This window comes from Phasianus colchicus, chromosome 1, assembly GCF_987193195.1.
Source record: "Phasianus colchicus chromosome 1, bPhaCol1.hap1.1, whole genome shotgun sequence".
Taxonomy (NCBI): domain Eukaryota; kingdom Metazoa; phylum Chordata; class Aves; order Galliformes; family Phasianidae; genus Phasianus; species Phasianus colchicus.
This window is the reverse complement of record NC_143436.1, coordinates 114,050,450-114,192,817: the sequence shown is the minus strand read 5'-3', so window position 1 is coordinate 114,192,817 and position 142,368 is coordinate 114,050,450. Positions and strand designations below refer to the sequence as shown.

At 52.5% G+C, this 142,368-nt stretch overlaps 1 protein-coding gene and 1 long non-coding RNA gene across 10 annotated transcripts; one reads left to right on the top strand and one right to left on the bottom strand.

Moving 5' to 3' along the window:
• Positions 1–69,142: 69,142 nt before the first annotated feature.
• On the bottom strand, positions 69,143–127,761 carry BCOR (BCL6 corepressor). Of its 9 annotated transcripts, none has more exons than XM_090123776.1 (15): positions 127,521–127,761; positions 97,877–98,008; positions 97,127–97,205; positions 93,497–96,310; positions 92,757–92,810; positions 92,145–92,328; positions 86,626–86,907; positions 85,879–86,232; positions 82,465–82,793; positions 81,871–82,131; positions 77,449–77,615; positions 72,568–72,713; positions 71,562–71,639; positions 71,203–71,353; positions 69,143–70,273 (listed from the first exon to the last, which is right to left on the bottom strand). In XM_090123776.1, exons 2-15 carry the CDS (start codon positions 97,960–97,962, stop codon positions 69,979–69,981), a joined length of 5,280 nt encoding a protein of 1,759 aa, XP_089979902.1. In that variant the 5' UTR covers positions 97,963–98,008; positions 127,521–127,761; the 3' UTR covers positions 69,143–69,978. The 9 variants fall into 9 exon arrangements, with proteins under 9 accessions (XP_089979902.1, XP_031450436.2, XP_089979905.1 ...); XM_031594576.2 differs by lacking the exon at positions 127,521–127,761 and adding an exon at positions 112,962–113,041; XM_090123779.1 differs by lacking the exon at positions 127,521–127,761 and adding an exon at positions 112,426–112,584.
• Positions 118,450–119,637, top strand: LOC149919966 (uncharacterized). The gene is made up of 2 exons (XR_016459657.1): positions 118,450–119,215; positions 119,316–119,637. It is a non-coding gene; the product is annotated as an uncharacterized LOC149919966 (long non-coding RNA).
• Positions 127,762–142,368: the final 14,607 nt, after the last annotated feature.

Here is a 142,368-nt window from a genome sequence, read left to right as displayed (position 1 = left end):
GAAGCAATGGGCCAAATATGTTTTTGGAGTATATATCGAAGGGTTTGGTGATATTCTGAGAGTCCTTAGTCAGACAGGTAAATCCTCTCGGGATTACTCAGGGATTACTCACACAAGTAATTGTTGTAGACTCAAACTCTTCTGCGCCCACTCTCCAGCAATCAAGTTGTTGTAGGAAGAGCACACTTAAAGGGAGGTAAATAGCAAAGCAGGAATGATCGAGTGGGTATGTAGGGGAATTAGGCCTTCTGGAAACCCTGCCCTGAGTCTTATGCCCCCACAAGACAACCAAGACAAGTAGATGGCTTTGGAGATCCTGTCTTTCTCTAATTCTGATTCTGGTCTCATTCCAGCACAAACCGGAGCCCTGTGGTACTAGTTTCATACATACACAAGTGACCTTAGCCCTGCCTGCAGCCCTCCTACCCTTGTACTCAGCAGCCCTCCAAGGGACAAAGATCCAGAAAGAGGGAAGAGACCCCTGCTCCCTGCTGGGGAGTTGTGCTCTGGGAGTAGCACACCTTCCCACCTCACCTCATGGAGTAGCAGTGAGGGTGACCAATGTAGCAAGGGCTGTTTGACTCCCTGATGATGGGGCACGGTGAGTGTCACTGCACCAGGTGATATTTCAGAGCAGCACATACGGAGGAAAAGAGAGAAGGCACTATAAACACTAAATAGTGCTTTGAGGAATAAACATCACAAACCAATTCATTACAGGGGATTTTTGCTCATTTGTTTATTTTCGAGATACATCAGACCCGCCTGAGACAGTCCTACACGGTCGCTGAGGTGTAAAATTATTCTCCCAAAGAAATAATTACCAAGCAGGTAATCTTCTCTTAATAAATGGTACGTATGTGATCACGTACATCCCTAAATTTTATTCAACCCAGAAAAAAGGCTACAAAACAAACATGGCTTTCTTATTTTCCCCTCTCCTCCTTTATTTCATGAATCAGGGCATCCATGCATTATTGAGGCCTCCTCAACACGGAGCTGCCTTTCGAGCATTCTCTGTACTGAGGATTACGTGTGGATTATTGCCGAGAGATCATTCAGAATCAGAGCTAAGCGTTTACCCAGAAATCATTTGTAATTCCAGTTGCCCCTTATTTTGGCTAATAACGGATGTAAGGACAATTGGATCAGCACTGTGTACCTGTCAGCCGCGCCGAAATTCCCAATGCAGTCCTGAATTGTGTGCTGTACGATTACCGAGGGAAGCTCAGCGCTGCGCCTTATCTTTTTTGTAAATCCTCTTAATGCAGTTGCTGCCGGATCCCCCACGCACTACTGAATCAGCACCTTCTGTCAATCACAGAGAGCGGAGCCCTGCCTGTGGAAGAACTGATTCAGCAGGGCTGAGGACCACCACCCTCCGCCATCCCGAGGAAAGGGGATTTGCAGATCGGTGAATGTGGATGCGGACGCAGGAAAAACAAACAAGGAGGAATGAGGGAGGAGGAAAAGAGCCTGAGGGAGAGGCTGCGGGAGAAGGGAACGGTGTGTGGAGCAGAGTGCCTAAGAGAGCTGCAACGGCAATGTTATGCTGCCAATGTGACGTCAGACATCCACTGCGGGAGCACCCCTCGCCAGGAGCAGGCCACACACGCTGAGCCCGCTCTTTGACAAATCAACCTTTCCCAAGCCCAACCAGAAGGATTCCTAAAACCTCACCACCGCAGCAGTGCTTTTTTAAACAAATCCTCGCCTGACTGGCAGTAGGGGAAAAGAAAAAGGAAAAAAAAAAAAAAAAAAAAAGTTCCTTGGGTGTTATCCATTTTGCATGCACATAAAAGATGAACTTCCCTTTGGAAACAGAATGCGCAGAGTTACGGCTTGAAAGGGGCCTCAATTTGGCTTCGACCGGGTGCAACTAATTGCAGTTGCAAGCGGTGGCAGGTGCGAGCAGGCAGCTGGGCACCCCCTGCCCCCGCGCAGCCTCCCCCCGGGAGGCAGAGGGAAATGGCGGAGGGCAGGGTGACAAGCGGCCTGGTTGTGGGGGGCACCGTGGGTGTGGGGTCAGCTTGGCTGCTCTGTGTCTGAGCATGGTGCTCTTAGCGTGGGCAGGGCCTGTTGGCCTGGTGACCCGCAACTCCTCATGGCCTCAGAAGGCCCTAGAAAGCTTAGGAAGGTTCTGGGAGTCCCCAGAAGGCTGAGGGAGGCTGTAGGCTGTTACCAGGCCGCTCCCCTGGATGACTTCACTCCTGGAGGTGGCCATTTCTTCCCCTGGGAATTTGTAGGGTGCTCCCTGCCCCAGCCAAAGCCAGCGCATCGCAGCCAGGTTGTTCTGTCACTGCCTTTCCTGAAAGCTGCTTTTGCTCGCAATGCTTTTAGCAGGACAATTACATTTGCCATCTTAATTCTTTCATTCTTTTCATGTCTTTTAAGAAGTAACTGAATCACAGAAATAATGCACAGGCTGTCACAAAGGTGAATCTACAATCCCAACACCCGTAACTTTCTCTTCCCATTCCTATCCACCCATCCTCTTTTTTAGCAGTGCAAAGGTGGGACAGAGGATGAGCCCACAGGGCTGGCACTATGGGCTCCCTGTGCAGTGTCATGACCAAAGGGCAGGCTCGAGACAGGCCCAAGCTCTTGTGAAACACAAGCAGTGAAAGACATCTCCAAAGTCATTCTTGAAGGAGCTAGAGCCAGGCTCTGAGCAACCTGATGTAGCTGTAGGTGTCCCTGTTCATTGCAGGGGAGTTGAACTAGATGACATTTAAGGGTCTCTTCCAACTCAAGCGATTCCATGATTTGGTGATCTTTCAGGGGAAAAAAAGAAAGAAAGAAAACAAGAAAAAACTAATCCTGATTTAAAGTCAGTGTTTGTCCCCACAGTTCTTGATAATTAGTTCCACTGGTTAATTACCCTCACTGTTAAACATCTGCACGTTATTTATAGTCAAAATTTTGTCTGGCTTCCAGCTTCCAGTTGGATCATATTACAGTTGCATCAGCTTGACTGAAAAGCCTTCTATTATCACATTTCTGCTCACTATGTCAGTACTCAGAGACTGCAATCAAGTCATCCTCTCTCTCAACTTTGTCTTCGTTAAGCTAAACAGATGGAGTGTCTCCACCAGTCTGTCACTACACGCCACGTTCTCCAGTACTCAGTCATTTTGTTCTGTGGACTTTCTTGGGTTCCTCCTCACCCCAGCCACAACCTTCCTGAACTGTTAGACAACTGATCTTTTTAGGATCTCTCCTTTCTAGATAGGAAGTCTAGGATTCCAGGTAGGATTACAGTCTATACTCTGTTTCTGGATGTAAGTCTTCAAGTTTGACTGTACAGAACAACACATTTGTAGTTTGCATCCATCTCATTAAACAACCCAGCCCACACTTCCTTGGTGACATATCCATTTTACTCTTTAGCCAGTATTCTCAGTATTACAGAGTTTTCTGGGACTGGGGGTTCAGGTTCAGGCATCACTTTCCTCTGCTGAAGTTCCTCTTGCATGAATGGATGGAAGCAGGGAACAGGAATTGCAGTGAAGGTGGGGGGGGCAGCACTAAGCTTTTGCTTCTGAGTTATGTTGAAGGCCTAATCTTTTCCACTGCAGTCCATAATGCTGAATGGTTCATTTTGATGATAAAATAAGTTATCCTTATGGATGAATAGTGGCTAGATAGCCAGTAGTTTTTGGCTTTCCTTCACCACAGTGTATGACAGAGATACCCTGCCTAGCTGTAAATAACGGTATCTAACGCACCACTGCATCACAGAGTCTAGCCAAGGCACGTGATGCTGTTTCTCACAATTTCCCATGGGAATCACTACTTCCCATGGATTCCCAGATAGCAGCAAGTATGCCACTAATGGTTCACAAACTGCTTCATGGAGGAACACCAAAAATCCAAGCTGGTGTTGCTTGTACTTTTCCTCTAAGGGAGACACGAAGCAGCTTTCCCTATGCCTGCAAATGACACAGAACAGGGACTGCAGCTCTACAGCACAAGCTACTTTTGTTTGCATAACCACACACACAGCGTGGGAGCACATGCAGCTCTGAAGCACAGAAATGCAAGTGGCCCGGAGGCCTATCTCGCAGCTCAGGAGCAGAACTGTAGCCTTATTTCCCCATGGTTCCCAGAGCTGTGCGCTGAACCCTGAGCCTGCACTGCTGGTGAAACACCACACAGCAGGATCAAGGTTTCTAGGTTGTCAGTCCCCAGGTATCTGGCAGCCGGCCAGTAGTAAGCCAAAAAGTAGTAGTGTTCCTGGATAGCAACAGAGCATTGCTGTCCAGTGACTGTTGGCAGAAGGGTTTCGGAGGCAATTGCCCTGTTGGATTTGCCCACTATGTGAAAATGCCCAAGGATGCCAGTGAAGTGCTGGTTACAAACACTGAACACTGCTGCTTTTTGATCACCCTGTTGGGAAAAGCAGCCATGTTGCAACTGGGGGTGACCTGTGTTTTGGGTATTGCACATGGAGCTGAAATTGTGCTGCGCAAAGCCTTGTGACTCTTTACACGAACAGGGAGTTTTGCCAGTGACCTCACTGGATCTATGATTTCATCATGACATCTGTCATGCATTAGCTACCTCAGTATCAATGTAACAGACTGAAAACCAAGACCTGGCCTGTGCTAGTTCAGAGGCAGTGGAGGAAAACTGGATTTCAGGATGTGGGGGACAGCCAGACCCAGATACTGCATTTTCATCATTGATATGACTGCACCAGGCTTGGGGACAGTGGAGCTCTTATTGTCCTAAAAATGATCCCAAGTGAAAATACACTGGTGTAAAACCACTGGGGAGAGAGGCTTGGTTTTCATATGCCAAATTCACAAGTGCACCCTAGCATTCATTTCACTAACACTTACAAAACACTGACTAAAATAAAAGTACGACATTGTTTCACTAGCACATGGACTAAAACTTTTTTTTATAGCATGAGACATTATTTTCAGTTGTAGAATAACGTTTAAAATAGCAGTGTAAACAACTGATCACAGAGATATAAGTAAAATTAACCGCACATGCACACACACAAAAAAACCTAGAGTCTCCTCACAACTCTAAGAAATACCCCAAATACTGGGACTTAGCAACACAAGCCTGATAAACATTTCAGTTTTGAAAAAAGTCCCGGCTGGAAAACAGCTTTGCCTTTCTGCATTTTTTTTTCTCACAGTCCAAATAACAGAGTAAAGAAGAACCCAATCCAATTCCCATAGGTCTCATTAATGAACCTGTAAAGGGAATGTGTTAGAATTGCTGAGGGCTCTCACTCCATTTAAAGCGTGTAACAAAACCAAGAACGACTTATCCTCACTGTTTTGGGAGCATATAAAGTTTGCACTCAGAACGATGCAGCTGGAAAACTCTGGCACAGACAGCACGCTACATCTCCTGGGCTTCCCAAATTCTTGGTGCAAAGCCAGAGCGCCTGCCCACAGAAAGTGGGGAACCTCTTCTGCCATAAGCCCCATTCATTCCAGCAGGATGACTTCCAACACAAGGGGCTCAACTTCCCAGCTATTCCATGCTTCTTGGTTGCGTATCCCCACATTGGGCTTGATTTTCTGAGTTGCACTGATAAAGTTTTCCACACCCCTGCTTAAGCTGAACAAGAATCAAGTGGTGTGATACACCGGTTGTTCTGTCCCAGGGACTGGCAGGAGCTTCTGGGCCTGAAGCACACTTTGCTTCTCCACCTGCTGAGGAGGAGTGGGATGCGGTTCCCAGATGCAGCAATGATACTCAATGCTTAGGGAACTGCAGCCATTCATTCCCAGGTGTGTGAAATGAAGATCCCGTTAACTCACCCACGAACCAGCCTCACCTTTCCTTGCAGCACTTTGAAAAGATGCAGCCTAAGCTACGGTCTGGTTTTCCATGCTATTCCATGCTATTGCTTCTATCTCTATCCACGTGGCTCTTATGTGCCAGGCAATACCAGTGTAGCTGATCCAAAAGGAGCTCTCTGCATTGGGGATCCCAGCTCAGCACAACACAAATAAAGGACCAGATGCAAACCTTTATTTTGGGCTCTCGCCATCTCCAATTGACATGAGGAGAGCTAATTTTGTTCCAAGGAAAATGAAGATTCTGTTTTACCTCCCACGTCCTTCACATAGTCTGTTTTTGTTTTCTGAGACTGGGGTTACTCAGGCTTTTATCTAGGTTTTATTTAGGAAGGCTGAATTGCTCAGTCTCTCCTGCTTCTTCAAATCCAGTTCCTGCTCTTCTCGGCAATCACGTCTTTTAATGCCATTTATAAACTGATTGAGTGCTGTCTAAAAACCGGTTCTATTTTTCTGTTGTTTCCACTGCTCATGCTGAAAAGATGCTTCAGAATCTCCTATTTCAGTTACGCTTTTTTTGCTTAGCACGATGGCAACTCCAAATAAGGGAAGGCAGTCCGAAAGGAATAAATAATATTGTGTGGAGAAGAAAAGCAACTAACCTACACATTATCATTAAACAACAGGACGTGACAGGCAGTGTAATGTTTCTGGTTTTGTTGTGAGTCAGGAAGATGAAGGTCATGTGATATCAGCTCTCTCTGCAGCACAATAAACCTTATTAACATTATAAGATAAAAATAAATATTCAACAATTATGGGAAAAAGGGTCACACGTTTGCATCTGCTAGGGATTATTGACAGCAGTCTGACATTACCGTCGGCTGAACCCACTACTCTGTTTTGTCCAGACTTTCTAAAGCCATTATATAATGATCGGTCTAATAAAGTCTAGATTAGAGGCATTTCTCTTGTGTACAAAGAGACTGGCTTTTGGGTTGCCTCATGGAGAAGCAATATTATCCTTAGGGAGAGAAAGGGTTAGTTGTCTCTAGCAGTCATGAAAAATGTAAACTGTCTGAGGCCATTTCAGACCTCTGGCAATATTTTATGCTAACAGGTTTATGTCTGAATTAACAAAGTTCTCTAACCACTCAGTCTGTTACAACGCAGTTATTTTCCAACCCCTTCCTAGGAAAGGGTGTGCAAACCTAAATTTAGATTGTGTTTATTACCATTTGCAATCACCTGGTGTCAGAGGCCACGTGAATCCTGCGAGTTTATCTGATTTGAGTCTGGTGCATCTAAATGTACCTTCCAACTTGTTTCTTCATGCTGTGCATGTCCGGAGTGTTTTGCAGTAATACCATAAGCCCCTACAAGTGCATAGAGTGATAGAAAGGAGCAGAGTAAGATACTCTCCCTTGGGTACTACGTAGCTTGGAGGAAGGTGCTGAATTTGAATCATCCTGCATCCACTGACCCAGCATCAGAATGCAAGCTGCCTTCCTTTTCTTCTTTTGTCCTTAAAAAGGGACAAGGGAGCAGTAGGGCAGAGGGAAGGTCACTGAACTAAAAGATGCTATTAAGGCAGGTAGCACTGAGGTGTAAGTCCTCTCGCACACCATTTTACAGCAGGCGAGAAGATTCAGCATGTCTACCAGCTACTGCCTGCCACAAGAAGGCGAAGTGCATTGCCTTCTGCTGCTGCAAAGCCTGGGATCACGGACTGAGGAGTGAAAGACCTCAGCCCAGCTTCAGCTGTCCTGAATGAGGCCCATGAGCTGTACACAGCAGCCTGTGGAATCCCCAGAGGCGGGAGTTATAGCAGATATGGAGCACTGCTCAGGCACAGCCTGGCTTCCCCACACCGAGCTGGCCCAGCACGGTGCATCACCTCGTGTCTTCTATGGCTCATTGCCAGTTAATTAAAATCTGAAAACTTTAGTCGGCTGGAACACCCATCTTATTTTCGCTCTGTTTTGAGAAACATAGAGCTGATTTCAACCCTGGGGGGATCTGTCTGTGTTGGCCTCAGAAACTGTTTTCAATTTAAAAAAAAAAAAAAACTTTGCCTACAAACACTTTTTTTTTTTAACCTGAGAGGCAATAGCATTTTCACTCGGCTACCAGAGGCAGGGCTCAACTGTTCTTTGAAGCCGGTTTGTACAAGGCAGTTTTGCAAACCATTTCAAAGAGAAGCTAAGGCCCCATTTACATTACCATCTTTGTCAAAGAGTTTTGTGTTTAGCTTCAGATCATTAGGGAAATTATAAGGCCTGCTCAAGCCAGACCTGAGATCTATGCTACAGATTTGGGGCAGAAGGACAATACTGCAGTGCTGCAGTCCTGAATGCAGCTTCCTGAGCTGTGTCAGGACCTGCACAGAAGAGGAGGCCAGCCCTTGCAAGAGGTGAGGAAAGACAGTTTGGCTGATAGAGGCTTCCAAATAAAGACATGATATTTGATGGGTCAGTGGTCGGACTCGATGATCTTTTCCAACCTCACTCATTCTCTGATTCTATGACATATCCAGCTGTGCTACAGGCAGCTGGTGAATCACAGTCCCAGTTGTATTTTATCCAAAAGCAGCATGTGCTCTCGGGACACCTTGCAAACAATACTGCTGACCCCAGCTAGCAGGGCTGTAGCTCCTGTGAGTACTACTGCAGAGTTGCTCCCCTGATGGGGACCTGATGCTGTCAGAACCACTTGTTGCCCAAGGCCAGATGGGTTTGAACTGAACACCTGATATTGTTTTAAATTCTTTGTCAACCAGATGGTGACACAGGCAGGATAGTGTGCCTCATCTTTTAGAACAGCCCTGTACCTGTAGCTTCTCCATAGGATTCCTGCTTTCACTGAGATTAATGCAACTTGATAACCTGGGATTGAAATAAAAGCAAATTTTGTGAAGTTATGCAGAATAGATATGATCCAAATAAGCTCTGGCCTATCTACATTAGCAAAGAAGTGACTTAACTGGCCACTCATGTGAGCAATTTTTGTGCGTCTACCCACAGATGCCCCAGTATTTGCAGCTTTAGTCTGCTGTGGCATCAGTTTCCAGGAGTAATTCACCACAACAGGGTTACAGCAAGAAAGATCTCCAGGCAGGGGCACAGATCCTGCCCAATCTTAAATGCATAACATCTATCTGTAAGCTTCTGTATCATATGGAAGTTTAGAAGCAGATACGTGGAAGCACACGGACCTCAGTTTGAAGCATATATTGCATAGGGTTTCACAATTGCTTAGGATTGCCACATCCCTTATGAAAAGAGAACATTTGTTTTATTTTCCTTGGAGGAAGTATACATATTTGTCTTGACAGTGCTAAAGAATCAAATCCTCCTTTGTGTCCTAGTGACTACTAGCTTTTACTGCTTTAGACTCTGCCTGAGTAACACTTTTCTACAGTGCTTCTAAATCCATGAATCCATGGGTTGAGCTTATGTTTGGAGACATAAGGATTCTTCCACACAACTCTGACACTATTCTCATTCCCTTGCCTAACACAGTTTAGTCCATGTGCAAAGTACTAGCCACCAGCAATCCATACTGCAGTCCCAAGGGGCTTCAGAGGATGGAGAAAAAGGGTATACTTCTGGGGCAAAAGCTTGCTTTTTGCTGTCTTGTGCAAAATTCTTATGAGAATTCAGCATTCAAGACTGCCTTTTTCTTATTTGCTGTATGTCAGAGTGGTCCCCTAGCCAGTGCCAGTCAGTGGAAAAGACATCATCCTCTCCAGACCCTTCTGATACTTACTCTCAACCTGAGCTAGCCTGCTTTAGGACACGGTCTCTTAATTTTAGATCAACAATGTTTTGCTCTTAGCCATTTACCTTGAAATCACTCTTACCCCAGGTGAAAATAAAATACAAATGTAAATATTAATATGCAAATCCCGAAACAGACCACGCAGTTTAAAAAGATGCACACACGGAAAGGCTCCAGTCTTTCTGTAGCCATTCTAGTAGGTCCAGAGAGACTCAAAGCTTTCCATCAAACTGCATTCACTTCTTCTCCAAAAGCTTAATTACCTTAAATGTTTCAAAAGGCAGTCTTGCTGTTCCTCCAATGAAAACAAGCATTCTCACTCAGAGATGCAAATGTCAATGCACTAGACCAAAGCATCGCATCCTGTTCTTGCCTTGACTAAATCAGCAACTCCTTTTCTTAGCGAGGGTCAAATCCTCCTTCCCCTGAAAAAAAAAGTTAAAAAAAAAAGTGATGCAGTGTGACTCATCTTCAGTGCAAGTGCCTCTGTCTGTTACGTGCTGTATTTTATTTCATTCCAAACACTAGCCAACACACTTACTACAAGCATCTGCTAGAGACAAACACACGTCGTTCATTAATCATTCTTGACTGAGACCAGACATCACAGTTGTTGTCTAGTTGTGCAAGGTGACAGTAGGATGGAGGGGTTCTACCCTAACATTCTCTTTTCAAGACCACAGGAACAGTCTTATTTCCTACTTGCCCCAGGCTCCGACCCCTGGGATATGCGTTCCCACTCCCTAGCAGCAAGGAAAGAATGAGTAAGTAAATAGTACATAGGAAAGCTGCACTGAGACACTGTTGTCCATTTGTAGGGCAGATGTTGGCTACCAGCAATGTAGCCAGTGTGTATAGAAAGGAAAAAAGAGGAGAGTAGAAAGTACTCTTCTAGCTAAGCCTGCATCTAAGCTGGTCTCTTCGGTTTGTGGCTATCTGTGAGTTCTGAACACCACTGTATTCCACCTTTCCTCTGTTTCAGAAAGTTGCATGTAGTGTCTCAAATGTGATATTTAACAGTGCTCCTGGCAGAAGAAGGGCTGGACAAAGCTACTTGGTCACCTTGACAAGGTGATTAAGGGAAAATGATGAATGTCTGGAATTGGCTGAACTTGGTCCATTGAAGACCTTCTCTAGACCTGTGCTGGGCATGAAAGCACTCCAGCTGCTAATCTTCTGCCCAGCATTGTGAAGATTTCTCTATAAAGTTTTCTTCCACTCATCAAAATCATTCTTCCACTCATTCACCAATCCCTGTTTTATCAGGGCCTACAGCTGCCAGTTTACAAGCATAATAGGGATGCTTTGCCAGCCTTCCTCTCCATTGGCCACAATTTATCCTGTCTTTCAAGAGGCATATCCTTTTTTAAATCCTTCTCAAGTCCAATGGAAGAGTCAGAAGCTCTCTTCACAGTCTAGGGCATTTGTCAGGGCAGGGTTGTCCAGCCAACATGCATAAAATTGCAAGAGGCTCTGCAAAAACCCTCATCAGAGTCAAATTAAATTGCTGTATCTTTCTTCATGGTCATTTTTAAAACTGCCTTCTGCAGGGAGACCTTTCTAGGAGGTTACTCTCATCTCCTGCCAGAATCAGAGATCCGTATTTCCCTTTAGCACTCTCTCACTGATTGCTCTCCCCGTAGAAATTACTCTCCTTTATTTGAGACTAATACACTCAGCTTTCTCAAGCTCAAGTCAAGGCAAGCTTGTGGGGCTTGCACAGATCCCCTGTGGGATCAGACGGGCTGCATGCAGATACAGGAGCTCCTCTGCGTGCAGCTCAGATCCAGCTTAGTGTTCCCATCTCTTCCCCAGTCAGATGGATTAGAAGAGAACCAGCTACCTGCTACAATTCTGCGAGGAGGAGAAATTCAGGATGACTTTCCTGTCTTGGATAAAACTCACATCTGGCCTTTCCTTACATAAAAAGCTGTTTTGAAAGACAAATTATTGATTTTGAATGATGAGGTGGCATCAAACAGCGCATTCATGTACTGCTGAACGGTTTCTCAGTGAAAGATGCACCTCATTGGGACCATCTGCTTCATGGTACAGTGTGATCAATTCATTCTGTTGTCCTCAGTCTCTTCTCTCTTAGGCTGGTTCTCCATTTATGCTACAGTGACTTAATAATTCCCCCTCATCTGTACCTAGAAGAGAAGACACAGAGATTTAGTTTTCAAAAATAAAGGAAAAGCCTTTCCAGCAGAACGTAGCACAACATGGTCTTTTATCCCACAGGACAACTGTAAGGGAGCCTTCCTTAGGTGTGCAGTATTCCTCACGTTACAACTTTCTTTCCCAAATAGGGCAATGAGGGACTGAAGCAAATTTTTAAGCTTCCTGGTGCTATCTCTGCCTCTATGGCATCTCTATAAAGGAAGGACAGTGGATTAACCACGGAATAAGAGGAGGAGAACTAGTTTAGCAAGCCATGGCCAATTTCTCCATCTCCTGGTGCAGCATAGCGTGTTGGAGTTCGATCCAATCTGCGCACTGAATTCCACGCCCTTGACCTCTTTGCTTTTCATTTATGCCTCTGTCACAGTTAGCCAGATACCATCAGATAGGCCAGAAGTGAGCTGTTCCACTGTGGGTGTGCTTCAGGAGGAGCCTAATGCCAGCTCTGACCAGTGAGAGCTTTTGGGAAGAAACACCTAACAGTAGGAAAAAAAAAAAAAAACAACCAAGTCTAAGCATGAGAAGAAAGCTGAGACAAAATTCCCCATAAAAGGCCATCTACTGCTTACACCCACCTCTCCTTAGACAGGAAAACCTCTTAAAAGACCTCTGCTGAGTCTAACTCTTTGAGGCTCCCTAGATGTACGTCTATGCGTGTGAAGCAGAGAGAGGGAGACGCATGTCAAAGCATTGCTTTCTCTCTACTAACGGTTGCAAACAGACCCAGCACCTAGAGCATGAGATAGCATCGTGCCTGATTTACATCAAAGCTACTGCTACCTCTTCTTCACAAAGAAAAAAAAATCCAGCATACATTTCAGTTACTTAATTCTCAGCTCTAGGTGCAGCACAAAGCAGCATTCAAACCATGGATAATCACATCGGAGAACACCCATCGAGTGATCAGGTGCTACTTATCGTTCAAAAAAATCCTCCATTTTATGATCTCCCATTACCCAACAGGGCCCTTGGCCCTTTTACTGATAGCAGGTGCTAAGCATTTACAGCCTTCTGCACTTTTCTTCTACACACTGTCTGTATTGCTGTACAATTTCTAAGCCTCCCTGAGATTGCTAAGCACTAGCAAAGATCAAGCCCCAACCAGGGGTAGAAGATGGTGAACATTCCACGTGTGCTCATGTTGCTACTTTGCCAGCATTAATCCTCAAGTAGAGGGGGATCCAGGAGCATTGCATTGTATGTGCATGCCCTCACATTTGACATCTTCTGAGCTCACACGAAGTTAACCTGTCCATTCCTGTGCCTTCACTGTTGTAACATCGGCACTAATCTTTCTAGGCCATAGAGGGAGAGTGCAATTTTCTCTTCTTCAAAAAAAGTGTTTTTTCATGGTTTGTTTCCATAAAGCCCAATGCATTATGCATTATCTCATTCAAAGGTAAATAGTGGATACACACATGGATGAAAGATTAAATCCTGGAAATTCTAAACAATTGGCAGGAGGCATAACCATGGCAAATTGATTCTGCTACCCCTCTGCAAAAAAGAAATGAAAGAATATTTGTGCATTTTTTAAATGACATGTAAGATTTAAAGACATGTGGGGTTTGGTTTCTTTGACTCTTTTTTTTTTTCCTTTTAATGAAAGTACACAGTGATTATCAGAAAGTTCCTTGAGTTCAAAAGATTATTTTAAAACAAAACCTGTGCCAACTTCCTTTACTGCCCATCTGCAGCATTACCAGTCTAAGTACCTGAATAACAATGACTGCATCTATCACAGCAATGATGCAGAGAAGCAAACAGTGGGGCAAAGAGCTCCATGCAAAACCAGAAAATAGTCCTTAAAGAAAATTGTATTGCCACAAAGAAAAAGGTTAATTTGAATACGTAGGTGGTCTTGCTTGATTGGTTGGTTTTGTGTCAACCCTGACCCTACAGTAACCCCAGTCTTGCTGATCAAAGGGATTATGCTGCAGGCTCCAGGGCTGTGTTTGTAGTCTCTGTGCATTTCCTCTCACGGTGTGGTAGTTTGCTGTATGAGGACATCAACACTCTTGCTGCCCTTCATCTGGATTCAAAGGGCTTTAAGGTGTTGATGTTCAGCCTGATGGCACAAGATGTTATTTTTTGTCTCGTGTCCCAGCCTGGCAGCAGGGAAACCAGTCAGTGACAGCACCGTCCACAGAGAAGGTAAGGAGCTCTGAGCTCACCAGGTATCAACATTGCTCCGCCTGCACAAATCTGATGTCAAGTTGATCAGACAGGCAGTTTTGATGACTTTCTGCTTCTTCTCTACCCAAACACTGACTGCACCCAATGCACAGCACTAAGAGAAGACACTATAAAGAAAAGCTCTGCTGCCCATGTTAGCCAGTACAGTAGCAATTCCATTTCATGGCCACTGGGGCCAGGCAAGCCTTTTAATTCTGTCACTGTTCACTACACCAGACTGCGTGTAAGCATGCATATGTGTATAGGTGTGTACACGAGCTCATGTTGGCTGGAGGGAGGTGTGAATCCACTACCGTTTGCTAAGGGCCACCTTGCTCCCCCATAGGCAGATATGAGCTCTTGCATATGGCCTGGCCATCTGCAGTCTAATTCACCCTGCATCTCACCTGATGCCATCCCTCCCTTCCCTAAATAAAGGAGCTGGGAATTAGCATGGCTTTGAGAACCAGCTCTAGCAGCAGATCAGAGGAGCATGCGCTCACATGGTCACACTAGATATAAAGCAGGCTTATTCCCCCTGTGCTCTCCCGTGCCATCTCATCTGCACAGGCTGGTATCTGCACCCTTGCTTCCTGTTGATCACATACACTTCAGTGACCCCACTGATGGCATCCATCAACCTGTCAAGGCTCTACATGTTTCCAGACAGCTCTTATTCCAATTCCACATTGTTACCCTGGAAAAAAATTCTCAGCTCCTTTCTAGATAGGGGTGGGAATCAAAACATTCACAGCAATATAAGGCCACTGCTAATAAAGTAACTTTACTGAGGATGGATTCATGCCTATCTTTACCCTATGCCCTTTCAGTTTGCCTGAAGAGGGCATGTGGTTCCTCTGTTCCTGTCTAAACACACAGGAAACCGGCCAGCTGCATGATCTGACATTCTAAATTTGAGCAGCATCTCCACCGCTTCATCCTGCCTCTGCAGAGCAGGCAGCGAGCACGCACCTGCAGCTCCGGTTTTGCCTCTTGCTGAGGTCACCAGTTTGTCATCCGCAGCCCTGAATGCTGCGCAGCAAGGAGGAGCATGTCTGCGAGTGCATTCCTGCAGATGAGGGGAAATGCAGGGTGGAGCAATAACCAGCAGCTGACACTGTTTGCCACGCACTTGCTCACCACGATGCTCAGGACGCTGCCCGCTCCTTGAATGTTTCCTTGATTACTTATTCCCAGCATACTCACACACACAAACACTCACCCGCTTTTCTCTCAGAAGACTAGAAGGACAAGCTACCAGGGAAACAATAGCATTTCTCCTACTCACAGCTGTGTGACATTTGTTTTTTCTTTCTCCAGCTGGCTTTTCTGTGCTAGCAGAACATCTCACTCCTCAGATTTTTACTTCTCTTGGCTCTTCTTGTCAGTGTTGGACACGGCCATCGGTAGACACAGTTCTGAGCAATCACTGAGGAAGGTCAGGGAAATGCCCCTTTTCCCTCTGCTTTCTTTTTCAGTCTGGAAGCTGTCAGCAAGGCCTCATACATCACTCTCTTTGAATTCCTACAAAGATGGAGTTTGAACCTTTTCAGACCTTTAGTAGCTAATAATAACTGGGACACTGGTCACATCTCAGCCCTCAGAGCGGGTCTGTTCTTTGCAGCTTTTTCTTATGCACTGTGGTAATTGTGTCAGAACTCAAGGCAGTCCCACCGGTGCTCAGGTTTCATCTGCCATTCCCAGGGGATTTCATTACTCCCGCACAACCCTTTTTTCCTAGCAAGATTTCACATTGCCAGATAAGTTCCTCCGTTGTCTGCAAGTACGAGAGTCACCTGTCCCACAGCTGCTGGATATAAAAGTGGCAGAGTGATGGGGTCTGTCTGGTTGCTCTACTGTCACTACAGTCAAGAGAATGGTTTTTTTTCATTGAATTTTTTTTTCCCCCATTGTCCCCAAATTATTGTTGAATTCAGTGTGGACTTACCAAATTGCTTCCCCAGAAAAAAAATATCATGATTATATTCACAAAGCTGAGAGGAAGACAGCCACTTTTTATTCACTCATAAAGGATGTGGGAGTCCTGGGTTTAATTTCCTCCTCTGCCTGGGGGAACTAGAACCAGCATCACTTATCTCCCAAGAGAATGCCATAAGGTTGTGCTGTGCTGCATACTAAGGTGGGTTGTTCTTACTCCTCACCACTGATGTGTCCTGATCTGTGCAGAGGGTCTTTCCAGACCCTAGTAGAGACACTCATGAACACGATTCACCCAGCTTCCCCAGTTTGTGCTAATGAGTATTGGACTATTAAGGAAGATGAATGCACGTTGGCAAAGCCTCTCCCAGGGTACCCCTGCTCTCATGACTGTGGCATTCTCCTGGAAAAGAAGAAAGGTAGACAGAGGAGCAGAAGAGGGCATTGTACACCCTACACGAGCACATCAGGCAAGCTCATGTGCTAAAGTTCATGGAGGTAAGAAAGTGCAGCTCAGTCTGCTGGAGAAAATTACTTGGAGAAGTCAGCACAAGTTAAAGATAGGATCTCCAAACTGGTTCAATCAGAAAGTCTTCCTAATATTAACCGAGGACTGTGCTGAGGTCAGGCCTGATGTACAAGATAAATGCCAAAATCAACTGACCAAAACTCATGTGCCAGGAGCTAAAGCCAACCGATGAGTGGTGACATGTACATCATCCTCTGGGGTACATCCATTTTGATACTGATCCTAGAATAGGTGGACAGAAAGGAGAAATGCTGACAGTTGTTATTGTCAACTTCATAGAATTATAGAATCATAGAATCACAAGACTGGAAAAGACCTACAAGATCATCTAGTCCAACCATCCTCCCATAACCACTGTTACCACAAGCTAAACCATAAGTCGTAGCTCCTTATCTAGACACCTCTTGAACACTGCCAGGGACGGCGACTGCACCACCTTCCTGGGCAGCCATTCCAGTGCCTGACCACCCTCTGAGAGAAAAAGTTCTTCCTTATGTCTAAACTATTTACTTACTTGATCTGGTCAGACCTTCTGGTAAGTTTCTGGTGAGGAGATAGAAGGAAGTCATCACTATGTCCAATTTCAATTTCAGCGCAGTCCTGGAAACCCACTTGGAAGGGAAGACTTGGGGTCCTGAAGTCACCCTTCTGTCAGTAGCTCTGTAGTCTTTTCACATGCTTCTCTGCCTTTTCTTTCTTTTACTTTCCTTTTAATCAAACTATCCTAGATAGGAAGGTACAGGTTGTACAACACAGCTGTGAACTGCAATCAAGGAGACAACTAAAAGCCTAAATGTCTAAATGAGACAGACGCTGGTATAAATCCCCTCGATCAGAGAGGGGCTGATAAGTCCATGTGTTGTGCTTGTCTTTTTCTAGCAGTAAGGCTGCAAGTAAAAGTCAACACCTGAAGAGGAAGTAATAATTTTTGTCTTTGCTCTCCTTTTCTCTCCCCGCCTGTATACGTGTGTCTCCAAGTGAGCAGAGTGCAATCCCAAAATGAGTACCAACAACAGATTCAGTCTATCTCAATGAGTGTCTCTCTTTCCCCAGAAACAGTGAGTGCTGCTCTGGACTTCAATAAAGGGAGGGAAGCACTGCTACAAAAACTGTTGACAGCTACAGGAAGAGGAATAATGGACACTTTTAAAGCATGAAGTCTTATTTTTCAAATGCTTAAACTGTTTTTCCTCTTTTTTTGTGTATCTTTAATTAAAGGTTAAAAGACTTCTATCGGTGATTGTTTGCCATGGTAACCAAGCAGGCCGAGGTCTTCGTATTCAAAACCCCAAACCTTTTTAAGTGTTTAATGTTGCAGAGCGTCTGGGTCATGTTAGCATCTTTCACTCATTGAGCCCACTCCTTCCCCAGAACTGAACAGGACTGTGCCTTGGTAGCCAGACCACTGGACTAGAGGGACAGCCTCTCAGCTCCAGTATCCCCCTGTGAATGGGATCCCTTCTTCTCACTTCTCTTTTGGGTGCGTGAATGTTTCGCTTTGAATTAAATGCAATTTTCAGTATGAAATAGGCTATTTCTTTGCTGTTTTTCAGCAAGATAAATAAAACCTAACCAGACTCATCTGTTCCTACTGAGGTGATGTTTTCTTTTTTCCTGCTGAACCAAACAGCACTTATTCATACCTTGCTGCTGTTTTTAAGAGTGGGGCCCAGCTGTATGGCATTCAGAGGCACCACTAAAGCTTCAACAGCAGAGTACACATCATAGTACATTCTGGTTAGAGAAATGACTGGCAGTCATTTTTGCAATGAGTGCTGTCTGTATCAATGCATGTGTGCGTATTTATTACATTAGTCACCTCCGCTACTAGAATGACTTGCAATTAAGATTGCTGTAGTACCTGAAATGTCACATTGCTTGCCTTCGTTCTAAAAGGGGCACTGTCTTAACCGGATAAAGCAAGGAGAGACATATGAGGGCATGACCAGACTTATCCTTATAACCACATTAGAATGACTGGAAAGGTTACCACTTCTCAGCAGAGAAGTGTCTTTTAGTTGAGACACAGTCACTGGACACATGTAAACTCTCAGTCTCTTGTACTGCAAAGCAAGATGAGTTTCAGACGTGAAAGGAACTAACCCATTTCATTTTGCATTTGCCATACATGCCCATACGGTTCTCACATCTTTGTTGAGAGACAACAATCTCCAACCACAGTGGCACACGTTTCCTAAGTTCTTGTAGTGTGACACAAAGAACATAAGCTGATATGCAAACAAAGCAATTAGGATAGGACTACCCACCTGGCTGATGTGCTGCATCCGTTTGCTTTTGCTCAGAGGTTGGTATGAGCTTATATTTTAATTCATGTGAAGTGTGGAGCCAGGACCTGCCTCTCCAGCAGGCTGTGGCATGTTGTCGCTGCTTGGGCTTCCTAGGAACTCCAACAGGTCACTAAGGATCACAGTGCAGGCCACCAACAGCCTTGGTCTGTATTCACAGAGCCCTTCATACAACACAGAAAAACAATTAGATCATTTACTGTCAGTGGGCAGCGCTGAAACTTGAATATTGGGATGGCTACATGGTGTAGACAAGCCATTCAACTTACTCTTTTGCTCTTCTGAACTAATCATCACAGATGGCAAACTGGCACAAAAATACAACATTTGTGTGTGTGTGGTGTGTATGTGTGTGTGTGTGTTTTTCCCCCACAGAACTAGTTTGCTTAAGTCAATCAGCTTGAAACAAAATCAAAAACAAGTTTCCATGTATGTGGATCTACGGGAGAGGAAAAGGTAGTGAGCGTGTTTGCTGCTATACTTTTTCCTTTCAAATGTTTGTATTTCATGAATTACTCTTGCCACAAATGTGTTGATAGTAAATGTAGAGGAAAGATTATCTGCCTTGAACGCCATCAGATTTACCCATTTGGACAGGATCTCGTCTACCAGATGCTGGAAGAATTTCTGAGTAACCACACTGGAGGACCCAAGCCAAAGATTTGGAAAATTTATCTACAAGTAGTATTTAGGGTGACTTATGTTCTAGTTCAGGCTGCTATCTTGGTTTTGGGTTAGACAAAACACTCTTTTTTTCTTTTTTTGTTTTTTGTTTTGTTTTGTTTTTCCAAATACACTGTCAGTTCCTTATAGGTCTGCTCTGCATAGCTCTATGGCCAGTTTCCCTGTCGTTTTAAAACAACCCTCCAAACACTTGCTATCTTTCGAACACGTTTTATTTTGTATGCCGTAGTATGAAGTTTTTTTGTGGTTGTGGAAGTCCTTAGTGAATGTCAGTGGTACTCTCTGAAAACACCTGACTAAGTAGGAACCATCTAACCCTTGGGAGCTATTGACTGCTGCCTCCAAGGGCGTAATTAGCAAGTGGCAGAACTTGCCATGCAGGTCATGTTTTACAAGATCTCACAGTATTGGTATTGATTATGATTAGATTAGATTGGGTTGATGGTAAATGCTTATTTATGAGATTTTCAGGCAAATAGTGAATATCTTGTCATGAGCATCACCAAGTATGCTTTTCACACAACTCTAGAATGAGTTATAAACTTCATATATGCATGTGCATGTGTATAATAGGAGAGAGAGGGCAAGCCACAGAAAGGCCAGGATGCTGTATTTAACACCTTACAAGCTGAAGGCAGAAATGAGTTCAACACACTAAGGAATTTTACATTGAAAAGAACAGCTTATGGAAACCCCTATCCTGTGTATGCCTGTCAGCTGATGGCACATATATGGAAGATGGCAGCAAATACAATTGGGCTGGCGCACCATGTGTTACTGCCTTGACACTGATTCCAAGGAGATTTTCACAAACTTGCACAAGAGAGAATGCTATTTTTCAGTCCTTCAAAATATGTCAGTGGTTTTCTGAATCCTTAAAACTCCGTGCATCTGTTAGAAAATTTCTGTTTCACTCCAAGATGGTTTTGCTGCTCAAACCAGGGTGCCTGCAGCCTGCTAGAAGTGCTGAAGCATCCACAGCATCTGCACACAGCTGCGGACATGACGGAGGACATAACAGATACCATGCCTTTGTAAAGCTGCCGCTGAAGGGAATCCTGAAGTATCTCATATATCTCTTGTTGCCTACGGTTAGGCAGCTGAATCCTACCCATTTTTTATTTTCATTTCCACTTGGATTTCCTAATGCCTTCTTTACGCTCCCCTTTCTTATTCCTGCTTCCTCAGCAACAAAGTGGGAAAGGTCTGTAAGGAGGAGAGAGAAAAAACTTTTAAAAATAAAAAAAAAAAAAAGGAACATTTCTTAATTTTAGAAGGACTCAGAATTGTAAAAAGTCTTACCACAAAATAATTTCTTTGGTGTAAAGAGACTTGCACTTCTGTGTTTTATCCTTTTTTTCTGGTTCTCACAATACAGTGCAACTCAGAGCCTCCTCAGCAATCTGGAAGACAAGTCAGAGGGCCGCAAGCATTTATCCTGTTGCTGACCTCCTGCATGGCCCTGGTTGCCCCACTTTGTCTTCAGTGGGATAGCAGAACAAACACCCCGTACAGCTCCATAAAAATTTGAGATATTTTAAGTACAGGTCCTTTTGCCAGCCTATAAGAATTATTTCAAAACCTCACGTAAGAGAAGAACTGGTTTTACTGGCAAATGAGCATAGAAAATGAGAGTAGAAATTGCCCTTCTAGCAAGAAAGACAGCAGATCTTCAGACTGTGAAATCTGTGGGTGTTTGTGTGTGTGTGTGTGCAGCAGGGGATGAAGCAATAATTTACTGCTTTCCAAAAAGCAGCAGATGGATCTAACTGCCTTGGTATTGGAGGCACTTGATCTTGGAGTCATTGATTTGGCTAAGCCCTCTTTCCAGCCATGGCTCAATGCAAAGTGATGGCCACAGCCAGACCTGCCCCGGGAGGTAGCTCTGGGGAGCAGTGAGGCTTTGTGGCAGAGGCTGAAGGCTCTGGGGCTCACCACTGGCCAAGGACTATGCATGCCTCCTCAGGAAAGCTCCAATAGAAGTTACTGTCCTGTCTTGAGAAATCAGGCCATGGAAAGAGAAAGAAGCTGGGTTCCAACCAGCTTTTCAAACCCATGAAAAATTACAGGCTCTGGAAAGCAGATTTATGCAGCTCACTCTGATAAGGAAAGCTCCATTGTGAAACTTCTGTTGCTACTTTAATATTTCAACACCTTTAGTTTTCTTTTCCTCTGAGGTTTTATCTTCTCATTGGTATGAGGCAGTGCCAATTCTCAGGTGCTCTGCCATTAGGGAAGCCAAGCTTTGATGGAAACCCCTCTCCCAGATAAAGCTGACGCTGAGGGCCCTCCAATGCCCTTCAGGCAGAACACAGTGGCCCTCAATTTGCTGCATAGTTAGCAACAGAAGCAGTCCTGGTGATGGGAGAGGCTAGCAAGGAAAGGAGTTGTGGCCCAGGTGCAAATGAGAGGCCAACTGTTACTTGTCGTCTGCTGCTTCACCTACTATAAAGGTCTAGGCAGGTGTTAAACAACAGGGAGCTGGGCACTCATCTCTGTGCCCACTGCCTCCACTTGCAAGCCTACCAATGACCCTCTAGTGCTGTTGCCCAGCCGTTACAGACCCATGGGTCCAGGCAGAGAAGAGTGAGCAGCCATTTTTCTTCCCCAGCATGGGAACTTCAACCAGTGTGGTCTGTCAGGCTGCTGTAATCCCACCTCCACCAGTGCCCTCTTGCAGTGTGCAGCTTGGGATGGAGCAGGTAAAACCAAGACCCAGCTGTGCTCTGATCTGTACAGCTGCAGCCAGCCAGGGGCTGCTGATCTCTTGCAGGAGGAAAGAAAATGGCACAGCCTCTCTTCAGCAGCACCTTCATGGCGTTGCCCATGATCCTCCACACACATGCTACCAGGCAAATCATCAAAGCAGAGCTGTGAATGGCAGCGAGGACTCTCCTTGGGTGCTAATGTTTCATTGTTTTCACAGACTCTCCTCCAGCCAAGTTTATGAAAGGAGGCTGAGAGCCATCCAAAAGTGAGCTCAGGAGAAAAACAGAAACTGGAGGGAGCAGACGGAATGTCTCACTCAGCGGGCAGGCTGCACGGGACGCAGTGTGCATTTACTCTGGCTGTTCCCTGTGAAGTCCCTCCACTTGCAATCCCCAAACACACTGCTTTCTCCCCAGCTACAGCAGGTTCTTGATTGTCTGCCATTGCAGACAACCTGTTGGCTCCAGCTGTGTTCCGCCACCAAAAGGCACTGGCTCCACCACTGGGACTTGCTCTGTGCAGTGTGAGGGCTCCCAGTGCCAGGCCTGGAAGTTCATTGCTCCGGCAGCACTGGGCAGGATGGGGTGAAGCAGGGGCCGGTGCCTCCCTGTCCCTTCTGGCACTCCCCAGACAGAAGTGTTTATTAATAACAACCATACAACTAAGAGAGCCAAAAAGAGCCGACCCTGCGAAACGGTGCAACAGTTACCTGCCAACTGAACCCTAGCAGCAGCAACAATAAACACGATGCAAGTAGAAATTATCAAAGACAACTTGGGAGGAAACCACAAGAAATGGCAGTTGAGCCTTATTAGTGCCATAAATCATAGAACGGGTTTCAGTTCCTGCAGCTCCTCGCGAGCCGTGTGACGCTGCCTCTTGCACAGCAAGCCATAGGGGTCTGCACAGCCTGGAGGCACAAAACAAAGCAGGCGGGGAAAAGCGCTGCTTTTTACCAAAGTAATTCTTAATTTAATTGTAAATCAAAGGAGGGGGGCTTCTGCTGCTGTCTGCGAGCAACAGAGAGCACAGTGAAACGTGTAAGGTGGGAGCAACGTGGACTTTCTGGGGTTTGGAAACTTCTTTGAGAGCATCTTCCAGGCACTCTAACAAGACTTGTTTACTTATTCATGTAAAGATTCACCACCGCTGCACTCTGCATTTCCTTGGTTGTCCTTAAGTCCCTCCTGGGTCCCAAGGTGTTTTTTCCCACCAGAGGTAATTCTGACATTAGGAGCTGCAGCGTTCGATTCCTCCTCTGACTCTGGAGTGGAGGGGGCAGAGGAAGGGTTAGTTCCCCTCTCTTCTGATTTTAATAGTGTTTGAAGCTTCTTGAAGGGCGCGATCGTTTTGTAGGTGGGATGCTCCCATCCCCAGCCATTGATGTGAGTCATTGATTATCCTTCTTTTCCTTCAAAGGAAATTCATTTCGTACTGAATTCCACACGGAATGCTCTCAGCAGGACTTCAGACTCACCAATAACCACTGTTATCTACCTGAGCCAGTGAAGCAACAAACCTAGGAATTAATAATAATCACTACTTATTTTTAGCATTATTTAAGGGACAGCAATGTGCTCAGCATGGTAAGAGACCACCAGGACAGTGTGGGCTGATTACAAGACACCCATGTGGCAATGAAATACACTGGAGCTTGCTTATGCCCTCTGGATGTCTGCAATGCCTAACAAAAGGAGGTGGGGTAAATGCCAGGCAGTATTTTTGCCCTATCCTGTGTTATTTCCTAGAATCATTGAATGATTTGAGTTGGAAGGGATCCCCAAAGGCCGTCTGGTTCAACTCCCTCACAATGAACAGGGACACCTACAGCTATATCTGGGTACTCACAGCCCCTCCAGCCTGACCCCGTTTGGTCCTTGATGCCATCACCTCAGCTAAAGATATCCTGAAGAGGCCAAACGTAACCCACTCTTCCAGTCTGACAGGGAACCAAACCATAGGCTCTGCATTGCCAGCAGTGCCCAGAGGGAAAGGCATGGCCCAGGTGGACCATTTCCAGACCACAGGAACCGCAGCTGGGGCAGAATCAGAAAGCTTCTGAGCATTAAACTTGTGCTTCAGAGCGTTAAGCACCCAGCAGCAAGTGGCTCGTGCAGAGACACTTCTCTGCACTTGCTGAGCTGCAGAAGCCCATTCAATATACAGGCTTGCACAAGGCTGGGAAGCGGAAGACCTGCAGCCTGGCCCTGGCAGGGGCACCACAGTTTGGTGATTGTACACTGAGCTGCCTCCTGGCAGACCGAGCTGTCCCAGCCTGTCCCCTTCTTGCCACCAGCTCTCACCCTGAGGTCATCTCCCTCTTTGGCCTCACGAGAACTGATCCCACACACACATATACCCTTTTTTTTTTTTTTTTTCCTTGGTTAATTTTAATCCAGGCTAATTCCCTCATTCAGGTCACTGTGTGGCCTCACATGCTCCTGCATTCAGCAAGCGAGAGCTGAGAGGCAGGAGAGGGCAGCCAGCAGGAGAGCTTTCTTCTGCTTACCACAGCAACTGTGTACTGCTACTGTGGCTTTGGGGTTTTGTTGGGGTTTTTCAAAGGGGAATTCTCAAAAGAGGGCAGAATGCTCAAGTTCTGGCTCTGCTGTTAGGATTCCAAAATATTCTCATTGATCTTGTTCTCTAGACTCAGGAAAACTCATGTGAGACATGGAATAACTACGGGCTCAGCTTTTGTGCTACACTGTAAAAGATGTAGGGCATATGATAGGAACCCACAGTCTTGCTGGGCACACATCCTGTGCTGACTGGTGCCTTGCCAACTTTCTGGGTGTAAAGAAAATCTACTCTTTTGACTTTGGTACAGGACAGCCTGGATTCCTTGCAGCTGTGCACTGGTTGCTAAAACATAGCTGCTGTTGCTAGCATCTAGCGAAGCAATGAGTGATAGGATACTTGGCTTTGTTCTGACTCAGTCTGGTTGTTCTTTTGCATGTGGGACCACTTCTTTCAGTAGTGGTACCCATACATGCCTGCTTGAAATGACTGTCTCAGGCTTGATCTGTCGCCGTCTTGCTCAGGAAACAGTGCAGTTTCTGAAAGTAAGCATATCACACCTAGAGTTACCCAAAAGCACTCTGCTTCCTTTTCATCAGTCAGCCTTGAAATTTAGCAGCATCTTCCAACACCTTCTGATTCCTGCAGCATAAGCCCAAAGCCTGGAGGAAGCTGAGTGCCAGGCCAGCTGCCTGCCCATAGGGATACTTTAACACTAACAGCATCCAGGTTTGCAGGGACCAAGCAGTGGGTCATGCAGGGAGCATCACGAGAAGCTGCTGCTCCTGGCCTGATCCATTGCGCAGCACAGGAAATCTCCCTCAGGGTACTTCTGCTGGGGTGGCAGGGCTAGTGCATCACCTCATCACACACAGATTTTAGCCTACTGCCAGGGCTTGCTTCACTTGCCTGGGGATGAACCAGACTACAGGAAGTGAGGAGAAGCATACGTGGGTGAAAGAGGAGGATGTCGATCCTTTCAGAGAGGGCGGTTGCTGGAAGGAAGGATAAGGATGTGATATTTAGTAGCTAAGGACCAAGTACACAGTTGGTCCATAATCCCCAGAGCCTCTCTGTTCTTCAGGCAGTACAAGGAAAATACTTATAATCAACTCCCAACCACTGTTTCTGCCTTCCCGCCTTCCTCCAGCACTGCATTCCCTTCTGCAGGGAAGCAGGCTGCAGATTTTGACACTGCTCCATTACGAGGAACCAGGATGTGATTAGACCCTCCGAGTAGCTTTATCTTCCCACCTCTCTTATTACTCAGAGCTATTGTGAAGACAATAGATGATCAGATGTGCCCAGGGAAACAGCTGGGGTAAGCACAAGGATAGGAAAGCTAACTTAGGAGAAAAGGCACCGAGAGAAAAACAGTGAACCGCACTTTCAAGTTTTGCCAGCATAGCAAAGAGTGTGGGAACAAATTACAACCGTCGGAGAGATACCTCTGGCAATGAAAGCCCCAGTTTCTTCCGGAAACTGGTGTAACTTACACTGGCAAAAGCTGTATCCCCAGGAGGAGTTTGTCAGAAAACCCTTCCCAGGGTAGGGAGACCCAGCAATATTAAAAAGGCAATAATATAGCCCAGATGTAGGAAGCCTCTTTTCACGGGGAGAAATGTTTTCCTGTGACAAGTCTCAAGCAGTTAAGCTCCAGAGAGCTTCACAGTTCAGGCAGAAGCTTTGTACATGTTCTATATGAATATGTATTTAATTATGGCTCCAACGCAGAACACATTAACATAAATAAAGAGGAGAAATAGAAAGCAGGAAAGGAGAGGGTAAAGGTCTGGCTTTCACCTGTCTCTATTAGCACCAGCTCTTATTCTCTGCCATTCGGAGGAGGAGCTGCGTTTGGATGGTGCATCATTCCCATTTGCTCTGCAGAGATGGAATCAACCTCCTCAGCCCTGCTGGTCTTGCTCAGGGCACAGTACACACGGGACTGTGCTCAGATAACTGGGAACCAGCATGACAAAAAAGCTAAACACTGTGGGGAAGAGGGTGTTTTTCTCTTCTTTTGAAGCTGCCACAGACCCACAGAAGAGGACCTCGAAGACACTGCCCTAACACCAGGCTGTCCTTCACCTTGCCTGCCCTGAGCTGCAGCCTCCCGCTGCTGTAGGAATCCTCCCTCTCTTGCTACCAATAGGTAAGGGATGTAGTAGGCACCCTTGTATTCCAGCTCTCCTCCTGTTTCTCTATCCCCTGCCTGGCGCACAGTCCTCTCCACAACATGAGCCCCTTACATTGCCAAATGGGGGCAAAAGGATAGACAAATGAGAACAGTGGTGCAGGGAGAAGGAGAGCTTAGCCTGAAGATCAAGGCAGAATTCTCCCTTCACTCTGCCCCTCATCCTGCAGGACATCCCCTCACATCTGCATGAGCATCAGTCACCATGTCAGTACCTGTCAGTGACTGGCAGCCCATCAGCATTCTGAAGTAAGTATGTAATGTCACTGTGGATGACAGCAAGAGATTCCTTCAGCTGAGACTCTGCCCTGACTGCCCTAGACCAGAAATGAAGACCTCACATTAATTTCCTTTCCTTCTTTATCTCTTTTTCCTTCCTTCCTTCCTTTGTTGCTTACTTGCTTCCTTCCTTCCTTCCTTCCACCATCCCTTCCTCCCTTCCTTTTTAAAGTGATGGCCTTAGTAAGAGACCAAATATTCTCTTCTTTCTGCACCAACACCCTCCTGTGCCCATCCTCAATGGTACTTCACAACAACATCCTCAAGGATATGATGAAATCCCAAAATGTGCAACACCATTTGATCTTTTGCTGTTATACTTCAAAAACACACTCTAAGAAAAAATACAAATCTGAACCTTTGAGAGAAGCCCCTCCCTTTTGTTTGTGCTAACTTTGTTTTGTAATCCTGTCCCAGCATTGCTAGCAGCAGTTGAATTCTACCTGAGTGCTCAAAGGCCAAGCAGAAACCAGCTGTGCCTGGTTTGTTTCTAGGAAGCACCCTCACATGAAACTCTGCTCAAAGCAGATGAAATCCAAACAAATCCTTCAGTGCACATGGCTGCCTGGTGTCACGGGATCACAGGGTCACAGAGTGAACTGAAATCCCTACATCTGGATGTCATCGGATCCAACCGCTGCTCCAGCAGGAACACCCAGAACAGAGTGCTGGGACCACCTCTGGGTGGCTTTGGAAGCTCTCCAAGGAGGAGACTCCACAGCCTCTTTGGGCAAGTGTCCCATTAGCTGGAAAGGCCTTCTTTTCACGAGTGGAGTTGACAGGGTTAATAGTAAAAGGACTTCTTTTCTTTAAAAAAAAAAAAAAAATCTATACTGTAGACAAGGGCAGCATGTTTTATCCTCTTGTGGTCAAGGCTGGCTGATCCTGGTGCCTACGTTCAGGGCTACCTCAACAAGTGCAGGGCTGTTTAATTATTGACAAAGAAGCAAGACCTTCAACCAAACTACATTTCATTTTAGGAAGAAAAAACAATCCCATCCAAACTGGCCATGCTTGAAAAATTTGCCTCGTTGTATTTTTAGCATTGGTATATATAAGGAAAATACAAGGCCTGGCCTGAACAGTAGCTATAAGTGCTTAATATTCTCTTTGCATACCCTTACAAATCAGTGCATGATTTAAAAATGTCACTGCACATCTATGTGTTTGGTGTGTTTTGCTGCAAACTGGTGCAGGAGGCAGAGGAACACGAAGATCTTGCAAGCTATATCTCTACACCATGACTTGAGTGGCACCTGCTGCAAAGCAAATCTACTGCATTTTTTGATTCAGTGAGAAAGTGTGGGATCTGCTCCTTCCATATATCCCCAGTTGATTATTCATAGCTCATTCAGCAGCACATCCGTAGAATCATAGAATCATTAAGGTTGGAAAAGACCTGTAAGACCATCTTGTCCAAGCAGCAGCCCATCACACCATGCCCACTGCCCACGTCCCTCAGTGCCACATCCACACGGCTCTTGAACACCTCCAGGGACGGTAACTCCACCACCTCCTGGGGCAGCCTGTGCCACTGCATCACTGCTCTTTCTGAGAAGAAATTGTTCCTGATATTCAACCTGACTCTCCCCTGGTGCAGCTTGAGGCCATTTCTTCTTGTCCTATTGCTGTTACCAGGGAGAAAAGGCCGACCCTCACATTGCCACATCCTCCATTCGGGTGGTTGCAGAGAGCGATAAGGTCTCCCCTGGGTCTCCTCTTCTCCAGACTGAACAATCCCAGCTCCCTCAACTGCTCCCCATATGACTTGTGCTCCAGATCCCCATGGATCATAACAAACTTTGGATGAGATGTGGGCTTGCCAGAAAAGACAGCATCAGACAGTTGCGCACACCAAACCAACCAAGCCCTCTTGGGAGAGCAGTTGTTTTTGTGGTGAGGCCCTTTGTGGCTTCCCCAGCTGCTCCCAGCAGCCTGACACACTTTGCTTGTGTCCCTGGCACAGGACGAATAGTGATTGAACAGAAAGTACCAAAGTCATCCCATGATGATAGGCCATCATGTGCCTTTCAAAATGGGAGCAGAGAGACTCATTCTGGAGAGAGCGTACTGCTTGTACTGTCCAGCTCTGGAGATAAATAGAGGACAAGGCTCTGTGGCTGCCAGGCTGGCACCTTTTGTGGGTAATAAAATACACTGAACACTTTTCAAGCTTTTCTACAAATAATTGGAACTGTTTGTAACTATGTTGAAGGAATTGGGGTTTTTAGACAATGCTGGAATCATTAAATAGAGGTCTTTCTTTCAGAGGGGCATGCAATTTAGCTGAAAAGCAGGGTTTGAGAGTTCTCCTCTGGGCAAACCAGCCAGGACAAGCTGGCAAGAAGGAAGGCAGGCTCTCCAAGAGGTTTCCCCAAGTGTTCCAAGCAGGAACACACAGCCTGCTGAGCTCCCTGTTCTGCCTGCCCACGTTGTTGCGTGGCATGGAGAGGACACGTTACAGCCTCCAAGACATGGAGGAGGCTGGTTCCAAATCCCATCATAGCATGCAGGAGGAAAGAGGACAAACTGGGAAGAGGCTTTAAATTCGCAGAGAGAGGTGGTGGTTGGACTGCTAGAGAAAGGGCTGAATGAGTAGTGCTGGGGAGAGAGATCTGTGAGTTGTCAGTACAGAAATGGTCGCTGAAGCATGTGGCAAGATAGAAGCACTTGTGGACAAAGTGAGACCTGGGGAGAGGGACTGAGGTGATGAAGGCTTACAGAGGGGAGGAGAAAAACCCTCAAAGAAGACAATGTGGGGACACCTTGAGAGGTAGGATGAAAACCAGGAGTGTGAAAGGCTTTGGAGCACCTCGGGAAGAAAGCTGTTAGATAAAGGAGGAATGATCCACATCAAAGGCAGGCAACTAACTGTCTGGGATGGAGGCTTCAGCGTGCCAGGAATAACAACTGCACCTCAGCTCATGGTGTGTTCTTTCTCCCCTGATCACCATCCTCTTCTTTACAATTCATTTTTGGGGCAGGAAGCTGGCCCTCCTCCCTATTGAGAAGCTCAAGTCATCGTTTGTCATTTGTACCAAGAATATTGGATGAGTGTGCATGTGTGCTTTTAAACATAGAGGGGATATTACCCTGAAACCACACTGAAAATTATACATCATGATAGAAAAGAATAAACTATCCTGATTCTATGAATTACTTTGGCTTCTGCTTTTTCAGTTTCCCAGCACCATCCCCAACAGAGGTGCAACTGTCTCAGTGTGAAAATTCAACCTTAAATATCCACTCCATAATTCTGCAGACCTCAGCTACCCTCTCTTCATTCATTTCTGCTCTCCTGCTGCCACAGAAAACCCCTTTTCCATGTTGGCTGTCTGCCTCCCTGCACCCCAACTTGCAACAGCAACTTGCAAGATCCCAATTCTTCCAGCCCCTGCCTGTGCAGTCAGAGCTATCTTCAGCCCAGAGAGCCTTTAAATATATTCCTAAATATTTATACTGTAGTTAGCACTGATCCTGGAAGGAATGTAAGTGTTTCTTTGTGTGCCTCTAGCTCCAGTGGCACTTTAAGCATGTACATAAGGGCTTTGCTGAACGGGAGTGGGCCTTAATGCACACTTAATTACTTTGCAGTCTGGGCCCAAATGTTTGCCTATATTGCAACGATCAAGCTCTGTCTCTTGATTTCCTGTCTGCAGTACAGGGATAAAGAGAGCAGATGATGATGTGAGATGGAGACTCCATTGGCCTGACCTTGGGATTGCCGAATAGCTAGTGACTGGCAAAATCCTGGATTTTTGATTGGTTTTCATGGTTTTGATTTCAATTGGATTTTATAAGGCATGAAGCTGGAAAGACTGGCTCCTTGTTATACGGCAATGACTATCCCCACCATGTCTCATTTGGTATTTCTCATATCTGAGGGGAATGCCAAATACTTTCTTCCTGCCATTCACAGTGCCCTGGTTTGCAACCTTTTTTAATTTGTAGACCCAATACTTTCCAAGGCAGATGTGGCCTCTTTAGAAAGATGGTAATCGTGGGCATAGTTACGATCACACTGTTTCTCACTGCTTTCCATGGACCTTTACAGGCAATCTGCAGAGGGCTGACTGCAAAGCACTGTCCACGCCACAAAGGCTTTCTTCTCCTCACCAGTGATCACCAGTATGTGAAAAGCACTGTTTGGATTTAGAGTGGGACAAAGTCCCTGTAAACTAAAACTTGTTATCGTTTTGCCTTTCCCATTCAAGTTGACCTACTCTCTGCTCTCACTAAATCCAAATTTTAATGCTACAGATTTTCTGCAACAGAACACTGCCTTAATAATCATTTAGTATGCAGAATTGGAAGCCATTAATAGTAAGCAACAAAGAGGAAGGAAGATTACTGCTTTTTAATCTTCCATTTAATTACTTAGACATTACGGCCAGTTACCATTACTTGCTAAGTTTCACAGAGCCTTATTTCTAAAGTCTTACTGGAAAACAGTGCAGGAAACTACCTATATAATATGAATAAACCGCCTCTGAATGTATGGTCACAGAAAGCCCAGCCCAGAGGTGAAGATTTTGACACACCTGCTACTCATTAAACCCAAAGAAAATCAAGTTCTGCTAATGCCCTTACAAATCTGGATCCTCATGACTACAGCACTTGCTGTCAAATGTTACAACAGTAGAAATTTGAGATGAAATTATAGTCCTCTCACACAAGGGACACAAGCTGTTTCTCTGAAGCTGTTTTTATTTTTATTTTTAAAACAGAACTGCAGGACAAGCCGTTTCTTTCCATCACTGTAGTGTTAATAGAAACCTTATTTTCAGCTTTGATAACAACAACAGCAACAACAAAAGGGTGGCAAACCAGTCGCGACTTCTTTGCTTAGTATCAAAAGCCACGACATGAAAGATGTAACATCTGTGTGCTCAGCTGCCATTTCAGAGAGCAGAGCTCTTCTTCTGCCAGCGAGAAGCCCACGACCAGGCCGGTGTGAGCTGCCAGAGCTGGAGTGCGGCCACGGCCCGGCTGCGGGCCCCAGCAGCACGGCTATTTCTGGCTTTGTAACCGGCTGGGTGAGCATGAGTGGGTCCCTCGCGGCAGCGGGGCTGAAAGCCTTTGCCAGCACAAATCACCCACCGTACGTCCTGCCTTCACATGGGATTTGCACAGTGGGTGGTTTCACCCGTGCCCAATCTTCCTGCAGGCTCTGAGGGCTTTGCTGGAGCAGCCTGTCCAGAAGAGCTCAGGCCTGCTAGTCCTGAAGGTATACCTCAGATCTGAGGTTTATTGTATCGGGAGATAATTGGCTGTCCATTCAGATTAACTCTTGCTCAGCCTTCATCACCAAGGTCTCCCACACCTCTTGGTTTAGGGACAGGATTCAGGAAGGAAAACAAAAGGCAAGTGGATTGGCATTGAGTCAAGGATAGCCTGAAACTCAGCAGTTACATCCAAAAGTGCCAAGAGAGTTGTCCCATGTCCTTGCAAGGCTTCTCTTGCATCTTTGAAAGTCTGCAGAGGTCTGGGGTTTTCCCTGACAATCAGAGAAGGGCAAATGTGAGGCCTGCCCACACCTGCAGGAAGGCCATCAAGGAGAGCATGCATGGCAGGAGGATGAGAGCCAAGGGGCACGCACTGAAACAAGGCTCATTCAGACTAGATCCAAGAAGAAGAAATTCCCTCTGAGGACAGTCCAGCAGCACAGCAGTCTGCCCAGAGAGGCTGTCCAGGCTCTGCCTGGGGAGCTCAGAGCCCCAGCCAGTCGCAGCCCTGAGCAGCCTGGTCTGGCCTGGGGCTCACCCTGTTCTGAGCCTCCCAAGTCCCATCCAACCAGACTTATTCTGTGATCCCATGCTGAGTTGAATTGGACAACAGCGGTAGGAAATTAAAAATACAGAAATATAATCCTACTGTTGACACAAATATCCCCAATTCTCCAGACTGCTTTAGTTCTCAGTCTGCTGTGACTTAAGCGAGGAGCCAGATTAGCTCTCAGCCAGGGCAGCAATACAGATGTGTCCTCGCTGCTCCTTTGCCTCTGCCAGCCTGAAGGCTGGAGGCTGCTGCTGCTGCTAAGACTCAGATGCACACAAAGCAGCTGCAGAGGATGGCTGTTTCTGTAAGGAACCAGTCGCCATAACTCCACTCCTTTTCCCAGCTCCCTTTTCCTCCTTTCCCTCTCCCATCTCCTTCAATGAAAGCAGGAACCAGAAACCAAGTCTCCAGGTCTAATCTTACAGGCTCTGTGCTCACCTCTCCCTGTCCTCCTCCACTTCCTAAACCCAGAGGGACTTCTGCCAGGCCATAGCTCATCTCCTGGGGGTAACAGCCATGCCCGCCAACAGCTTCAAGTTGAGCTGCTTGACAATATTAAAGCTCCTTTCACCCTCCTCCCCAGCCATGGCTGAGGCTAAGCACAGCTCAGCGAGCTGTAAGGAACTGGAACCTCATCACGACCAGGCCTGGCCAGGGAGAAAATCTGGAGGGATGGCTACGGCAACCTCATGCTTAGAAAAGATGCTTGAACTCCCCTCCTAGCTGGTCATGGAAGCTATTTTCATCTTCAGCCACTGCAGATTTGTTCCTGGGATGGTGGCTGCGCTGAGTGGCTGACACAGACCTGGGAATCAATCAAAAGTAATTGAAACAGAAGAGGCTCAGCAATCAACCTATTAGGTTGCTGGAGCCAGAAAAATGCCGCTATGAAGAGCCAGAGAAAGGGGAACTGACTTTCCTTCTGAAAACTTAATGTGAGGAGGAAGCTATGGCTGCATTGCCTTTTCTTATGAGAAGAATGGAAATCTGTGGAATTCTCTTTCTGTGTATTTTTGTCCCCTTTAATGGGAAGGGGAGAAAGGAAAGAAACCATTAAACCATTAGCTGTAAAAAATACCATCTCGTTCCCTTTTCTTTCCCTCATTCCCCCCTCCACATGCAATAAAATGATTCTTTGCTCTCAATTGTTGTCTGCTGTGGCAGCAGTTGGAATGGGCTTTGTTTTTCTTCACTCCGCTGCTCCTCACCGGAGGACTTCGCTGGCTGCAGCAACCTATTAAGCTGGCTGCTGGCTCTCCTCTGTCAGAATGGGAGTTGCTGGCAGAGTCCAGTTACTTGCAGATGCCTGCACGAATCTGTTCCCACAAAGTCAAGCCGAGGGGTCGTCACCAAAATCATGAGAGAAAACGTTAGGGGGCTGCCATCCCCCACTAATTTCAAAACCTCCCAGCAGATGCCCCAAGGGGAGCTGCAGAGGTGAGCTTCAATATTTCATCTAAATCATTAGAGCGAAAAAAAAAATATATATATATATATATATATAAAAAGAGGAAAGCTGAACTGCCTGCATTCATGATAAGAGATATGCAAAGAGAAAATGTAGCACCAGGAATCTGGATTTGGAGAGAAATGTTGTGTATGCCAATAAGCAATATCTTATCGGCCTTCTCAGATTGCTGGGGTCTGATGGCTGTAAAGCCTTCTCACCTACAAAGGTAGCATGCTGAGCTGAATTATTTTGGTTACAGAGGATGGACTGGCTGACCCTGACACCAGTTTGCTCTGAATTCTGCACAACACATCCCTGGTGGGATGTGGTTATGAAGCATAATAACCCCTCTTACTGTCTGGATGTCTTGCCTCCAACTCAATTAATTCAAAGGGACTTAAAAGAAATTTTCCCCTTTTCTCCTCATCCAGGCAATATAGAGTGGCAGGAAGGGGCTGAGATTTTATATTATAGTCAAGGTTTGTATTTTGATCTTTGTGGCAGCAGCAAACCAGTTGACCAAGGGGATTTGTCTTCCGTTCTGGGGTGATTGATTAGAGCTGTTCTGCCTTGTTGGAACTATGGAGAGGGGCACTCCAGAGATCCTGGATGCCCAGTATTGTATTAGTTCTTGGAAGTCCGCTGCACCAAGGGCTTTTCCATAGGCTGGGCAGGTTTAGAGAGAGCACTTGCGTTGGTGAGGTTTACTCAAGGGATTCCACATGACAGAGGTCTTGTAGGGTCAAAGGGAAATACTTCCTGGGCTTTGCAGTGCTCCAATTTTTATCATTACTTACTGTTTTCTTACACTATCTCTGAAAAGAGGTTCAAGTAAACAGCAGATCTGGGGACATTAGCAACTCAAGCCAGCATCCAGCCCGTGTCTGTACAATGGTACAAGCACTGTCCAGACTACCAACAACCACAGTGTATGTGAAAGATGTGATCTCCCTGTGGGTTTAAGCAATAACACTCCAAACGCACCTTCAGAAAGCATATTGCTTTCATGAGTTCACATGAAATAGGGGAGGGAAAGGAGAATGAGGAATTGGAGGCAACATTTCTCTTTGCTGAAATTATGTCCTAATACTGCTAAGAGAAGAAAAATCAATTTTTCCCACTAACCCCCTACAGTGGTGCTAGATTCAGTATTACCCTCCTCCTAGGGAGCAAAGCTGACAGTGCCATGCACTGTTCAGGGGCAATGCTGGAGTAATACAGGAGCTCATAATTACAGGACAGCTGTGTGCTAACGCAAACCTCCCCCAGCAAATGCTGAGTCATCAGAAGTGCAGCACCCTTCTCCCGTCATCTGCAAACAGCATCTGAAGGAGGTGGGATTAGATCACAAAGTTTGGAGCTGGGACCATCCAAATTCTGATGCTGGTTCTGATATGTCCCTCACATCTGGGGTGTGCTTAATAGAGCTCAAATGTTCACACATTTTTAACATCTGTCACTCAAAGACCTTCAAATGCTCCACGGGTACTTAAGTACACCAAATAGGAGTTAACCTCTGAAAACAGCAGAACAGGAAATAAGGTTAGCGTGTGTAATGTGCTTTTAAGAAGAAAAGGGACTGAGAGTCACTTTCAATTTTTCATTATTTTCTGCAGTAGATATAAAAACATACAGGGATGAAAATGGGGATAGGACTGATAGCAGTACTGGGAGTGTTGTTGGGTCACTGCTGTTTTATACAGGTACCTTTATCGAATAAACGCCTGGATTATATGTGCCGTGAAGGAATCATCCTGGACAGGTGATGTTTATTCCATCAAAGGGACACTCTTAAAGGACACGCAAAGTCCCCTAAACTTCCCAGGATTAGCAGTGAGTGACCCAATATCTCCTCCCACTGCTGGTGCCTAACACTTTACAGAAATTTATGCACAGAATGTGACAACTTGTCATGAAATGCTCAACTCCATGTATCCCATTTTCCTGTAGAGTTCTCTGCATAATATATAAACAGAGGGGGGTGGGGAAAATCTCCCTGAAAGCTCCTGCCAACTCACATCTATTTCATTCTTTTCTTTTGAAAAGAAACCTATTCCAGATGGTTTGTCATTAGAACTTCTAAAATCTCTGACGCTATGAAAAACTGGGGAAAAAATACATAAGATCAGGTCTAGCGTGGCCTGAATGCACTCCAGAGAGCTTTCCGTACTGGATCTGTGCCTGTAGATACATCTGCACCACAGGAATCAATGGACTGCCCAGTGCAGCCAGCCATTGGGTACCACTGCAGGACAGCATTTGGATCAGCCTGCCAGCAGACAATCTCCTCTCCTTGGAGACCTTCCTCTTTGTAGGGTTTGGGCACCTATGGTACTACATTAGAAAGCATGCCTGGATCCACGTCAGCAAAGCTGTCCTAGCTGTGCCCCAGGCAGGCTGTACACGTGGCTCCCACAGCAGCAAACAGGAGCTGCGAGATCTCCCTGGCATCGCGTGACCTCTGGGGTGTCAGGACTGCAGCCGGGCTGACAGCCAGCGTGATGACGGATGGTTTAAGCCAGGCCTCAGAGACAAACCCCTGCTTTCAATGAAGTGCCACAGGATCTTTAATGCCCATGCAGAGCAGGCAGCTGTTACCCAAAGGACATTCTCCACCCTGAAATTACATGGAAATTATTTGCCTCTGAAGCTATGTTTAGCCTACAGAGATTCAAACATATAATTCTATGATATCTAGTTATTTGATTAAAATGCTAATATAGCCACCTAACTGCTAATGCTGCCAACCAACCACACTCCCTAGGGCAGTGCTGGATATTGCGTTTTTGCGTCTCGCTCTAAGCCAGGCTCTCACCCTAAACCAGGGGATTGTGATCACAGCCTTAAGCCCAGGGCTCACCCTCCCCAGCAGCGACTCAGCAGGGCAGCCAGCTGCCAGTAGGCAAGGATGTGCAGAGATTTGCCTGCTGCTTCCTTCCAGGCACTTTCCCTCTCCTGATATGAGCTCTCGAGCAGCAGCAGCTGTGGTACAACACCGGGTGAATTTATGACAAACAGATCTGAGCTCTTCTTCTAACGGTCCCAATGGTTTGTCACGGCCGCTATTCATTTTTTATCAGACCTTTATGCTGCAGGAGCACGGACACACCAACCATCCCAACAGTGCTCATCCTTGTGCCCCATGCTGGTAGCAGGGACACTGTGAGGCTGGCAGTGACTGCATCGTGTTGTCCCCACCTGCGTGAGCTGCTCACCACCACCCCGCAGGAATCGGGAAAGCGGAGAGGGTGCTTTCTTCAGAGGAGTAAGAAGGGGAAGGATGAGTGTACATGCCTGATTAGTTACAGGCAATTAAACACGTCTAGCTTCCCCTTGCCTCTCATCCCTAACCTCCAGCCAGTGGAACAGCTCAGCCAGCAGAAATTGAGTGCAGCCATCTCCCCACGTATGAGCCCTACATCCCCTCGCCTTCATAGCGTGGTGCCTGAACTCCTTCAGCCCCCGGGCATGAAGCCCTGTACACAGCTGAGTGCAGGGCTGTAAGGAGGGGACTAGCCTTTCCTCACCCACCAGTCCTGTTTCCAACCACAGGTTGAACCCCTCTACTGTGCTACCTGATGTTGCTCATCTCAAATCTGAGCTTTTGGAGACATAAGGTTGCAATAAAATCCTGCAGTCTTTTGGAACACAAGCCCTGGGGCTTCCCTAGCTGAACACTGATCTGACTGAGGGCCCTTCTGAAGGCCCTATCCTTGCTGACACATTCAGTCTCAATCTAGCACCAACAGATCTGCAAAATAGGGCCACAGATCAACCTCTCCCAGTTTCTGGGTCATGTAACTAGCAATAGGACTAGAGAGAACGGCCTCAAGTTGTGCCAGGGGAGGTTCAGGTTGGATGTTAGGAAATACTTCTCTAAGAGAATAGTCAGACACTGGAATGGATTGCCCAGGGAGGTGGTGCAGTCACCATCCCTGGAGGTGTTCAAAAAACGTACAGATGTTGTACTGAGGGATGTGGTTTAATGGGAATTACTGGTGATAGGTGGATGGTTGGTCTGGATGATCTTAGAGGTCTTTTCCAACTGTGGTGATTCTATGATTCTATGATTTTGGCATCAGGAGCCCTTCCTATCCTGGCAGAAAACGCCAGCAGAAAATCCCACATAGTGCTCAGGATCTTTGTCTCCTTTCCAGCCAACTCTGTTGCCACCACTGCTGAAGCCACAGTGAGAGCCCAGAAGACCAGTGCTTATTGCAGGCTGGGCTTCTTCTGAACGTGCTCAGATGCTTGGAAGGGAAACACTGAGGAAAAGCTCATAGGATTAGTCATACTAAAACATGCAACTGTTATTGAACATGGTCGTCACCAACTGTTCACTTCAGCTGAACACATTTTAGCTTTAAGTGCAGGCAGGAGCCAATCAAGATCAATTTTAACCCCATGTTGCCAAATCCCATCCTTTTACCAAAACTGCCTGGTACTTAATATTTTTCTCTAAAGCCTGTGTTCCAGATTCAGGTCTTTTTTCTGCAGCTACTTCTTCATATCTGCTTTTTGTGTCCCTCATGTCGCTTCCTGACTTTGCAAACCTTCAAATTTCAAAAATCTCCTCATGATGATTTTTTATCTCACACCAAAGGGAGCAGCCGGATTCTGATTTTACGCTAATTGGGCTCAGCCATCCTGCATGAACAGCCACTCAAACACAGACAACAGGTACGCTTCCAAACTGCCTTTTCCTCATTGACACTGAGCCAAAAGTCGTAACTAATGTTGTCTCCAGTAACACAGCCAGGCAATTGTGTTCAGATGTGAGAAAATATTGAGCTGAAGGAGCATCTTAGCACACAGAAGAGGGCTAAAAAGAAAAAGATAAGAAGCTGAAAGCATCCTTACCTTTTCCTAATGACTCTCTCCATGCCCAGCATGTCTGTCATGGTCCAGATCTACTTCACGCAGCCCCGGCTTTCTGTCCTGCTCTCTCTACGTGTATTTATAGCCATCTGCTATGAGTTACTTTTACACGGAATAAAAATTAGTTTTACTCCAAGTTACTTGATGTCAATCCAAAGCATCAGCTCGCTCTGTTTAAGTGTGGGCATGAGGAACATTAGAAACTATTTCCCTAAAAGGGGACTGGGGTGTTATTTGATACAGGGGTCAGAATAGAGGACGTGGTCTAGATTTGACCAAGATGGAACTTGAAAGTGGCCTGTATAAATGGGGTTTCTCTGTGGAGTAGGCAGGGTTAGAGGTCAGCCTTTGCCGAGGAAGGAGAAGAAAAGAGTACTGATCCAAGTGGGTAATTTCTGCAAAAAGCAGACTTATTTATCAAAAGCTGAATTGATCTAGCTTGCACAACATTAAAGCCAAAGAATAAATAATAAACAGCACCTCCATTTGTCACATGGTAAAAAGAACAAAAGTGCACAACTGGGAAAATGTAATTTGGATGAAAGTCCAATACGGAAAAAAAATAAGGCCAAGTTGCACTAGCAAAATAAAACCAACTTGTGATTTATTAGCAACTATTGTGTGTTCTGCGCTCTGTTTCTTTATTCAAATAAAGCCCTGTTCAAATTCCTCTGAGATGACTTCTCAGCAGCATTTAAGCACGTTGCAGGGCAGGGCTCGAGGATCACGAGTTCAAGAAAGGACTGGTGTTCCCCTGTCCTCCAGCCCCAGCTGGAGCTGCAGGCATGACACTCAGCTGTGGCAGCGCTGCTGGAGGGAGGGAGCAATCTGCCCTGTGCATTAGCATCTCTTGTAAATTATCTCAGGATCAAGGCTGGTATAGCTGCAGACCGAAGTGGCATTTCGGCTGTCCTAGCCTGCAGGAAAACTACGGCCAACGGCAAGAAAGAGAAAAAAAGCAAGGAAGAGAGAAAAAATGTAATTTTGGAGGGCGTTGTATGAAAATTTGTAACTGCATTATTTGCACAGGCCAAACAGCAATAAAACACAAATGTGCTGGAGTAGCTTATTCTTCTCTGGCTTCGAGCAATACAGGAAGATCTGCCGTTAGGTCTCCCGATGCTGCTTTCTCTTCTTTTTTTTTCCCCCTTTTTTATTATTAGCCTCCTACATTCTCTCTGCCTTTAACGGAAAATTGCTTTCCAATCAGCAGCCTGTGACAGGGCTAACCAGAGGCAGCAGAGCCCGCACTGTTCAGGGCCCTGGTGGAAGGCGATGGCTCGTATTCATGGCAGGGACACCTCATGCTATTTTTCTTACCTCCCCCCAACCCTTTGAGATCAGGGGGCCCTGACCATGATGCTTAGGCAGTGAAAAAAACACAAATCCTGCTGGACTTGCAGCTGGGGGGAGAAACAACCTCAGGAACTGGGAAAGGAGCTGTCAGCCTTCATTATTAATATCCAGCTGTTAATATTTAATGTCATAAAACCGTGGCTCCCTCCGCAGCCTAGTCATCAGACATGCAGGGGTCACACCAGCTAGAATCCTTTAGACAGATGATTCAACGTCCCTGTGCTTTAGCTTCATGCCAGGACTGCTAAAGGTGTTCTGGAGGTATTTGAGATGAAATGCTAGAAGCTTTAATAAAGCCTGAAATTTTAAAAAAAAAAAAAAATTAAAAAAAGGAAAAGGAACAAAAGTCCTTGCTGTCTCTCCCACCAGCTCTGCCTTCCAGCACAGACCCCTTCTGCTGAGCCGAAGGGCACTGCAGCCAGCAGAGAGCAAACAGCGGTGGCCAAAGCACGAGCGCACGCCAGCCCAGCACAGACGTCAGCAGGGCCAAAGCTGTGCCCTGGGTCTTGGCACAGAGGAAAGCCCTGGAGGCGAGGTCAGGCAGAGCCGACACTTCAATCCTTGACATTGCAAAGGCCAGCAGATGCTGCGGTGGGGCGTCCCCCTGCCGATTGTGGGCTCTCTCCTCAGCGGCTCCACCTGCTCTGCCAGCGCTGCCACTAAAGCTGCCTCGCAGTATTAATTTTTAAAGACTCCTTCCTCCTCCCGGGTATAGATTCAGAGGCAGCTCCAGCAGCCCGCACAGGCATGCATACCAGTGCCGCGCAGCAGCCAAACACGTCAAACGAGATTTTAAGGGAGAACGGGGGAATGAAAAGTGCAGCCAGAGCTCCTTGGCACGCAGCGCGGAGATAAGTGCAGCGCCTCGTGCTACAGCTGCTGCTTCTTGGCCTGCCTTGCTCTCCTGCTTCCACCTGTACGCTCGGCATTGATTTCTTCCTTTCTTTCACACGGTGCTGTAGTCAGAGGGGCTGGAGCACCCCAGGCGATGAAGAAACATAAGTAATGAGGATCCTCCGCGTGCGTTAGTCAGCGTGACATGAAGACAGCTGAGAGGGCCCACAAAGCACCGGTCAGATCCAGCAGAGCTCATTAGCTCTGGCTTGGGGCTACTGCTGCCAGACCTGGGGCTGCGTGAAGTCCCAGGTGCCTCTGAGCTGCACACTGGGCTCCGGGCTGCCGCACTGCTTCAGCGCAGCTTCTCAGCCAGGAGAAGCGCTGCGGAAAGCGATGCAGAGACAGCTCTGCAGGGAAAAAACAGCATGCAGCAGTGCCTGTAGCGAGGTGAGAGCCAGCTTTATGCAGCGCCTGCAGGTGCCTCAGTCCTCCAGCCCCAGAGCCTGGGCTTTGGAGCGGTAACCCAATTAAGCTGCCTCTGGATGGCGAGGAGCCGACTGCAGGCTGATGCTGGAGCAGAGTGAGCATGGCTGCAGTGGTGACGTGCAATGAGCAGCACTAAGCAGTCCTCCTCTCCCCCAGCACTGGGTCATGGTCAGAGTGACCACGTACAGATAGCGTCCGGCTCTCTGTGCGTAACAGCGACTTCAGACGACTCCCACAAACTAGGACAACAAGTGAACTCCAACAGTTAATTATAGTAAATATTTACATAACAGCCAGGCCCTTCAAATTTAGAAAGAATAGTTAATGCAAGGACGTGCCCTTTAACCATCCCATTTTATTACACAAACCACCAGGGAGCCCAGCACACTAAGATTTGCAAATGAAGTGTTTGATATTGGCTGAGACATTAAACTACTTACCTAGTGCTATAAAATGCATAGGTACAGTACATCATTCATTTTGCAGAAATTTCAACTCCATTTACTTTTCTTAACTCTTCCTATGCACTCAGTGTTCTGTATGCTGCAACAAAACACAGTGCAGAACCCTAAATAGGCCTGGTGCCACAGCTCAGCAGAGTCTGACTTAAAATAAAACTGTTTTCCCTGCTGCTGTTACTAAATTTGGTATCACTTATGTAGATTCTATTGATGTGTCTAATCTACTTAACATCCACGATGTTCCCCTATTAACTGGTTGCTTTGGAATTTGCTTTACATGAAATATTCCGCTTTGGTTGTCCCATCCGCTGCTTATTCCACATTCACACTGCGTAATTAAACCAGGTTCTGTAAGTGGGGTGATATTTCATCATCCAAAATGATTTGGTTCTGGTGAGCACTGCAGTGAGTCCTGTAACAGCAAACACTGTGGATGCTGGGGCTGAAGGAGCAGCGTCATTTCCAGCCAGGATGGAGTTTCAGACGGATCACAATCAATGTTTGGGAATCCAAGTCAGTGGCAAGTACCGTTGGCTGACAGGATCCAGACGCACCTTAGGGTGAAGTTTGATCTGCTCCAAAAGCAAGACGTGACATTGGTGACACCCAGGAGCCACCAAATGCGGCCAATGGCTGGAGGGCTCAGGAAATATCTAAGGACAGAGCACAGTGAGCTGGTCCTCTTCAGAGCCAGCATGGAGCGAAGAGGGAAGTAACGAAGCACAAAAATCCCAGAAGACATTTCCATTCCCCACTTTAAAATAAATAAATAAATAAATAATGCATTCCCAGCTACACAAATCAAATACGGGAAAGGGTTACCCACAGTTGCATTAGACATAGTTTTAGGTGGTCCATAAAAGAGCTCTTCTTACTGAAATGTTATCCCAGGTAGTATTTACTGCTCTATGACTTCCTTTCTAGAGGATTTTTGTGTTACCTTGGGGAGGAAAATGCTGAAAGGTATCATAAGTCAAGGTGCCAAAGTGTGCGGTATAAAATTAGCAAAGAAGAGAGGATGAAGTGGCCCAAGAAACGGTCAAGTTTAGCCAAGGGACAGCTGCTGCACAATCGGGAGTCTAAAGCAGTTAATGAATGCTTTGCATACGTCAGAAAGCTTCAGCCAGGCAGGCTGATTTATGTGACTGAGGATGAACCCTCCCTCCTCAGCTGGCTCATAACATTATGGGTTAGGCTAAGAGGGTTACTCAACGTTATTACTGCTGTTGCTGTTGCTTATTTATTAATGCATCCGTATCAGAGCCCATGGCTGATCCTGGGAGTCTCGCTGTGCTACGTGTACAGGATGCAGAGCGAGGGGAGCAACCCCTACCTAAGAGCACTCCACGTGCTCTCTCTCCCCAGAACTCGGGGTGCACAGATCCCCCTTTTGCAGTGCCATGTTAGCCACTTATTATTTCCCAGTATAAATGTGTTTTATAGAGAAATAAAGTCTGCAATTCTGAAAAGGGAGTGCTTTCACATACCCGCTTCTCATCTATAAAGGGCCATGATTTGGCATCTCAGGTTAGAGTATGAAATTATGACACCAGAATTGACTTTAGGAGTTTCTGATGCTTCCTTGGATGATTGCTTCTATAACTTATAGAGACAGGGGAGCGTTTGTATTCTAGTGAACACATAAATTAATATCCATACATGAAAATGATGCGGAGAGAGTGGGGCTGGGGCAGGGATGAGTTTCCTATAGTCTGTAACAGCAACAGAGGGCTCCTCAGCCACGGTTTCTGTTATATTTGGAGTGCTGTGGTGAGAGTCTGCAAGTGTAACGAAATAAAATAAAAACATTTTATACTTGACTTTCTAAAGCAGCTGAGAAATTTACGGTCTTTTCCATCATCATGCCATTTTGTGGGGAAAAGAAAGTACTACTAAAAATAAATATACAATTTGATTCTTGTCAGTAGATACAAACCAGATTTTCATATTTTCACATGTGCTTCATATATTTTACACCATGAACAGGGCAGATTATTTTTTGGGGGAAAAGAACAGATGTAAAGGTATCTGAGTCTGGCCTTATCACACAAAAGAGACAAGATTCTAGAGTTTGTGCTCGCTAAAAGCTTTAATTTTGTCTGTCGTGACAGAGGTATTTGGTTTTGCTCCTTCCCTACATTTCTAACAGCAGCAATACAATATCAGTTGAAAAGAAATTACAGAATACCCAACAGAATGCCCCATCCCCTGCGCATCCAGTAGACCTCAAGACTTATTATATGCATGTCAGCAAGGCTTTAAAAGCAGAGGGACTGAAAACCCTAGCCCTGCTGAAGTCAAGGAAGCTCTCAGTGAGGGACAGGAAACAGGGGGGCTAGATTTCACCACATCCCCGACACCATCTCACATTAGAAACAGCAACCAGGATGTTTCTGTTTCTCTCACCCTGACCCAAATCTTTTTAAAATTTAACATAAAACGTTATAGATGTAACATCAAAGGGCTCACAGCACAAGGGAAGGCTCAGCCTGCTCCCAGCCTCATGCGCAGGCAGCGGGTAGGATGGAGCAGGAGCGCAGCTGCGTGACCTGCACCAGTGGCTGCTCCAGATGGAGACTTTGGAATCCACGGCAACATTTGAGCTCCCCCCAGATCTGATGGCAGAGTCGCATGCCAGTTTGTTAGACTGGAGAGCTCAAAAAGATCCTGAGAGAAAGCCGTGTTCCACATAAATTGTCTGGAGCTGATGGATGGCAGAAGCCTCAACCATAAAAATCTCGGCCAGAAACATGATAAATAGTTGCATCCTGTTAAAAATAGGCAGCAGAGCAGCAGTCACACACATTGGCTGAACAGGAATGCCAGTCAGTGATTGAATTGCCAAGGCATTTTGGCGTTCAGCTTCAGAGGAGGATTTCAGGCTATTCTTGTAAGTGAACAACCTCTGTAGTGCCCTGGTTTTCAGTCCACTTCGAATTTCCTCTGGATGCTTTAGGAGTTGGCAGAAGCAAGCCCAGAGGAATGTTTTGGTTGACTCTGGTTTTTATATATAGCAGGTAGAGAAGCCAGCTTCTCCTGGCCAAAACCAAGATTTTCCCTGTGGGCATCATTTAGATTTGTTTGCCTTACCACCAAATCCTTATTTTGTATCAAGTACTCAAGAGAAAAAGTTGCCTCCCTGCCTCCTCCACAGTATTTCTGCCTTTACTGTACCAGTAGCACATTTGCATGGTGCCTGCTGCATTGGAGATTCAGACCTTCATAGTATAAGTAATAAGTAAACACTGTTCTGAACTTTCTGGAGCAATTCTCTCCTTCATAAGAAGTTCTGTAAAACAAGTCACTAGGTCACAGAGAGAACTGCAAGCCTTTTGATTCTCTCAACACTTCAAACTAAGTACATCACTCACCTATTAATTGTTCCATGTGCAGAAGAACTAACAAAGCCTTGAAAGTTTGGATCTTGCACCCCAGAACTTCATCGTCTGTACTTTATGAACTTCCACTGCAACACTCAAATTCTTCCCAAGACTATGGTCTCCAGCCTCTTACACACTAGTCTCTCCCATGTTCCTTAAATACCCAAACTGGGTCATCTTTTCATCTCCACAGTGCCCTCCTCCTGTCCTGTGTAACTGCTGTCGAGCCCACATAAGACCTCACACCACTTCTGTAGCCTCTTGTTTTGACAAGAGACTGCACAGGTGGTGACTCAACCAGTATAACATAGATTTCGCTGGGGGAGATGTTAGCTGCTAAACAGCATAGGTAATGTCTTCTCCTCAGCTTGTCTTTGGTAGAAGTACAAGCTGGGGTCTTTCTCTTCTAAGTACAGCCATCACAACTGCCATCTGCCAAATTTGATTCCGTGCTGACCAGTGAAGCTCAAAAGCTCATCACTGAGGACTAACAGACAGTGTGTTTGTATAACTTTTGTGTTGTCAGGAAACGGGGCTGAAAACAGCAATAAGAGCAATGTCCTGTTAGTATGTTTACAGATATGTTTCTTGCTAATATTTCAGTTGAGATGCACCAAGAGTTAGAGTAACTCTGTCCTAAGCACCATATAAACATATAGTAAGTTATGGCCTCTACTCTGATTAAAGAAGACAATTAAAATATGAAAAGCTATACTACTCAGCTATTCTTTTTCTCTATTTATTCTTGTAAATATGCAATGAAGAATAAATTCCACACGCAGGGTCAGCTTCAGGCTGGAGCAGTCTATACCTGATCAACTGCAAACACAAATAGATCCAAATTTGTCTCTATCTGAACCCAACTTTGAAAACATACAGCTTGCAAAAGGCATTCACAGGAGCTCAAATGCTAAATATGCAGCTCATTCCACTAGTGAAGAGAAAATGCTAATGAAACAGGTAAGACCCAGACCACATCTATCTCATGGAGTCAACCTCCCAAGTTCAGACTAGCAGCAGAAGCTTACCCTCTTTAGAGACTCACTGCTAAGTAAAGTATTGCTTCATCACTAAGCTTTCCAACATATCTTCCTCAACAGCCATGAGTTGGCAAGGAAGATGCTTGTCTCAGATCTCCACTTGACCCAGATGTGATCCTCTGTGGGTGCAGTTTCTCCTCACACTGATGTTTCACATAACATTTCCGTAGAGCAGAGGCTGGTTTTGATCCTACTACAGTTCAGAGAGATGCTCAAGCCATAAGATCACAGAGGTAGCAGCCATGTTAGCTCTAACATTGTATCAGCCTGCACAGTCATGATGGCATCTGATCAGAAAAGTCAATCGCTTGATGTTCAGGCCACTTCCCTAGGAGAAGCCCTTAAATCTGCCCAAATTAGTAAGGGTGGGGCACTGAAAACCAGTTTTCCATCTGTTAAGAAGTTGCTCTACCCAATGGATGGTGGGTGGAACTTGCCCACAAGCTTAGGAAGTCACTAAATGAGGAACATGAGCTTCTCAGCACACCTAACTAGATGCTTTAGCTGATTTGTACTTTGGGTCTTACTTTAAAATTTTGCTCCCTATGAGAATCAAATCAGAGTGAAGTGGTGTTCCATTAAGTCTCTGAAGATAAGAGGACACTCAACCATCATCCTTGTTTTTCTTTGCTGCATCAAGAAATTACACAACTTTAAACTCTGCTCATCAGGGAACACAGAAGACTGAGCCCTTCCCAGAGTGTCCCTTGGCCATCCCAGGAAGCTCTAACATGTGTGCTTGGCTCAGTGTCAAGCCTCTAAAAGAGCTTGTGTTGGTTACTGACGTCAGCAAACCATGACCTGAGAACTAGGATTCCTGGTTTGCAAAATGCTACCATGACACATCCTTCAATGCAAATGGATTTGTAAAGGTCCACTTCACCAGTAAAATAAAGGGTTTTTTTTATTTTTTTTCTTGTATTGGTTTGGTTTGGGTTTTTTTATTTTTTTATTTTCATTTTCTTGTGAAAGGGAAGAGATTGGGGATCAGTGTAGAAGACCTGTCAGTGAAGTGTAACAAAAGCAACTCAAATACAGAAGCAGAAAGGACTTCGGTTTTTATATTTCTTGTCTTGAATCCCAACTTTCCTGCAACTAAATTTATGGAGAGGGATGCGGGGAGGGAAATCCACACTCATTTATTTATGGAAGTTAAGACGAAGTCATTATGGTTTGCACAGTATGTTTGCTATTATAAAGCTGTGAACAGAGCTACTGAAAGAGCATTTAGTGGGAAATATTGTCAGCTGGCAGTCTCGGGCACTTGAGTACCCTCCATAACACGCATAACGGAATCAATTTAAACCTAGTAAAAGGGACATTGTCTGATAAAGTAATTCCTGTTTGAACACAAGATGGCAGCCTTAAATAAATGCAACCCCACACAGCTTTTAATCTTACACATCATTAAATTCCTAATTTACACATTATGTTTTCATGGGCCAACCCATAACTCATTAGTGTTGAACTCATGAGTTGTAAAGACCAACACACTAGACAAATGCTGGTCTCTTTATCTGCTTTTCTTTGGGTGGCAATTCTCTTTTAGTTTACCAAACTTCAAACTCAACATTAAGAAAGGTTTCTGATCTTGTATGCTTTCTTCATCCTTTAAAGAAAAATCTCTCTGATTACTGCTCTGCACCCACAGATTTTACTGACAGAAGGCGGAGTAGGGGAAGGGGAATACCCGATTTTTTTCTCCTTATTCAAGATATTGGAGTTCCTTGGAAGACATTATTTTCTGTGGGAGGATTTCAAAAGTGCCTTGAAGTCAAAAGGAAAAAATGACTACAAAAAGGGTAGGTTCCGGAGCTGATCTTGCTACTTTTCTACAAAATGTAATGTACCAAATAATGCTTTTATCTTTTGTCTTTCCATTCTCTTGACCAGGTGTTGCCTGGAAGATGACCAGGCACAAATGCCATCTGATGAGTAGGACCTCCATAATGCTTCAGTATCATGACACCAGAAATAACTATAACAGAACGGGTAGCAATGGTAAGAAAAATGCTGTAATTGCTTTCATTGTCTTGAAAGCTATGGGTCCAAAATTGTCAAGCATAGATGTCTTTACAAGAGACCTTATATCCCCATTATAATATCACATATAAGAACATAAATGACTATTGGAGTAGACCAGGACAAGGGCCCCTTCAAGCTTGCTCTCTGTTTCTCTATTCAGACACTAGCAGTGGGGAGTATGAGTTACGATGCAGAACCTTAGGAAGCAGGGCTGTAAGGCAATACTGGAAGCTGTTTTATTCTTCAGCTGCAGTTCAGCATGTCCCCAAGATCACCACACTGCAAGAACAGCTTCTTTGAGCAAGTCAGGGTTCTGTGTATCCTGCTGGAACTGGGCTGAGGTTCTCCAGATGGCTGAGAACACTTATCAAAACAAGAAGTTCAGCACCATCCCTTTCCACCACAATTGAGCAAGCTGTTGGCAAAATTCAGCTCTCTTCAGTGGAATGTTCTTCTGTGCGTCTGCCAAAGAAAAGCAAAAGCCACAAACCTAAAAGCAAATAATATAATTGAAGATAGGGGAAGAATATTCCCACCTTGAGGGTGAACAGTTGCAGGATCTCCTCCTCATCTTCAACAAAACCCACTTAAGATGGTCATCCACAACATCAGTGGAAGAAATGTTGAATAAAGGCCCCATCTATTCTCATACAGCTCACAGTTCCTGCATCAGTGGGTACCCTACAGACATCTCCAGGGGATGACAGTGCTAACACATGTCAGCACAGGTCACCTGCTCAGCATATCCATTTAGCCAGCTTATGACTCTTATAGCATGGATGTCTTCACCCTCATCCAAGTCCCTCCTACCATTTGTTTTATACCACTCATCTTTTCTGTTTCTTTATCTTTACTTTCTCTTAAGATCATACTCCACACCTTGGTTTATTTCTTCAGGGAAAAGGTTTAGAATCTGGGGCATTTAAATGATGATTCCAATTCATACTCCCGCAAACACATTGAGACTTGGAGATCCAAGCTACATTCTGTTCTTCTTTCACATCTTCATCTAGAAGTCTAATGCAACCTTCAGCAACATCTGTGCCACCTCATAAGAACGTAATTTAAAAACAATGAGATTGCACAGGCATATCAGGAAGGGGTGGATTCTTTTCATGGTTAAAGCACAACAGGAGGTCCTCAAAGATTTAGGTTCCACTCCTAGCTCTGCCCAATAGTTTGAACAAATCACTTAATCTTTCCAGGCTTTCAATTCCCCTTTATAAAAAGGGAACTGCACTTAGTGGGGATGGCAATGAGGATTAATGCACATAGATTAAAGGACAAGAAGGTTGTATTCCTAGATGCATAACAGGGAGTACTCTCCCTGGCTTGCCAACTCTTCTTCACTCCTGCCAGAGATGGGACACAGCCACTGCTGGAGGTGGCAATTACAGCACCACAAAGTATTACAGCAACGTATGGCACAGTGCATGGCCACTCCTCCTTGGCAGGATGCCTTTCCAAACAGGACTGAGCCACACCACTGCTCCAGGTGGGGCAATGCCCTTGCAGGCAGCCCAGCCCTGCTCATTACTCTCTGGATAGACCACAGAGCTTCAGCAGGCTGCAGACCTGGACAAGCCACAGAGCCCAGGCAGGCCACAGAGTCAGGCAGGCTGCTGTCTTGCTGTCCACAGCTTCTGGACTAGCACTCTGCTTCTGCTACTTACACACTGCCTTGCCCATGTCCTCCTGCTGCCCCACTGCCCTGCTGCTTTCTGTTAACCTCTGCCCCTTGCATGCAGCTCAGGCAGACCTCTACTCAAAGCCAGCCTCTGCGAGTCTCACAGAACACAAACAAGACTTACCCTTCTGCTACATGCTGCCAAAGACAACACCCTGCACCGTATGCAGCCTTGATCTCTTTTGGCCTCCTTTACATATCACCAGTACATCCAACATGCTGCATATAGATTTTCACACTGCCCAAGTCAATAGTGCTCTGCTTGCTGGGCAAGTTGTATTGTGGTTGCCAAATCAAGAAACAGATCACTTAGATCTTTTTTAGAGGCAGATGCATTCTGCTCAGAATGGAGACTGAAGACTACTTAGTCCACTAATATTTAATGAATAGCGAAAAGCCACTGTAATATTTATTTCCATTTTTGCAGCAAAATGTACATCAGGATCCCATTGTGCCTGATGCTGTATGAGAATAGATTAAGAGCTGACCCCCACACCAAAGAGAATATATTCTAGTAAGAGAGAAGGCTTACTTCCAGCAAGTACTGGAGATGATGACATTATGCACAGCTGTTCTCTCCCTCTCCCTCCCCTCATGAATTTACTTTCAAAATCTTGCATCCTCCTAACGCTACAGTCAAATGCTTTATGCCTTCCTGCACTTTGGACACAAAAAAACAAAAACAAAACCAAAACAGTTATTTCTCTCTTTCACATTGGTGGAGTAATCAGCTCCGCCTTGATTTTCCCTGGCTCGTATCTCCTGTCTCTGCCACGGGTCGCTCCTCTGGTAAGGTTTAGCCCTCGTCATGTCACTAGGTCAGGTCACTCCTTTGCAAGTGACACTCTGTGGTCAAGGTTATGTTCCTTGACCTGGTTTACTGCCTTTTAGACATTCTGGTGTTTTGACTGTTTCTCAGGTTGAGCACAGGATGTTTGTTGGGCTGCTAAGAGGTTACTACTGTGAAGCCTAGGGAGTGATATATGGATGGTTCATGCTTTCTTTTGGATTTAATTTTTCATCCTCTGGTGCTCTGTGGTGAAAGGAGTGTTTGCTGCTTGCCTAGGGAGACACCTGACATTTAGGCTTTATCTTCTGTAAAAGCTTGGGCCAAATTCTCTCCTCTGACTTTGGGAGTGGCAGGAAAGGACGCCTGGCTGAAGTGAAGGAGGGGACAAAGAGGGACTTGTGCCCTTCTGATCCCACGCTGCAGCAGGGAACTGTACAGCACTCTGACAAAAATCAGTCACTCCAAAATAAAGGGGGCTTACATTGCCCAGGCACCTTGCAGTCTGCACTGCAGAAATAAATCAGCCCCATAGCACTCCTGGGCCTTATAGGGCAGGAGGAGAACAGAGGAGAAACTTGGGCTATCGTGTCCTGTTATAATGTCCTAATCAGGGGAGTCCCCAGCGTGTGTTTTTGCAGCTTTCACAGCCCCTACGCACCAAAGTATAATACAAGAACCAAGGAAAAGAAAAAGAACCTTTCCCTTGAAAAATGTGTGCTCAAAGCACCAACATGCAAGCTTCTTCTTTTCTTTTTCTTTTTTTCCTCTCTCATTTCTTTTTTGGCTGAGACCTAATTTAGCAGCGTCCTAACCCAATTTGGCTGCCCCTGCCTCTGGCTGTAGCTCATATCCTGAGTCCGTAATGTTGATTTAACAGAGACATATCTGACAGGAGTAGAAGGAACGGGGAAAGGAGGCCTTCTTGGAGACAACCCTCCAGTGTAAAATAGATAGGTATATGAACCTTCACATCTCCAGGAGCACTGGGAAGCATTAGCATCCAAGAGCACTAACCTGCCAAGAACAGAGCACGCTGGCTTTCACTGACTCCTCAACTGCAAAATAGGTGGTTTACCAAATGGAGCTACCACCAAGAGATGCTGTGGGTGCAGCTGGTCTTCTCATAGCTTTTCTGTTCCTGACTTTTTCTACCCTAACCAGCTGCAGCAGCACAGGACAGTTCTGAAAGGAGTGCAGCTCTGTGGGGCATGTGAATGGTTGATCATGGGTCAAAGATGTCAGGAAAGCTTCCTTCTGTGAACGAAAGTTTGAAAGTTTACATTCCCCACCCCTAAAATACAATTATCATGTGAGAGTAGTTTCTGCTGCTTTTGCCCACACCTGCGCCTTCCCAATCATTCAGACATCTGAGTTGCAATGACTGATGGTCCATTAATAGCTAAAAAGCCCCCTTGGCACAGGTGCTAAAATCGGTATGAACTTTCTGCAAATGGCATTGCTTTATAGGAATAAATGCTACTTAGCTGGTTTCCCGAGTTTAGATAAGAACTTTGTGCCTTCTGTGATGTGCTGCTCAGTGTGAAAAAAGACCACTCTGCTTGCATTTTGTGGTTGTCACTGCTGGCCTCCTGCTTAGTGGGTGGATAAGCACTAACTTTGTGTAACCACTGATGATCTTCTGCAGATACGTTTTATTTCATCAAGTAGGGTATGCTGTAAAAGTTCGACCTGCAGTTTTTACTCCTATACAAGAAGAAGGACAGAGTTACTCTGTCTGGATCTTTTTTACCATTTCACTGATGGGTTGCATCTATCAGGTGGGCTCTTCGTAGTTCAGAAGTACTGGCAAGCTTTCCTTGTTGTGCTTTGGAAGGAGGCCTGAGTGTCCTTGGTCCGATAGAATTTAGAGTGTGTTTAATTTCCATGTCACTGAAATAAAATCGTATTTGTTTTAGAGATTTTGTGAAATACTGTTGTTGTTTTCTAGTCTGACCTTTAGAGGCTCTGTATTGTCGTGGCAGGATGTTGCTATGGGGATCACCTCACATGGGTGAGAGCACTAACCAGTACATGAAGATATACTGGGTGTTTTATGCCAAGCCTATGCAATGGCGCTTTTGAATCAGAAATGGCTATCAGCAATCTGATAGGCTGGCTCAAAAGCACATAGGGAGAGCTTGCTTCAATTTACATCCCCTTTCCCTTTATTTTCCCATGTTGTTTGCTGAGGATAACTTTTTCATAAGTTAGCTTATGTATTTTGTTTTCTTCTAGCAAATATAACCTGCAGCAAATTGAAGATGAGTTCTGGAAGAGTTAGGTAAAGTCACAGAAGTCGAGGCTTTAAGCTCTGTATACCTCTGATGTAACAAAATACTTTCTTCCTTTTTTTTTTTTTCCTTTAATTGTTACATCACCTGTAAGGTAAAAGTATCAGCGGTTAACTCCTCCTAGATAAATCTAACACAAATTCAGAAATACTTTGTGGTTGGACAGATGGCTGTAAAGAAATGATTAATCTACTAACCTTGGATTTAGGAGATACAGATTCAAGTCCCTGCTTGCTGCAGATTTTCCGTGTGACACTGATGCATAAATATCCTAGAATATGGCAACTAGCCTCTGTGCTTCAGTTCACAGCCTGTAAAATAGCATTGTCCTGTCTTTCAGGGCTAGATAAGAACTAAGGCATGTGGCTTCAGTTGGGTAATCCTGGCTTCTACATAAGCAGGGAGGTTGCCAGCCCACAGCTGCAGGGTGAGCAGAAGATGACCAGCACAATACTTGGAATATGTGGGGGGAAAAAAAAGGGAGATGATAAAATGTTTTGCTACAGTTCTGAAGTGGTATACACATATATTGCAAATTGAGGCTACTGGGTGCTATGGGGATGGGTACCATAAAAAAGCCTGGCAAAAGCAAAGCTATTTTTGGGAAGCTAGAACATAATTTGCAGCTGCTCATGCTGACACAGATTTTTCTATAGTTTCATGTCTTAAGGACACTTGTGTTCTGTATGGGCATAATTAGTGCCAGTGACCGTCTCCCAAGGGAGTGTCTGAACTGGATTGCCGCCATCCTGAAGACACAGTATTATGAGAAGGTTATCTGAGGAAAACAGGCAGATCCTCCTCATACCCCTACCTGTTCTCTTTCTCGATCCCCATATCCCCTATCTGCACTTTTTTTTTTTTTTTTTTTTGTACACACCCAAATATTCATCAGTTCCTCCTTAACTATTCTGAAGGACAGATGCAATACTAGCCAAAAAACTCTCTCCCTCTTTGGCAATGTGAGACACATCGTAGGCTGGCTACAAGCACCACATCCACTTCTCCAGTACCCCTGTATAAATCAAATACACAGGTCTGACAAAGGCATCTGCACTTGGAGCACCCTTGTTAAACACATGTAATGGCCCCTCTAGTGGCTATCTACAGGGGAGAGCAGTTAATGTTTGTTGCTTCAGACCATCTTAGAAAGCAGAGGTGATGGGATACAAATCCCATGTTCCACGCAGTCTCTTGTACGTCTTCTGCAAAGTCAACCTGTTCCACATTTCTCTTCACATTTTTGATGAAAAATCCGTCACCAAAAGTACTTATTTGGTGTAAGTGGATCCAGAAACCAAGTCCTGGAGATGCTGTCTTTTCCTGAGCCAAACCCTACTTCTCTACACGATTCATCATTTCTTTCTTTGTGCTTCGCCTGCTCTACCCCCGTGAAACATTTGAAGACATTGTGTACAGGCCTGAAAAGTACACAAGCCTGCACACGGCTGTCTCCTCACATCCTGAGGCTGTTCAGGCTGGATTCTCTAGGATTTGGAGCTAGGGGGAGGAATGCATCGAGCAGACATGTCACAGGCAGAGAATGAGAGAGGTATTGCCAGGGTTTGAGAGTAAAGGTCGACGTGTTGGAGAGAAAAATCACAAACATTCCACAGCTACTGGGATCGTGGTCCATCTCCAACAAGGGCTTCACATCTGGGAAGAAACTGCCTGCGGGTAATTGCGTTGCTAGAGTTGCCTCTCTAATTAATTAGTGATTTGACTTGGAGATTGGAAATAATAGTTGAAATGATGGCATAAGCACAGGGGCATTGGGGCTGCTGCTCCCGTACTATTAAGAAAGGACTTTCCTGCACAGTCTAATGACACTATATGGCAGCTTGAGGAATGTGAAGTTGTTTGCCCAGGAGACCAACAATGTGATAATATTGGCATATAACCTTCTAGTATTTGAGTAATTAGTTGCTTAGCTACTTTGGATAGGTCATTATTTTGCAAACTGGAAACATTTGCAAGTGGTGATATTTTCCTCGGTATGGTGAAAGAGCTAAACCTATTCTGGCAGTGTTCAACTCCTAGAAATATATATGCATAAATTGTTTCTAATGAGACCATCTGCCTTTTATAGCCCCTTTGGAACTAAATAGTACCCAAAGACCACTCTGTCTTTTAGATATCTGTGGTCAGAAAGGCTGCTCCTGGCAATAAAAGTATATGCTTTTTTTACAGATAGATAGAACAGTTTTTTGATTCCTACATTTCAAGAAGTATGTTTGTGTGTGCATGCAAGCATGATGCTGCTTTTATTTGTTAAAATTATTAGAAATCGTTGGCCCAAATCTCTTAGAGATAGCATCTGGTTACTCATCTGCTAAATTAGTATTTCCAAAGGTAACAGAAATTCTGATCTTTCAGTTACAGAGGGGAGCTTTGTAAACCTTCTTCACCACATCCATATCTTCCTATATTTGCAGGTGATAGAGCTATCTGAAAGGAATGCTCTCTATTTAACATTGCAGCTCAGTCGCCCACATTCAGCACCCCGTGTTGAAGTGCTTGCATTTTGCCTCTGGAGGAAAAGCTGCACGACATATGGGTGCTGTACAGGCATGACATGACTTCCATGGGCCTGGCCCACAGCCACGCAGGCTGGGACGCACGAGGGCTCTCCCGGCTTCTGTCATCCTGGAGCCCGGGGAACAAGTTCCTGCTTTTACTGCTGTTTATAACCAGACACCAATTACTACAAAAATAATATGGTACCCTGTAATTCAGCCCCTGCCTCCTCCCGCGCTTCTCTCGGCTGGAGCTGGCCAAGCGAGAGCAGAGGAGTCAGGTGCTTTTCCCCACAGCTAAGCCTCAGCCCGTCCCCTTTCGAGATCAGCTGCGGTAACACAGCCCTTTAAAAAGCCTCCACCACATGTTTGTTTGTTTATTTGTTGTTCAGCTCCGCAACCACGTGGATGTGTCAGCATTCTGAGGCTGCATCAAGCTGCACTCCATGTGGTTTCTCTCTGAACGCTCGCTGCGGTTCCTGCTGGAGCAGGCCTCCTCCATGCCAGCTCTGCCTAGAGCAGTAGGTCCTGTGAGGAGACGGCAGCCACGTGTAGCCTCGGTGGGCTACAGGTAGGCTGGCCTGGTGGGCAGGGACCTGGCCTGGAGAGATGCAAGCAGGCCGGGCACACTTCTAGGAGTGCTTCAGGAAGTACAGGAAGAAATGTGAAACCTCATGTAGGCACTGGCATGGGTCTGAAAGCAAGCGGGAGGGTTTCTTCAGGGCACACCTGGTAGGTGACCTGCCCTGAGGCGGTTGGATGTTTCCGTGGTGCACTGTCTTGGATTAAATATTATCTGCCAGGTCATGTTAATTAACGTTCCAGCTGTCATAACACAGCAGGATAGTGAGCTGGAGGGGTGGGCGGGGGGGGAGGGGGGGAGGATAAACACTTCTCTATTCGCTACCTGCTGTTAATTAGAGGAGGAATTAAATAAAAAAGAAGAAAGAAAAAAAAAAGCTGCACTCATTTTAAGCAATGGTGAATCGGTGCTCTGTGGTAACAGAGCTGCTCTGTGCGCGTCTGGGATCTCAGCTATATCCATGATTAATCCAGAAATGGAGCCGGGGAGCCCAGCGCCCAGCTTGGCTTAATTGCCAAGCTGCACACAGCTTGGGACAGATGCGCAGGAAGGCTGGGTGTGAGCGTCTGCAGCCAGCAGCCCTGTACCCCAGGCATAAAAGCCCTCTCTTTGAATCTCACTTGTCCTATTTCCTTGCAGAGCAAATTTTTTTTTTTTTTTTTTTTTTTTTTTTCTGGGAAGTTTGATAAAACTCCTTCAGTGTTTTTGAGAGCCGTGGTGCTTTGAATTGAATCTGAACTTTTTTTCCTTTTTTTTTTTTTTCCTTTCTCAGCTCAAACACCCTCTGCAATTGCTCGGTTGTGTTGAATGCATGTCTAAGGGAAGCATAATAATAAGAATACTGACAAGTTTGTATTTTATCCTATTCTTTTTAAATGCAGTAAAATCCGATTTTCTGTTCTCAAGTCATGTCCAGTCATCACCACATAATTTGTCATTTTACCTGTTCTACATCTAAGTATTTGTATGAACTACCACAGGATACAGCACGTGGAAGCCCTTACAAGGTACCAGGCTCTACATGAGCTTTTCAGCAGAACAGCTGTGCCAGTTGTGAGATCCTGGTGCGAGCCTGCCTTATGCATAAGTGTCCACACTGCCCCTGGGGCAGCCATAGTTATCTTCATGATTGCCAAAGCTGTTTTTTTTCTTTGACAGGGTTGTTTTTATAGCTTTATCCAGGCAGGTTTACTGCTACATCTGCATTCACAGTGGGAGCACTTTACTAGTGCAGAGCAGCAGTGCTCCTCCACCCACAGAGCACCCGATGTGGATACCTTGTGGCTTAGAGCTCAGAGGACAGCTCTGACAAAGAGCTTAGTTACTGTTCATCTTCGCTCCAGAGATAATGGGATTTTAAAGATAGGTGGGGTGGGGTGAGAGTTTACTTGGCTTTTGAATAGAATGGCTGGACTTGGTTGTGATACGGTTTCCAGTGAAACGCACTTTAAAATGGAACCTTTTTTCCTCAGCAAGCTTGTTTGTTTGCAAACACAGTCTTTATCAGCTGGCCAGGTCTACTGCAAATATGTGTCTTAGCGTGGCTAAAGGCCATCCGTACACAAAAATTACCATCTGGTTCGTAAACCACGGCCACGGGGTCAGAGTGGGACTCCCCTTGCAGCTTTTCTCAGAGCTCCAAGATGCCCTTCCTCTGGATTCAGTCATGGCTCTGAGCAGAAGAAACGTCATTATGCATCTGCATGTGTTTGAGTAGAAACAAGCAAAAATTCACATCTCGGACAAGAAAAGACATCAGCTATTATAGTAAATCAACATGAGCAAATTGCTTCTGTTGCACTGAGAGCAGTGTGGCCAGCGTCACCATTACGCACAGGCAGGAAAAATAAAAGTTCAAAAGAAAATGTCAGGTGTAGTCAGAGTAGGGTCCTCTCTCCCATCCTATACAGAAGTGGACAATCAGAGGTCAATAGCACACGAGGAGTGAGGATGTATCCATGGGAAATCTAGCAACGTGCTGGTTTTAGTCCCTTTCATTCTAATTGTAATTTGCTTGAGTGATAGAGCCCCTGGAGAAGGAGGGAGAAGGAACAAGACAAATGGCTACATCCATTTTCATAGGCTTGGGCACTGAAGGGCGGAATAAAAATTTGTGAAGTAATTGCTGTCTTGCAGTATTCCACAGGGTAGGGGCACAAGCAGGAATTTTTACTCCTTCCTATCTGCAGTGTGAGGTGGACTCACTAGAAAGTACTTCCTGGAGTGTGATTAGAGCAGAGGTGAACAAGGTGATTACATTTTAGAAAATATTTTGTCTTCGGGTTGCCATGTACCTTGTCAGCAATCAGTCTGAGAATCTGATATGGAGAGTTGTGCACAGATGCTCTTGACTAGCAGGCCAGTTCTGGCCACGCTCTTCGGACTGTGACACAGGCTCACCTTCCCACCTGCAGACCAGCACTGCAGTGCCTGTTCATTGTCACGCCTGATAGCTGAATGCTGACAGATGAATTCTAGTCACTAGAAAAGCAAGATCCTATATGTCCAAGCTGTCTTTGCCACGTCTCTTACTGAGACCCACATTTCGGGCAGCAAGCAAAGCACAGAGTTTTTATACAGAATGCAGTTCAGCTTTGCTAGTTGGCCAGTTGTGGCTACCTTAACTGATGCAATCACAATCTCACTAGCAGCATTAATGGGACAATGTTCTTGCAATCAGCTTTCTGAAGGTTACACTGGTAATCTTCTGTCTTCTTTTCAGATGCAGGTAAACTGCAAGAGGGTGTGCTTGTGCACATCTGCACATCGGAACCGGGCTTTCCTTTAGCATTTCTGCCTCAAGCATCCCCATTCTGACACGAAGAACGTAACTGGCAAAGAAAAATCTGTATTTATTTCAGGCATCATAATACAGACAGGAGGGAAAGCACGTTCATCCCCACCTGCCACTGCAGACAGTACTCGCAGATTACTAGAAATAGCAATCCCTCCAATAAGCCGTGGTGGTAAAACATTACCTACAGCACAATGATTGGTGGGATCCTCTCTTTGTATTCCCTTCTACCTTTGCTTCCTTGTCTTCAGTTTTAGCTCTATCTCACTACTGCTGCTCCAGCTTTTACTGATTTTATTTTATCCTCTTTTCACAGAGTGTTTTCTTTTAGAATGTTGTCCCTATTCCCTAAACTATTTTTAACAGTTCCCCCTCTGACTCACTGCTGGGAATCCTCCCTTGGATCCGTGCTCCTTTCCTCTTCCTCACAGCATCACTCCTTCTCTGCCAGAGGTCAGATCATGCTTCTTCATTCCTGCCTTTCAAAAAAGGGACGTATTAGAAATCCAATGCCTAGGGCAGATCCAAGGTCGTTCCTTCCAAAAGCAAGGCAAAAGCTTCCCTTTGGCTTTCACAGGTCTAAGCCAAAGTTCTCCTAACTTGTGACTGCCAAATGGCTTCTGTGCTGAAAGGGTGAGTATCCTGAGCATTTCTACTCGGTCTGTCCCCATTGTCCTTCGGATGCTGAAAAGGACAGGGCACAGAGCGGGTGCCGGCACACTCTTGACTGCGGAGTGCTCAGAGGCAGGCTATCTCCTGAGAGCAGACCTCCTTCAACGGCAAAACTTCAGTTCCTTGCCCCTGCCACCCGACATTATGCATGCAGAAAGTTGTTCTCCTAGCCCTGTTAATAAATTTTTTAGGAGACAATAAATCTCCACTTCGTTTAATAATTCATTTTCCTCAGACCAGAGTCCAGGTGGGTGTTTAGGCTCTCGCTTTCTCCTGGGATTCGGCGGATGGCAAGGAGTCTGTAAACCGCACCATTTAAAAATACCCATGCGCACACACCTGCTCTCAGCCTCCGCATCTGCCCGGTAATTGCTAGCTTGGCTGCTTGGCTGGGCTGCCTGTCAGCAGCAGCGCGGGGCGAACCTCTGCATCTGTGAGAGCTGCAGCCTTCCTGGTGCCAAGCCTTTGGGGCTGTGCCGCCCTCCCCCGGGCTTCAGAGCCTCTCTCTGCAGGATATCAGCTGTCCTCCTCGTCTCCTCCCTTCAGTGGGATGGCTTCCTCTGCTCTGACTGTGATAAGAGTTTGTTTTCTTCTCCAACGTACCCTGGGTTACTGCCGCTCTCTGCATTTTTCTGCTTTGATACCTGCATTTATGTTCTGATTTCTGTCTCTCTCCTGGGGCCGTACTGCTTTTCTTTTCTCACCCAAAGCAGCTCTGCCACAAAGACAGATATAACTGATAGCACTGGGCTCCGTCAATGAAGCAGAGTTCAATTTACCTTTTGCAGAGATCACGGGGAATCAGGCACAGGCAAAAACGTCAGGCTAAGATTGATGTGGGACCGTTTGCCTAAACGGGTTCCCTACTTCCTTATTCCCGTGGAGCAAGGAAGCTGCCGACATCTGCTCTGTGCCTGATACTGTCTTCAATTCCACCAGTGGCAACTTTCCCCGTGAGACAGCAGCAGGTACATTCCCAGCTTGAGGTCAGACCGCCTGCAGCGGGCACGAGTGCAAAGGGGCTCCAGCTTTGCTCAGGCACTGAGCGTTTTGGCACCGCCATCCTCCCCAGAGAGAAACCTCACTGTGTTTTTTTCATTGCTGCTGTTGTGTGGGATTCGAGATCTGCCAGGGAAAAATGGTGCTGCTCTCGCCTGCGCTGCAGCAGCCCTTTCTCCTCCAAGGCAGCGTGCAACTACTGGCAAACAGGCTCAGGGCAGGCTCCTTGCCACGGCATGCCTCGTGGCTTTGTGGCTGAAGCCAGACTCCAGCAAGCCGCAGACCCACAGAGACTCCTCTACACCCAAGCTCCAATTAGCGAGAAATCCCGTTTTATGCCTGAAAGTGATGTATTTTATGGTTGTTCAAATGTGTGCAAAAGCTCCTGTGTGTCACACGTGGCCTCCTGCACGGCTGAGCGATAGACACGGGATCTCACCGCGTGGATGCTTGTGCCTTCAGATGGAAGGGGACATTCACAACAGTGAAAAATAGGCTGACTTTGTGCTCGCCCCGTAACAAAATAAATTGAGGGGAATGCGTTAGCATTTGTTTTATTTTACTTTGCCAACTTTCAAGTCAGCTCTCAAGCACCCAGAAGGTTTTAGAAAATGTTTAATCTAGCTCAGACAATTTCCTGAGCTCCCTAACTGGACCACCCCATTTTCTGAAACGCTGCCAAAAAGCCTTAGCTGCTCTCCGGCTCTGCTGCGCTGCTCTTTCACAACTCTTTGCCGTCCTTTAACCCCCACCCTCAAGCCGTTGCACGCGCCTTAATATAGTCCAGAAAGAGGAACCTCCTCGACCTCACTGTAAATGCCTGATTAAGCAAGCCCCTCCAGCAGCCGGCAGCATGCCTGTCAGGCGATGCCCTGCTGTGCCGTGCTGCTCCAGCTGTGCTGTGCCCAGAGGTGGCAGCGAGCATCACCCGTCTCCTCTTTTGCCATACAGGGAGCAAGGAGGGTCACATGCGGCACATGAGGATGCTCCACTGATTCTGGAGCCCCCTAAGATGCAGCTTTCAAACCTCAACTGTATTTTTTTTTTTTTTTTTTTCCTCCAGAGCGTAGCATGCAGCTTGCTGGGTTTTTTTCACTTTCCCACTAAGCGTTTTGTGCTGTCTGGGGGTTTGCTCTTTTGTCTGGTTATCATGGGATAAAAGTTTCCTCCCCAGTTTCCTGCTCTTCTCCCTTGTTTCCCTCTGCTGTCCACCCACGCCACTGGCTCCAAGTAAGGGCAGCAATCTCCCCAGGGCTCCCCACCACCTACTCATTACCCACTGCCCTTCCTTCCCTGCCCCCTGGCCTGTCCCTTCCTCATCACAGAGGAGGTGGGAGGAATGAGAAAAATTGGCTGGGCTTTTCCAGGGACTTCTGGAGGAATTTGCTCTTTCTCTCCCTGCACAAGACTGGCCCACCTTTAGGTTTTTACTAGGGGAGATGTCATTCAAGGGAGGGGACCAAACTTTTACATGGTTAATAATAATAGACATAGGCTCCCCAGAGGGCAGTGAGGCGCTGGCACAGCTGCCCAGAGAAGCTGTGGTGCCCCATCCCTGGAGGCACTCAAGGCCAGGTTGGATGGGGCCCTGGGCAGCCTGAGCTGGTGGGGGGCAGCCCTGCCCACGGCTGGGTAGGCTTTAAAGTAGCTTCTAACCTAAGCTATTCTGTGATTCTATGATTCAAAATGAAATTAAAAAAAAAACATGGGGGAAGAAGATAAAGACAACAGTAACTATTAAGAATTGAACTGCTAGGTTCACGTGTTTTTCTGCAGCTTCTTGCTGGCTAAAAGAGGCGGAGCATTATCAGGAACCTCTCAGATCTTGTAGGTCAGAGCTAGCCCCATGGCATGGTTCTGCCACAGGGTGCTTGGTCTCAGCGTGTGCAGGAAGGGGATGGCATTCCAGGCTGTCCCAGTGCTGCATGGAGAAATGAAACCCTCCAGGGCTCAGGTTTGCCTCCCCTCTCTCACAGGAAGCAGCTTTGCTGTGGGGGAAATGCTGCCAGTAGGGAACAGCAGCATCAGCAGCTTTCTAGAGGCAAATCTCTGCCAGGGGCAAGGGGGCTTTGGGGACAGCACTGCTGGGGCTGGTAGGGCTCTGTTTCACAGGCTCAGTACATCTGGCTTTCCTCAGTGCCCTGACCTGCAAGGTCAGGTCTCCTGCTTCCACTTGCTCGAGGTCTCTGCTCCAAGCACTCAAGGTGTTCCACAGCTTTCGAGTCAAGGAATTATTGCTCAGAAATAATTTCCCTATCTGTCACAGAATTATTGCAGGAGGGAAAGGATTAACAGGTATGCAAATCACAGTGAGTAGAGGAGGGAGCAAGAACGATGTTAAAAAATTAATAAATGCCCTGGTGGTATTGCTGCTCAAGCTCTTGGGTACCGTTTTAGAAAAATGAATGTGTTTGCAGGCTGGCTGCAGGCCTGATGGGAGCTGGCTCCAGGCGTAGGATCTCCTGCACAGCTGAGGACAGGCAGCCAGCCCCTTGAATATCCACTCATATGCACACATTGTGCAGAGCTGCAGCATCTCCTTTTCATGTGCTTGGGCCTGAGGAAGAGCCGTGGCACAGCTGCAGGAGGCTGTGCAAGGGCAGCCAGGCCTGATGGCAAGCTAGAGTGATTCAAATGAGCCCCTCAGTGCCCGATCTCAATTTCTAAATAAATCTGCTTCAAATTACATTGATTTATGATTCACATATTTTTATTTGATCAGTCGGCAGTGCTGCAAAACCTTCAGGCGCTGAAGGTGTTTCTCATCTCCCCATGGTTTCAGATGGAGGCACCCCTTGCAGAAGCCATGTTTTTAACCCCTGACTCCACCAGCTGCTCAGCCAGGCTGCCAGCACCCACTCCAAAAACAGGTGGCAGCCGAGTCCTAACAGCAGGCCATGTCCTGCCCTGCTACTGGAACATCTCCCTTCCCAGCTCTTGAACACTGTGGTGCTGCAGTGAGGTCACCGCCCAGCCTCCCCAGCAGCTCTGGAGTCCCAGGCTTCCATGCTGAGTCCCTGGGATTCTTCACCTGGAGTGAGGATATTTTGGACACTGTCTGTGCCCATACACATCTCTGGGAATCTGTGTTCTAATGTTTGTACCAAGAAATCAGTTTTCCTGGTGTCATGGGGTTAGACAAATACCTGATAAAGAAATAAACCTGTCAAATAAATTTACTTTGCAAAAAGACCGAGCCCTGCAGAAGTCTCTGTTGTGTACTTAAAAAAATACCTTATGCCTTCACAAACAGACAGCCCAGGACACTGCACTCCTGTGCGCTCCCAAGCCACCGTTCTGCTCCAAGCAGTGGCAGTAGCAGAACGGTGTGCGTGGAGCTGCTGTGTCGTGATGCAGCCCTGCAGCAGAGCCCCTCTCCTCCTCCTCCAGCCAGCAGCTGAGTGAGTGACAGCTCTTGTATGCTGCTTTGCCTGAGAGTTAGCACAAGTGAGGCTAAGACAGACGCTGGGTTGGAAAGATGTTGTCAGATGCTCAGCCGGATGCTCAAACAGGCTGAGCATAGGGCTGCATTTTTGAGCTGATGTCTAGCTGTGGAAATAGCCCAGAAGGGGCTTTCTGGAAGTGTCCATCCTGCTCTGCCCCTGCTGTGCTCACTAAATAGCCCAAACAGCATCACTGCACCAGGGCTGCTGCAGGGGTGAATGGTTTCCTTCTGCCGGCAGTTGTTGCCTGCCACTACCCAGGGCATTGCCTTGAAAACTAACAATGCACCTTTTTGATGCAGCGTTATTTGCATCTCTTTGTTGACTTTGCTAATCAAGCTCACTTCTAAGTCTTTGAAAACAGGGCTAATCAAAGGCACAGGGCTCCCTGGACATGGCAGCCACTTCAGGCGAGGTAACCCATTGGGGACCAGGCACTTTTGGTCGCTGGGCTGTTAAGGGCTCCATCGGGAGCTGGCGGCAGTGCTGAGCATCCAAGGTTAAGGAGGCGGGTTACTGCCATCCTTCCGTGCCAGCTGAGCCGAGGCAGCGCCACACGCCACCAATAGGGCAAGGCTTTGCTGTCTGGCCCTTCCCCCTTGCCGTGTGCCCACGGTTGGGCACCTGGCTCTGCCAGGTCTGTGACAGTTGCCAGTTCATGGGGGAGCAGGGAGATCACCACCCTCAGCAGCATGAGGGCTACTGCAGCCATCACCACATTGCCTTGCTGAGCTGGCCCTATAGTAAGGGGCTCCAAATTCTCCATGCTAGTGTAAAACCATCCCGTAACTCAGCTGAGTCCAAGGCTGAGTCCTCACTCTGCACAGTTCCACACTCCATGCTTTGTTCTGCATTTCCCTCGAAGGAGCATGATTTTTCTTCCATCAGGCTGTGCTAGACTAGCCAGTGTGCATATCTAAACCCTCTTCACCTTTCTGCTGCAGTCATAGTTTTCATTCCTTTCTGGCTCTTTCAGTAGTCTGTAGTGTAGAGCTAAGCTAAGTCCAATTCAGAAAGGGGATTTTTTTTTAAACTGTTTTTTGTAGACTGGTACATCACAAAGACACTTAAATCAGTATTTCCCCTAAGATGCAATAGTAAGATATCCCATTTCCAACTTCTGGGTTTATTCCAATAGTGTTCTGTCTCTGGTTGCCCAGCACAGTGGTAGCCCTTCTCTGTCATTCACCATGGTGCCTTGAGAGCAGCCAGGCCAGGCTGTCCATGCAAAACCCTCCAGCATGTGCTCTCAATTTGCATACTGTATTTGCCAAGAGTTATTAGTGTTGATCGGTGGTTAAATAATCTGCCCTTTCCATTTCAGGAGGCCTGTCAGGACTCACCTTTGCATAGGCTTTACTTAAATGGGAGCTTTGTGACACATTGGAAAAGGATTTTCATTAGGAAGCCTTTTCCCTCGATATTGAAACAGCTACAAATACAAAGCACCGTCTCTGACTTCACAAATATCTGCCATGCATGTTGACATCTCTACATCCTTAGCACACTGAAATGGCTGCAGCCACAGAGCAGTAGAGAGCAGGCTGCAGCCCTGAGAGGACTTTGATACGGGACACGGTGCTAAGGACAGATCCCACATCCTGCCCAGGGAAGTGGTGGAGTCACTGTCCCTGGAGGTGAAGTTCAAGAACCGTGTGGATGTGGCACTGAGGGACATGGGCAGTGGGCATGGTGGGGATGGGTTGGTCGTTGGACTAGATGGTCTTAGTGATCTTTTCCAACCTTAATGATTCTATGCAAATAAAGTAATCTTCTGATAGAGAAGAGATCATCCTTGCAGGACGGATGGCTGTGACTCACACAGAAACAGTAGGAACAGCAGGAAGGGGTCAGAACCACATTTGGTCTCATGGTTAGGCAACACCTCTGGAAACTGGAGCCAGGAAAAAATAACTTGAGGGCTGAGAGGAGCATTGCAATGACCAGCTGCTTCCTGCACAAGCAATTATGCCCAGTGCCTTGAACATTGCTAAAAGAGCCAGAAAGGAATGAAAAGTACGGATGCAGCAGGGAACTGAAGAAGGGCTTGATATGCAAGCCGGCTAGTCTTGAACAGCCTGATAGAAAAAAAAATCATGCTGCTTCATGGGAAATGACCTTCGCTGTCAGAAGCAAGGGAACCAAGATGTACTCTGGAGGGACACACTGCATCTCCTCTTCCTCCTGCCCACAGGTTTTGAGCAGCTGCTGAACTATAGGAGCTTTTCCCACACTTCCTTGAGCATGGGATGAGGCATGCTGTTACCACTATCCCCAGAAACCCCATAGATGCAAGAAGTTAGAATGGATTAATTGATTTGTGAAATAGGTTTTCCTGCTCAGTTATTGGCAGGTTTGTTAATGGATCGCTATTTAAATGATTCTGATATTTTAAATTACATCTTATTTCATAGATGCACATTTATTTTAAAAAAGAGCACCTTTTGCATCTATTAACATATTAAGGAGAAAATAAAACATCCAGGTTGATATAATGTACAATGTGGCATTACTCTGGGTGCTTCCTAAGCTAGGGAAATCTTATTTGTTTAATAATAAGTTAGTCATGAATATGCAAATCTGCTTCAGTGCAGTACCTCACTGCTGTCACTATTAATGAGCTGCAAATTAATGTGACAACAAAAGGAAAATCTATTTAGTGGCAGAATTGCACTTCATACCTGGCTCAAGAGAGCAACCAGCCACCGGCACTTCGGTCTGCTGGAGCAAAATGTGCGTGCAGTGTGGAGGTTTCCTTCTGGGCTGGCAAACCAGAAGTAACCACACAGTGCCTTCACCCCAGCCCTAAGGCAGAAGGCAGCATTGCTGGCAGTGCTTCAGCACACACCTAGCCTGCAGGAGGGTGCAGTGTGCAAGCAAGGTGTAATGAGTGCAAAGCACTCTAAGAGGTGAAATGCGTAATTAGCAAGACATGGGTGGGACACTTAGATTGCTTGAAAGAACCTCATCTTCACATACATTTGGGAATTTTTTCACCAACAAGTTCACAGAGCTAGATTTGTTGGATTCCAGTCACTTTCTTCTCCTGAACCTCCTCTTGGCAGAAATGCAGTGGCGACTGAGAAAGGAACTAATACACCTCTTCATGACTGTGATATTCAGCTCATGCCTTGTGTGGTGGTGCCAAGCCTGCTCCTACCAACACAAGACCCACAAAGAACTGCAAATGCTATGCACTGCAAGCAATGCTAAACGGATGTGCTATTTTGCAGTTAGTTTCTGTACAAGTTTAAAGCAGCAATGTGGGCTTTTTTTCCTGCGTGAACAAAGTAACGAACCTGAATGTCTGACAGCAGTCCTGCAGGCAGAGCCTGGGAACAGCATCTGCCTACGTTCACCACTCCCTGACACCTTGTTCCCTTTAATGCACAAGCCATGGGTCCCATCTATGGGGTCGGCATTTAGCACAGAAATGAAGGGCCAGCTTCAAGCTGCTTCTGGAGGTGTCTGGCTGCTGGGAGCAGATCTGATGTTATTTCCATTCTGCCCCCATGATCCCGCAAACCAAAGGCCACGCTGAGCTTCCAGTGGGTGCCTGGGCTCAGCCTCTGGGGGATTGCTCCATGGAGAGTTATGTGGGTTATTTAGCCCAAAGGGGACGCTTCCCAGCAGAGCCCAGTCCTCTGGGTGAGGCAAGGAGGAGGAGTTCATACCCCGAGGCCCGTGTACCCAGGGAAGCTGTCCCGCAAGGCCCACAGGCTGGCTCTTCTCCTCTGCTCTCCCAAGCACGCTGCCATTACAAAAAAGCACACCCCAAGGATAGAATGGTCACGTTACATCAAGGGACTTCACTGCGGTCAGGTGTCCCTGCCACTACCCTATTTTTAGCGTGCAGGCGTGCCTGCATGACAGCAGCGTGCGGCTGTTACTGTATTTGAGCACAGGGCCCAGTGCCAGCATGGAGGAGGCCCAACTGTACTGGGCATGGAGAGGACACAGGGCTGACTGAGGGGAGATGCTCAGGAGCACATCTCAGGATCCCGAGGAGCCGGCCAAAATATACAATGTGCCCATATCCTGCCTGCAGGGCAGGGGGAAGAAGAGGGGCCTGCCGTGCCACCCTGAAGCACTGCAGAGCCTGTCTGAGCCCTGCAAACCCCACTTTTTTGATGCCAATTCCTGAGCTATATGTCAGCGAGCTTCTGTTCCCTGAAAAATTCTCCCTTTGGTTACCCCAAAGTGTGCTCACAGCCTTAGTGCTTTGTATTAAAACTAAATGATTTACCCTAGTACTATTTTCCTCCCCTCGGCAGACACCACTGAAAAGAAAATTCAGTCAATTCAACTTAAAAAGATGACAAAGGAGGAAAAATAATTGAACCTATTCACAATTCTTCAACTAAAAGGCAATGCAGAAAGTATTGTGAACGCTGCTTTTAAGCCTCTGTCCCATAAAGGGCTCCCAATGTTTTCTCGTAACCTTGAATTTAGAAAGTCAATGTAGATTCTACCTCCGATTTCACGAACCGCTCTCGAGCACCTGTGCCAGCTCAGCTCTGCTCTGCAGGAAATGCACGTAGAGCCTCCTTTCATAAACATTATTAAGTCAGAGCTCGTTTCACAATCATGCACAGAATTAATGGGAGTCACTTTAGCATCTTCATTTCTCAACAGTTTTATTGCCTTTAAGAAAATTTTTGTAAAATATAAATACAAAGGCAGGAGATTTACTTACAAAGTTAAAACACAGATCTCAAACATAAACACACAATTCAGAAAATTTAGTTTATGTACAGTTTCAAGCAACTTCAACATATGTTAGTTTTTCAATATTTTACAAGGTACAGAAAAAATAGTTCAAAGTCTTCTTTAAATAAAGAGCATAAAATGTTTAAACATATATAAACAATCCGGTTTGATGTGTGAAAACTAAATTTCACAGCTTTTAAATTAGGATATAAAAGTTCTTACAATTAGTTGATGCGTATGGATATGGTTTAATTTATATTACAAACTATTGAATTATATTCAATAGTGCTTACCTGGCCAAAGCAGGTAATTCTGTAAACAAAAAAACAAAAATAATATCACCAAGTGCCTTACCGAATCCTATCTCCCAAACAAGCCACATGACTTTGATCACATCACCTATAAAAAGTATGTTCTGTGTAATCAGTGCTTTGTATGAAACAAAGTCAATGTGTGGGTGTGTTCTCTAAAAAAAAAAAATGTTCCAAGTAATAACAAACTTATCCCAAAGCCTGTGTGCATTTAAAGAAACATTATATAACAATTTTGTAAAAACTGACTGAAGTTAAAAAAAAATTCTTCCAAAATCCATCCAACTGGAATTCAGATCTCTTATATAAAGGAAAGATATTTTCATATTTAATAGTGTCCTTTCTTTACAGAAACAATTGCATTTGAACACATATACATAAAGAAGTAACTGTATATAGCACTGTACATTAAATGGCCTGTTGGTTCACCAAAGGATGTCGAAGGGAGGGTCCTCGTGTGGATGCAACCAATGAAGCGAGGAGCCCAGCAAAGTCTTGAGTTCGCTTGTAAACTCTACCAAGTCCAACAGCTCTTTGCTTTCTGGGTTAAACGCTTCAAGGTCCGTAGCACAAGCGAACAACTGGCTGAGAGAAGTCTGTTTGTAAAACTCTGCCTCTGTGATGGTGACGACTTCCAGATTGGGGAAGTTGCAGCGGAAGATGCGAGATGACATTTTTAGCCTCTTTACCACGTCCGAGAGCAAGAGCCAGTTTCGCGGTCTGTGGAGGCAAAGGAAAAAAAGGTTCCAGCAACTGACATGAAGCTACTCAACCCTCCACCGCTCCACTGCTGTGTGACAGAGCCCTGTCCTCCCCACACAAACAAACCACCCCCTTCAAGCCAAGAGCTTTGCCCTGGGGCTCACACACCGTGGATGCAGGTGCTGGAGCCTGCAAACCTGAGGCTTGTGAGCACGTGTGCCAGCAGTCATAGCAACGTCTCAAACTTTCACCAGCCTGAGCCTGGCAGCAAGCCAGGGGATGGCCAACAGTTAGAACCTGAGTTTCAGCATCTCTGACTTCCAGAGATGTTGATTTCTGAATACAAGCCATTGGAGGGTTATTTTTCAGATTAAGAAGACAATTCTTTAATTTAATCTTCCTACTTTTCTGCTCAGAAAACTTGAGTTACATCAATCACCCAAGTAATGAGAACATGCTAAAACCTGCCCTCCTGCGTGATTACTATTTAGAACCACTTTTCCCATAGCTGTCATTAAAATGGTTCAAATGACAAATGATAGCTGTTTACTAAGCTAATTTATATCTTGAATATAACAGAGAATAAAACTTTTCAGGTCTCTGCTTATTATTATTATTATCATAGAATCTTCTGTAAGGTGTTTGACCTCATTCAGAGTTGAAACAAGTTCTGCTGCAGCACCTAGAACAGCAGTAATGCTGTCGTGTTGACAATCCCAGAAGTATGTCTGCTCAGCAAAGCAGAATTTATTCATTAAATAAAATTAAGAACACTTTACAGACATCAATGCCAATTTAAAGCACTAGAACTGCTTGCATTTGGGGATGTTATACCAGGTGTCTGGCTGGAATGAGGGAAGGAATTTGTGTTCAAATGTCATTCATTCTGCTATGCAGCAGAGATGAGCTGCTGCCATCCCAAGCCCAAAACCTGTATGTGTTCTTACCCCTGAGAGAGACACACTTGTATGTTGTAACATGGCAAGGGAGGCTCATCTGAAAATTCAAACTCAAACACATCGCTAAAGCCATCTTCGTCTTCCTCACCCGGGCCAGGGGGGTTTGCCAAGACATCAAATCCGGATTCATCTTTTGGATCTAAATAAAATTGAATAAAGAGACCAAGTCAACATTTAAGAGACCGCTGCAGGTCTTGCTTCCTTTCCAATAATATGATCTGTAAAAAAAATTGGTTTGCTTCCTTCCTAACTTCCTCTGCCACAAAAACAAGCCAGCCTCCATCCCCACCTGCTGCATGCTTTGGAAGTCTCCACATACAAAGAGATAAAGGGTAACATTTGCTTACCACACACAGAGCTTCCATAGAAGTCCCAGTACAAACCAGGGTCATCAACACTTCGACCTTGCAGGTCAGTTAAATACTCTGGAGAGGAAAAAACAACAACAAAAACATACTGATGAGAACAAAAAGCTGGCAAGTTTAGCAGACCATGTGTCATACAGAGTCCCACCATGCATACTTCAAGCCTTCCACCAGAACAAACTCAGTGTATTCCTGATGCACACACTACATCATGCACATGCCATCCTTAAAATATGCCTGGAATTTGCTTCTCCCTGCATCTCTTCTCCCATCACATGAAACTATGACCACATATAACCATATGACATCACATAACCACCCTGGGTCTGACAGAGATGGACCTAACCTCAAGCTGCAGTAGCTGACAGTGACCTTTTATTTCTGTGAAATGTGGGATCTGCCATGCTTTTTGGCCTACAGTTACTCTGGACGTCGACTTGGGGGTGAAGCAGGGGCCACAAAGAAACTGATGGAAAAAGCTTTTCCCTACAGCTATGTTTAGGAGATCAAAGTATGCTACACAGACATAACTTGTGAGATTTGAACACTGAGCTGGTGAAAAAACACTGGGATTCAAGACACCAAGAAGTCTACAGTACTGGTATCCTGACACACCTATGTGTTCTCTGTGCTGATACATGGGTGAGTGCTTAAACTCATTGACTGTGAGTACTGGAATCTCTTCCAGAGGTGAGGTTAGTAGGGAAAATAAGTGTCTTTAATCAAAACGAATGGGAAAACTCTTAAAAGTATGTTAGAACATGGACACAGTTTGAAGAGAAGAATGCAGGCATAATTTCATGAGATACAGAATGAAGCAGAACTTGCAAAAAGTAATATATGGGGAAAAAAGAAAGACCATGGGAAACTTGGCTGTGCTTTTGCACACAAATGGAAGCTCTGCAAGTCCCCTTCCAGGAAGCAAGGAGTAGGACTTTTTGGGACTGAAACATCACCCCATGGTCATCTGCACCCAGGAGCAACCCACCTGTGAGGAAGGTCTCCATCAGCTCGCTGTGGGTCATCTTCACAATGGTCCTCCCCGAGTACGTCGCAAGCGTTGGGTCAGCACCATAAGACAGTAACAGGCGGACGATTTCTAAGTGATCGTTTTCTACTGCATCATGGATAGGTCTAGAGAGAAGGAAAAAAAAAAGATTGCGGCGTTACACTTTGACTCAAGAATTATGCAAATGTATTTGAAAAGAAACTTCTGACTTCAGACCAAAGTTATTTATAGCGAATAACACTATTAATACAGCTGTCAATCGTCTCATTGTCAGTTTCACTCGCACAGCGCTCCTTCCCCTCTCGGTTTTTCACAGTCACACTGCTCGGGGCAGGTATTTCTGTTGCAGCTATTCACGGCCTTACACATTTTGAGGGCCGGTACAATAATTACAGCCCTGTAACAGAAAGCAGGAGTTTGCACGATGCCTCACAAACATCGTTTTGCTGCAAGTCACTCTGCCGCTCCAAATCTCTGTCCATTTAGCAGCGTGTTGCGCAGCACAGACCCATTCAGCCTGCCTTTAAAATTTATTATACGTAACGGGGAGCAGTCTGGAAGCAGAACCTATTGCCCCCTGACTAATGAAGACGTGCTAAATCCCATCATTTCCCAGGATAGCGAGGAGCAAGGAACGGAACACAGCCAAGCCCAGGGGCGAGCAGCCACAGCAACTGCGCTCCTCTCCCTCCCTTCAGGCTGCTGAGCAGAAACGCGGCTGCCCCTGGCAGATCACAAGTCTAGAGAGAGAAGGACGGCTGCAGCCAGCACCGCGTGCTGCCTGCCTGCAAAACTCGCCAAGCCGCATCACGAGGAAACCTCATCTGGAAGTGGAGCAAGCGAAGCTCTCGGCTCTGTGTGCCAAGTGGTGCTGGCTGCTCACCAGGGCCGAGCCCCCCACCACACGCGGCAGCATCCCTGCTATGTGAGCACTGCATTGGTGTGGGCTGGCGGCCAGGGAGTGAGAGGGGAGTGGTGGCTGCACAAAACAGCGAGGGGCCGGGGCACAGAAGGGGACAGCCACTGCCTTCACATCTACTGTGGAGTGGGGCTGTTAGGAAGGAGATTTGAAATGCAGCATCTCGCAAAGAAATATGTTCCAGGTGTGCTTATTCCAAGTGCTTTCCAGTAGGCTGTGATGTAGGATGATTAACACTGGGGACACGAAGCACTCACACTTGCTCCCATCTCACTGGAAAGCCGTGCGCAGTTCTGCTGTTAACATGCACACGCTACGCTGACATTAAGAGGTGAACACAGAGTGTGGAGCTCGTTCCCTGCAGAGAGAGGGCTCACTCCATGCCAAGGGTCAGAGCACCCCTCATCAATCTCTCCAACATCACACTGAAACAACACGATGCCCTGAGAAAGATGGTGCCACACTGCCTTGCACCCCAGGCAGCTTTCCCTCAACACTTAGCACTTGTGCAGCAGCAACACACCCACACCAAAACACTACCATCCCCATCGGCACAGAGCATCCCATGCCAAAAACCTGGCAGGGCACAGGGAAGGGTACACGCAGTGTTCCAAGACTGAGTACATTTCTATCCCCTACTCACTCACGTTACTGCAGTTTTTAATGGTGAACTGTTTTCCATTTTATTTCAGAATTAGGATTTTCTGGTTTCATTCGGAGTGGGGGAAGGACTGTGGGTTTATTGGTTTGTGGGTTTTCTTGTTTGTTGTTTGTTGTCTTTTTTTTTTTTTTAACTGACTTACCTAAGTGGCTTTAGAAGCAGTAATGAATTCAAGATGATTGCTTAAGTTATTAAAAACAGCATCTCAGTCACTGCCCGGTGTTTCCATCGATTTAACAACACCCGGCCAAGTTTATTAAAGAAGAAAACCCCGGGAGGGAGCCTCTCTCCCCTCTGTACAGCTGAGCAGGGTGCTGCAACCAGGCAGCAGTGGGATGGAGCAGCCCCATCTCTGCCGCCCACAAAGCACCCTGGCACAATCTGCATTTTACGAAGGCTATGAGAAGGAAAGGCGCAGCAAGGTCGTGCAGAAGGAGGAAGAACGATAAATAGAAGGAAGCGAAGGAAGGAAAGAAAATGTTGGCAGGGAGAAAAAAAGGAGAGATTCACGCAGATAAGGCAGTAATGGGGCACTGACAGGATCCTTTATTGTTAGAACAGCTTTTTGGCAGGCTCACTGGTGGGATCGTGTGAAGGATACCCACATTTGCTTCTCCCACCATGGCAGGCAAAGGAAGGAATGTTTTTCCATCTTGATGGAGAGTACCACCCTATTTGTAGGATGCAGAAGTGAGTGCTGGAGCTAGCGACTTTCTGACATGAGAAAAAGATCTCTGTGAGTCCTCTCCTGCCCTCCTTTGCCCATATAATCTTTTCTGCCCTGAGCACTGAAGAAATAAACACTCTCTACCCCTAACAGTACCGTTAACAGCAGTACAGCCTGTTTTTAAAACATACCCTTCAAAAAGGCCCCAGAAGGGTCTGGGGGACATTCAAGAGCAGCGACATCCTACAGCAGACGCGCATCTCAGCCACTCCGATGTACCATCCAACCTTTACTACTATTTTTACTGCTCCTCGAGTCAGGAAAACATTTCTTTGGGCGTTTATCATTCCACCACCAAAATTATAAACACCACCAAAATTATAAAGGGTTTGCTCACAGCCTTCTAGGCACCATCCAGATTTCCTCGCTGCAGTAAGAGGCCTCGTTACTCCTACCAACACCAACCAGAGGGCGTGGAGCGAGCCACCTCGGCACGTTGTCTGCTGGCAACAGCTCAGCATCCCCCAACATACATTTAGAGAAAAGGAGGAAAACACTGCAGCCTGTTTCCCTACACAGGGAAGCACAGCAGCACAGACCCAAGTGTCAGGAACTGGAACCAAACCGAGCCCTCCTGACACACTGACCAATGGTGACACTGCGGGCTCACGCTGGCTGCCCGAGCAGCATGCTGAATGAGCTCACTATTGCTGCCCAGGGATTCAAGAGCTCCCAGAGTGACCAAAAATATCTCTGGCTGATGAGTGGACTGGGGAGGTGCAGGAGGGGACAACGAAGCACATTCAGTGCAGTTACAGAAGCAGGGGTGGAGTGTTAAGTCTTTGATGATGGGGTTTCTTTTTCTTGTTTGTTTGTTTTTAAGACATAAATATCTTTCCAATGGGGCAAGACATTCAGGAATCTAGCCATAGCCATCCCTGTTCATCGCAGAGAAGTTGGTTTAGATGGCCTTTAAAGGTCCCTCTCAGCTCAAACAATTCTATGAATCTACAAATTGGAATTTGAAAAGCAATGAAGTTGAGAAAGATTGAAACTGCTTTTCTCCCAAAAGTTTCAAGGACGAGAACTGGTTCAAGCTTCAAGATCAAAATGCGATTTGTCTTATGAATGCCAGGAGCTGCTCTGGGGAGATGGACAAGGCTGGCCCAAGTGAAAGCAGAGGCAGTTCTGCTCAGGCACTCCCTACCAAAGCCTCTGCTCTCAGTTCTGTTGGTTGTCGCACTGCAGCATCAGGCTTGCATGCACCTGGGATTTACACTGTCCATGGGGCACAATCTCAAAAAACACTAAGCCTGCCACCACAAAGCAAAGTTGAGTTCTGACAGCACATCCAGGATCAGACTATTATTACATTCACTCCTAAAGCACATTTTCCCCAAACCAGCTTTCACACAAACTAAGTTTGTTCCTGGAAGATCAACTCCGTTCCTGGAAGATCAACTCCACCTTTGAACTGAAACCCAATCCACACTTCCAGGTGGCAGTGACAGCACAGCTCCGGGCGGTTTGCTATCTGAGTTATTCGTCAGTGGGACAAACAGCTTTGAGATCCCTTTAACGGGGCACTGGGTCCCCCTTGGGGGTTTCTCCAGCCGCTGTCTTGGGGCGGCCATCAGGGCCCTGTGGATCAACCCCACAGCCCAACTTTTGTTCTGCAGACTCCTCCCTTCCCCAGCTAATGCATGAAGAGCTTAAAAACAAAAGCGGCAGACCTTAGTCATGCTGATTTTCCCTCCCCGGCTATTGGGATGGTGATGGCAAATGTGATAAACAATTTAAGATAACAAGCAGCAGGAGCCTGGTGGAATACAAAGCGACCTGTCCCCAGCACGAATAGCTGCGATCAAGTACTGCATATTCGGGGGAAAAGTTATCCCAAGGTCAGCCCCGCAGATGTGGCCAAAGGCGGCCTTAGGAGTCGGGAAGGACTTTCCATTAGGAGACGCATCAGGAGCTTAGAAAAGATGCCGAGCCACATCCTCTACATCCACAAAGCAAAATGGAAAACACAAAACAAAACCAATCTCAATATCTATTCTGTGAATACCCCAACAATTCTCTTAAGGGAAACAAAAGCCAGCACTGGCACTAAAAAAATCAATCCAAAATATGCAACGCGCAGATAATATGGTTTAACAGCTAAGCAAAACAACATTTTTATATAGCACATATAGGGCTTGCACACCCAATCGCTGCAAAAGCCTGAAGTGCTCTTAAAAGTAACACCACTAACAAGGCAAAGACCACTCTTTTGGCACAATTCAAAGGACCTGGAGCACAGACAAATGGAGCTGCAGCTCAAGTATCATTCCTTCCTGCCCTGCAGCTGGGGATTTCACAAACTCTTTAAAAAAAAAAACAAAAAACAAAACTTGTTAAAATTCCCAGGAGAAAAAAAAAAAAACCCACGCTGCACTGAATTTGAGGCACAACAATTCCAGCACTCCATCACCCTGAGAGCCTGAGGCCTGGCCTCAAAGACAAGGGGCAGAGCAGCACTGCAACCCTGGGAGCTTCACACAAGCTTGGGAGCAGAAGGCAGAGGTACAGGCACATCCCCATGTGGCCATCACGGTGCCGGGTGCTGCTCACCTGGTTCCATCCTGCGCGCTGCAGTTGACATCAGCCCCGTACTCGAGGAGGTGCCGCACGATGCTCAGCCAGCCCCTGGCACAGGCTTCGTGCAGGGCACAGTAACCCGCGTTGTCACGGTGGTTGACATCGCAGACCTTGTTTTCCAGACAGTACAGCACCACTTCCTGGAAAGAGCAGAGGACGAAAAACAGACACACCGAGTTATTTGTCACTGCATGGGCTTCTCTAAAGAAAAAGATTATGGAGAAGACAACACACACAATTGCTATGATAATTCCATGCATGAGGCTGGCAGCAATGCTTTGGCCCTTACACCTGCACTTCTGAGTGCAGGATTCTGCACGTGCAACAGCATCGCGGCTGACATCAGTTGGGATTGTAAAAGGAAAAAGCACGTGACCCGATGCAAAACATACTTAACACAGTTTATTACCAGGAAACAAAAAAGCCTGGCTCTATCATCACCAAGGAAATCCCATCTTCACCCACGCCGACTGCTGGCTGGAACCCAAGCTGGGCACCAGCTCCAAACAACCAACCCAGTGCTGTAAATCCAGCACCATTTGTCCTGCAGTTAGTGCACCACAGAGGAGACCAACCAAAGATTTGGGGTGATACAAGTCTTCCTCTATTTGTGCAAAAAAAACCCCATCCCAATCTGGACAGACCTGAGAAGAGCTTTTCAGTATCTGAAGGGGAACTATAAGAAGGAAAGAGACAGACTCCTTAGCATGGCCTGTTGTGACAGGATACGAGGAAATGGTTTCCAGTTAAAAGGGTAGATTTAGACCACATATAAGGAAGAAGTTTTTTATAATAGGAGTGGTGAGGCACTGGCACAGGTTGCCCGGAGAGGCAGTGGAAGCTTCATTCCTGGAGACACTCAAGGTCAGGCTGGACAGGGCTCTGAGTGACCTGATGTAGCTACAGGTGTCCCTGTTCATTGCAGGGGAGTTGGACTAGATGGCCTTTTAGGGCCTCTTCCAACTCAAACAATTCTATGATTCAGTGATTCTATGACTTCTAAGTGATGCTGTAGGTACACGCACAGCAAAATGAAAGCACTCATTGTGCATTTGCTGCTCCCAAGGATTACAAGGTACAGCAAGGATCAGGGGGGCCCTCTGCTTTGTCAAAGGACAAAAATTCAGCAAACACCAAGCACAACGCAGATATTCCTCCTGGCTTCAAATCCAGCGGAAAGCCCGCAATCAGCCGCGCTCCCAGCATCCCTGACTTGGGGACTGGTATCCAGGATACAGCATGGAGCCATGCTTCTCACAGGCCCACACCAACCAGCCTGAGAACGGAGCAGCCAGAAGCCATCCTGCCCCAAGTCTTGGCCACCATCATCCCACTCATCACCCTTAGGGGCAAGAACCAGCCCAGAGAGGAGGATGTTCTCACCTCATGCTTTCCCAAGGAAGGGTGGTGTGAAATTATACCCTAAAGGCATGACTTTCCCTGCACATCAGGCCTCCCTGCCGGGCACACAAGGGATGGATGGCTGCAGGCAGCAGAAGCCTGGCCGTGCTCAGTGCCACTTTTAGCAGGCAGTTACCGTTTAAAATAGCTTTTGCAGCTCAGAATAAGAAAAGGGCCTTTCAACTATTTCTGCAGAAGGAAAAGACTCGTTTCAGGGCAGAGGACCCACCACTGGCCAAAAACGCTAATTCTGTTGGGCAATTGTACATTAAGAGGCTATAAGAAGAATGCCATTAACCACAAAATGTAACCATAAAGCCCATAAAACTCTACATTGTTAATTAATTAAATGCCTCATTAACTTTTTCTTAACATGATTTATTCAATTCACAAAAAAATTAGCCATCGCTGCCGAATGTGGGGACATGTGGTGTTACAAACATGCTTTGGGTTCCACAAGCATCTCTCACTAACACTGGAGGAAGGCCATGAAAATGCAACAGGAAAGCTCAATGTCTGTGCCGGGTGCTCTGCTCTGCTCCCAGCCAAAGTACAGACAGACACACGGAACAGGGCGGACATGACAACCTGTGGTGCTCGGCACGGGGCTGGGCCCCAACGCAATTCCCAGTGTCAGCAGAGAGAGCCCACCAGAGCCTCTGTCCCCCCTACACCACACATTTAACTGCCTCCCCAGATACTTGTTCCCTAATCTACCAGAGAACTTCCCAAGTCCAGGCACGGACTAAAAAGCATCGAGCAAGCACACAGACGGGCAGCCTTTCTCTCCCGTCGCATTCATTACAGAAGCCGCTTGTAATTTTTTTCCGAAAAGCCTTTACGCTCCCTGTAATTCCCCCTCCTCTTTCCCCCCTCCGCAAACAGTAAATTACAGTTTTAAGACTACTATTATCTCAAGTCATTTGTTTCAAATGGTGAAAACGTAATGGATTCAAGCACGACCGCAGGCTGATGCGCAGGGCCTGGCGCAGACTCCAACCGAGGAAGCGCACGGCTCTCCCGCAGCCCCGGGTTAGCTCTGAGCACAGCGATGTGCCTTTGAATGAGCCACGGCCGCCCCTCGGCACCACCAGCTCTGCTGCTCACGGGGATGGCAGAGAACAAGCGCCTCCAGCTGCCACAGGTCACAAGCTAGCAAATCAGCTTGACCCACCCAGCTTTTTTTTTTTGGAACTTCTTGACCACTGCAATTTTTCCAAGGGATTCAGCTTCCTACTGAGCAAAGCGGTGCAACTGCTGGCTAGCAAACAGGCCAGACGCAGAGTTCCCACAGCTGCTCCAACTACCACAGCCATTTCCACTAACAGCCACAGGGCTCTTCCCCTGCTGTGCTCGTGGGGAGATCCAGTGCAGCCGCCCTCTGACAGAAAATGAAAACCCCACCCAAACACAGGTCTGCTCAAGGGCTTCGGGACCTTCACCCTGGCTGCTGGCTGCAGCCACCCTGATAAGGGCTGCAGCCAGCTCCTGCTATCAGCAAAGCAGACAGAAAGCTCTCAGCCCCTGCTTGAGCAGGACCTTGGCCCATCACAGATTTTTTGAGAAGCTGCCACTGATCTGAGTGGAGCACAGAAAGCAAAGTGCCCGGTGTCCTGTGGCAGCCCACTACACAACTGAGCGCTTGTCTCTGCAGATGCCAAGCAGGAAGAAAATACCCACTCCAACCGCACACACTGCAATACATTTTGGCTTTGGATCCATGGGAAATTTTAGATCTTAAATAATTTAAATGATGAAGATTGCCATAGTAACATTGTAGCAACTAGTGGGCTCCTCCTCCCAGCGAGAAGTGCCCCAAGCTGGAAGCAGCTGTGCACAGGGCACACACCACAGAACCACGGAATCATAAAAACTGGAAAAGACCTCTAAGATCAGTCAGTCCAACCAGCAGCCCATCACACCATGCCCACTGCCCATGTCCTTCAGTGCCACATCCACATGGCTCTTGAACACCTCCAGGGACAGTGAATCCAACACCTCCCTGAGCAGCCTGTGCCACTGCCTCACCACTCCTTCTGAGAAGAAAAGGTTTCTAATATCCAACATGCACCTCTCCTGGCGCAAACTAAGGCCATTCCCTCTCGTCCTAGCTGGAAGAAGAGGCTGATCCCCACCTCACCACAACCTCCTTTCAGGTAGCTGCAGAGTGATAGGGTCTCCCCCAAGCCTCCTCTTCTTCAGACTGAACAATCCCAGCTCCCTCAGCCACTCCTCGTAAGACTTGTGCTCCAGACCCCTCACAGCTTCACAGCCCTTCTCGGAACACACTCCAAGGCCCCAGTGTCTTTCTTGCAGTGAGGGGCCCATCCTCCTACCTGCCCTCTCCCAGAGCTGCAGGCCCGGCCGCACAGAGACCATGCCCAGGCTCCAACAAGCCCTTAAGTTCTGCTGATGCTCAGACTGATGCCACCAGTGCTGATGTTGAGGCTGTCCCTTCACCCAGCCTCACTGAGGCCAGGAATTGCATGCTGCTGCGCAAAGCCTGGCACTGCATGGCAACACCTCCCAGATCTATATACCCAAATACAAATGTCCTTTTGAGCAGCTGAGCCACTGAGTGCATCACTTTCCGATTTCCATAGCACCAGGGGGCTGCTCCGTGAGCCCCAGGCTGCCGCCACAATGTGCATGGAGCGCACCCGCGGTACATCTGAGCATGCAGGAGGACACTGAGTGCTGTGTCACACACCCATCGCTCCTTGGAGAAAAGACTGAAAAACAAAAGCCCGCTTCTAAACCACCCGCTCCTCAGCCAGGGACAAAGGCAAAAATGACACGGCTCATTAGAGATCACCTAAAAAAAAAAAGCCCCGGGTTCTGTTTGCAGATGGTTCGCATTTAGGCGGAAGCCAGGGCTGCTAATAGACCTTCACCCCGTGCTTGCAGCCCCTCCAGCAGGATGGGGGAGAGGTTTCCCGCAGCGCACCAGGCTCCCACCCATCCCGCTCGGAACACCCTCAGGAGCAAGCTCACCTCATAGCCCAGGCGGGCTGCTCGCTGCAGCAGGGTCTCACCCGCGTTCTTGTTAACGATGAGGCGGCGGGCCTCGGGCGGCATGGGCCGGCTGGGGGGGGGCTCGGGAGGGGGACTGGCCACCTGCAACGCGGTGGGCTGGGGGGGCGGCGGGGCAGGCTGCAGCCGCTCATACAGTTTCTGCTCGTAAGGCTTGGCGGGAGAAGAGTCGCAGTCCGAAGTGGGCTCCGTGCGCTTCCTCACCTTCTTCGGTACCGCCACCTGTCAAAACCATCACCGTGTTGGGGTTTCGTCTTTTATTTTTCCCTCCCTGCTTTTACAATGCAGCATTTTGCCGGCAGAGAATTACATCCTTCTGCTGGCGCTGAATTTTTTTCAAGAAGGCCCTGCAATGGCTTTTAAACGCGAGACTCCTCTATCCCCACAGCAGCAGCTCAAACGCGGGCAGGGTAAGGAAGCAAACGTAGAACGTGCAAAGCACGCACAGAAACGCCGGCGCGGAGCACTGCTGCCTGCGTGCACGCAGTGCAGTCGCTCTGTGCGTTAGCTCTGCACTCGGAGCGCTAGTGGGCAATTAAGGCTAAATAAAGATACCTTATCTTCGGCATTTTCGATATCTGTGGTGTCATCCCCTGTCAGGGATGACCTCCTCCTCCTCTCCTGCAGTGCCAAGTGTTTTGTTTTACACTGACGTTTCCCTGATGGCTTCTCGCACTCGGCGTATTTCTGCAGCAGAGACTCAGGTTGGAAATCCTCCTCTTCGTCTGTGTACAGCCCATCTGTCTTCCGGCTTTCTTTAATTTTCTGCTGTTTGGCAGCCAACCTCGAGGCTGGAGTGCAGCTTGGCTGAGCCTGCCTTTTGCTGTTTGCATTGCTGGATGAAAGGCTCTTCATGTGCGGAGACACCGGGAATACAGGCAAGCCTAAACGGGAAGGAAAGGCATTACACATTGCATGGCGCGTTAAAAGCAAAACATATTGCTAGCACTTAACACGAGCTCCTTGACTGCTTAAGAGATCTACCAATTACATTTTCAAATCATTAATATTTCAAGCGTGCCGCATTCCAATTGTAAACAGCATCCTGCAACCTAACGTCCGCTAACAGTCGCGACGCCCCGATGTGAAGAGCAGCACTCAGCTCCCTGCCGCCAGCACCCAGCCGGGGAGCGGCCGCTCCTTACCTGGGCTGCCTGCTCCAGGCACCGGGAACCCAGCGCTCCGCACCTGCGCCCCGCTGGGCTCCGCCTGCAAGGATGGAGCTGGAAGGGGGAGAGGGAGAATGCAGAGTGTGGGGGAGTCTGGTGGGACAGCAGTGAGGGCAGCGAGAGAGGGAGCATCCCTGCAGCGGTTTTAAGTCAGCACAAGAGAGGCCTGCGGGAGGATGCTCGCAAGGACAGGTTGGGTTGGTAGAGGGCTCGTTCTTATGGGCCGGAAGCCACGATGAGAAAAAGAGTGCAAGCAGGTCTGCAACAAAACAAAGACAAGAAAGTTGACTTTTTATAGCCCGAATTCCCCTCAGGAAGAGAACTGAGATGACCTCAGAATCAAGTCCTTTGCAGAAAGATGCACTGAGGGTGGCTGGAAAGGAAGGGACACTTCAGCCTGACAATGCCACACCACTGAGAGAAGGTGCGGAAAAAACCCACAGCACTTGTAAGAGGCTCTTCTCACCGAGGAGTCTCTGAAGTGATGCTGCTTTCAGAAGAGAAGAGGTGGCAGGAGCAAACAAGGCACCAGGCTGCTCCCAGAACTGAAACCTTTATTTAAAGAGGCGTGATCCAGAGCCAGCTGGTAACAAAAAATCTAGAATGCTCTCAGAGGGCAGCTTCACACTTCTACCTTCCCTTAAATAGAGCTGCAAAGGCAACTTGCAGAAGACTTTCTGGATTAAAGATGAAAACAGAAATCCCTCAGTTCTTTGGAGCCACTTTCTAGAAAAAGATGCACACGGTGGTGTGCCAGCCAGATGTCGCCGAGTTTATGGGACACATGATGTGCAGATTGTGCACCAAAATCCAGTGAGCCTCCAGGCTCTGCAGCTGGGCAGGATGCCTCCCAGCTGAGGGCTGAGCCCACCGCTGCGGGGCCGTCCTTCCAGCACCGCAGACCTTTCTAACCACGATGGGAGAGCAGCAAGAGCGGGCAGGAATATCCCTTTAATATCCATGCAAGTTAAAAAACCCAGCCCCATGAGTGATGTGGCTTGTGGTGAGCTGACTCAGAGCAGGGCCGGCTCCCTGCCCGCAGGCTGCAGGATGCCTCGGCTGCTGCCGGCACCGCGGGCCATGGCTGGAGTACTGTAGGAGCGTGCCTCCCAGCACGGCCAGCACGTGGGAGCAGCCACAGAGAGAAACAGCCAGAGAGACAGGGTCTGCTCCTGCATTAGAAACACCTGCTTGAGGCCAGAGAGAGAAATTTGAGGACAGGTCCCGGGTGAGAAAGAACACGCAGAAGTCTCCATCCTGGCGTGACCACCACACAGTGAATGCTCTGTTGCACAACAGGGAAAACTTCCCCATCCTGGTGAACTACAGATTCAAAGGCTTACACTTCAGCGAGGCCAGCAAAGTGACCTGAACGGTTTCTAGGACCTCCACACACTGGCCACTGAGGAACAACTTAGATGGGTTTATGGTTTTATGAGAGGCTTCCAAAACCAGAAGGCTTTTCATAGCCATGGGGCGACTGAATCTCAATGCCTCTGAAGGAGGGCATGAATGGGGCGGCATCTTTTTCTCTTTCCCAAGGTTATGTGTTAAGAGAAGACTGCCACTGCCTTGGGAGGCATTGCGGGGGAAAGACGAGCATCCTCACACAATGCACCTCCTTGTTAGTGACCCTCGTTTAATCTCTACAAGATATCTCTTTCTGGAAGTACAAAGGAGAGTAGGAGATGGGCAGGGATGTCTGAGCGGATACCACGCTCACCAAGGCAGCGCATAAAGCAAGGGAGGAAGAGTCAAAGCTCCTTTTAAACTATGTCTTGATCTTCTGCTCCATAAATCCTTTCGGAGAATCTTCCCCAACAATAAGCATCAAAGTTTGGGGTTTTCTGCAGTTAGATCATCATAACAAGTAGAAAGATGGGCAAGAAGCTTTAGGACAGAACTGAAACTGGCAGCTCTGCCTGCGACTGCTTTGGAAATGCCACCCAGGAACACTGTCCCCAGTGCAGGGTGACCTGGCTTCGGTCCTGCCCTTGGTGTGGGACAGCAGGACCCCTTCCTTCTGCTTCTCCCTCTCGAGGGGGTCTCAGCAATGCCACCAGCTTGATGGAGCTACCAGCCCTGGGGAGCCCAAGCATCTGCCTGGGAGCTGCCCCACCATGGCCTCTCCCCAGGACAGGGACTGAGCAGAAAGGAGGAGAGAGGGCAGGGAAAGGGGACACTGGGGAAACAGTCAGAAACAAAACCAAGGAAATGGCATGCCCCTTCAGGAGGTGACCGCACACGAGAGAGCCTGAGTACCTGGGATCGTGGGGCTGAGAGGATGCCCGGAGCAAACCAGGGAGGATGGTGAGCCTGGCTCCGGCCCCAGGAAGAAGAGGCAGGGAAGCACAGCAGCGTGCAGAGTGACGGAGACACTGGGTTCCCGGACACACCGCTGGTAGCTGTCCCAATGCTGCCCACCCCACCACTCTGATCGCGCACCCAGACTGAGAGTCTGCTCCCTCCCTGCCTCCCTCGCCCACCACCACCATACACACCCCCCATCTCCTCTAGAGAAACAAACTCCATCTCCATGTTATCTACGAGAGGGTTATTTAAAGCCAGAAGGCACACACACGCACAAACACGTAGTTACACACACATACACAAACACATTTGCTTGTCTGCCAAGTATCAGCTACGGTGCAGCTCGTACAGAGGAGGTGTCAGTGCTTACACAAAGATAGAGAGATAGATACTTTTAAAATAAAGCTCTCGACAGTTCCTTAACATCGGTGGCAGCATGCGTCACAGTAAATGCTAAAGCCAGCGGGTTTCCCTAGTAGTCTCTGCATACCTTGTTCATTGTCACTTGTTTTGAGGGACTCTTCAGACCAACTTCTATTGCTTTTGGCCTCTGACCTTTTCTTGGTGTGCCTTTCTTCTGTGAAGTCTTTGACCTTTGCAGTGGCCTCTGGCTGAACAGCCTCAGCTAAATCTTTCCTGCTTTGCCGGCCCAACTTGCCGGACGGGGATCTCTCTGGTGACACCTGCTGCTCCCATAGTTCCCTAAGATGCTGCAGGTGACGCTGCTTTTTGGGATGGAGCCCTGTTAATTCAATGCACACCTTCAGGTTGGTCACCTCATTACAATTGGGCTCTTCTAAGTGGTTAGAGGAATTGTTTGTCATTTCCCTCTCAGGCCAGTCATCTAATGGAAAAATAACTAAAAATTAATCAAAAGGCCCCCTCAACTTAAAACAAAAGCTACATTTCACTTTCGGGGCATATAGTCTCACCGCACTATGCATTTTAAAGGTTTGCTCATTAAGGGTTACATGCACTACAGTAACTCGCACTGCTGTGGCTACAGTGTCCAAGGACTAGTGCTTTACCCGTGTATACCAGGGCTTTTATATATACGTATATATATATACACGCACATATATATACATACATATATATACATATATATAATTGTAAGTGAAATGACAGTGCTCACATTAGTAACTATCAAGTTCAAAAATGGAAACACATTAAGCCAAAGGGATGTTCCTTTCACAAGACATTCCATGAGAGAGACCACAGCAAAATGCCACCTTACCTTTGGAGCTCTTCTTCTTTTTTGCCTTTGATATAAATTCATCCTGCAGCTCGTCCACAAAGCCCTCGCTTTGGCTGCCATCGTTTTGCACTCTCTCACCAGAGTGTTTACGCTTCCTGTCCAGACGCGGACATGGATGTTGGCCAATCTCTTCTGTTGGCTGGTCTTCCGCTTTGTCGTATATAGAATGTCTCTCTAAATAACATTTCTCATTTGAGAGATCTTTTTCCTCCAGAGCTTCGAGAAAGTGACCTTGGTTGTTTTCTGCACTAGCAAAGTTACCTAAAAATAAAATAGAATAAAGACATAGTAAGTGCAAAACAATTCATTGTGAGAAAGCCGAGCTCTCTGATCTCTTCAATGTCATCCCTATCACGAGTTAGGGTTTATGAGGCACGCAAGTAAACATGGAATCATACTTCAGAACAGCTCTCTGGCCAGCCTAACCCAGCAGCTTTCTCAACCGCTACATACAAATCCCCAAAAGTAGGATTCTCACTGCTGTTTACACACCAGTTGGAGAAGTACAAAACTCACAATACTTGTAGCCATAGAAACATCACAATATATTTTTTAAAATAAAGAAACATCGTTACATATTAAAAGCACAGACCCTTTTCAGCAAGCAACCTCGCCCCCGAGCCTTGCTAAGTAATAACCCAAGCTACACTTTGCAATGACTTTCTTTTCAAAAATACTCTCTGATTATAATAATGCATCATTTTTCCACTAATTCATAATTGTTCCCTAACTTCGCACATGGAAATGCAGATTCTGGCTTAAAAGCATTTGTCCCTTCTTCTGGAGATATAAGTGGGAAACGGCACATGCACACTCAGACGCGGGAATACCACTAAGAATAGCAATGGTATTTTGCAAAAAGCACTACTTGAATCCAAGGTTATAAAAAGGCTTCCTCACATAAAGCAATCAGACAGACGTGATCCTTATCATTTCCTTAACAAAAAAAAAAAAAAAGCACTCACTCAGGGAGGATTTTCAGGGATAGCGACCAGGTGAGCGCTGAAAGGTGTGCTAGGATGTGGCCTGGCAAGGCAACACAGAAACACTGTGCTGCCATAGTTTCTGTGCCTGGTCCTCTTCCTCAAAATTTAAGGACAGACAAAGTGATTTTAAATGGATGCTTGGGTCCCAGGCCCTTCCCCAGGCACCTGCAGCCCCCAGCGCAGCCTGAACGCATCCCTCCTTATCCCCAGAGCTGCAACTTCCTGCAGCTCTGCCAACACTCGCTGCTTTCACCATGCCCTTCAAATGCAGAAAGAGCAGATGGGGGGAGGGGGAGAAGCAACAGCCCCTCCCTAATGAGATTTTTCTTCACTGCAACTTGGAAAAGGCTCCAAGCGGCACCCAGCAGTTTGCAGGCACCAGGAGACACCTCAGAGTTGCTCGACGCCTGCAGGGCTGTTGTATAAAACAGCAGAAGATATCTGGCCAAGAAAAATCACAACACAAGCTGACTTTTTCCAGCCACGTGTTGGGATGTTCAAGCCACTCTGCCATCAGGCACCCCCACGTCCCCCAGAACAAGAATGCGTTTGGGAAGAAGCTGGCAGGCACCTCCCAGTGCAGCCCGCACAGGGTCACAGGCAGCAGCAGCCTGCGGAGGCTTCGGTCGCTCTTAATCTTCGGCCTCGCAGGAAGCAGCGATCTAATTCCAGCCCGCTGCCACCGCAGGCAACCGCCTCTGTATTAATTCCTTCTCTGCTGGAGGAGGGAGGGAGGGCCTGGCACGGGGAGGCAGTGCCGAGACGCAAGGCAGAGGGCAGGGACGGCAGAGGGCAGGGACGCCCGATCCGTGCTGGCTGACAGCTCTCCCCCACTGGCACTGCTGGCAGGCTGAGGAGCAGTGACACAGCCAGACCCCTGTGCTCGCTAATCCGTGTTGCATAACTGCCCCACAGAGCTGAGCGGGGCCACGGTGCTGTGCGGGGCTCATCCAAGCTCCCTGTCAAGTGTGTTCCTGCAGTCTGTGAGGAGCACTGTGAGCACCGAGCCAACAGGAGGCCTGGCAGCACTTGTGTGCCCAACAAGGACAAGGAGAAGTTGTTTGTGCTTTTCATCTGACTCCCTGTATTCAGGTGGGGTATTAAGGAGAATTTCTTCTCAGAAGGAGTAATGAGGCAGTGGCACAGGCTGCCCAGGGAGGTGGTGGAGTCACACCCCTGGAGGTGTTCAAGAACCGTGAGGATGTGGCACTGAGAGACACGGACAGTGGGCATGGTGTGATGGGCTGACAGTTAGATTGTCTTAGAGGTCTTTTCCAACCTTAATGATTCTACAAGTACAACATCCTTTTCTCTGCCCTAGGTGGAAAACAACAACATGCTTTGAGCCTTCCTATCCTCATTATTCAACCAGCGAAGAGGTAGCCAGAAACAGAGGATAAATGCTGAGTTCTCATAGCAACACACCTCTATGAGCAAGGAGATTAAACTCTCAAACGTGTTCCTGCCTCAGCCCTCAAGCATTGCGACTCTCACCGCACCGTGAGAATGAACACCAACACCACAAACCATGGTTGCTGCCCTACGACAGTACGGATGAGGGGGCTCCTTCACACATGGCTTCTGCCTGGAGCCACATCTCAGTACACTGGCTCACGAGAAGCAGTTCCACACGCGCAGCAAAAAAAACCACGCACAAACTTTCCTTTGTTTTTTTTTCCACCTTCCTGTTGCCGTCAGCTGTTTGAGACTGGGGCCTCCCATGCAATGCAAACAAGGAAACACATCGTCGTGTTTGAGCTGCAGTTCTTTTGTTCAAATAACATGGCAGCTAAAAACAGCATTTCCTCTTCCCCGCAGCTACCTCGCACTGCACTCACTTAGGCAAGGCAGTCTTTATGCATACCTGTGCCGTAATGACAGCCCAAGTGCTACAAACCAGCACCCAGATCACGACACAGTCAGAAAGTCACCTTCAGCACCAAATCCAGAGCATCCAACATGTCAGAGAAGACCCAGTTGTTTTGTGTCTTTTTTCTCCAAGCATCTCTGCTTGGGAACTTCCCTGATCTGTTTCCTCCTGCCCCAACAAACACACTACCGCTGTCTCCCTGCAAAGCCATTTTTCCTCCTTTTTTGCATCGTGTGAAGGCAGTAACTGCACAGGGCATGGGACACGCTCGCTGCTGTGACCTCCCATTTGCCCAGGCATACTCACAGTCCAGCAGCTCAGATGAGCAGAAGGCTGCTGGGCCACATGTACAGTGGCACCTCGTTCCGATGCTGTCCATCAGCCAACTGCAGCTTTCACTTTCACGCATAGAAACTGCTTCAACTTTTTTCCTCACGCCTTAAAACCAGGTTTTTAACCTATCAAGTCCCATTCTTCCCGGTTAAGGATTAAATGGGCAGTGTCTTCCTGCTATAAAATGAGATGAGCGGGTAATTATGCTCCCCGATGAGGAAATTCATGGCTTGCGGAATGCATTCAATCTTTCACACTCCGGTATGATTTTCAGCATCGCTCCGAGAGCTGTGCTGCACGCCAACATGCGATCATCACATGCCCGTATTGATGCGCGTGTCCATGCCAATAGCTTAAATCACTTGATCTCCGAACAATTCTCTGACTCATGACATATGCATCCTATAATTTATCGTGTTTGTGCTATGGAAATGCACCGAAGAAGCATTGCCTCAGCAACATTTACAAGTCACCTTGGCAACAAAGCAGCTTCGCTGCTGTTCTCGTAATACCCAGGAAAACCTGAACAAGATGGGAGAGAATCAAAGCACCTCAAATTAGAGGTGTTTAGATTTCCTCAGCTTAGATTTCCCCGTATCGGGGCAGCACACCATCTGCCTAAAATCAGGCACGAACTTCTGGCATAGCACGGTGAGGCAGTGCTGCAAAGCTCAGTGCTGCCAAGTCAGAGTAAAAGTTGAAGGAATCAGGCATAGCCTTCATTTGCCTCAAAAATAAGTCAGTGTGCGTTCTTCACACCTAAGCAAAACAACCATTCTCGAGGGTGCCTTAACGGAAGAGCCTGCAACCCATCGGGTGCCTCTCCGAGCATCGCCTGCCGCGTTACCCAGCCTGCTGCCGTTGCACCTGCAGCAGCGAGCCGGCCCCGCGCTGCAGGCACATTAGCAAGCTTTCACGCCAAACACAACAGCGTGGTTAGGAACTGGAGGAAACGGGAAGCAAACAGCATTTCTCCCCTGATCACAGGGAACAAGCGAAAGAGTGAGGTGTGCGTGGCTCGGCAGTGGTGTGCTGGGAGCTGCAGCTTGAGGCATGCCGAGCCACAGGCAGCCGGGGGCCTCCTGATTTATCTGCTGCTGTCCCCGGGGGCAGGAGGTGAAACACCACGATAAAAAACGTACTGAGGGCTGAATGTGTGCCTGTAAACACTGTCGGTAGCACGGGCAGGCATGCTGGAAAGGAGTTCTGATGTTAGGGGCTTATAGCTTCAGCCAAACTCTGAAATTCCCCCTAACCAGAGCACATCAGCAGCAGGGAGGAACAAACTAACAAGACTGAGCACACTTCTGCCTCAGACACGCCGTAGCCAGCAGACTCGGGAACAGGGGACCTCCACAAGTGATGATTTAAGGACGTACTGTAACTCCAGCCTTTGGTGAGGGCAGCACAGGGGGGCAGGCAGCATACTGTGCGTCCTTTGCTCCTGGATCCAATCGGGGGAGCGCCAGCTGGGTGCTGCCCTTCCTCCCTACCGCCACTGCAGTGCACTATGATGAGGGAAATCCCACCCAGCCCCGCAGCACAACCTCCTCCCCAACGTGATGCTGCTCCATTCTGACATTCAGAATCCCCCCCCTCGCCGTCTGGCCAGACCAACCCTCATTCACGCTGCTATTTCATGGCAGCAATGCCACAGTAACTTGATTTAGGTGAGTAACAGAGCAAGCACGATTGACTGGCGTGCTCTCTGCCAAAAGCATTAAACAAAGACCAGAACAATAATTCAAAGTTATTAAATTGCCCGAATAAATTTCCTACTGGCCTTACTTGCGCATCCCTACCCACAGCAGTGCACACATTCCCCAGGCTGCCCAACGCACACACTGACAGGGGCACCACAATGCCCACGCTGCACTTCCCCTTGTTTAGCGATGCTTTCAGTGCAGGCTTTTTTTTTTTTTTTTTTTTTTTTTTGGAGCAGTTAAAAACAAAGTAGCAGCAGGGGGAACCAATCCTTTCCTTAATTACTTCGTAAAAGAAAACCAATTTGGAAACTGATGGAAGCCAGATGCTTACCAACAGTTCCCAAAATAAGAAGCGATTTTGCCCGCATAACACAAAAAAGCCAACACCAGCTATTTACTGACGCTTCCCTGCCTCCAGCGCTCCATCCCCAGCATCACACACCCCCAGGGCCAGACAGAGCCACGAGATCTGTACAACTTGCACATGCCCTGTGCCAATCAGCGACGCGGCAAGACACGGAGATCACCCCACGCCAGTTCTGCCCGAGCTGCTGCGGCACAGACACACAGACACACTTCCAAAAACCATCGAAACGCGCTTACATCTGTCACTGTCATTTTGGTCAGCAATGGCATCTTCCAGAGCGACAGGCTTTGGCTTCTTTTCACCGCTTCCTTTCAAGTTTTCCCAGTCTGCCTGGCTGAATCTGCAGACCTCTGAGTCTTTGGTAGCTGTTTGGCCTTCTCTCTCTTTCATCTCCAACTCTGAGAAGCGCATCATTGCACGCTAGAAAGAGAATTGATATGAAAAAAAAAGTCTTGCGATAAAAGCGCCTTCATTTACCTTACCTTCTATGAAAGTATTTCCAAAGAAAAAGCTGAGCCAGACAGTTAGCGTTAGAGTTTTAAGCACCTGACTTGTCAAACAGTGTTCTAGCATCGATATGCAAACAGCCACACAATTCTTTCTTAGATAAGCGTATATATATGCATATATATATATATATATAAATGTATACTGTATATAAAACAAAAACATTCCAATTTGGAGATAAAAAGAGACAAAAACAAAAAGAAATTAAAAAAAAAACAACACAAAACTGTACAATGAATAAAGACGACCATGGCCCACAAACTTCCCTTTGTGTATTTGGAAATGAAATTTAACTCAAAGGTTTATGTAAGAGTCTAGTAATAAAAATTTGAAGAACTGACCTCACAGTAAGCAGCAGGTAGACATAAAATACTGTCCTCTTGTAATCCTTCCATCTATGTAATTAAAATGGGCACTCAATGGATCATTTAGATAATTTCATCCATTTTTATAAGCATCAACCACTTCTTTTCTTAACAATGCAAAACAATTTGGCTTAACTCATCTGTTCATTAAAAGTAAAATACCTTAAGGCTATTCCTACACAGCATCTCTCTGCCATCCCTCAGCATCAGCCTCGGTACTCCTGACTACTCGCTCGCCTGGTGGAACCGTAGCGCAAGCCCCACTCCTCCATGGCCGCTCTCCTCTGCACCGCACGGCACGCCTGGCATACTAATCACAACTTGGGACACACTTTGCTAGCTGGCACTGCCGGCCGAGGCAGAGATTACAGCCACCACTAGCGCTGCCATAGCATGCACTGCATTCCTGCTTGACTCCCCTCCGCAACTGCAAACACATTTCATACATACATTAACATTTCTAGCAGATCTTATTAAGAGCCCTTTAAAACTTACTCGTGCATACATACATGAAAGTCATACATGCTGTTCTTTACGCAACCTCGCTTTAATTAACAGGCTTCTCTCGCTACATAAAACCATTCCTGACAAGCACGCCCTAGCGAAAGAATCCCTGTATTTCCCCACCTGCGCTGCTGATACCAACTGTAATACTTGACTGCGACTTACTGCAGAGAAATAATGGCAAGTGCCGCGCGTTGCACCGCAGGACTCACCTGTAGTGCCCGCTGCTCCCGGCTGAGCTGACTCGAGTCCGCGTACAGCTCGGTCGTCACACACTTGAACCGGTCACCTACATAACCAGCAGAGTTCGCGATGCGTTTTGCCAGTTTAGATGGCTTGGGTTTCAGTATTTTGCCATCAGCAGAGTCTGCGTCATCGGGTCCATCTTTGGTATAGGTCTGGTTGGTTTCGAGGCTAGGCTGCGCGGTGCCCAAGCAGAACTGCTTGGCGTCGTCCTGCGCTTTGCCAAAAGTCAGCGCGGGGCCATCGTTCTCGTGGGCAGCCTCCAGGAAGGCAGGCGCAGGCTGGAGGGCCACTCTCTCTTTGCCTTGAACAGCAGATAGGTCTTCTTTCCTCAAACCAAACAATGCTGAACTTGGGGCTTGCTTAAAATTATAGCTGTCGTGCAGATCACTATTCCTTCCAAACTCAATAAAATCTCTGTGCTGAGATGCCTGCTCTACCTTGTGCTTCGTTGGGTCGTTAGCCTGACCACCACTCTCAGCAACAAATCCAGATTTTGCTAAGCTTGCCTCACTTTTAGAATCCTGCTCATCCCGCAGGAGCTCTGGGAAGAGATGCTTGTCACTTTTGGAGGAGCTCTTGCCGTGGCCAGATCCCTGGTGTAACTTCACCATCTTATCGCTGGACGCAACCTCATAGTGCACCTTGCCACCCGCCTCCAGCAGCTCAGGAAGCCTGCCACGCAGCGAAGGATCCTCATAGCGTGCCCGCTCGTGGGACCGCGACCTCCGCTCTCCCTTCTCCTCCTTGCCCATCTCCAGCGCCGAGTGCTGCAACAACATGGGGTGCACCATCCCCATGCCCAGTGCGTCCTGGTAGGTCATGAACTCATTGCGGCCGGCTGGGAGGCTGTATGGGAGGCCAGGCTTGGGGGCGAGGTGGCCAGGGTAGAGGCTGCCATTGGGCAGCAGGACTGGGTGCGGGTAGACATGCCCCTTGCCATGCAGGGACAGAGGGCTGATGGCCAGGCCCTCCGGGACAGGGTACGGGAGGTAACTCCTGGGGTAGGGCAGATGTGGGGAGCGGAACGCCTCGTTGGGCGGCAGGAAGATGGGGCTGGAGGCCAGGGCGCTCTCGGTGGCTTTAAAGCCAGCTTCCTGGCCACAGGGCTTGGTCACCTTATTGCTGTGCTTGGCCGAGGCAGCCAGGGGCTGCCCAACGTGCTGGATGACTGAGGCTGCACTCTCCACACCACTTCTGGCCGCCTTTGTGCAATCTGTGTTGGCATTAGGAGCTGGCGAGGCCGAAGCTGGCCGTCCCCCTGCCGGCACAGTCCCTGACACGTTGCCCACCGCCGCCTCTGTGCCGCCCATCCTGGGGCAGGAGGAGCTCCGTTGCTGCGGGATCACCCAGTCCAGTGCCTTGTTCTTCAGTGTGACACTCTTGCCGCTCTCCTCACCGGGGCCGGGCCCAGGAACAATCCAAGAAGAAGGTGCCGTGCTGATGATCTCGGGCCGGTAGATGGGACAGGTCCCAGGGGAAAGGGTCTCCTTCTGGGCATCACCCCCTGGCAGCAGTGGCCCACCTCCCGCCCGGCCATGCACCAGTACCGTCGGCGGCATTTTTTTCACATGCTCCACTTTCCCGGCACCTTCAGCATCAACAACCTTTGCTGACAAGTCCAGGGGCTTGTCAGCGACATCCTTGGCCGGGGCCTGCTTCTCGAGCAGCGGGGGCGAGCGGCCGTCCTTCCGCTCATGGCTGGCCTTCCTGGCATGGGGCACCACCTGTGCCGGCCCTTCAGCAGCCTCACCGGCCTTGGGCAGCTTGCCGTTGGGCAGCCGGGCAGGTGGGAAGTCGCCACCCACGTTCAGGTAGGGCTTGGGGAGTGGGACGGAGGAGGAGGGCGACGTGGCGATGCTGGGGAAGTGTTTGTGGAACTCGGCGTAGGCATCCCCCACCTGGGCAGGCAGCGGGAGGCGAGGGGATGGCCGGGGCGAGTGCGGCAGCAGGAGTGCAGGGTCAGGTGCCAGGCCACTGGGCGCTGGCTTGGCGGCGGGGACGCGGGGCTGCTTGCTGTTCGGCAGGTGCGGGTAGGCGTGCGTCTCGACCGGTGCGCCAGGGCTGACTCCCATCTTCCATGACAGACCCTTGTCCGGACAGTGCACCAACGGCGGGATGGCTGGGGACGCCGAGGCAGCCGAGATCCTCATAGGTGAGGCGAGCGAGGAGGGGATATGGGGGGTAACGTAGTGGGAGGGGGGCAGGTAGAGGAAGCGCTCGCCGTTGGTGCAGACGGGTGAGTAGGCCAGGTGCTGCGGCAAGCTGTAGGTGGACTGCTGAGGTAGCAACGCCTTGTACATGTTCAACGAATACTTATTTGGTGAGTCAAGAAAAGGGTAGATGGTGGGCGTCGCGCCCTCCATGTAAGGGTTCACCCAGGGGAGCCGTAGGTAGCTAGCACCATTGACGCCCAGAGGGCTCTGCTTGTCGCTCGCGGCTCGGTCCAAGCCCAGCGTTTCTCCCGTCGGGACTGAGTTTTTTTGTATTCCAGGGGGCGTTTTGTAGATAGCACTGAAACCATTTGGGCCTTTTCCAGAGACAGCTGCGTTTTCTACTGCCTCGGGGGCATTAGACTTAAACTGTATCTCTGGATTTCTTTCAGGAGTAAATCCAAGACCAGCTATAGAACCTGTAGCATCCCGCGACTTTTCAGAGCCAAGTCCACACAAGCTGGAATAGACAATGCTACTAGGGACCCTGAGTCCTTCTCGCATAAGTCCAGACCTGTCCATGCTCAGAGCTGCCAGGCTGTCAATTCGATGGGCTGTAGTTGCATCCACCTTCACAGAAGAAGAAACGGTTAGTTGTGCACTCTGATAAAAAAAGGCTACCGCACAAACTACAGATACGCTGTCATTTTGAAGAGAACCACCACCAAGGCAAACACACACAGAAAACACACAGAGGATGGCCACACTGGATTATATGAGAAGCTATGGAACAAAAGAGACCACTACAAACATCAATAAACATCTCTCTATATCTCCAATTCATTGATCAGAAACTAAAGATTGAGGCCCAAACGCGCCCAGAGCCAGTGCTCGGCAGACCCCAGACTCCAGCCCCACCAACTGAGAATGACGCTGGGAGCACTGAGAGCAGAGCTCAGGGGAGAGCGGGGAGGGCAGGAGGGAGAGCCTCCTCCTTCTTCCTCCTGAATTCCTCCTCCAGGAGCTCCCCCTCCTCCGCAGCTTGATTGCAAGGCAATCTGAGCACACAGAACAGAGCCAGGTCAGCCATCGCTTGACAACAAGGCACTGAACTCCGCTCGCTGCTCACCACATGGTCTCAGAGGAGGAGACCGTCAGCTCTGGTGCTCAGGGACTACATGAACCGTTTGTGGTAGACGTAGCGGTGTGCTGCGTGGCATTACTCATAACGGAGCGAGAGAAGGATGAAGTCATACAGCAGCGCACACCACAAAGTCAGAGCCAGGAGGCTAACGAGATAAACAAGCAAAGTCCCATTGCACTGTTCCACAGAAACAATCCCTACGTGCCCCTGCAGCAGAACGGTGTTTGAATCGCCTCTCCACATGCAACATGCGGGAACACCGGCAGGTGGGGAGGACAGATGCAATAGCAATAATTTCTTACCACACTGTGATTCAGGTGGTTTTCTTCCCTCAACTCCAGTCTGCTTTTCGGTGCATCGCCATCGTTAACTGGGATTTTCCTATTAAAAAACAGAAGCTTGTTACTGGAAAGCACCCCACGCGCTTCATTATCAGCCCAAGGTTGTATACTACAGCAGCCCCATCCCATACTGTATTTAGCTGTCTATGCCCAGGGACTGCTTTAGCAAGAAAGGATTGTTTGAGAACAAGAACACACTGAGCCCACCTCAGGGCAGCCTCTTGCAATGCCCACAATTGTTGTCAATGTTTAGTATTTGCTCCTCCTCACTTTTTTCTTTCCCAAGAAGAAAATACACCATTTTAAACACGCCCTTTCCACGTACCACCCATAAACGCTGCAACAGAGAAAATTAAAACACACACACTAATATCATACGACTGTCAGCTGTTCCATGCTAAAGAGAGGGCTGCACATCTGTGCCATAGCAGTGCTGCAGCACTGGGACTTGTTATCACAGCAAGCACCGATAAAGAATATACCTTAGTGCCAAATTTCAAATCCCGAGGATAAAAACCGCTGACATGCAACAGAAGGAAAGTTTCATCATTACCCCAAAGAACTCCCTTCAATCAAAGCACTTAAAGGCACACATCACTTCCATCAGACATCAGCGCCCGCATCGCCACCACCCAGCTGATCCCTGCGCAGGAGGCAGCAAGCTCAGGGTAAGGCCTCGGCCGCACAACTTGCAGCAGCTTAAATATTTACCTGTCCTCATTAATTCCACACATGCGGACCCTTTCATTGCTCATCCAGCTATGAACGTTGCCATACAGGGGGGTTGCAGAAAGCATGACGTCTTCTTAAAAAAATCGCTGCTTTTCTTCACGGTTTTATATTCTATTAAAAAAGGAGGGGGGGGGGGGGGGGGAAGGAGGGAGAAAGGAAGAAGAAAGTTGAACAGATTTGTCTGGGAGGAAATGCAAACATCAGAGCGGAGCGGGCGGCCTCCCTCCGGGTCATTAATAATGAATGCCGCGTTGGTGCGGGGAGCGCGCTGCCTCCGCCAACCGCTAAGGGAGATACCCTGCAATAAAGGAGCAAATTGAGGGCATTTATAGGTCAGAGGAGATGGATCTTTTCCCCAGCGCGCGTCCAGAAAATTAAGTACCATTCCGGGCTATCGACAAAGAAAACTTTCCCCAGTACATTCAATCAGAGCATGCTGTGGTTCACACCAGCACCCAAACACCCACCTCGGTGGGGCTGGAGCAACGGGCTCCCCGCAGTAGGCTGGGGTTGGCCACAGCAGATGAGAGGACGAGAGGCAGCCACGTCCCCACGCTCGGCAGTGAAGGGAATGCCTCTCCCTCCCACCACCACCTCCGCTCACATTAAATCCTGCTTTGCTGCATGAGCGAAGTGTCAGGACAAGCTGCGTTTTATTAACAGGATTAGCGCGGCGCATGATTTATTCCGGTGCAAGATTTTAATTGCTCTTCGGAGGTCGAGTCATCGCTTTCGACTGCGCTTCAGCCCGCATCCCACTGCCGAACGCTGGGTTAAGAAGTAGGGGGAGCCTTAATGCACAGGATATCCCTCGGCTCTTCCTCTCTCGCAAAAATAGAAGCCCACAAGCAGGCGGCACGGCGCTCCTCGGTGCGCACAAGGCTGACCGCGGGGAGCTCAGCGCGTAGCGTCTCCCACCGTATGCAGCTTCCCCAGCAAACTCATTTCCTTTGTTAGGCTCCGGGATATGCAAATGGTGGCTTTGGCATTTAATGGGGAAGAATCCCAGATTGCACCTCAGCACAATACTTCGCGCACGTGGGGAGGGATGTAAGGGCCCGAGCGGCGTTCGCTCCCCAACACTTTCCTCTCCCCTCGGAGTGGCCTTTTGTGCACAACTCCGCGTCTGGAACAAATGTATATTAATGGCACAGCACCGTGACCCTCCTCTCTTCGGCACCATTCGCTCTCCATAATGAAGCCCAAAAAATCGCTGCGAGGAAACAAAAATCTGCGGAGATTACAGACCGCGCTATCATTCAGAAGGAGTTATTTCACTGCAAAGACGGTTTCTGGACAGATTTACTGGTTTCCAGATGCGCCGCTCGTAATGTTTTCAATAGAGGCAGCAGCAGCATGGCTGGAGTGATTTAAGGCTTTCCGTACGGCTGGTGGCCGCACCGCTGGGAGCCTCGCACCCCACTCCTTTTGGGGCCAGCTCTGGGCTTCCCCCTGGATGTGGATGGCTACGGCACAGTGCCCACACTGCGGCAACTAACGAAGCACAAAACTGCACCGAGGGACAAGAGCCTCCTGAACCAGAGCACTTTGAGGCACAGGATCACCAGCTGCAGCCCCATCCCCTACAGCAACCCCAGGCACACACGTGCGATCGGCTCCCAGTGAACTCCATGCGAACCGCCACGGGGCAGTGGTCTGCTAGTGCCAGCCCTCGCATCACTGCAGCTGCACGACTGGTCGCACCCCTTCCTCTCCTCCCCTCCCGGAGGTGCCCGCAGCACTACGACGAGGGCAGCATTCCTCTATTTATACCCGCCTTCCTCGGGGGCGGCCCCGTTACGAAACCCCGACGGCAGACATCGCGGTGCGCGGCGGGGAGAGCAAGGCCGCGTCCGGCCCTCCTCGCTCCTTCCCTCCCTCCGTCCCTTTCTCCTCTCTCCGCTGAGCACCGCCCGTCCCGGAGCACTGCAACCCCCGGAGCGCGACCGGCATTTCCTCCGGGAGGTGCCTGCCCGATAGGGCCCTCCGCGGCTAAATATAGGCGGTGATGTGCGACGGGGGGAGGCGGTGGGGGGGGGGGGGGGGGGTAGAGCGAGACGCGCACACGCGGTTCCGCAGCGCTGCCGCCGTGTGAAACCAGCTGTGAGCGGCGTCTGCAAGCACTGACCTGCACGCAACGCCGTGCCGAGCCCAGGCGGGAGCGCCCGGCTCCGCACCGCAGGGGCAGGCGGGGGCACACCGCGTTCTCGGGCGGCAGATTAGAGCGGGGAGCGTTCGGGTCTCCCTCGCAACGTCAACAGACTTTTGGCAGCCGTCGACGCCACCAGCAGCACGAAGTTTTGTTCACGCGCTCTTGGCGTGGAAACGAGAAAAACCCGGTGCCGGGCGGCGGCAGGAGGGGGAAGGCGATTCCTCGCGGCCCCGAGAGCCGGGCAGGGGGCGGCCGTCGAGGGGGGCAGGACGGCCGTCGGGGCCGCGGCGCGGGGAGCCAGGAAGCGGGGCGGGGGGAGCGGCGCAGCGGCGCACGAGTTCCCTTCTGGCGCCTTTCCTCTTTCCACCTCCAGCCCCGCCTGGCTGCCCGCCAGTTTCCACTGCACAACCGCGGGGCGGGCGGCAGCGCTGCGGCTGGGGGGGAGGGGGCGGGGGGGGGGGAGAGGGCTGCGCCGGGGGCACGGGGGGGCGGGCGGTAATCGAGGGCGGCCCCAACGCTCGGTTCCAGGCCGCTGCAAGGATCATTGGTAGATTTGCGCAAATCCCGGCGTGGGGAGCGAGAAGCAATCGGGGACTCGTAGCGATCTCCTTCGATTAGCCCTCATCTGGAGTTTGATTTAAAGGGCAGCGCTCGGGCGGTATTTATAAATGCGGGCTGCCGTTCAGAGGTGCGCTGAGCCACTGCGTTCCCACCTCGGGTCTCGGTCCCCTATCGCTGAGCCCCGACAGCGGGCAGCGAGCTGGCATCGGCCGCGTGCTCAAAGGGGCGGTGGGAAAGGAAGAAGGAGGCTGCGCTTTTTGCGAAATAAACAAACAAACAAAAAATATCGCCGGTTGTCTGTTGCAGCCTCCCCGCGGCATCCCCGCCAGCCACACGTTCCGGAGCCGGAGGAGGAAGCCGCAGGCTCGAGAGCCGCCGCTCGGCTCCTCGGATTAGAGCACGAGTGTGACCTTTACCCGGGACGTGTGGCATTTCATTTAAGCGCAGCGCCCGGCACAATGCGCCAGCGAGATCGCTAACCCGATTGGAAATCCACCTCGAGCCGTGCGCGGCTCCTCTGCGGGTCTCGATGTGAGTGCTCCGCCGCAGCCCCCCCGACCCCCCCGCCGCACCATCACGTGTCGGACGGCGGCCGGGACTCGCCGCCGGGTAAACACGGGGCTGTCCGGGGAGGGGGGGGGCACCGTGCCGCGCCAGGCTCCGGCCCGGCGGAGAGATTATCCCCCCCCACCCCGCGCACACACACACACACACACACACACACACACACGCTCGCGGTGGCCCCGGGGAGGGCGGTGGGAGAAGGAGGGGCGGTCCGCCCCCCCCCGCGCCGTCTGTCACGCCTTGGCCCCGCCGGAGCGGCAGCAGCGCTTTCCCCTTTCCCATATGCCGCGAGGCGAATCGTCGCGCTGCTCTCGGCGCCGGTTACAGCCAAAAAGGGAGGGAAAAAAAAAAAAAAAAAAAAAAAAGTTTTCAATTAATGATAAGCCCAGGGACTGGGGAAGGGGGCGGGGAGGCGGCCAATAAGAAGAGAGAGGCAAAATGGCTGCGAGCCCTCGGGCGGCCCTGCCCGCCCCCGGCCCGCGGGGAGGGAGCCCCGGGGAAGCCCCGGCCCGCTCCGATCCGATCCGAGGGGCGACCCAGGGCCGGGGGTCCCCGGCTCCGCGGCGAGGAGCGCCCGGGGATCGCGGGGACGCCGCGCCGGCAGCACCGCACGGGCAGCACCGCGCCGGCGGACACGACGCCCCCCGGCCCCACAGCGCACCCCGTGCTTCCTCGCACGCCCCGCCGCAGCGCTCCGGAGGCGGCGGGGAGGGGAAGCGCAGATCGGCGAACCCCGGCTCCCCCCTCCTCTCCTCCCCTCCCCCGGCGGCAGCGCGGCCCCCTCCGGCCGCCCACCCGCCGCGGCATCTCCCCGCCCGGCCGCCCGCGCCATTTTAGAGGCACACACACACGCGCTCGCCCACGCTCGCTCGCACACACGCACGGAGCGAGGTTTCCGCCGGAGCCAACGGCACGGCCGGGCCCGCAGCGGGGGGGCGGGGGAGGGGAAGCGGCGCGGCGCTCGCACGGCCCCGCGGCACCGCAGGTAACAGAGGGCCGCGGGGAGGGAGGGAACGCTGCCCCGCGCGCCCCCGCCCCATTAACCCGCCGCGCCCTCGGCGCCCCGGGAGCGCTCATTGTCGCCTTTATCCCGGGCGGCTTTGGCTTTTCAGGAGGGCGAGCGAGAGAAAAGAGAGGGAGAAAAGAAGAGAAAGAAAGCAAAAAAAAATAATAAAAAAGAAAACCCCCCGAGCCAGCCCCTTCCCCCCTCCCGCCCCCATTGTTCGGCCGCGGGAGGCCGGGTGGTGGGCGAGCGCAGCCCCGGGTCGCCATTCCCGGCTGCGCCCCGCTGCCCCCTTCCCCCCCCCCCCCCCCCCGTCTGTCACAGCAACTTCAGGGCTTGGGGGGAATCCTCCTCCCCCAGCCCCCACGAATAAAGAACTCCGAGAGAGTTGGACCGAAGGCCGCGCTCCCCTCCACAGCGCTATGCTCGGTACGCGGCCCCGTTGCCCCCCCGTCGCACCCCGCGGCCGTCCGCCCTCTGTTCCCCTCGGGGCCGCCCCGGCTCAGCGCTCCGAGCCCCGGCCGCCGCCGCCGCACGCCGGACGGGGGAGGCCCCCCCGCATCCGTCGGGGACGTTGGGAGATATTGATCACGGACGCCTTCATTTTGCATAATTGCGGCTGACAGGGCCTGTGGTTCCCTCATTTACGGAGCAACAGCTTCGAGGGGCTGATGGATGGTGAGCGGCTCCCTCCGCTCTCCCTTCCCTGCCCCCCCGGCTCCACAGCCCCACCGGGCCTCCGCTACTCCTGCGGCAAATGGCCGGCACGGCTCGGCTCGGCTTGGCTCAGCACGGCACGGCTCGCCACAATAAGGCTTGGCTCAGCACGGCACGGCTCAGCATGGCACGGTGCTTTCCCCACGGCCAGCTCAGCCCCCAGCTTATGAAAAGTGTTTGGGAAGTTGGGGCTTATCCTCCCTTTTCTCTCTCTCTCCCTCTCCCTCTCTCTCTCTCTCTCTCTCCTCCCTCCCAACAACATGCAAACAAACAGCTCGGTTTCTCCTAAACAACGCATAAGAATTAGCCTCGCCTCGAAGTTTAGGTCGGGCTCACGACGCTAACGTTTCTCCCTGCTGGGAAATGCTTCCCGAGCACTTCTGGAAGCGCTGGCGATTCTCCGGCTATGAAAGCAAACATCTCTGCAGCCGCGTATCTCAGCCCCGCATCACCTTCTGCACCGTTCTGAAGGCGCAGAAGGAAAAAGAAAGGAAAAAAAAAAGTGTGTGTGTGGGGGGGGGGGGGGGGAGGGGGGAAGTAGGGGAAAGAAATCCCAACCAGAACGCTCGGCTTTTCGAGAAAAATAAAGAAAGAAAAAGGGGGGGAATAAAGAGCAAAAGTTGCCGTGCGCACCGGTGCCCCGCGGCGCAGAGCCCCGCGCGTTGCCGGCCCCGCTCCCACCGCGCTGCTCCGCGCCGAGACAAAGCCGCGAACGAAGCGCGCTGCAGATGGGCGGCGATGGGTTTGTGCCGCCGCTCAGAGCTTTAATTACTCGTTCTTGATCCGTGGGACTACGACACGACACCGCCAAGGTTAAAATGCCCTGAACGGCTCTGAGCAGATGTGAACGAGTTGGCAGACGCGCAAATGAGGTCTGCCTCTAAGCATGATAACAAGTGACTAATACATTGCATATCGCTGAAAGAAAATTATTTTTCTCTAATTTGCATTAGCTTTTTCTCGGTTTTTTTTTCTTTTTTTCTTTTTTTTTTCCTTTATGCCGGCGACATTCCCCGCTCAGAGGCTGCAGCGTAATCCTGCAAACATCGCAGCTTCAAACACGGTGGAAGGAGGCAGAGATGGCGGTGTTGGGGCCGTGTGGCCCTGCTTATCTTTCTGCCTTTGCTCCCAGGCGAAGCGCGTTTCGCAAGCGGTATTCCTGCACGTGTCACACCAACACCCTGCCACAGGAATGGGGGCTAAAATGCTGCACGAAAACCGGAGTGCTTTCGTCGCTAATAGTACGTCATCACCCATAGAGAGCCATGGGGATGGCCAAGGCCAAAAGGAAAAATAACATCATGTAAAAAGGGTTGGAGAAAGAAAGATAAAGGAGCGGAGAAGTGAGCATTCCCCGCTCTCCTCGCTACCCCAAAGCTGCCTCGTCCAAAAAAAAAAAAAAAAAAAACGTAATAAAGAGGAAAAGAAAAGGCCCTAGTATGTGGAGGTCACCTGCTATATAGAACAGAGTGCTTTGGTGGGGAGCAAAATGGTGTCACGCACAAATTTAGGCCAGGACCCAGTTCTGTGAGCTCCCTTGGGTTTCCCCAGGCTCTTCCATGAGGGCCGGGAGAGCTCTTTGGGTGCAGAAGCAAACTTCGAGAACAGGCAGCATTTTGTTCCTCATGCCTCAAATATACGTACGGCTGTAAATGCACACGGATGTATGTAACAGCAGGCTGAGCAGAGGCTGATGAGAACCCCGCCGAGGCCGCAGCAGCGTTTTGCCCAGCACTGCCAGCTCCGGGGGTGCGGCCCGCCAGGGTTATCTCGGCTGCAGAGCGATCCCAGGAGGCAGACACAGCTCCTCCTCCCGCAGCACGTGCTCCGAAGGCAAACACGCACAGCACCGCCCGTGCCTCACGGCTCCGCTCCCGCAAGGGCCCCGCACGGCCCCGCGGCTCTAAGGCTCAGCGAGAGCCGCTCCGGGGCAGCCGGGGATTTCCCGGCCCGTGGGGGGGGGGACCGCCTCTGCCGTCCTTCCCGGGGGCCGGGAGCTGCCTCTCTCCCCCCGGGAATCGCTGCGGCCGCGGCAGCGCTTTGTGTGCGGGTGCCGGAGAGGCGCGGGCCGTTCGCGCTCCAACAGCTGTCACATTATTTGCGCTGGCCGTAAACAGCCTTCGCGTTCCCCCCCCCTCCCCTTCGCCACATAGTTAAACCCAGACTAACAATCCGCAGCTCGACATCAAACCAACAACAGCAGCATTGTGTCCGCCCTCGCCTCTCTACCACCGACTCCCGCAGCTGGTTCGCTCCGAACGAGGAACCCCCCCAGCGCCCGCAGTCCCCCGCCCCGAGCACCGAGCGGGGGTCGGGCGGAGCTTCACCGCCCCCCCCCGCCGCCCGCCCGCTCCTGGCAGCGGCCCCGGGGCCGTCCCCGCGCCCGAGAGCACCCGACGCTGCGCCCTTCCCCGCGGAAGGGAGACGGCAAAAGGAAAAGCAGCGCCGACCCAAAGCGCGTGGCACGCTCGGCGTCCCGGTGGCACCGCGCACCCGCACCCAGCGCTGCGGTGATGGGGCGGCTGGGGCCGAGGTCTAACGGCTCGTGCCTCCCGCCCCGCGCTCACTCATCACTTTATCAGCCACAGAAGTTGGTGAGGTGGATCTCGCCGAGCAGAAGCGAGGGGAAAACAAATCAGTTCCAGGAAGTGCTTCCTTGCCCGCTCTGACACTGAGCGCTGCCCAAACTACACGTCTCTACAAGGAAACTGCAACGGGGTGAATTTCTCTGAAATGCGCCCGTCACACCAACTCCTGGCACACACTTTCTCGATGTTTACATGCAGGTTTGGAAATGGCAGCAGCATGGGGGAAAAGCCAGCTTCATCAGAAGCACGCCTCCACCTCATCCCCTGGTGCCATCCCGCACCAGCGCAATGGGTCTCCCACCAACGGGGTGCATCTCCCACCAACATCCCTGCTGGATCCACAGCCCGCTCGCAGCCCCGGCCCAGTGCCTTTGGCCAGCCATTCCCTCTCCACCACGAGCAATCTGCTGGCCTGGTGGAAACCACCGCTCACAAAACAATGTCAGCAAAGGCTGCGCCACGCTCGTGAGAGAGCGGCGATTCGTGCTACCGAGGCTCTCTCAGCACAAAGGCTTTTAGAGGAAGAGGAGAGCGAGAGAGGGAGAAGGGGGAAAGAAAGAGGGAGGGCTCTCGTGTTTCAGGGCCGCTGTCCCCTGGGAACCCAGAACCAAGTGTAGCTTCAATCAAATGCTGACTTCTCCTCCGGGAGCTCGGTCGGAAACCTGATCTCGCCAGCTCCTGCCTGCCTCCGCGCATATAGGCTGCCTTTTCTTTCATACCAGCAATTTGTATAAAGAGGAGAGCCAATACGGTTTATTGCAAGTGAGACCTCGCGGTAGCGGATCTAGAGAGAGATTGCTGGAGCTAAAATAAGACAACCTTCAAGCTGCCTGCTCGGGGCAGGCCACAGCATTGCCTCCCCAGCTCCCGCGCATGGCTCTGCGGCACTGCACAGCGCAGCGCGGCACTGCACGGCACTGCGCAGCCTCCCATGTGCCTCCCAAGCCCCGTGTCCTGCAGAGCTGGCAGCAGCACCCCAGGTTGGGTTTTTGCACAATGCCAGGTTGCACTTCCATTCAAACGTTCAGCCCTGGAGGTCGCTTCCTGCTCGCAAGAACTGTTCCGGCTTCCCCTGCTGCTGCAACTTCAGACGGAGCAGTTCCTCTCCGTGGGAGCGCTGCTGTGCCCTTGGGCACAGGGCTGCCCTGGCACTGCAGAGCATGGCACAGCACAGCGTGGAGGTGTGCCCGGAGAAGGAGGATGAGCCCTCCTGGCGCAGCGCAGCGTAACTTCTTGCCAGGCTGCTTCATTCTGCGCGGGGCTCTGCTCATCCCCTTTGTGCCTGACTGCTGACATGGGGGGAAAAGGAGCACAGGGATGGGAGACAGGGGGACCCAGCCCTGGGCAGAGCTTCTCCTGGCACAGCTCGGCCTCCCCACTGCTGGGGGTGAGTGGCAGAGGCTTAGATACAGCACAGCACGCCGGGGCGTGGGAGCAAAGGGCACTGCCTGGAGCTCAGAGATCCCTGTGGGATCTCTCCATAGCCAGGGGCTTTCACGTGGAGAAAGTTTGGTTCACCAAAAGGATCTGCAGAAAGAAGGGGAGCCCTGCACATCCCTTTCCGTGTCATTAGCGAGTTTTCTGGAATTTTGCTCATCTGTCCCTGCTTGCCTCAATGCATAAATGCCACCTGGAGCTGCAGTATCCCCCAGCCCTCCCACAGACGGGCAGACCCGTGCCAAGCACCAGCCGCAGCGCTCCCGCACGGAGGAGGAGATCTGACTTTTCCACCCAATGATGCAGGCCCGACTGTTTTGCAATATGCAAATCCCGGAAGGCGCACCGGGCCCCAAGGTGAGGCATTCCCCAGCGCTGAACGAACACTCGGGGAAGAGCTGAGGCAGCTCCGCTCAGCCAGCACCGCGCAGAGCAGAACAGCACCGCACCGCACAGCGCGGCGGCAGCTCCCGAGGCACCGAAGAAGCGCGCTGCACCCCGTGCCCGCCCACAGCACCCGGAGCAGCGCAGCGGCAGCACACGGAGCGCTGGGGCAGAGCCGAGCGCAGAGCGCAGAGCGCAGCCCGCGGCCGCCGCTCGCCCCTCCCGGCGGGCGGGCGCAGCACAATGCCCCGGCCCCCCCTTCCCCAGCGGCCTATTGAGCACACTCGGCTCTTTATCCTCCCGATTCCCAGCGCGGCTGGTGGATTCTGTGCTTTCCACTTTAATTGTCTTATCCAAATAAAGCTTTGTTTTCCTTAGCGCCACAATCCCAACATTCAGCCCCAGATTTCCATTGGACAGAGGAGATATTTTATTCGGCGATTGTTCCGCCGGTCGGGGCTTACACGGCGCAGCGCTGGTTGTGTGCCGTGCTCACAATGGGGCTTTGCAGCCCCGCTCCGGCCCCGTACGGCCGTTTTCCAACGCGATCGCGACCGGAATCGCTTCTCTCCTCATTTCCAACTCTACCCCAGACTTGAACAAGTCTTTGGGTTTGCACCTAGACAATAAATTTCGTTTAATTTAGCTTCCGGTCTTTAATTTTAGCAGGTCTTCTTTTTGCATGCAAATCAATATGGCAATTACCATCTAAAAGCTCGCCCAGCCCCAGGTCAATGTAAATTGATCATTGTCCGCCTTCTACAAAATAACACCGGGAGTCTGCGGTGCATAATGAGATTATACTGGAAACTGTCTTTCAGATCACCAATTATATTTCGAGCCGGCAGGATCCTCGCCGAGCAAACCTGTGAGCACGAGGCACCGAACCCACGGGCTCACCGGGTGGGGCTGGGGGCACAGAGCCTCGCATCGCCCCAGCACCATTTCACAAGGCGTGAGGGCAGGTGTGTTCATGCGCTCGCTTTTCCAGCAGTGGAAGCGCGGAGGAAAAAACCTTCCTCTCTGCCAGCAACTGCTGTCCAGCAAACAAGGGAAAATGAATTCCCTACTGGAAAGCGGCAGAACTTTCCTCAATCTGTGCTCGCTGCGAGCTCTCGGGCCTCCTCCTCCGGTCCCCACCTCGGTTGCTCACCCACCCGAAGCAGCGCTGCCAGGGGAGACGGCCCTGTCCTCGGGCCAAGGGACAGAGGGAGGAGGGAGGGAAGGTCGCCCTGAGCAGCGATCGCTGGAGCGAAAGGCCGCGGGGACGAGCCCAAGGCAGGCAGCTGGCGGTCACGGGAACTCCCCCTGCCTGCAGACACGGCCTCGTGCTGCCTGCTGCACGCACGGCAAGGCACGGCACGGCACAGCTCTTGCAAAACCGAGTGCCAGCAGCAGGCCAGCTCCGGCCATCCGTTATTTCCAAAGCGACGCCGCTCAAAGAAGAAAGCACTCGACTCAGCTTCGCACCGCTCTTCCCAAGCCCACTCTACAGCGTGATCTACTGCGGCACGTGAGGGAATGACAGCGCACCAAACACTGCCGAGCCCCAGGCACGAGCTCTACAACTCCACCTCCACCTGCACAAACCAGAGCCACATCCTGCCCCGTGCTGAGCGCCCAGAGCTGTGTGCCTGCCTCTGCTGTGGCCACACACGGACCACAGCTTGGACCTCTGCATGGTGAGAGCCCTCAAAGGGCAGCCCCACACCGTGACAACTGCTTTGGCATGTGCTCTTGGTTTGGGTTGCGGTGGCCTCGACCCGTTTTCCCCACAATGAAGAACTGAAAGCACGCTCCCAGCATAAGGCAAAACGAGCTGCCATGGGGCAGGCGAGAGGGGGGCAGGGACAGAGGCTGGGGCAGCCCTGGTAGGGACCAATGCAGCATGCGACACAGCACGGCTGTCCACCCGTGCCGGAGCGCAGCCAAGGAGCCAGTATTGTTCCGAGACCCAGTCCATATTTGGTCATACAGTTCACACATTCTAAATATTGCTTTAAATATTAGAATGGAGACATTTGCCAATGTGGCTCAGAATGCACTCAAATGGGAGAAGTGATTTCTGGACGCTCTCGGATCGGCAGCCTGGTGTTCCTAGCCTTTATTTTGGGGGGGAGAAGGAGGGGGAGGAAGAGAGGGAAGCCCCACTGGGTGTGTTTGTGCCGGTCCCTATTAGATATGCAACAAATCTGCCATTTCCGGCGCGGCTCCTATCTCATTAGCCGTGTATTTAGATGTGACGTGCGAATGGCGCTGAGCCGCCGCTGCCGGGCCCCACGGATGCTCAGGAGTGCTTCCAATAGGGCTGTAGCGCCCGGAACCGGGGCTCAGACAAAGAGCAACGGGAATGGTCTGCGCTGCAGGCGAATCCCACACAGCCGGCTTTTATCTAGCGCTCCAAAGCCTCCGCTGCTTTTAATCTGTACCGCCCAGGCTTGCACGGCACCACCGCGTCTCATCCACCGCGAACGTCTCGCTACAAAGGGAAACGCGCACACGCAGCGCAAACGGCCCCAAAGCCACAGCGGGGTCACTGCACCTGGACACGAGCCCAGAGCTCGGACAGGGCACCGACCCACGCTGCATACACATGCGTGGCCCCGTGCGGGTTGATGGGACCTGCAGGAAACTCGCTGGGGTCCTCCACTGTGCGGCTCCCACTGCAGGGGGGAACAGGAGAAAATGCGAGGGTCGCCTCACCGACCCCACACGCTCTCTGGAGCTTGCACAGGAACCTCCTGGGAAGGCAGAGGTGCGACGCTCACCCACTAAACTCTTTTCGTGGTGTAGAAAAGCGCTCCCAGAGAGCGGATGGACAGACGGACAGGAGTGAGCGTCCCTGCCTGTACTACTCCAGGACATAACCAGCGGCTATAGTCCCCCCCTCGGCTCTAAGGGTTAACAGTCATCGCCACCACCAATGAAAAAAAGAAAAAGCTATCGCGGTGACCTTTTCCTCAGCGACTCCCCCACTCTCCCTTTCAGGCTCCGGTTCTGCAGCTCGCGGGGAGCCGGAGCGCTGTCTAGACCGATCTATCACAGCGGCCAAACAATACCGGGGCGGCCCCTGCCCGCTCCCCACACCTTGCTGTGGCTGAAGTGACTCCCATCCCATCCCACCTCAGCCTCCCGTGTATTTATAGCCTGCACACAGCCCACCTTCATGCCTGACAAATGAGATTTTGTCTGCTCTCCCCCGTGTCCGCTCCAATAAACACACACACACTTTGTTCCCCCCCCCCCGTCGATCCTCCCCCCAACCCCCCGTGCCCCGTGCCTGTTTATTTTTGGGAACATTCCACGCTCGTACCTCCGACCTCGAAGCACTCCACGCCCGGGTAGGGGTGCTCCCACCTGGGAATCTCCATGCCCCCCCCCCCGCGCATTGCCCTCCACCCCCACCCCCCCGGGGCGCTGCCCGCCGCCCACCCGCCCCCGACGGGAGGGACGGAGCGCGGAGCGGAGGTCCTCCGCTGCAAAAGGCCGGGGAATAGCTAATGAGCTGTGCAGCCCATTGATCCGGCGCATACTTCCTAATTAACTCTGAGTCACCTATTTGTGACAGCGATTCAAAGCGCTGCGCCGGGGATCAACCGCGGCCCCGGCGTGCGAAGGCAGCGGGAGGGGGGAAGCGGGGGGTGGGGGGGGGGGAAGGAATTTGCTCCTAATCCTCCTAAAAGCAATTAGGGGGAGCGCCGCGCTGCACGCCCCAAGGGAAAAACGTAGACATATATGCATGCATTAAAAAAATAAAAATAAATTAAAAAAAAAAAAAAAACAGAAAATACGGAAAGAAAAAGCACGCAGCAGCTCCGGGAGAGGAGAAGCGAAAGGAAACGGATCGCAGCGTTGCGATCGGCGGCACCGCTCTGCAGACAGCACCGCGGGGCCGGAGGCGGCGGCACCGGGCACGGCGCGGGCACAGCGCGGGCGGAGGGAGGGGCGGAGGGACGAGGGGGGGGCCGCCCCGGACGCCGCGGGGCCACCGCCGGGGGGAGGGGGGGGTGAGCGCAGCCCGCCCGTCCGCGCCCCAAGCTTACCCCCCCGCGGGAGGGGGGAATAAAAAAAAAAGTTAATGGAAACCTTTGGGAAATGCGGGCTACGGGGCGACGTGGTGCTGGTGGACCGCCCCCCCCACCCCCCCGCCCCCCTTCTCCCTCTTTTAATACAAACACGAATACAAAAGCTGCAGGCTCCAGAGAGCAGATGAAAGCAATGAGCGGAGTTTCTGGAAAAGATTCATTAGTGGGAATTAATGCTGCGAGGCGGTGCCATTAGGGCCGGTCCCGCACTTTGTCACTTGTGCACCGCTCGCTGCGTTTGGGGCTTTCTGCTGTCGGGGCGGGGGGGGATTTCACCGATCCCCCCATCACCAAACCCGAGATCCGACAGACATCGCGGAAACGAGAGGGAGGAAAACAAAACAACACATACACACACACACACACACACACACAAAAAAAAAAAACAACCGCACACACACACACCAAGAAAGAAAGAGGAACGCGAACGCTCCGCAGCCCTCGCCCCCGGACTCGTTCCGCGAACATCAAATGCTCATCTGCTGCGCAGAGCTCGGCCCGGCCCCACACAGCAGCCGCCGAGCCCCGTCCCCTCCGAGCGCCGACCCCCCCGGGCCGCTCTCCAACTCCGCACGGCACCACCGCGGCCGCCCGAACTTCCGCGTCCCGCCGGACCTCGCGCCGCGACGGCTCCGCGCACGGGAAAGCCCCGCGCCGCCCTCCCCACGTGCGCGGGCGGAGGTGGAGGGGGGGGAGAGCGAGCCCCGTCCCCGTCGTCCCCCGCCCCCCCCGACGGGGCACACAGCGCCTCAGGCTCTCCCCGCCCCTCACCTGCCCGCGGCCGCCCCGGGCGGGGAGAGGAGCGCAGGGCCCGACCCGAGCGCGGCGGGCTCGCCGGAGCTTTCCGAGCGGGAGCACCGCCAGCCCCGACGGCGGACCCCCGCCCCGCGCGGGCATCTCGGCCGGCAACCGCCCCTCAACTCCGACGAGGCGCACCGGGGATCCCGCGGCCCCGCGCCGTAACTTCCTACCCGCGGCGGCGGGGCGAGGGCAGCCCGGAGCTCCCGCGGGCGACGGGCGGGGAGCGCGGCACTGACCTTCCTGCCGCGCCGGGGCTGCGGCGTGCGCCGTCCGCGCCGTGGGTCCCGACGGCGTCGCCCCGCTCCGCCGTTCTCCCCGGTGCGGGAGGAGGAAAAAAGTTTCCCGACCCCCTCCCGCCGTCCGCGCCGCGTTGAGCCCCTCGCGGAGCCGCGGGGGCGTGCGGAGCGCGGCCGGCGCCGGCGGGGCAGGTGCCCGCGGGGAGGGCTCCGCCGCTCGGCGCGGCGCGGCTCGTCTCAGCGACGGCAGCGGGAGCGGCAGCCCGCGATGCTCATTCCGGCTGCCGGCTCGGCTTTGGCAGCGCCATGTTGCTGGCTTGCTCCGGGCGAAGTTCCTGTGCTGGAGAGCGCCGCGCTCCCCACATCGCGCCCGCACCGCCGTCTCCCGTGCCCCGGCCGCCGCGGCTTTGTGTGTGTGTGGCTGGGGATTTAATTCTCCTCCTCCTCTTCTCCTCCTCTCTCTCTCTCTCTCTTTTTCTTCCTCCCCCCCCCACCCCCCCTCCTTTCAGTCCGCCGGGAAAGCCGCTCTTCCTCACCTTGCCGCTGGGAGACCGGGCTCCGTCTGCTGCACGCTGCGCTCCCCTCGCATCCCCCTCCCTCCCTCCCTCTCTCCCTCCTCCTCCTCCTCCTCCTCCTCCAGCCGCCGCCTCCCCTCCCTTCCCCTCCCCCCGGGCAGGCTGCACCGAGGGAGCCGCCGCCAGCAGCACAGCGCAGCGCAGCACAGCAGCAGCGCCGCCACCGCTCGCTCCCTCTGCAAGTTTCCCCCTCCCCTGGCCGCGCTCCCTGCTCAGGCGGGGCGAGCCCCGGCCCATCGAGCCGCCTTCCCCCGCAGCGCCGGGCTGTGCCGTGCCGGCGGTCAGAGCCCCCTGCCCGGCCGCGACCTGCGGTTCCCGGGAGCACCCCGCGCCCGGAGGGAAGCCGCCCTCGGTCTCCCCTCCGCCCCGCGCTCGCTACCCAGAAGGCCAGCGGGGAACCGCAATTCCCAGTCAGCGCCGCTCGCTCCGCTCCTCACCCCGAGCTGTCAAAAGCCCGGCAGCACGGCACGGCACGGCGCTGGCAGACGGAGCTGCGGGGCTCCGCGATGCCGCCTCCGGGTTCCCCGTACCGCAGGGGCATCCCCCAGCACGGCAACCCCCCAGCCCCTTTCTCTGTTCCCCCAACTTCCTCCCCCTTTCCCCTTCAGCCCCCCCCCGGCCCCCTTCTCGCGGCTCTAAAATCGGGATGGAAAAAAAAAGCCGCGTTTGTCAACGTCTGCATTGCGCGGGGCGGGGGGGGGCGGAGGGGGAGGCTTATTAAAGCGCGCTGCCGCCTGATCCGGCTTTGGAAGCCCTTAACGCGCTTTTTACAGCGTGCGAACGGGGTGGCAACCGCGGGCGAGGGGGGGAGCGGGGGGGCAGCCGGATCGCGGGTCCCCCGGCGGCGTTTCTCCGGCCGCTGTAAGCTTTGTGCCCGGGTTCAGGAGCCCTTTAATCTCCGGGTTGGTACTTATCGGCTGCGTCTATTTACTTTGGCACGGCAACTTTTGGCTCGCCGAGCCCGCCTCGTAAATTTCACGTTCGCGACGCCCATCCCCGCCGCTCCTCCCGGCTCGCCGAGATCGCGGCTCTGGGGCTCCCGAGGCGGACCCGCACCGCACCGCGTCCGCGCTCCGTGCGCTGTCGAGCTGCGGAAGCTGATCGCGGCCAGCACGCACCGCGGGGGGGATGAACGGGGGAGTGGGGGGGGGGGAGGAACGGGGGAAGATGGACGAATCGGAGAACGGAAAGCGGGAGTGTCCCGGGGATATTCGTATCCAAGTGCCCCCTTCCCCCCCCCTTTCAAATAGAAGCAAAAAAACGGGACGTGAGCCACGTCGGGAAACTCGCCAGCTGCCCGTGGAGGGGGCACGGAGCACGCACACATCGCGCGAGCTGCCTCCCAGCCCCACTCCGCAGCGCGGGGTCCCGCCGCGTACCGCACAGTGCTCCCCCCGCTGCGGCGCTGCGGCCATCGGGCTGGGCCAGGGAGGGCGGCGGGGGGCCGCGCACCGCCGGGACAGCAGCGCGCCTTGTTTTCATCTCCGCTAACAAGCGGAGGGACACCTGGCCCGGGCCGCTGTAAAGCTATTTTTTATAAAGACGTTTTAGGGCTAGACATTAAAAGTTATTAGAGTGAACGCACGTGAGTTACAGACGCACAGCTGGAGGAAAGGCCTCTGCTGCCTTTTTTCCACCCCCAACCCCCACTTTCCTAGGGAAAACCTCATTAACATCGCTCCTTTCGGGAGGAGAGCGGAGCCTCCACGGCTCTCTGCTCTGCCCGCACAGCTCCGTCCGGGGCCCGCGGTGCCGTCGGGCCGCGCTCACAGCACAAAGTCCGCTCGGTGCGGGGCTGCCCGCAGCGCAACGGGGCGGGACCGACGCTGATGCGTTTCTTTCTTTCTTTCTTTTATTATTATTATTTTTTTTAATACTGCTGATTACAAATGATCCCGGGGAGAACTCGCTGCATTCCTGTTTCCCCCCCTCGGCCAAACTTACTTTCTTTGCGAACGCCATTTCCTCCGCGGCGGCGTGAAACAGAACGCCGCTTGTTCGCCTCTGTGCCGTTTTGTTCCCCGCTCCGCAGCGGCGGACCCCGCGGGCACAGCGCGGCCCCGCGGAGAGGCCTCCCCCCCCACACACCTCCCCGAGGAGAGCAGAGCAGAGCAGAGCCGGGAGCGGGCTGGGGGGGAGCGGGGGGGTTGCCGCGCACGGACGCTCGGTGCTCCGCGCCGCTGCGGGGATGCGCTCGCCCGAGCGGCTGCCCCGTTAATGGTGGGCGCTTAACCTCCTCATAAAGACAAATCCGGCGTTAATGGCACTGCGGGCTTCTCGCGGGGGATTCCCAATGGGACGGCCTTACCCTGGCTCTCATTTACCCTCCTCGCCAGGAGCTCCCCCCGCTCCGAAAGTTGGGGATGAAACCCAGCGGGGCCCTCCTGGGGCCGGGGAGGGAGGGGGGAGGGGAGACGGCGCCGCGGAGGTGAAATGAATGAATGCGAGCGCGGTGCTCAGCGCGCCCGGTGATGAGTGCTGGGAAAAGCCTATAAATAACAGATCACCGTCCTAGGCTCTGAATTGCCCGGCTTGAGTGTGTCTTAAATCAGACCTTTATCATTGCTTATTGTGAGGCTGCTTTTAATGGAAGTGCGGAAATCTGAATAACAAAACACGCCGGGCCCCGGCCGGCGTGACGGGTCCGCAGCTCTGCCGGCGCTGACGCGGTGCCAGCAAAGCGTGACCCCCCCCGCAGCCGGGGGGGCTCTGCGGAGCCCGACTACAGCGATCCCAGCGCGCAGTTCGGGGCCGCTCCGCTGACAGCAGAGCCGTGATGTACCCCCCTCCCAGCAGAGCCCGAGACGCGATCGGTTCCCAGAGCGAGCGCCGCGCTCTCGCTCATACAAAGGAGAAGGACAAACCCCGTGGACGCGCCGACGGGACGGACACGGCGATGGGGAGGACGCACGGACGGGCGGCCCAGGCCGAGCAGCCGCCGCGCTCTGAGTTTCGCGGCCGAGGAAACCTCCACGGCTCGAAGGTGTGTTCGTGCAGCCTGCAGCTTGTATGTTAATAATTGGATACAGTCGATGAATCACCTCCGTCCTCCTTCTGGTTTTGTTTTCGTGTTGTGTTTTGTTTCAGAGGGGGTGGGGAGAGAAAAGCAGGAGACGCTGCGCGGCTCGGCCCTGAATACCAATGCCGCGGCCGGGTTCGCAAACACTGGGGTTATTCACTCCGCCCCAGAGGTGACAGCGGGCTCCGGGCCTCCGGGAGCGGCCCTGCGAGCGGGGGGCGGCGGCACCGGACGGGAGCGGGGAGGGGCGCACACGTGTGCGTTCTCCTGGGAAGAACCCCTCATTTCTCCGCTCGGATCGCTCGCTTTTTTTTTTCCCCACCCGCGCGGCACACACGAGGAGAGATTCTTTAGTCCCGTACTTAACACTTCACAGTGTTTTTAGCAATTAAGGCGAGAGGGGGGTGGGGATAAAGATAAGCCACTTTTTCGCCCTGCAAGTGTGAAAGATAAGATAACAGTGAGCCGGGGCACAACGTCTGCTTACAACCTCCCCCCGGCGATTCCGATCGGTCACCTCTTATCGCGGAAAATGTTCATTTTGAAAACAGCCTCGGAAAAAAAAAAAAAGAAAAAAAAAAAAAACCCAAAGGAAAAAGAAAAGTCTTTTCCGGTCCGTAACGCCATTCAGATCTCTCGTGCCCCACACGGAGCACCGCTCCCCTCTCGGCGCGGTGACGGGGACGCGGCCGCTCCCGGGCCCGGGGCAGAGGTCCCGGGAGGGACGCTGGATCCGCCGTTCCCCGCCAGTCGGGGCAGCGCCCACGCCGGCCGCGGCCGAGGCCACCCGCTGCTCCGCCAGCCCGAGGCCTGCCCGCCGGGCCCGGAGTTTCCCCCGCCCGCCGTGTGATAAGCCGAGATCCCGGGTACAAAGCGCTTCCCGACACCGCCCCGAGGGCGAGGCGCGGCGGCGCCGGGTGCCCGCTGCCGTCGGGGAGCTCCGCGCGGCCCCACGCGGGGCACCGAGCTGCGGGGATGTGAGCCGCACTGCCCCGACGTGCCCAGCGGGGCGGCCCCGGTCCCTCCGCAGCTGCCGCTTCCCCCCTCCTTCCCTCCCCTCCCACCGCCCTTCTCAGAACCGCGTTCTCGGAGTGACTGGGTCCGCAGATGATGACACGGGGAAAAAGGAGAAGAGAGCGAGCGAGCGAGGAGAAAAAGCACCCTCGCGGCCCCTCGCTTGGGCGAGATTACTCATCCCCAGAGTTCCCCTAAGTCGCAGAAACTTGGCCAGGGCTCAGGCCGGGCCGTTAGCACGGGCCGGGGCTCCCCGGGCACCTCTCCCTGCGGGGGCACAGGGCCGGGCCGTGCCGCGTGGATCGCGCAACCCCGTCCCTCTCTCTCTCTTTCATTGCCTCCCTCCCTCTCTCCCTCCTTCCATCCCCCGCCGCCGGCGCTCGCGTTCTCGGCAGCGTTTTATCTTCACAGTCACATCGGCAGCTAACGAGGCTCGGCGGCTGCAGCCCACACGACTTCGGTTCCCCGCATTTATCCTTCAATAAAAGCCGGTTCCTTTATTAGAAACAGGAGACGTGTCTCCCGCCGCCCCTGGCAGATCCCGAGAGCCGAGGCGCAGCCGACACCTCCCCCTCGCCCCCCCCACCCCCCATACCCGGAGGGGCCGCCACCACCACCCCGCGCCCCCCCGGACCCCCCACCGCGAGCAGCCCCGGACCCCCCCCCCCTCGCTCTCCGCCGAACCGATCGCCTCTGCCGGGCGCACCCACCCCCACCACTTCGGTTCCCCCGCGTTTATCGCTCAATAAAAGTCGTTTCCTTTATTAGAAACAGCGGAGCCGCTTCTCCCACCGCCCTCACCTCGGGGGGCTGCAGTCCCCCGCCCTGCAATGCCCCCTAAAAATAATAACAATAACGCGAATAATCATCACAATAATAACAGCCGCCGTCCCCGGCAGCAGCACAGCCGCCCCCCCGCCCCTCCCCCGAGCCCAGCCCCCCCGCCCCGCTCCAATCCCTCACAGCCCGGCGCAGCAGCCCCCCCTCTCCTTTCCCCAGGCGCAGCCAACGACCCAGCAAATCCCCACGCCGGGCACGGGCTCGGCCCCCGCCCGCCTCGCGCCCCCCCCCCCCGGGCACACGGCAGGTCCCTGCGCGGGGCCGCGTGTGCCGTCGCTGCCGCCCGGGGATGGCTTTCCCGGAGCCGCCGGGAGAGCCGCTGGTAGGGGGGATGCCGATGCGATGTGTCGAGGCGAGCCGAGCCGAGCCGAGCCGCGCTGTGCCGAGCCGCCTCCTCCTCCACGTTCCGACCGGAGCTCACCGCCGAGCTCTCCCGGCGAAGAGGGGCCGGACCGGAGCGCGCTGTGCATGGCATTAAATGCAACGGCCTGGCCCCGGCGGAGGAGGAGAAGGAGGCAGGTGATGCTGCCCGACACAATGAGGGGTTTGAGCGCTGCGGAATAAAGCGCCCTTCATGGGGCTGCGGGCGGTCGGGTCCCGCTCCTCCGCGGCGGAGCGGGCGGTGCGCGGGGTCCCCCCCCGGCCGTGTGCCCGCTGTGGCACGGTGCAGCCGCTCGGGAGGCTGCGGCCGAGCCCGGCGCTGTGTCGGTGGCTGTGACATGAAAAGATGGCGCTCTCCCCTCCCCCGCCTCCCTCTCGCCTTACACTTCCTCCCGACAGCGTTTCCCTCCCGGTTTTAAAGCCCTCTTTTCTCCCTGCTCCCCCCAGCCCCCCACCCCAAGCCGCTCTCCCCGCCGGTATGCCACGAGCTCCGGGCCCGCCGGTGCCCCCCGTGCGGGCGGTGATGCCCTCATTGCACGCCGCGTCCCGACCCCGCGATGTTCGCCGCTCCTTTTTCCCGGAAGCCCCGCGCTACGCCTCGCTCCGCTGTGAACTTCTGCTGCTAATGGTAGGCGGGGGGGTGAAGGGGCACGTACCCAAAACGCTCTCCTCTCCACCACCAATCCCCCCCCCGTTTCCTCCCGCTCCCCGAGGCAGGAAGGCAGAGCCGCGTGTGTGCCGGGGGGGCGGGAAGCAGCCGCCGGGAGCCGCCCCCCCCGTCCCCCTCCCGTCGACCCACACTGCGGGAGAGCCCGGTGGGGCCCGGGGGGAGGCATGAGGCGACGGGGGCACCCTCTGGCCGTGTGCCTGCCCGGAGATATGTTCCGAGGCGGGAGGGCTCCGCCGCCCGAAGCCCCCTCCCGCCTCCAGCAGCAGGCTGCTCCGAGCGCTTGTGTTTTTGGTATTTTTTTTATCCCCCTTTTCTTTTTTCTTTTTTTTTTTTCTTTCTTTCTTTTTTTAAGCCTGCAAATTACATTCAGCGCCGCTCTCTCCTATTTTAGTGCGCGTGATGTTAATGGCACTTAGCGCCGGGGCGCCGCTCGCCAGGGATGTGCGGAGGCCTGGCGCTGCCCGCAGAGCCCCGAGGGCACACGGGGCCGATCGGTCGCGTTCCTTCTGCGCTACCCAGGGAGCGACTGCGCGGGCTGACCGAGCCCGGTAAGCTGCCCACTTGTTCGTCTCAGGAGCATCGATTCCTGGCTGCGAGGCGCTCCGTCCTAGCACCGCGCGATGCCCCGCAGCTGGTCTTTCGCCCAGACAAACAGCGGCGAGATGCGAGCGTTATTAGCCACATAAATAAATCATTACCGCGCACCGATGTTATTTCAGCACAACTCCTGAGCAGAAAATAGCCCGGCGGGGCCGCGAGGAGCCGCGCACCGTGCTCGCCCCGACGGCCGCAGCCCCGCAGTCGGGAGCCGTTCCGCAGCGCGGGGAGAGCGGCGCGGGGCCGCCAATGTGCCGGGGCTGGGGCTCACCCCGCCTCGCTGCGGTCCGGAGGGGGGGGGGGGGCCGAGAACGACGGGGAGCGGCACCCCTCGGCCGGAGCGCGGCGGGTGCCGGCAGAGCGCAGCCCGGGAGCCGCGCCAGGCGGGCCGCCTTTGATATTCCGCACCGCGGCCGCTCCTCCGCTCGCCGCTAATCACGCAAACGCCGGCGAGCTCCGGCGCTCTCCGTCAGAAACGCCGCGCGCGTTTCTCCGCGTTCCCAAAGTAAACACGGGAGGTCTCCCACTTTTTCGCACTTAGCAACGGCCCGAGGCGGGCTGCGACCATCGACTCCCGGTCGCGCCGCAGACGTTCGCTCGGCAGTTCAAGGGCAGGACGGGAACAGCGCGAGCGAAGCCCCGCCAGCGGAAATCTCCCATTCGCAGCGCTCCGCTCCGCCACCGCAGCCACCCCCGAGCACCTTTGTTCTGCGCGCAGCTGCTTTTATCCCCCCCCGCCTCCGCCCGGCCGCTTCCCCCCCCCCCCCCCCCCCCGGCAACCCCAGACGGATCGCGGGTGACCCCGGGGGGCGGCGGGGCCGGGGGAGGGGCCGGGAGCGGCTGATGCAGAGCGGCACCGCCGGAGATAAGGGCCGGGCGGCGGCGGGGCGGGCGGCCGCGCTCTGCGGGGAGCTGCAGGGGGGGCGGGGGCGGTGCTCGTCCTCCCGAGGCCCCCGGGGGGGCACTGGGCGGCCGAGGGAGCCGTGCTCAGCTCCGTTCCTCCGGCCTCGCCGTGAAACGCGGCGATCCCGCAGACGCCCGGGACGTTTTCCTTGATCCGAACTTCCTCGGGGTGATCCCCTCTCGCTACGGAGCACGAAACGGCGCCCGGACACGGAAAGCGGAGCTCGGAGCTCCTCCCGTCCCCTTTTGTTGCTCTCTCGGCTCTAAAGCACGGCATCCCCCCGCGGGCTCGCAGCGGCGAAGGGAAGGAGGGAGGGAGAGAGGGCTGAGGGCCCCCCCGGGTGCTTCAAACTCCACCTTTCGTGGCGCTCGTGGCCCTTGCTGGTGAAGGCGACGAACGAGGCACTGAATGCATCACAGGTCCGGAGAGCCCCTGAGCCCGTGGCCGGCATTTGCGAGGCTCCGAGAGCTGCTGCCGGGATTTGTTGTCAGCGCCTTGGGCTGGGGAGGGAGGGGTGTCGGCCGTATTGCTTCCCTTCTAAAAAACATGCAGAAAGTTTGTGCTGTCTTGACAATTAAGCCCATCTAGCCACCCCCTCCAGGGTGAGAAAAACACTCTGCCCGTTTGCTGGAGGCCATTTTATGAGACCTCAGGGAGACGACTTTCAGGAACACCGGGTGCCTCCTGGTGACCCTCTCCCCATTCCTCGGCACTGGCTCAGCCAGGCCGTGGGCTCTGCGGGCCGAAAGCTCCTGCATGGCCAATGGCTGCCCACCTGCATGGGGCTGTACCTCTCCCCTGCTCCGAGTAAGCACAGTGCGGGAATAACACCGGTGACACCTCCGATGGGAGGGCATGGGGACTCCTCATCCCATCCCACCTATTTTGCTGGAATGTCATGTAAGATTCTGCTCTGAGAGCCACCGGTACGTACAGCGTTAATGAGATGGTGCCTCTGCAAAACAAAGCCAGGCAAATGGGAGAGGGAGAATTTGTTAAAGTGTTTAAAAATGCTGTCATGTTTGTTAACAGCTGCTTAACTCCTGTGTCTAACAAACACTGGGGGGGAAAGAAAGAAAAAAAAGTTATTTAATTTTTTTTTAAAAAGGCAATACCACGGCTTGCATACAATTAAATGATGACAGCCTGTAACGTGTTCCTTCAAGACCTCCAGTAATACCAAGGCTCGGGAGACCTGAAATACCCAATTCATGGATTTTTAAACCAAAGAAGGGCTGTTACGATCGGTGCTCTGACCTGCCACATATCACGGGCCAGCGAGTTTCAGGCAGCCATTCCTGTCTCAGGCTCATAAATCCTGGCCGAGCTTTTAGCCTGGCATCCAGTCTCGCTCAGAAGACCTGTAAGTAACAGCAAACCCTTGGCCTGCCTCCATCATACCGGCGGCTGTGTCCCCTCACTGCTTTCAGAAGAACGCACCTATTTCTGCTCAGAATTCACAGCGCTTCATTTTCCAACATAGGATCTCATTATGCTTTTGTCTGCCACATTAAAGAGATCTCTGCTATCAGAAATCTCCCCATAGAGACACTTAGGGCACTTAAAGACTATGATCAAACCGAGCCATAGCCTCCTCTTGGATAAATTAATAGATGAGATTTCTTTCGTCTTAGGCAATAAGATGCGATCCCCAGACCTCGAATCACTTTTGTAGCTCTTTTCTGATCCCATATTAATTTGCCAACACTCTTCTGACGTGCGAACACCAATGCAGGATTGGATGCCGCATTCCGCTACAGGTCTCACTCAAGTCATAAGTGCTAATGGCATCATTACGTTTACCTGTTTAAAATCCTATGCAGATTACCCTAATAGATGGCCTTAGCAATAGCGACTTTATTAAAAACCCATTTTTAAAGTCGCCTGTCTCCACGCAGACCGGTGTTGTTCATCAAACTCACAGCACCAAGCGTTGCCTGGCCAAGCTGCAGAGCAGGCTGAGCTTCTCTGCCCAGAACTGGAAAGCCTTTAGAGAGGCCGTGTTGGCATAAAGCACCATCGAGGTGAGAGCAGTGCAGCGCTCACTTACACTGCCTTTGTGCACGTCCCCTGACTCATGCTCGCTCTGTGCCGTGCTGTCACACCACGCCTGCCCCTTTAAGCTGAAATTATCTTCTATAAAATTATTTTTCCCATGACACACGGCACAGCCTGCATGTCCGACCAGCACAGCTCTCCCTGCGCTCACTGTTCCCACGTGCCCTCTTTTTGCTATGACTCACATACGCTTGCCCTCTCTTCCTCTGACTTACACTTTCCTACCTCAAAGGACATGTGTGTCAGGAGATAGACCTGATGGCCCCGTTTTGGATATCTGCTCATACAATCATTAAGGTTGGAAAAGACCTCTAAGACCAACCAGCAGCCCATCACACCATGCCCACTGCCCGTGTCCCTCAGTGCCACATCCTCACGGTTCTTGAACACCTCCAGGGATGTGACTCCACCACCTCCCTGGGCAGCCTGTGCCACTGCCTCACTGCTCTTTCTGAGAAGAAAAGGTTCCTAATATCCAACCTGAACCTGCCCTGAATAAATGCAGTTTATACTTTCAGCAAGCACGAATCGCTCTGACTGCTGTCCCAGTGTGCTGCAGGACAGGGCTGCTGCTTCTCACCCCGATGTGCCCATGACTGTGCAGCCCTGTAGCCCCTTCCATCCTGCTCTCCCTCCCAAGCTGCTGCAGCACTGGGGTCTGCTCTCCTCCACCTCTCCAGGGGTTTTGTCATTAGCTTCCACGGAGAGCAGGACGGGGCTGGATGTGGAAAACCAATATTGACATTCCCTTGTTTAAATATCATACATCAGAGGGGGTCACGGGCACCAAGGCCACACGGAAGGGCTCTCCCAGGAGCTATTATTGCCTTTTAAGAAGCACCGAGTGCCTTACCCCGCATACCTGCCCCTCTCCACAAGTGATGTTGCTGCCACTGGGCAAATACCAATGTTCAGGTCTTTCCCTTCAATGCAGATCTCACCCGCTGCCATGCAGAGGCCTTGCACTACATGAATGCCTCATTTAAGCCCTCTTCTCAAGGCTGTGGGAAATATGCTTCCCACATGCACTCACCTCTGTCTTTCCTTACTAAAATGCACAGTGTTTTCCTATCAAATGTGAAACAAGTAGCATTCCAACTTATTTAAAAAATTAATTGAACTAATACATCAACAACTTCCATGTTTTCAGAGCCTGCCTGGCCCTCACTTGCGAAATGAGAACTGCAGGAGAGTCATTTTGCATGGAAATCCACAGAGATCTCTTCCCATGCCAGGCTGCCCTCCTCCTGGCAAAGCCCAGCAGTGCTCAGGGCTGGAGAAGAGCACAGCTTGTTGGGTGTCCTGCACCTATAGTGCACTGCTCTCCCTGGTAGGGCTGGGGGCAATCATGGGGCTACCCTTCACACACATTACTACCACTCAATGCAGTGATGCAGGGCATCGTCTCTATGTCAGTGCATGCCATTGCCCTCATCCCCATCTACACTGTGCATCACTGCTTGTGCTCCTCTGTGCACCTCTTTGCTGTGCAGCGGGTGAGCAGGAGGCTCTCAGGTAGGAAAGAAGGGACTTCACGGGTTGCTTAAGCCAAGAATCAGGGGGAGCCATAGGAAGAGACATGCGAGGGAACGGCTGCAGGATTTCTCTTTTTATCTAAACCCCCAAACGGATTTGCCACTGAAAGAGAGATAATCCACATTATGTAGACACAAAATTACATTCACATGAACACACGCACACAAACACGTACTGTTCTCCCTTGATGGTGGGATGCTGGTGATGGGAGTGAGGCCTCGAGGAGCCCAAAGGTTACACAGGACCCTGATGCTCCCCTCCCTGTGTTGCTGGAAGAGCAGTGTCACAGCACGCCTTCCCTTACCAGGAAGTAAGCTATTGGGTAAGGCGGTACTGGTGAACCTAGGGAGACAGAGCATGGCTGGAATGTGCCCACTGCCCCAAGGTTGTGTATCCTGAGCCCTGCACCGCTCCACAATTTCTCCCCTCTGTTTTGTTGTTTATGTGACAGCCGCTGCTGCTGTAGTAGCACTCTCGGTGCTGTTCCTGCGGCTTAGCGATCGCCCCTGAGAGCACTGCCAAGGAGATTTTACAACGCCTTCAGGGCACCGAGGGCCAGCAGCAGGAGGACTATCTGCACCGCTCTGGTCCCAGGCGTTCGGACTTAGATCCATCCAGGCATTAATTCAGTGAAAGCCAGACGGGATCAGGCTGAAACTGGCATTATGCGCTGCTGGAAGCAAATCCAATCCACATAGTTTTAAGTGCATGCAAACCATTTTCTGTGGGGACCTGGACTGCCTTACAAGGGTGCTCAAGGGACCAGGTGACCGCTCGTGCCATGCATTGCAGCAGTGTAACCAGGGCTCACAGCCTTTCCCAGCATAGGGATGACCACAAAGGCCAAGCCATGAATGAAAATGTTGTGGGTTTTTTTATTTTGCCTTTCCTACAGCTGCTGTCCTTTTTTTCTGCTTCTCCTTGTGCACCCTGCTGTAGGAGAAAAGCGCTGTATCTCATCGCTGAGACACAAGCCCACTTTTTTGCCCTCTGCTGATGTTACCAAGAGAGAGAAGGGCTCTGTGCAAGACCCACAGGGAGCGCAGACAGCCCGGGGCCAATTGTTGGTGGCTGCTCTTCACACCTCCCCAAGGCCTTGCTCCGACCCAAAGTCAGTGTGTGGGGCACCACGGCTGTGCACAGCCCAGCAGGACCCTGGTAAACTGCTCCTGTGCTGGTTTGCCACAAACACTGTCACAAATAAGAAAGCAGGACGTTGTCTTAAACAAAAGTGAGACATTTGTATGTGTGCCGGCTGCTGCCTCACTCTCACTCTTTCTTCAGATGACTCCTTGCCACGGGGAGGTGTCCCCAAGCCCTCACCCAAACGAACCTACTGGACCGCTTCCCAGTCTCAGCCACCAATCAGCGCTCCCCAGACATCTGCTCTGACATCCATTCACTCTGACATCTTCACACACACGTACAAGCAGAGATTTCTGCAAGTGCCACACACACCACTTTCCCTCTCGGGGCTCAGCCACACACCAGCAACACACCTGGTTGCCACACCGCGGGATATGGTGCTCTGGCCCCATCTGTGCTCCATCACCAGCCCCAAATCCTGAGGTGCACTGAAGGGCACAATAGTCCCCACTCTCCACACCAGCCCCGTCTGCTCCGCTCCGCTCCTCTCCACGGGGTGACACAGTTCTCTCACTGCCCATTCCCAAGCGACGGTCAGAAATGCTCCCGGATTTTCGCCTCCCTCTGCCTTCCGAGCTCAGGAGCGGCACTCTGTGCTGCCGGCCCGCTGCTCTCCCTCATCACCCCCCCCTCCCCGTCTCTCCGGGGCAGCTGACAAGCGTGACAGCCGCCAGCCCGCTCTGCACGCAGGGGGCGGGGGGACGAGGTGACACTCGCTCGACCCGGGGCCGCCTCCCGGCCCGCAGAGCCCTCCCGGAAGCACCGGGGCGGCCCCGACGGCGCGGCCCGGAGCACGGGGCCCTCGTGGGGACGGCCCGCGGTGTGCCGAGGTAGGGGGGTTGCAGGGAGTGCGTGCTTGGGCTGCGTCAAAGGTATTTGTTCTGATTGTCCCTTGGCTCCGAGTTCCGTCGTCGTTGCTCTTTGTTTTAGAGCTGCTCAAGTTTACTCGCAGAATTAAGACAGATTTTAGGGGGAGGGGGAGGAAGGGGGTAGGAAGCCTTTGTTCTCCGGAGTGTGCTTGTCTTACTTTTGTATCATGTGGCCTGAGCAGCACCCCCTCCCCGCCCCCGCCTACCCCCCCTCTCCCCGGTCGTATTTACTCTATCTCGAGCCGAGTCCTTTGAAGGAAAGGGCAGAGGCGTCGTTAACCCTCTGCGCGCCTCGCGGGGCCCTCCGCCGGCTGAGCCCCCACCGGGGCCCGGCTGCGAGGGCTGCGGGTGCCCGCTCCCAAGTAGGGACACGCACAGCGCGCCGGGGGGGAGCGGGCACCGGGGGCCTCTCTGGGGGAGCCCGGGGATCCCCCCTAGATCACTCGCAGACTTAACACGGGGTTGGAGATGCCGACAAACTCGAAACAGCTGCCGGGCTTCGCTCCGGCCTGCCTGCTAAAATACGCCGATCTCCTTTTAATCTGTTTCATATTCACAAATTAAGCACTTAGCCTAGGTAATAAATCATGAGGCAGTTTACGAGGCTAGCAGGAGACAAACAAGTGGAAAGGGAAAACAATCGCTTTCAAGTGCACGCGATGCGACTGCGGAGACGCAGCCCGACCCGCGCTGCCCTGCGAGCCCCGGGGGAAGCGGGGGACCCCGCACCGCTCCGCCGCGGCCTTTGTCTGCCCGGCCCCGGCTGCCCGCACCGGCCCCACCTGGGAGAGCCTTTCCCGGTCGAGAATTCACGCGTCAGGCCGCCGGCAGCCTCGCCCCAACAGCCACATCGCTTCGGCCGTGGCGCGGAGATGCCGCGATGACACCGAGCTCCGGTGTCCGGGAACGGGGAGCGGTGCCGCTGGGCGAAGCGGCCGCACACGTGTGTGCGGAGCCCCGCGTCTGCCAGGTGCCCGTCAGACGGAAAACAGCGCTCTGGCCGCCGGAGGAATGCCCCCCACCCTCTCGGGCCCGTTTCTGGGGCTGCTGGCGGAGGGTACGCTCGGTCTAGGGGGAGGCGGCCCCACCGGCTCGTCGGGCCGCCGTCACGGTCACGGCGCGACGGGGCGGCCCCGAGGGCAGAGCTCAGCCCGACCTCCTCGGAACCGAGCGGCGGGGGCTCGAGCGGCGCTACCCCAGGGCAGCACGGGCTTCCCGGCACTTTCCGCGAAGGCTCCGCTCCGGAGAGCAGCACGCGAAGGCCCCGGACAAAAGCCCCGGCGCTAAGACCCCTCCTGGCAATGTGCAGCCCGCCCCGAGCGCTTCGGACTTTTCTCGCTCCGCGCCGAGCTGTGCGGTGGCAGCGGGGCCACGGGCGGCTCCGGGTCGGCGGGGGGGGGAGGGCGGGGGGGTGGGCAGCGGCCCCGGGAGAAGCGAGGGGGAGCGGGGATTGAAAGGGACTCCCGCGCGTGGGAGCGGCACCGACCTGAGTCCGTCCGCCCGCTGCGATCGGAGGAGCTCCCGGCGCGAAGAGGCGCCGTCAGAGGCGATTTATCTCCCGCTGGATCGCGGGCTGCGCTTCCCGCATCGCCTGTGAGTAACAATGGCAGCTCTCAGCGGCTTTTCACGCTCTCCAGCGGACGAGCGGATCGCGGAAGGTGCCCGCGCCCCGCTCGCACGGCCGCTCCGCCGCATCCCTCTCGGCCGCCGCCGCGCCTTGTGCCGCTCCGCCGGGAGCCGCTCCCCGCGCCCCCCGCCCTCCCCCGCCCGCCCTTCCCTTCGCTTTTCCATTCTCAGGACTTTGGCGCGCGGCCAGCAATGTCAGGAGGGGATGAAACTCGACACAGAGATCTCAACCCGGAGCGATTTCCTCCTCCCCCCTCCCCCGCCCCCGTCCCCCCCCCCTACCCCAGCCCCGAAGTTAACTTTCAGCTACTTTGGCCGCATTTCAGTTCGGAGAGAGGGGGAAATTGCAGGTCACCGCCGCCTGCTCGGCCCGGGCGTGTGTTTCTTTCTTTCTTTCTTTCTTTCTTTTTTTAATTTAAAACTGTGCACACCGGGTCCTGAAATTCATCTGCGACCCTGGTGTGCCGCCGTTAACCCGTATGTGCCCCGACCCGCACCTCTCCGGGACTCCGCACCCGCCCGCCCCGCAGTGCCGGGGGAGCAGCGCCGGCAGCGGAGCCGCGCTCACCCCGGGAGGATGCCTCAGCACTTTCTGTGTTCCGCGCTTCCAGCAGAAGGGAAGCTAATTCCTCCGCTGAGGGCCTCAATCAGGCATTTATTTGACACTCATGATGCATGAACGGCTAAACGCTCGTCTGAGCGGGGGATCAGCCGCTGCTTTATAGCCCGCGAGTTTTTTGATGCAGGTGAATTATGCTGATCCCTGAATGCCTCCTATTCCTGGGGGGAGGAGAGAGGGCGGGGGAAAGCAAGAGTGGCGGGGGGGGGGGGAGGTATGAAAACACAGAGGGGGACGCGCGGGGCGGCCCCTTCTCAGGGGCCTTCATCTCAGCTCCGCACACCCGGGAAACTCTGGGGTCAGGGCTGTGGCCCGCAGCCCTCCCGCCCCGTCGTCCCCGGTACCGGCCCGGCCCGCATCCCGCACCCCTCCGGGCCGCCCCGTCCGCGCCTCCCCGGAGGCACAACATGGAGAGGGGAAAGGCACGGCGACAACATGGAGGGGGGGAGCCGAGGAGGAGGAGGAGGAGGGGAGGAACCATATGGAGCAGCGGGGAGGGAGCCGAGGGAGCCGGAGGAGGCAGCACGGGGCAGGGCGGCCGAGACCCGGGGGCACGGAGCGCGGGGGCGGCCCCGGGGTGGGGGTTGGGGGGGGGTCGGTACGGCCGGGGCTGGGGGTGAGGCGGGGGGGCCGCCCCGAGTCGCTGCCCGCGCTGCGCGGCCCCGCGCTCTGTGCCCATCTCTCCCGATCCCCTCCGGGGAGGTTTCTTCTTTTTTACAGCTTCTCCTCCTGGCCTCTTTCCAACTGTTGTTCCAGGACCGAAAAAAATAACAATTAAGTAGGAGGCATGTCTTGTGACTCGCACAATCTCTCCTAACGCCCGAGTTCAATTTTACACAACATTTAATACAAATATTAAAAATCAATATATCAAGGGGGCTGTTAATGAAATGTTACAGGGAGTGTGTGCCTCCAGATAGGATTCGGTGGGAACGCGTGTGATGCAGCGAGAGCGGGATGCGGCCGTCTGCTTAATCCCCCCGCTAAAAACAAAAGATAAAGGTGTTCATTAAATCATATCGAATCGAATTAAACTCTATCGTCGGGGCCTTCCAGCAGAACAGGAGCCTGAAAAGCAGGGGATGGAGAATGAATCTCAATGCGGCTCCTGACGACGGAACGGGAATCGGAACGCATTAAAAATAAATCAGAGCGCCGCTGTAGGTCACAACGCGAGGATAGGACGGTGCGGGAATCTCCGGACGGGCAGAGAGCCCGGCACAGGGAAGGAAAAGCGGACTGCTTGAGCCGTGGGTGACGCGGGGGCTGCGGCACTCCTTGCCTCGTTGGCGAGGGCCGATGATCCGCCGGCCCTTCCCCGGCTCCCGGGGCTGCAGTGTGCCCCTCGGCGCGCTGCCAAGCGGCGTCCTGCTGGCTGCCGGCTGCGCCCGCCTTCCCCCGCTCTTTGCCCCTCTCCTCCTCCACCCGGGCCGCTCCCTGCTCTCCCAGGCTCGGCCGCGATGCTCTCCTCCAGCCCGGCCCCTGGCACTGCTCTGCGATCCCCCCGACCCCTCTCAGTAACCCTTCGAAGCCGCAGAGCTCGAGGATGAGAGGACGCTACCGGCCCCGACGGCACATCCGCCCCCCACCACGGTCTCGGCGCACGGCTGCGAAACCCAGACAGGAGGCTGTGGGGCTGCCGCGCTCTCTGCCGAGGCGCGGAAGGGAGACGAGGGCCCCAAAGGGAGGTTGGGCCGCGGCCCGAAGACCCGCTCCCTCCCGTTGTCCCGCAATTCGAGCCTAGGCCACGCTCTGCTCCGTTAAGAGCCGAGGGCAGCGCCCGCAGTGCCCGGCAAAGGGCTCTGACCGCCAGGCCTGCCCCCGCCGCGGGGCCGTTCTGCCCGGGCTCTCCTCCAGCTCCGGCTCAGCTCCCCGAGCTGCTCGGGGCCGCCGCTTGGACTTCGTTCTCGGCTCTCCCACTCCGGCCCCCGGGACCCGCTCACTTCGCCCCCTCCCCCGAGGCCGTGCCGGGCCCGTCCTCCTGCCGCCGCAGCCCCTGCACGGCGCAGCGCGGGCCGAGCCGGGAGCGCGGCAGCAGCGGGAGGCAGAGCCCAGGCACAGCCGCGGCAGCGCTGCTTTCCCCCGGCTCCCGTCGGCCCCCCCGCACGCTCTCTGCTGTCAGACGGTTTCCCGGCGCTTCGCGATCGCGCTGCTCTGCTCTCTTCCCCTCCACCCCCCCTCACCCTTCTCTCCGCCCCCCGGGGCCGGGCCGTGCCGCACGGCAGCGGTTACGCGTGCAGCGGCTCCGGAGCGCGATAAACACCCCCGGCCCCGCGCTGGGCCCGGGCCCGCCGCCCGCTGCGGGGAACGGCCGCGCTGCCCTCGGAGCTGCGCACTGCAGAGCGGGGCCGGGGGGGGGGTTGGTGGCGGCGGCTCCGTGAGGCCGTGCCGCGGGGCTGCGCTGCCGGGAGCGCGGCTCCTGCTCCGACCTGAACCCGCCGCTCTTCTGTTTGTTTATTTCCCGGCCGCGGTGGCCGGCTGCCAAGCACGCGGACCTTTCCTATTAAAAACCCATTTCTCTTGCCCTGCGCGGAGCGGCTCTTCGCTGGCTGTGCTCCGTTGTGCCGTTAACGCGGCGCTGCGCAGCGCAACCGAGGTCGGGGGGGGGGGGGGGGGGTACCGCAGCCTGGGAGGCGATGCCCGGCCCCGTGGCCCCTCGCCCTTATCGGACGCCTATCCCCAGCACGGGGTTGACGCTGCCCCTCCGGCCGGTGCTCCCCGCGGGGCGGCTCCCGGCCCTTCTCCTTCCCGGGGGTGTCTATCGCTCGGTCGGGGCGAGAGGATCCAACAATAAAGTAGATTGAAATAAGTCTGCGGTTGGTGAGTTTCCAGCGATACTTAATGGCACTCGCAGTAAACAGTCCCTCTCTGTGCTAGCGGGGAAAATCATCCAGACACAAGCGCATTCCACCCCCTTTAGGGCTCCCTGGCTGTTATTATAGTTATTGCATTACTCTGGTGTAAGCCTTTTGTAACTAAGCTTCTATAAAGCCCCGCTTACAAGCGCCCTGATTAGAATTTTCCTTGCCAGCAACCAAAGGCCACCCGCTTTCCAGTGCTATACAGAGGGAGCCGTCAGCAGCCACCCCTCTGAATGTGCGCTTTGTTCCTGCTAACAAGGAAACGAGTGGGCTTCCACTGGGGAGAATGCGGCCCTTCTGTCGCAAGGAGCTGGGGGGCACCGGGCCCGGCGGCGGCAGAGGGGTCACGGGGCCGCGGGGTGCGGGTCGCCCCTGGTCCGGGAGGGGAAGGGAAGAGAAGGAAAGGGGGGACGCGGGGCGATGCTCTCCCAGTGTCCGGCCGCAGGGCGAGAGCACAGGGGGGACGGGGTGAGCGGCGAGCCGCAGGCACGGAGCGGCACCTCGCCGCGTCCAACGCCGGCGCCAGTACCGTGTAGCAGTGCCGGAATGCCGGGCTTTCGCTTTCACGCAGGATTTGTGTAACACGGAGCATTTCTCAGCTCGCCTGATTTTTAACTTCCTCTAAACCTCTATGTTGTTCTTGTTTGTTTGTTTGTTTTCCCTCTCTCTCTGTTCGGAGAGCGGCAACGTGAGACCAGGAGGAAGCACGCCGCTGCCGTGCGAAATGCGGACCATGTGTGGGAGCGATATGCCCGGCGGCACCCGGCGGCGAGGGGGTGACAGGGCAAGGCCGGGCAGGGCTCTCTTGCTGAGTGCCGCCGTTCCAGGGCCGTCCATCACCGCCGGTGCCATACCGACGACTTACGGCCGTGCGCCGTGCCCGTGTTGATCGGGATTCTTTCGGTCTGAGGCTTTCACGATGTGCTTTGTGTTCGCCCACCCCGAGGCTCTGCGGGCAAAGGGTTAAATCTTCGGAGGGCTGGAAGGAAGCAGCCGAGTTTCAGCAAAGAAAAAAAAAAAAAAGAAAAAGGAAAATAAAGAAAGGTGGGGGAGAAGAAAGGAGTGGGAGCAGAGAGAGGCGAGGGCCGCACGATGCCCTGATCATCCCTCTGGCTGCTGGAGAATAATAATTAATCCCAATCGTAACCCGCGGCCTTTCTCTCCTATTGGGCTCTGTCAGGAAGCGCCTCCGGCCCTGGGGCTCCCCGTTCCCTCTCCGCTCCCCCCTCCCCGTCCCTTCCCTGGGCAGTGAGAGGAGAAAGGGCCGCCCTGCCCACCGCCGCCCGTGCTCCTCCGATCGCGGCGCACAGCTGTGGCAGCGCGGTGCCTCCTCCAGCTCTCTCTCCTCTCTCCCGGCTCCGGCTCGGCACCCTCCTCCTCCTCCCCCTTTGTTCTCCCCCCTCCGCCTTTCCCTCTCTTTAAATAGATTTCAAGGCGCTGCCTGGTGGAGAGCGGCTCTCCGGAGAGCGCAGCTATCGCTTCCCCACCGCTAACCTCCCCCCTTCCTCCGTTCTCCGAGCACAACGCGATCCCGGGGCCGAGCAACCTGCGCTGGGAAAGATAGAGAAAAGCACAACTGGGGCCCTCCGGGTCGTGCACGACCGCGTGCAGAGGGAGGGCTCGGGTTGACCCTCCCGAATGAAGAGGGCCGAGGGCAGCGGGGAGCCCTTCCCGGGCCGTGCCCCCCCACCCGGAGTGCTCCCGGGGCGGAGGGAGGCCGAAGAGAGAATGGAGCGGAAGGAGGCGAAGTGCCGCTCGGAGAGCTGTTGTGATAGATGCTCGGCTTCGCTGGTGAGAGAAGGAGTTAAAAGCGAGCGAGCTGCTTGTCGATCGAGCCGCTTCCCCGAGCGGCTGGCTGGAAAGCCGTCCATCAGCAACCAGTCCGACCTGCCCGTGATAATATGCGATCAACACCAAATCACCCCCGCCAGGCACGATCCATCATCGCCGCGATGCGATGGGCCCTTTTATGGCTGTGTCTACGCGGGGGGCGGGCGGGAGGGAAGGGGGAGGGAGCGGAGAAGAGGGAGCGGGAGCGCGTGAGTGGGGAGGGGGCATCCGCCGCAATGGGAACCGCAGCCCCCCCGGCTCCTGGAGCGGCGGAGCCGAAAGTTGCTGGGCCGGGGCTGCGCCTGGCAGCGGGCCCCGCCGCCTCCGCCTGCCATCAGCCTCCCCTCCCCCCGCCGGCTCCTCCGGGGCGAGCTTGACTGGCGTTAAATTAATAATTAATCGGGTGAAATTGATTAAAGGGCTCTGCGCGCGATGGGGCGCGGGGAGAGCCCTTCCCCTCCTCTCCGGCAGCGGGGAGCTGCCGGCCCTCGGAGCTCCGGGGGCGCCCGGCCCGAGCAGGAAGGAAAAGGGCGGCGGGGAGCGGGGCGGGGGAGGAAGGCGGCGGCGGCTGCAGCAGCAGCAGCAGCCCCGCTGGTGGCTGCCTGCAAGCGAGAGCGGCGGCAGCAGCAGGCGAGGGCTGGCCCCAGGCTGGCTCGGCTCCGCGCAGCTGGGAGTGCGTGTGCGTGTACAAAGCCGGAGCCCGGGAGCTGCTCGAGGGCGGCGCTCGGCACCACAACGCCAACCTCCCCCACCCTTCCCTGCCCCCCCCCCTCCGGCCGAGATCAGTCTCTGCCACGGAAGGAATGGGGAACCGCAGGGGACGCGGCCGGGCCGGCGCACGCCTCAGCTGCAGCCCCGCCGAGGTGGGAAAGGGTTAAACGTTGGCGGGGGCCGGGGGATGGGAAGCGAGGGGAGGGGGATGCCGAGCGCAGGGAAACCACAGCGCACCTGGGCTCGGCTTGGGAGCCGGAACGAGCCGCCGTCTCCTCCTCCTCCTCCCTCCCTCCTCCCTCCCAACCGCTCGGTGCCCGCCCGGCCCGGATCGCGGCTCTATCTCCGCAGCAGCGGAGCGCAGATCTCCCGGTCCTATCGGCCGCTCTTTCTAACCCCAGTGACCCAGATAACGCAGCGGCCTCGCCCCCGTTCCCGCCCCGCAACGCGCCGGGGCCCCGAGTCGCCTCCTCCCCCCCCTCTCCGCTTCCTCCCCGGGGGCTGCACGGCCGCCCCGGCGCTGCCCTCCGTCCGCAGCCCCTCCCGGCCCCTGCGGTGGGGCACCCTCGCCGGGCCCCGCTCCCTCGGGTCGGGGCGGTGCTGCCACCCCCCCGGGCCGGCCCGGGGTCATTGTTTGCCTGTGCGGAGCCAGCCCGCCGTCAAAATACCAATTAAAACCCAAACAAACACCCCGAGCCGGTCTTTCCTGGACACGCGGGTCGGAGCCACCGCAGCCCCAGCGTTGTTATTCCTGGGCTGGAAATAGCCCTGGCTCCGCCCTGACAATCGCCTGTCAGAGGCCTCTCCTCTCCCCTCCCGGAGGCCCTGCCCTGCCCCGCTGTATTTACTTTGGAAGTGTGTGCGCGGACGGGAGCGGCGCGGTGCCTCCTGCCCGGTTCCCCCGGCACGCGGGCTGTGGCGGATCCTGTCCCCGCTCCGCGTGACCCGAGATAACCCGGCCGGGGGGGGAGCGGCACCGGCCCGGCGCCGACGGGGGAGGGCGCGGGGAGCCCCTCGCTGCGGTGCGCGGAGGGGCGGGGGGGACCGGAGCCCCTCGGCTTGGGGGCGGTCCGTGCCCCGCATCGCCTTGCGGGGAGGGGGGAGGAGGACGGCGGGGCGGCGGGGAGATGGCAACGGGGCCCGTACCGCCACGAGGGCCGAGCAGCGAAGTTATCACCAGCCGTGACCAAAATAAATGCCTGTGATAAAAAAGCCCTGACAGCATGATCCATTATGCGGGTGTCACCGCGTACAACGAGGTTCAATCAGATACGTCGGTTGCCGTGGACAACGGGGGAAGCGGCGGTACCGGGCTGACTGCTTTGCCGGAGAGGCGGCCGCGCTGCCCTAATGGGGGTCACACGGTGCCATCTGCGCAGGGGTGGCCCGGCGCCGCTGGGAAGGCACCGAGCGCGGCCCCGCGGGCTGCCCCGGCCCCTACGACGGCACGGGTCGGGCCCCCGGGGGCGACCGCGAAGCCTCCCGTCTGGGCGGTTCGGCACGACTCAGCTCGGCTCCCCGTGTCCCTCAGCAGCCCGGGGCGCGCCGCGGTAATCACGGAGCGTTTGTTCCGTGCGGCGCAACCACCGCCTCCCGAGCGCTGCCCTGTTATTAGCGGGGAGAGGCGAAGGGGGAGGGCTGCGCTCTCGCTGCGGGCTCCGCGCTGCTGCACGTCCTCGCCTCCGGCGGAGCCGAGTGCAGGTGCCGAGCGGGGGCCGCGGAGGCCCCGGGGTTAACGAGGGCTTAGGGGCAGCGGGGCCGGGCTCGCGCGCTACATTCCTACAGAACGCCTCCCCGAAGAGGGGGCCCGCGGCCAGACGGTACCTTTCGGCCCCGGCCCCTCTCCGCCGCCCCCGGGGGTGAGGACGCGACCTCGAGGCATAAGGCACGGCCCGCGGCGGGGTGTCCCCCCTCCCCGCAGCCCTGGCTCGTGGTGCCCAACGTCCCGGTGCGGGCGCTGCGTGGCTGCGCTACGATCCCGAGCAGCGGCACGATGCCGCGCCGCCGCCCCCCCTCTCCGTCACGATTTAATGCTTTCCATGTTCGTCGGCAACTGCGCTTCCGCAGAGGAACCCCGGCGCGCTCCCGGCCCGGCGCTGCGCTGTATTGTGGCGAGAGAGGCGCAGCCGGAGTGAATCCATTACGCCGCGATCCGACAGCACAGGTTTCTGCGGATACCCTCTGATTTACATTTAAAACAGCGCTCAGCCATTGTCTGCCAGCCGGGAAAGAAAACACAGCCCCGTAACTTCCAATGACCTTCAAAGAAACGCAATTAACTGCTGCAATTATCGGTGCACGCCTTGTAGGAAAAAAAAAGACACAGGTGCTCGCCTCGCTGCTGTTTCACCTGGATAAGCAGCCCGTCTCCCTTTCTCCCCCTCACCCCCAAACGCACACCTCTGCAGCTCCCAAATGCAGGACCCCCCCAGCTGAGAACAGCGCGGCTTCGTCACACGGCCGCACGCAGAGCTCCGCTGTTCGCGACCGCCGCCGGCGGGTCTCTTCGCGGCTCCATAAAGCGCTGCTTGCCCGCCCGCCCCCACCCCCCTCCGCCGCCCCGATACGGAATTCAGGTTAATGGGGTGGGCTCAAAGCCGCGCTCCCCTTCACCCCAAGCGCCACCGATCTGCGCCCATCGACCCTCGGAGATAACACACCGACACCCCGAGCCCCCCCGGCCCCGGGAAGCACCACCACGGGGAGCGGTGGAGGGGGGAGGGGGTTGTCCGCTCTCGGTTCTCCCCTCTTTTGCACACGCACACACCAAATAAATAAATAAGGAGGCGGCTGGAGCCATCTGGGGTTGGATGGCTTCTCATCTCATTACAGAGCATTAGGAGAAACAGGCAAATATACAGCTATTAAAATTAATCGCCTCGCGCTGTCAGCTGAACATAATGGAAATTATTTATAGGCTGCCTGCGATGCCGGGCTCGTCACGGAGGCGCGGTGTGGAGCGCTCGCGGCTCTCGGCAGCGAGAGGCGTGCGGGGCCCGGCCCGGCCCGGCCGAGTGCGGGCGGTGGGACAGGGGCAGCGGAGGAGCCGCTCTCCGCGGGTGCGGGTGTTTGGGCTGAGCGGAGAGGAAGCAGCGTGGGCTCCCGTAAGGCCGCGGGGCCGCCTCGGCCAGCGTCCGCGGGACCGGGCGGGGCCCTCCGGAGTGAGATCCCCCCCGTGAGGGCTCTGGGGGCTGCGGGAGGGGGAACGGACGATCCGCCCGCAGCTCGCCGTCCGCAGATGCGATGCTAATTGGCGGCCTTTCCGCCGCTGCCCCCGGAGCGGCCTTTCCGAGCTGCTGGCTTCTACTCGGGGGGGAGACGGGGGTCTCTTCCGCTCGGGAAGAAAAAAAAGCAAAGCAAACCAATGGGCTTGCCGATGCCGAGCGGAGCCGGCCTGTTTTTCAGACCGAGAAACAGAGAGCGTTACGGAAGCAGGAAAGCGCTGCCCCTGCATTTCCCACTCCGCACGTCCTCCCTCCCTCCCCGCAGCCGCGAAGCGCCCCGCGGGGGCCGAGAGCCGCCGGGCGGGGGCAGAGCACAGGCGGTGCGGGAACCGATTGAGCTGCTTGGGCGGTGCGGGAGGGCAGTGGATGAGCACAGCCGTCCCTGTGCTGCCCGCCCGGGGCTCGGGAGCCTCAGCGGGTAATTGTCAGTCTCGAACCCAAATTGAAACATGTGTTAACAACAACGCCGCGCATCCTACGAGCTGCCCAGGAGACCGCCACCTCACGCTCTTTATATATGATTTGAATCCACCGGAGGGAAGTGGCACGGGGCTTGCGGAGCACGTTTCCCCTACCTGTAAATCAGCGCTTAGCACCGCATTCGGGCAGCGGCAGCTCCGACGCACACAGCGGGAGGATCGGAGCCATTCCTCCTCCCACTGCCCTCGCAGCGCTGTTTCCACGCCGCCCCGAGCCCTCCCGTGGCCCCCCCGTGGGGCGGCGTCGGCCCACGCGTGTCCGCTGGAAACCCCCTCCCCCAGTGCTCCTTCAACCGACCTCCCCCCCCCCACACACCCTTAAGGGCATTTGCCGTCTCCGCAGCTCAGATCGGGTCTGGGCAAGGAGAGAGCCAACTCGTGCCGGAGCGGTTGGACGTGCCGAGGCAGCACAACGCTGGCAGCGCTCCCCGGGAAGGGCTCCAGGGCCTCCCACCGCCAGCCGCAGCCCTTCCACCCGCAGCTGCCACCGTCCCGGTCCCGCACCCTGAGGAGCAGCTGGAGCCCCGCGGCGCGATCCCGGCCCGGAGGAAGCGGTGCCGCCGAACTCGCGCCATGGTCACAGCGGGGCGGCCGGCAGATGGAAAATCCCCGCTCCTCCCGCACAGGAACACGGCGGGGACGGGCAGAGCGGTGCCTAGGCGCCGCGCGGGACGGGGATCGCCGTGGGCTCCCTCCCTCGTGGTCCGCCCGCACCGACCCGGGAGCTCCCTCTCCCGCGTGGGCTCGGCCCCGCCTGGGGACGGAGCCGCCGGCGAGAAGCGGTTTCCGAAAGGCGGCCCCGGGCCGGGCTCGGGAAATGGCTGCGGGGTACGGTTCCTGCCCAGCCCCGCGCCGCGGCTCTCGCCCACGCGTGAACTCGCTGGAAGTCACGCGGGCACGCCGCGTGTCCCGTGTCACACGCTGCCTCTCCTCGCCGGCGCCACGCACACGGTCGATGTCACTCACGCCGAAACCCACGCACACGCACCGCCCGCCTCTCGGCAGCGCGCACCGAAGGGCTCGCACGCCGCAACCCGCGCCGCCACCGATTCGCACCCGCACACGGGGCCGCGTCGGGGCTGCACCTGCCGTCGGGCTCCCCGCCCTGGGACGCCCCGTCCCCTTCCCCTCGCCGCACCCCGGCCCCGCACACCGTGGCGGGTGGTGCCGGCGGTGCCGCGCCGTGCGCCCGGCAGCTGCGACGTGCCGGAGGCGGCCGGGGAAAGGCCAGCGGCGCCCGGGGCGCGGGCAGAGGCCGCGGCTGATCTCTTGGCAGAGCCGCGAGCGGTTTGGCCGTCGCAGCCGGGAGGCCGGCCCGGATTATTCATCACGGGCGGGCGAACACAATCCTTCCCCCTCCCCCTCCGCCGGCCTTGGGTATTTCGTCCCGGCCGCGCAAACAATATTCAACTCGTGTCCTCTTCCGTGCCGGCACCGAGGAGCCTCCGGCTGCCAGAACGGCGCACGGCGGTAGCGTCCCGGTTCCTGCGGCCGGAGAGGAACCGGCCGGGAGCGACCGCTCCGCAAACCGCACAGCCGCGGCCCCCGCGGGGCGGCCCGGTGCTCGTAGTGCGCCCGCGCCTACGGCAGGCAGCGCTGCGCCGCGGGGCTCGGCGGCCCCGGCAGCGAGCCGAAGCCGAAATAAAAGCACGCTCCGCACATCCCGCGGCTGCCCGGGCGCCGGGTCGCGATCGTTTTCGCCCGCAACCCCCCCTCACTCGCAAAACCCCTCGCCCACCCCGCTCCCGCGGGGGCTTTCCGCGCCCGGCTAGGCCGCCAACCGGCCTTCCCTCGCCCCCTATTGGAAAGCACCGCGCGGTGCGGGGCTGCGCTGCCGTCTCCCGCGAGCGCAGGAAACGTGTCCGGTCCGATCCGCGAGCGGCTGCGGGGCGTCACGGCCCCGGGTCACTTTCCCAACCCCGTCCCTATTCCTTCCCTTCTCCGTCCCCATCCCCGCCGATTCAGCGATGCAGCAGAGCGCATCTCGCTCTTAAGACTGGATATTTAAAGCTTAACTCCCGGTTTATTTTCGTCCCAGACCGAAGGAGCTCGGCTGCCTATTCGGGCAGCTATTCAGATGCCTGCCCCGAGCCCCGAGGTTATTAATTTCCCGGGGCTACTCGGTGCCTCCGCCTCGGCGCAGCGGGACGCGCGCTCCGGCGTCGTTCGGGGCCGGGGGTTGCAATTGGGAATCGCGGTGCTTCGCAGCCAGTTCGCGTTTCGTTACTACGGGAGGAATCAGCCTGCAGCCATACAGCGTCGTTACGTAGAGCCGTATCGATTTTCAAGCAGTGCTCCCCACCGGTTTAATTGTTTTTAGGAATGTCAATTGCAGCTCTCGCGTTCCCTGAATTCATCAGCGCTCACATGACGAACCCCATCGTCGCCCTAATTCATAGGGCTGCCCGGCCCTCGGGGTGCGTTCAGCAGAGCCCTGCAGCGCTCCCCTCCCCAGCACACACCTCCGGCCCATCCTGCCTTACGGTCTCAGAATGAATGCACCGAATAAATACACCCCGAAATTAGTCACCGTTCCCGGTTTCGGGTTTTACAGCTCAAAATCCCCATTGCGACGCCGAGAAGACAAAAGAAAAAAAGAAAGCAAACCACACCGAAAACTCATCGAGTCTTTAAAAAATAATTAGGAAGAAAAACAAGCCGAAGCCGAGCCGTTGCTGCTGCTCGGGGCCGTTCTGAGAGCCAACAGACGCCCTGCATCCTGGGGGCCCCCCGCAATCCCGGGGGTGCCCGCCCGCCCCCGACCGACCGACGCCGCGAACACGCGTGGGCCGCCGCGGGGACTCCCGGCAACCCCCGGTCTTCCGCGGCTCGGAGCGGCACCGCGGGCGCCGAAAGTTTCCGCGCCGCGAGCGGAGTCGAGCGACAAACCCCGACTGGGAGAAGCCCGGGGCCAAACCTCCGCTCCGCTCAAAGCCCGTGGGCACGGTTCCGTCCCGCTTTAGCCTCCCGCCCCCCCCTCCAGACGATGCCCTCGGGACGGGAGTCGGAACCGTGCGGAGGGTCGCGGCCGAGGGAGGCGGCTGTACGGCCGTTCCCTCCCGCTGCTCTGCCGTCCCCTCTCGGCCGCAGCCGGCACTGCACGCCCGGCCTCTCCATATCCTCCCCCCGGTTCCCCCCAACCCCCGGGGAGCGCGCCGGGCCGCTCCTTCCTGCCACGCAAAGGCGCGTGTGTGTTAATCCCCGGCCGCTGCCCGCCGGGCGCAGCTGTCGCCCACACGCCGAGAGCGTTCCCCCACCCCTCCCCACCACCCCCGGGCCGCTGCGCTCCATTCCGCTCCCGGCAGCCCCGCCGCGGGTTCTTTCGCCCGTCTCTCCGGTGCCGCGCTCCGCGCTGAGAGCCGGGGGCACGAAGGGGGCCGCCCCCCCAGCAGCGCTTCCCCGGGCGGAGCTGCGCCCCCCCCGCAGCGCAGCCGCCTCCCCCCGGCACGGTACGGCACCGCGGTGCCACCCGGCGCTTCATCGGCCGCGGGGAGATCCGAACCGAGCCGAACTGTGCCGTGCCATGCCGTGCCGCGGGCAGCCCTCGGCTGCTGTTTGTTTTGTTATCAAATCAATTAAGCTGCCGCTCTCCTCTGAAACGGGGGCGGGAGGGGGGAGGAGGGGGCACGGAGCGAAAGCGCGGCCACTCCTTTGGCATCGTCTCAGCAAAGCGAAGAGCTCCTCCTGTTGGAGGAAAGCTTTCCTGGCGGATGGGAACCCCCCCAGCACGCGAGCAATTTCGTTTTATTATTGCATTTCGTGCTGCGTCGCTTCACTTTGCGTTACACTGCGCTGTTTTATTGTAACCCGCCCATTGGGAAGATCCTTGCTGGGTCTCAGAGGATTCAAATCAGCCCTTAATGCGAGGTAGCTCCTAACGTGGGCACAGCAGAGCAGAGCACGGCGATGGGGCAGCTCACAGTGAGGTGCACAGGACAGGTGCAGCTGATAATACTACTGCCAAGGTACGGCGTGGTGGTATAAAACCACTCCTGTGCATCCACACCAAAGGGGTGGAACTCAGTGAAGCCAATAGTTGTGATATTGAAGTGCCAACAAAACAACAGTTTGGAAAGAATTGCAAGGAAATACGATTTTGTTACGTGCTTATGGTCAGTCCTTACTGCTACTCTATGCAGTAGTGGAGGAGTGCTGGGTGGAAGGGCTGGGAACCACCTGGGGTTTTTGTGTTCCTGATGGTGGGATGTACCCTGAACAACTCGGATGGACTGTTAACAATATTTTCGGTTTGGTGGGATTTCTGTGCAAACGCTGGCAGATGGCGTGGGTGGCTCATCTCTCTGTTCTTTCCATGGCATCTTGCGAAGCCTGAGATCTTCACATATCACCTCTTTTTCCATTTGACCTCTTTATCTGGCTGTTTTTCCCCTCTCTCCTTACCCAGACCACGCCCTGGATTAATGCTACATCCCGTTGGTCCTAGAGCCCGGACCGCCTCGTTCCTTCTGTTTGCTGACATCCCTTAGCAAAGCAGTGCAAAGCGTTCAGGCATCACCTGACAGCAGACGAGGCGTTCAGATGCAGAAGGGGGCACGAGCAGTGAGGGTTTCTAACTGCAGCCAGGCTCTGGGTACTGTGTTTGCAAGGCACAGGTGCGAGGCGCTGCAGTGCAGGTTTGTGGTGTGAGCCAGAACAGGAACCAGCCCTCCCTGTGAGCAGCAGGCTGTGTGATCACTGCGCCGTACAGGGCCGGCCTGTTTATACAGCTCCCGATGGAGGTGATGGATTGGGCAATCTTTTTGCACTGCACTTAGGCTAAAATGTTTCTGGCCTCACCTTAAGGAGGAAACCGTGTGTTTGCCTCCATCGTCAGTGTTTTGAACCACACGACCAGAGCCAGATAAAACACAGGTCTGAGCCAAATCACAATGAATGTAAACAGTTATGACAAATCATTGGAGTAACCTTTTTCCCTCTCTCTCGACAGCTTAATGCTGCTGCAGACCTCAGCCTTAAGGAACAG

Excerpts from the sequence above, each read along its gene's own strand:
- BCOR (XM_090123776.1), bottom strand. The coding sequence starts at position 97,962 with ATGCTTTCTGCAACCCCCCTGTATGGCAACGTTCATAGCTGGATGAGC. Across the intron at positions 96,311-97,126 it reads ACCACCTGAATCACAGTGTG|GTGGATGCAACTACAGCCCA; the intron begins GTAAGAAATTAT and ends TCTTCTGTGAAG. Across the intron at positions 82,794-85,878 it reads AACAAGTGACAATGAACAAG|GCTTGCCTGTATTCCCGGTG; the intron begins GTATGCAGAGAC and ends CTTCCCGTTTAG.